This window comes from Rhea pennata, chromosome 20, assembly GCF_028389875.1.
Source record: "Rhea pennata isolate bPtePen1 chromosome 20, bPtePen1.pri, whole genome shotgun sequence".
Classification (NCBI taxonomy): Eukaryota; Metazoa; Chordata; class Aves; order Rheiformes; family Rheidae; genus Rhea; species Rhea pennata.
The window spans coordinates 6,604,012-6,722,814 of NC_084682.1; the positions used below are offsets into that span (position 1 = coordinate 6,604,012).

The 118,803-nt window shown below is 44.0% G+C and overlaps 10 protein-coding genes and 2 non-coding genes across 15 annotated transcripts; 6 read left to right on the forward strand and 6 right to left on the reverse strand.

Moving 5' to 3' along the window:
• The first annotated feature begins 4,386 nt into the window (after positions 1-4,386).
• LOC134149591 (argininosuccinate lyase-like) lies at positions 4,387-12,508 on the forward strand. Its single transcript, XM_062592828.1, has 16 exons — positions 4,387-4,398; positions 5,261-5,455; positions 6,447-6,530; positions 6,849-6,905; positions 7,155-7,252; positions 7,372-7,449; positions 7,689-7,766; positions 8,210-8,262; positions 8,696-8,758; positions 8,972-9,086; positions 9,664-9,748; positions 10,472-10,531; positions 10,816-10,899; positions 11,216-11,296; positions 11,681-11,787; positions 12,267-12,508. The coding sequence occupies exons 1-16, from the start codon at positions 4,387-4,389 to the stop codon at positions 12,415-12,417; spliced, it is 1,401 nt and encodes a 466-aa protein (XP_062448812.1). The 3' UTR covers positions 12,418-12,508.
• A 2,525-nt stretch (positions 12,509-15,033) lies between these two features.
• On the forward strand, positions 15,034-22,954 carry LOC134149247 (argininosuccinate lyase). The gene is made up of 16 exons (XM_062592140.1): positions 15,034-15,270; positions 16,607-16,801; positions 17,558-17,641; positions 17,960-18,016; positions 18,266-18,363; positions 18,483-18,560; positions 18,800-18,877; positions 19,321-19,373; positions 19,807-19,869; positions 20,083-20,197; positions 20,794-20,878; positions 21,085-21,144; positions 21,429-21,512; positions 21,829-21,909; positions 22,143-22,249; positions 22,732-22,954. The coding sequence occupies exons 1-16, from the start codon at positions 15,253-15,255 to the stop codon at positions 22,880-22,882; spliced, it is 1,407 nt and encodes a 468-aa protein (XP_062448124.1). The 5' UTR covers positions 15,034-15,252; the 3' UTR covers positions 22,883-22,954.
• A 1,740-nt stretch (positions 22,955-24,694) lies between these two features.
• Positions 24,695-35,936, forward strand: GUSB (glucuronidase beta). 2 transcript variants are annotated; one of them, XM_062592484.1, is made up of 13 exons: positions 25,202-25,249; positions 25,359-25,566; positions 26,331-26,519; positions 27,072-27,253; positions 27,739-27,881; positions 28,399-28,586; positions 29,508-29,660; positions 29,788-29,966; positions 30,381-30,527; positions 31,702-31,786; positions 33,286-33,462; positions 34,308-34,443; positions 35,716-35,936. In XM_062592484.1, the coding sequence occupies exons 2-13, from the start codon at positions 25,519-25,521 to the stop codon at positions 35,868-35,870; spliced, it is 1,782 nt and encodes a 593-aa protein (XP_062448468.1). In that variant the 5' UTR covers positions 25,202-25,249; positions 25,359-25,518; the 3' UTR covers positions 35,871-35,936. The 2 variants fall into 2 exon arrangements, with proteins under 2 accessions (XP_062448467.1, XP_062448468.1); XM_062592483.1 differs by lacking the exons at positions 25,202-25,249; positions 25,359-25,566 and adding an exon at positions 24,695-24,868.
• Positions 35,937-39,443: 3,507 nt separating this feature from the next.
• Positions 39,444-55,389, reverse strand: VKORC1L1 (vitamin K epoxide reductase complex subunit 1 like 1). The gene is made up of 3 exons (XM_062592710.1): positions 55,189-55,389; positions 43,027-43,136; positions 39,444-42,350 (listed from the first exon to the last, which is right to left on the reverse strand). Exons 1-3 carry the CDS (start codon positions 55,380-55,382, stop codon positions 42,124-42,126), a joined length of 531 nt encoding a protein of 176 aa, XP_062448694.1. The 5' UTR covers positions 55,383-55,389; the 3' UTR covers positions 39,444-42,123.
• Positions 55,390-58,401: 3,012 nt separating this feature from the next.
• Positions 58,402-60,991, forward strand: CHCHD2 (coiled-coil-helix-coiled-coil-helix domain containing 2). Its single transcript, XM_062592369.1, has 4 exons — positions 58,402-58,577; positions 59,118-59,364; positions 59,971-60,127; positions 60,673-60,991. The coding sequence occupies exons 1-4, from the start codon at positions 58,528-58,530 to the stop codon at positions 60,681-60,683; spliced, it is 465 nt and encodes a 154-aa protein (XP_062448353.1). The 5' UTR covers positions 58,402-58,527; the 3' UTR covers positions 60,684-60,991.
• A 1,532-nt stretch (positions 60,992-62,523) lies between these two features.
• Positions 62,524-68,488, forward strand: PHKG1 (phosphorylase kinase catalytic subunit gamma 1). The gene is made up of 10 exons (XM_062592189.1): positions 62,524-62,796; positions 64,408-64,542; positions 64,914-65,089; positions 65,631-65,685; positions 65,765-65,830; positions 65,924-66,087; positions 66,467-66,557; positions 67,089-67,242; positions 67,424-67,549; positions 68,151-68,488. The coding sequence occupies exons 2-10, from the start codon at positions 64,460-64,462 to the stop codon at positions 68,400-68,402; spliced, it is 1,167 nt and encodes a 388-aa protein (XP_062448173.1). The 5' UTR covers positions 62,524-62,796; positions 64,408-64,459; the 3' UTR covers positions 68,403-68,488.
• A 1,388-nt stretch (positions 68,489-69,876) lies between these two features.
• Positions 69,877-75,167, reverse strand: SUMF2 (sulfatase modifying factor 2). 2 transcript variants are annotated; one of them, XM_062592190.1, is made up of 9 exons: positions 75,043-75,167; positions 74,500-74,656; positions 73,471-73,585; positions 72,800-72,844; positions 72,079-72,229; positions 71,457-71,512; positions 71,129-71,213; positions 70,423-70,588; positions 69,877-70,104 (listed from the first exon to the last, which is right to left on the reverse strand). In XM_062592190.1, the coding sequence occupies exons 1-9, from the start codon at positions 75,098-75,100 to the stop codon at positions 69,999-70,001; spliced, it is 939 nt and encodes a 312-aa protein (XP_062448174.1). In that variant the 5' UTR covers positions 75,101-75,167; the 3' UTR covers positions 69,877-69,998. The 2 variants fall into 2 exon arrangements, with proteins under 2 accessions (XP_062448174.1, XP_062448175.1); XM_062592191.1 differs by lacking the exon at positions 72,800-72,844.
• A 1,118-nt stretch (positions 75,168-76,285) lies between these two features.
• On the reverse strand, positions 76,286-83,697 carry CCT6A (chaperonin containing TCP1 subunit 6A). Its single transcript, XM_062592674.1, has 14 exons — positions 83,532-83,697; positions 83,158-83,221; positions 82,286-82,420; positions 81,484-81,657; positions 81,226-81,329; positions 80,418-80,528; positions 79,732-79,891; positions 79,107-79,189; positions 78,569-78,665; positions 78,018-78,165; positions 77,604-77,737; positions 77,388-77,490; positions 76,801-76,873; positions 76,286-76,644 (listed from the first exon to the last, which is right to left on the reverse strand). Exons 1-14 carry the CDS (start codon positions 83,663-83,665, stop codon positions 76,572-76,574), a joined length of 1,593 nt encoding a protein of 530 aa, XP_062448658.1. The 5' UTR covers positions 83,666-83,697; the 3' UTR covers positions 76,286-76,571.
• On the reverse strand, positions 80,659-80,793 carry LOC134149637 (small nucleolar RNA SNORA15). The gene has a single exon (XR_009960476.1). It is a non-coding gene; the product is annotated as a small nucleolar RNA SNORA15 (small nucleolar RNA).
• LOC134149638 (small nucleolar RNA SNORA22) lies at positions 81,786-81,917 on the reverse strand. Its single transcript, XR_009960477.1, has one exon. It is a non-coding gene; the product is annotated as a small nucleolar RNA SNORA22 (small nucleolar RNA).
• A 3,536-nt stretch (positions 83,698-87,233) lies between the features above and the next one.
• Positions 87,234-99,162, forward strand: PSPH (phosphoserine phosphatase). Of its 2 annotated transcripts, XM_062592627.1 has the most exons (6): positions 87,234-87,427; positions 93,487-93,645; positions 94,684-94,818; positions 96,446-96,591; positions 97,441-97,589; positions 99,018-99,162. In XM_062592627.1, the coding sequence occupies exons 2-6, from the start codon at positions 93,506-93,508 to the stop codon at positions 99,126-99,128; spliced, it is 681 nt and encodes a 226-aa protein (XP_062448611.1). In that variant the 5' UTR covers positions 87,234-87,427; positions 93,487-93,505; the 3' UTR covers positions 99,129-99,162. The 2 variants fall into 2 exon arrangements, with proteins under 2 accessions (XP_062448611.1, XP_062448610.1); XM_062592626.1 differs by lacking the exon at positions 87,234-87,427 and having other exon boundaries at positions 93,412-93,645.
• A 4,286-nt stretch (positions 99,163-103,448) lies between these two features.
• Positions 103,449-118,584, reverse strand: NIPSNAP2 (nipsnap homolog 2). Its single transcript, XM_062592272.1, has 10 exons — positions 118,463-118,584; positions 114,120-114,259; positions 113,996-114,041; positions 111,057-111,151; positions 109,028-109,098; positions 108,467-108,607; positions 108,014-108,045; positions 106,650-106,744; positions 105,473-105,556; positions 103,449-104,661 (listed from the first exon to the last, which is right to left on the reverse strand). Exons 1-10 carry the CDS (start codon positions 118,546-118,548, stop codon positions 104,597-104,599), a joined length of 855 nt encoding a protein of 284 aa, XP_062448256.1. The 5' UTR covers positions 118,549-118,584; the 3' UTR covers positions 103,449-104,596.
• Positions 118,585-118,803: the final 219 nt, after the last annotated feature.

The window sequence follows — 118,803 nt, forward strand, 5'->3', positions numbered from 1 at the left end:
CTTCAAATCCTGTCTATGAATCTGCTTAAAGACCTGCTCCCACCTAGGCCAAAGGGAAAAAAAGAATGGAAAGGATGTTAGTTTTTTCAGGAATATACTTCCAGACTCTTTTTCAGAGTTTTATTCTGGAAATCTACTAATCCTTGCCTTCCCTTCATCATTCTCTTTAGATACGGGTTCAAAATCTTAAGCATATATATTTTATTTCTCTTTGGTACCTTCTCTTTATCTCTCTGCCACAAATCCAGTTTAACATCTACATTTTTAGTGTTCCTCCAAAAGTTTCATTCTAGGCCTTTGCTGATATACTTCCTTAGAATCCATGATGACCATGTCCCATCCCAGCCGCTAGGAAGAACAAGCATAATACACATGCCTCTCTCAATGGCTTTTGAATTATTTTTTTCCAACAGAGACATATTCTTCCTAAGTATTTTCCAATGGATACACAAGCTCCGTTGGAAATTTCACAAAAACAGACCAGCCAGAAATCCACTGACATCATGCAAAGGAGAAGGGAATCTCTAAGAGAGAGCTCATTATCTGTACCTACAACTTTTCAGGAGAGGTGGGGTGATTAGCTGAGTTAACTTGGTTTTTAACTGTTGCACTTTAGATGTTAGACAGTTATGCTACACCATCCATAGGGAATGCAGACATAGGTTTTCTAAATGTGCTTAGCATGTCAACATTTTAAGCATTGGCTTGTGATTGTAACCACCAAGGCTGGTGAGAGAGGGGCCTCGGTATTAACTATTGAAAGCAGGGGGCCTAGTAACTGCTATTGAAAGCAGATCTGCATGGTATTTGTATTCTTTGTCATGAAAGATGTTTACTGTATTCAGCATTTTGCTGATCACCCTATAGTGTCTTTTTTTTCTTTTACATTCAAAATTCATTAAACAAAGTTTTTTTTTTAACAAAAAATGTCAGCACTGCTTCACACCAGTCTAGCTGACAGTGCATTTGACTAGCACTTTCACTCTATAGAGCTATTTTTTTTTCTAAACCAAAATGACAGTTAAAAAAAGAATGTTTTTAAAGACAACTCAGTGCAGCAGTTTATGTCATCTTCTTTCTTTACCAGACTCAGTTTTTACAATTAGTCCTACTATGAATAGTGCATTTCTAGCAATCAGTAAGGCACTCCTTCAGAGCTGAACTCCGCATGTATTAGTCTCTTCCAAGAAAAAGGTACGCTAAAAAAAAAGGTAAAATGTGACTTTAATTACAAAAGAAAATACAAATAATGTTCTCATCTCTGAGGACATTAAAATATATTTAATTAAAACTCTCCATGCTGCAAAATGGGCAATTTACTCACTATCTCATAGCAAATCAGCTTGGAAAAGAATATAGCTGGGAGTATTAATGTATGACCTACGTGTTGCAGAGCAGCGAGGGCCGGCTGCTCCACACGGGAAGGTGAGCCAGGAACAGAGCGCGATAATAAGGCGGCACGAGCAGGGACCTCACCACCAAGGAGCTGGGATGCAGAGTGGCACCGCTGGGTCAGGGTCAGGGCCAGAGACAGCGGTGAGGGTCAGACACAGTCCACTGCTCACCCAGCAAGCCTGTAGGAAGGAGACAGGTCCAAGGCTAGCCGAGGAAGCCCAGCCAGGGCATCTGAGTCCAGGTGAGACTTGCGGAGGTAGAAAACCAGGCGCAGACTTAGCTGCTGCACATCTGCGGTGCAGCACAGGCCCTGGCCAGCAGTAAAAACTCAGCTTCAAAGTGGTTCCCAAGGGCGAGGAGAGGCAGGCTCTCACTTAGAGCTTTCTTCAAAACAGCTTTTATCAGTGAAGGAGTTGACCTTGTACTCAGCCAGCTAAACCAGCTAAACTCTAACTTAGCCAACTAAAATCCTAGCAGCATGTGCTGCAGGCTGTGACACTGTGCCCAGAATGGAAAATAAGTGGAACACATGATACTTTTCCATCAGAACTTCCCTAGTATTTAAATGTGAGATGGGTTTGGGGGGGATAAACTTTCTATTTTACTAAGTAAATAAAAGACTGAAAGAATAAGACAGGAAATTGAAGTGGAAAAACACCAAAAACATGACAAGCAGTAGATAGTAATGATGAGAATACATTTCAGTGTGCATTAGAAGACCTATTTTGCAGCGCTGTTTCACGTTTTTTCCAAAAAAAAAAAAAAAAAGAAAAAAAAAGTTCAGCTCTCAAATGCCAAGTCTCTTTAAAAAATCCTATTTCATCTAGAAACGAGAGAAGGGAGAATTAATAAATCTCCTAGATACAAACTAGGACAGGAGTTAAAACAACATACTACAAGCAAACTAATCCTGACAAAATTTCTTAAATATACAGGGATACGGCTGACAGATGCCACATGAAAACATACATCCATTACTATGTATAATATCAGATATAGTTTAATAAAAATAAGATCATCTGGTAATACCCACAAAAAGCTTTTTGCTTGCAAAACCAGATTTGGAGTTGAGGCATAGATTATGAAAGGCAACACAGTAGAAATTCAACTAAGTTGTCTCACCTGAATGATACTCAGGTGCACATGGCTGCAGATTCACGTCCCATCCCTATTCCACAGCATCCAGCGGAACAATTGATTTCAACAGGAGTGAGTCCAAAATCCAGGACATATCATCACAAATACTTTATATGATGTCACTGTGTTACCAATCTTGGGCTAGAGCACTTGAGATCCCTCCCCTTTCCCCTTTTTTAGATTGGAGAAGTCCTGTTCAATATCTTCAGACAGAAACACACACAATCCTTACACTGGTGTGTCCCAACCTTGAACCCATACCACAAGCATCATGAAGTAAAGATGCTTTCTGTATATGATCCATTCTGTTCATAAATTCGGTGCTTACTGTTTTCCCAACACATCAGCAACCTTCTGTTAAAGCCCAGAATAAGAATAAGGATAATCCTAAGGGATGAGCGAGCCAAGAAAAGTGGTGTAAATGAGGGGGTTCAGAGTAGGACGGAATGTGATAACAAAATGATCTAGCACTGTTTCCTAGTGTGGATGTTGGATGTCCTAGTGAAAATAGGAGAAAGAGGTAAGTAGCAGAACCAAGAGAAGAACAGTAGAAAATGACAAGTCAGTTAAAGGGAAATAAAAAAAAATGGGAATAGGAAAAGTGGATTATGCTCCCTGAGCTCTCTCAAAGGTCAGGACTGCGCAGATTGAAAAATATTATACTGTAGTAGCACACTCAGTCAAACCGGAAAGCAAGCTGGCTTCTGTGGAGTGGCTGGAGTAAAGTACTCCTTATGTCTGGGGAGTTAATGGGATTCTGGTGCTGAGGAACAACTTTGGGAGCTACTCTTCATGTGGCTGTCCTGCATTTTAAATCAGTTCTTTACATCCAGGGGTTGTAAATCTGATGTTTTTAAGATACAGGCTATTTGCCAGGGCTGTAGGGCACTAGACCCAGTGAGCTCATCTTACACTCCGTGCCCACTGCAGCATGCAGCCTGCATAACTTCAGCCCCACAGCCACAGCCGGCCGCAGGAAGCCTGAGAGTGACCCTGTGCACCGGTGACAACGGGGAATCCCCAAAGCTGGACCTGCAGCATCCTTCAAAGCGGAGGGGAAATGCTCATCCACACAGGAACAGAAATGAGCAATTAACTCTCATCTATTTTATTCTTGTGTGTTTTCAGCAAAGGGACAGAACATCAGTGATCCACCCATCATACCAAGTACATATACAAATACAAATTAGAGAGGGATGTTGGAATGAGATAACTCTTTCAGCGCAAGGACATGGCAAACGGTTCCCAGAAAAGGAGCTGACCTGCCAGTAAAAGCATGCAGATGCCACCTTGGCTCTGCAGAAGCAGTGCCTTAAGCTAGACCAACAGGAGCACACTCTCAGGCAAAATGATGGCATCTCTCCCATCTGTGCACCTTGCCATAACTCTGCCTCAGATGCAACTTTTCCCTATGAGTTGCTAATTATGCCCTAGAGAAGCAGGAGCCTGGGGGAGAGGGGTAGGTAGGGTGGAAGGGAGCTGGGGGGACAGGCGCGGGGCTGGCCCTGGGGACACCCCGCCCCAGTGGGGCGGGACGAGCAGCCCGCCCTGGTCCGAGGTGCGTAAAAGCCGGGGCTGCAGAGCCGGGGAGCAGCGAGCGACCAGCCAGGGCTGCACTGTGGAGCCGGTGAGCGAGACCGGGCAGGCAGCGGGGCTGGGCAGGCAGCGGAGGTTTCTGTCCTGCAGCCCTCGGGCTGGGGCTCTTGGCCTCTGGAGGGAAGAGCAGCTCACGGGGGGCCAGGGCAGCAGGTGGGGACCCCGGCGCTGTGCTGGGGCACAGAGCTGAGCCTTGCTGTTCCACAGGTTGAACCTACTGCGGAGATCGCTACACACGCAAGCAAAACGTCGGCTGAAATGGCAACCGAGGTAAGGGTGAACTTTGTTTCTCCTACTGTACTGGTTTATAGGGTGCGCTGACAAATGCAAGCTGAACTTAGTTATAATCCCAGCAGTGCAACTTACCATATTTATTAGAGTACTTTTTTTCCACCTGATTCATTTTCCTGGGGTTTTAAATAGAGCAGGAAGCAACAATAATTTTTGCTGCAATATTTCTGATCACCTACCTCTGATTCTGGTGAAAACGTGCAATAGTTAAGATATTCTTAAGTGCTTGTTCCTTGCCCAAGCACTTACTCTCTAGCACTGGCTTTTAATTTCCCATCCCCAGTGCTATTCTTCCCTGAGGACTATCTTTGCACGGAGAATCTGCAAAATATTTCCAACTCCGATTTTCAGTTAATATTGATAAAGCTGCCTTAAAAAGATCGTAAACATCCTGTGCCTACACTCTTACCTTGCAGGCTTTCATTTGTTGTCCCCTCAGGCACAATGCTTCAACAGGAATTGGCAGAGATGTGGACACAGTATCTAGCAAAAGAGTTTCTAAAGTTATTCAACAGTGCTCTGTCTAACTGATAAAAGCCTGGCATAGACTAGCTTGTCTTGGGCAGCTTTCCGCTGTCCATGGTATCACAATGAAGGGTTTGAGAGTCCTAACGATACCTTGTTTGAAATCCTTTTTGGAAATCCTGTTCCCACCTCTTCAACTGCTTACAAAAGGTCCAAAAGTACATCTGCCTTTCTGGTCAGTGCTACTGCACTGAAAAAACATGCATGAGCATGGCCTCTGTTTTACTTTGATAAAGATTACATTGAGCATAAGATATTTTTTAGAGAATACATAAATAAACACTTTTAACTTGCCTTTAAACTTCATTATTTTCAGGGGGAAAAACACCTGGGAGGAAGATTAACTGGAAGTATGGATCCCATCTTGGAGATTCTGAACTCCTCCATTGCCATTGACCAGAGACTGTCTGAAGTTGATATCCAGGCAAGCGTGGCTTATGCCAAAGCCTTGGAGAAGGCTGGCATCCTCACTAAACCTGAGCTGGAGAAGATCCTGAGTGGCCTGGAAAAGGTATTTATGTCCTTGGCAAACTGTCCCATCTGCTCTGGCTTAGGTACAATTGCTGCACTAGCCCTGCAACCAATGGCAGCCTACCTGACAGCATGTCTGGGCATCTTCCCCGATTTGCTTTTCTAAAAGGCATTCTTAAGATATCCTCATGTCCTATTCCTTAAAGCAAGACATTTCCTGAAGCTGTTCCCTGAGAGGGAGGGATGCTGCCCTAACCGATGGGCCAGCCTGAGAGCCCCAGGTATATTCCTTCTCTATACTCTCAGAGATATCCTGCGAAGGGCACTGATGCTCAGATTCCCTCTCACTAATGGCACCAGAGCCAGGCACTAGCATGTGAACCACCTGACAAGGCAGGCATGAGACCCTGAGGCCACAGAGAGCATTTCTGAAGCCCTGGTGAAGACACTATGACCTTCCCTTCTGCCCTCTTCACACTGAACATCCCCTTGCAATTCTTTCCCTATGAATTAGGAATGTTCTTTCTGAGCTGGCGCTTGTGCTCCTTTTGTGACTGGCAGTCTGAGTTAGTTATAGTCAATGCATAGTATTGTATAGGGGTGAAGAGCAGTCAGCAGCTAAGCACTTTTCTAAATATCCATTGTTGCTGCTCACCCACCATGGACAACTGTGAGACTATACCATGTTTGTGTAGGAAACTCTGCATGGGCAATACTAAAGCGATGCCTGACGTCTCAGCTCACTTGCTCATTGCAATGCTTATGCCCCCCTATAGCCATAACGTTGCAGGATTACCACAGGTACAGAGAGCACAGGGGAATCCCACCAGTGGCACTAGAGCATAACTGCATAGAGCAGGCAGCCGGCTGCGGCCTGAAAGAACAGCAATGCCAGAGCCTGCGTGAGACTCGGGCTTAGGTTCCCGCTGCCATGGCAGAAGTTGCTATTTGTAACAGATACCTACAACCCCCATGTGCAGTAGGGAAACAGCAGTGGCTGATGGGTGTTTCTGCTGCTGTTTTCTTGGCAGATCTCTGAGGAGTGGTCTAAAGGAGTCTTTGTGGTGAACAAAAGCGATGAGGATATCCACACTGCCAACGAGCGCAGACTGAAGGTTTGGGCCCTCTAACCTTTCCTTCCTGCTACGCTGTACTTAGCTCTGCCTGATGTTAAGCGCACGCCCCTCTGTCCCATGGTAAAACAGCTCAGCACCTTGTACCCCAGGGAAGCTAGAAAGCGTCTACAAGTCCCCTTCTGTGGAAGAGACGCTCTACAAGCGTAGAACCCACCCTTGTCCTGCCCCAGAAGAGATCCCACGGCTACTTACAGGATCCCAGAGCTCAGACCTTCCAGGCAGGCTGGGTCTGCTCTCCCTGGGAGCCTCGCGCTTACTGTTCAGAGACACTGACAGCAATCCTCTTCTGGTCCTCAGGAGCTGATTGGAGATATTGCAGGAAAGCTGCACACTGGAAGAAGCAGGAACGATCAGGTAGGTATACAACCACCAGATTTCTCCACCTCTGCACCTCCTCTTCCTCAGTTTCAGGCAACCACTAATCAGAATGGGCTTTGGTCCTCTTCCCGGAGAGCAAGACATAGGGACTTCCGCTTGTCATAGTGACCAAAGACGCAGCTGATATGAGGGGAGATGTCCCCTCCCATCAGGCTCTCTGCTGAACACTTTGGTCACAAGGGATGTCACATTCCACTCTGGCTGACCTTGGCCAATCTCGTCCAGGTTGTGACCGACCTGAAGCTATTCATGAAGAACTCCATCTCTGTGCTGTCCACTCACCTGCTGCAGCTCATTAAGACGCTGGTGGAACGTGCTGCCATGTAAGCCCTTCGCCAAGGCCACAGCCTCAGCCCTTCTAGGGGCAGGAGACTTGCAGGCTTCCTCTTTGACTGGCGCAGATCGGGGCAGCAACAAGATCTCTCTCTCCTTTCACCTGCAGAGAAATTGATGTTATCCTCCCTGGCTACACTCATCTGCAGAAAGCTCAGCCCATCAGATGGAGCCAGTTCTTGCTCAGGTAACCGCCCCTCATTCTCGGCAGCAGCAAGCCTCCTCCACCCCCAGGGCCCCGCTCAGCCTCAGCCTACAAGGGCATCACCCTCCGACGGGGGTGACACACCAAAGCCAGCCTTGCAAGCTGGAACTGTCACTGCCTGTGCTCAATACACCTTGGTCCTGAGCCACAGTCAGATGTTTGGGGAGGAAAGTGTGACATTTGCTGACTTCTGATGCTTCATCTCTCCTGTCCTTTCCTAGCCATGCTGTTGCACTGACCCGTGACTCTGAGCGCCTGGGAGAGCTGAAGAAGAGGATCAGTGTCTTGCCCTTGGGAAGGTAAGGTCTACATTCTGCCCAGTCCTTAGGCCTCACCTCGATCTGCAAAATGCTTAAGGGGCGGCCTCTTGCCAGCCCTGAACCTCTGGCATTTGTATGCAACATACGGTGCAGACCTCGAGGGGGCAACCCTTGCTAGTCTCTCAAGAGACAGGTGCCATCTCAAGACTGATGTACTCTCTAGGGACAGGCTGTTCTTCTCCCTTCTCCTTCAAAACACGAACTAAAAGGTTTTCATCAAGCAAACCCACTTCTGGGAGTGAGGGACTTCTGGTTCAAAGTATAGAGTCTGCTCAACCCCTGGGCTCACAGTAGGGAGCAGTGTGATGCCACAGTGAACCATGCAAGTCTTAGGATAGGTTCTTCCCTGCTTCGTAGAGCTCAGCTTAGGTTGGACTGTGCAGGATGTCACATATGACTTCTGTTGCTTTCTTCCTTGGCAGCGGTGCTCTGGCTGGCAACCCACTGGATATTGACAGAGAGATGCTGCGCAGCGGTAAGTGTCTCCTGATGACTGAACGGCAGAGGTCTAACCCTAGTATCTCAGAGGGAGGGAGGCACGGACACCTTGTCCTGACGCTAGATGGACATGTACTGCAGCATGCCCCTTGACGCAGGGATGGAGGGTAATAAATGCAGCTCCCAGTGACTCTGCAAGGCCTTGTCTTGGAGCCAAAGCCCTTGTTTCCTACAACTCTTTGTTGCAAGGAGACAGACGATGCTTGCAAGGTGGGAGCAGAGACACAACCACTTGTGTTGCACCTCAGCAGTCTGGGGCAAGTAACAAAGGCCCCAGCTCAGCACAACATTCCAGCAGGCCTGTGTCGCTCTTACTTCTCAAGGACTTCCCTGCGTGCTAGCACAATCTGCTGCATTCAAGCTCCAGCTGCTCCAGGGCTGAGCTCCTCTGTCCATCTCTTTCCTTACAGAGCTGGACTTTGCTTCTATCAGCCTGAACAGCATGGATGCTGTCAGCGAGAGAGACTTTGTGGGTGAGCACAGCTCTATCATTTCTTCCCTTCCTCATTTCATAACGGTCCTTCCAAGACCTTCCGTCTTAGCCTGATTTAACAGGGGGACTGAAATGCCTCGCTAGGAAGAAAATATACAGTCTCTCTGCAAGCATCTAAGCTCCACTCAGAGCTCCTTGCATTGTCAGCAAACACAGGCATTTATCACCTCCTGATTTCCCTCCTTCTCTGCAGTGGAACTCCTCTTTGTTGCCACCCTGCTGATGACCCACCTGAGCAGGCTGGCTGAAGATCTCATCATCTACAGCACCAGCGAGTTTGGCTTCCTGACCCTCTCCGATGCCTTCATGTAGGTTTCTGGGTTCCCAGGCACAGAGCTTTTCCCTCTCTCTCTTCTCCTCAGTTATCCTCACCTGAAAGATAGAGATGACAGTGATGGGGCTCCCTGTTGCCTAAGGCTGACACTAGAATTAATACCCTAGGGCCTTTAAAGGTTGCCTTTACGTAAAGGTATCCTTAAAGGTCGCCATTCCTCTTCAATGACTGATTTTTACTGATTCCAGTAACTTGCTGAAATCTCCCCCAGCAATTGCTGGAGAATCGGGCTGTACCACAGTAAGCAGAGAGAACTTCCTCCTCTGCTGGGAATTCCCGCCAAAGCCTTTTCTCGAATACCCACGATTTGCAAACGCAACACCCTTCCTGTTCTTCCGGGTGGCACAACCAAACCCTCCCGCTCTCTAAGGCCACACCGTCCTCCTCAGAAACACTCTTAGTCTTGCCTGTTGATACCACCTATAGAGGTGTTTGAGGGGAAGCCTCCTTTTTTCTCTCTCTTTGGGACCCAAGTAAGGTCAGGACTGTATGAGAGCTCCACATAAGACTGAAAATGAAGGCTCAGCTCTGGGAAACACCTTTCTTTTCAGCGCTAGCAGCAGCCTGATGCCCCAGAAGAAGAACCCGAATAGCCTGGAACTGATCCGCAGCAAGACTGGACGAGTGTTTGGACGGGTAAGCCTACTAAAGAAAGAAGTAGAATGAGGGAAAGGCTCAGATTGAGGCTAGTACAGTTTCAATGGAGAATGAGATCAGATTCCTTCCCTCCTACCAGAATCTGAATGAGCAAGGAGATTCCTTAGGTCTGTCTTTCCACAGAGTCTCAGCACTTAGAGTAAATCTTAGTGGCTTCTGAGCTCAAATAGTCTTACACTAGGTTCCTGAGGATTCATTGAGGTACTCGTTAAAAGTGGATTAGAATATATTAACCACAGAAATGGCAAAATTTACACTTACCTTTATATGGCACTTTAAGATTATCATACAGGTCTTACATATACTGTGACTAGACGGTTGGGAGATTAGATGCCAGAAAAAATAGCCTGAGCCACAGGACATCTTAAGTGGTGTCTCACAAGGACCCATCACAGGCTGGTAGGGCAGTCAAACATGCACAGATGACCAGAGCACATGCTTAAGAAACAATGTACTGCCTCAAGCAAGGCTTCAAGCTGCTTTGGCCCCTTTCTGGAGACAATCTACCCTTCAAAAAGCAGTCATGGAAAACTGCACTTCTCTCATCCCCTCACCTTAGCAGGATCCTGTAGGTGAGAAATTATCACCCTTCATCTTCAAGGCTCTGTGTAAAGAAATGTGTCCTGTCTTGGCTCTGAATCTCTGCTAGGGCAACATGCATCTCTTCCTACGGCTAAGTGTTTTACCTGTTCTTCCCCACAGTGTGCCTCTATTCTCATGATTCTCAAAGGACTTCCAAGCACCTACAACAAGGATCTGCAGGTAAAACAAATATTTGCTCTTGCTCCATTTCTCTGAAATGACACAACTGTCTTCTGATCTGCAAGCCTTAGTTCTTGCCTTAGCTTTCCATGCGCAGGGCCTGCTGGGGTGCAGGACACTAAAAAGGAGGAGCAGGTTGCACTGCATGCCCCAGTTCACCCTGCAGCCCTCAGGGGAGCCCCTCAGATGTCAGTGCCTGCCCTGCTGGCCATGCTGCTCAGGCTGCTGGGCGTTTTGGCTGCTTCAGGTTGACTTACTGCAACTCTATCCATGTTATCGCACAGGAGGACAAGGAGGCTGTCTTTGATGTGGTGGATACCCTGACTGCTGTGCTCCAGATTGCCACTGGAGTCATTTCGACCCTCCAGGTAAGCCTTGACCTCTCATTGCTGAGCACACTCTGCTCCTGCTTGCATCCACAAGGATGCTGTTCCTGATGGACTGACACAGGAAAGTGAGCTCTAGCCTGGCCCTAAAATGAAAATTCCACCATCTTGCACTCATCTAGGGGCTCACTGCAGCCCCTTTGCCAGCTGCTCAGATCCACCATGCTCTGAGGTCACGTGGGGCAGAGGGCCTTGCAGAGCCAGGTCCCTCCTAGATGAAATGTCCTCACTGTTACAGCCAGTGTGTCCCCAAGCAGGAGCTGATAGTGATGCCTCTCTGTGACCCTCCTCTCTGCAGATCAACAAGGAGAATATGGAGAAAGCTTTGACCCCTGAAATGCTGTCCACTGACCTGGCTCTCTACTTGGTTCGTAAAGGAGTGAGTATCAGAGGGAGACTCTGAGCTGTGATTTCTGTAGACCCACAACAGTGCTCAGCGAGGGCCTGAGATGAGGCCTTCTGTTCTGTCCCCAGGTGAGGATCAGTCTGGGTGAACAAACACGAGAGCTGGAAACCCATTCTTTACATGTATCCCAAGTAGTGGAACTGCTGCCGGGTGGACTTGATAGTAATTTACAGGTGGAGTTCTACCTCTTAATGCCTCCCCTTTTGACACCCCAGAAAACCCGGAGTCAGACTACATTGCCTTAACTCAAAAGCAACCAAACCAACCAAGCAAAAAAAGACAGCACATCCATCTCTGCGTCTGAGTCAGCAATCCAGCTGCCTGATCATTGACTGTTGCCTTTGTTTCTTGTTGCAGTTGCCATTCAGACAAGCCCATGTTGCCTCTGGGAAGGCTATCCACCTTGCTGAGACTAAGGGCATCACCATCAATAATCTCAGCCTGGAAGACCTGAAGAGCATCAGGTCTGTATTATTTGTCTTAACTCCCTTCAAAAGGTAGGTATCAACCTGCCTCACTAAGGGCTCCCTTGTGGTGCCCTTCAGGGAACAGCTTGGGCAGGGCAGAATCCTCCATGCCTGAATATCAGGAGTTGACAAGGAGACAACACCACTACCACTCAGAGCAAGTAGGGCAGGGGCAGCAAGTAGTGGGTGTTGGGGTGGGGGGGACTGGAAGAGACTCATGCCTTAACCTGCAGCACCAGCCCTCCAGAGGAGTCCAGCTCCTTATTTCATTGCTTTGCCTGAAGCAAATCCTCTGCTCTGTCACCAGCTCCCACTGCCAGGCACTAGCAGTGCGGAACCAGGACCACACAAGGCCCTTCCCCTGGGAAGAAGGCTCAGGCTCCTCTCCCTCTCCCTCCCTGCAGGCAGTGAGCAGCTGAAGCCAGCAAACGGCACCCATCGCTCTCTACTCACTCCTCTTCTCTTTGCCTCCCCAGCCCCCTGTTTGGCAGCGACGTGTCCCAGGTCTTCAGCTTCGTCAACAGCGTGGAGCAGTACACGGCCGCGGGAGGCACTGCCAAGAGCAGCGTGACTGCCCAGATTGAGCAGCTGAGGGAGCTGCTGAAGAAGCTGAAGGAACAAGCTTAGAGTGTGGGGAGATATCCCGTGTATGCAGCTTTGTGCTTATCGCACTGATCTGGAGTTAATAAACACAGTGGTGTATTGTAGTTCACTGAAACTCCTGTCTTGCGTGTTCCTTCTCGGGGCAGGACTGAGCTGGGCCTCTTCAGCCCTCAGGAGGCTGCGGAAGGGTTCCCTGGTGCAAAATGCTTAGGGCCCTCTCCTCCCTGGCAGGGGAGCTCTTTTATGGGATGTCAAGCTCTACGGGGGCTGGTAGTCACAGAGCAGCAAGAGTGTCTGTCCACACCAACAGATCTGGAAATGTGTCTCCGGGGGGTGGATGCAGCACGGACCTGGACCCAGCAGTGCCAGAGCAGGCCGCACAGGGCAGCCTGAGGGACGTTTGTGTGCGTGCACAAAGCGAGACTCCTGGGACTGCACCTGCCACACATGCCACAGCTCCAGCTGTCACTGCCCGGGTTCTGCTTCCCACGCTGCCAGTGCGCTTGCCTTCTGGGAAGAGCGATCAAGTGGCCAGAAGAAGTCTCCTCACTGAATTTGCTTAGTCTGAGGCAGGAGGCGGCCAGCAGGTGATCCCAGACCATCACAAAACCACCCATGGCTCTGGCTTACACAAAGCACAGGGGTTGTGTGGTCTCTGGCCAAGCTCCTTCCTCTGGGTGACTCAGGCTTGCTCCACCTCCAAGCTAGCTGAGGGCAGAGCACTTGAAAAGAAGCCTGGAATGGCTGGCTGCCTCTAACAAATCATTTACCATCTTCCCTCCTCTCCTTACAAAAAATAAAATCAGAACAAAGACCAGAGAAAGCCTTACTTGACAAATGAAGGGTCATAAACCTGCTATCTTTCTTAAGGAGAAAATAACTGATTACACAATGCTTGAAACATCACCTCTCCCTTTCTGCTCTGCTTTCATTTCTGGATGAAATGCAAGTGCTACTTGATTCAAAGGCAGAAAAGAATCTGTTGTCTATAGGGAAGATGGGGCCATTAGACCATTAGCCATTAGACCAGCTTGGCCTTAGCACCATAGCACTGTGGTGCCACTTTCCATTGTTTCTTTTTTGTCACAGTGTTATGAAGCTGGTGATTTTTTCAGCATCCTCCCCTCCATGCTGAAGCAGTAACATGCTATTGACTCTGACCACCACAAGACTGTATCACAGGTAGAGAATGGCAGTAACATAGGCATTGCCTCACTGTGTTTAGGTTAGAGGCTCTATCACAAACAGTGCAAAATGTAAATGTCCTGCCAGTAGTGAAGTGCCTCACAGACATAAAGTGCCTTTGCCCTACCTCTGTCACATTTGTGCTTTAGGTATGCAGAAGCACCAGCAACAGAAACTTCCCGTTCTTCAACAATTTGTCCTATCCTCAGCCTCCCCTCATTCTAGCTCTAAACCAGATCCATTCTTTGCCTCAGTTTTGTATGTTCCACACAGCCAATCTTGAGCCCATATCACAGACACCATGAAATAAAAACATTCTGAGCATAAATCTGGTACTTACTGTTTTGCCAACATCCCAGTAATGTCAAAACCCAGAATAAGGACAATGATGCTCCTAAACAGTAAACAAGACAAGAGGAGCAGTAAAAATGTGGTACTTCAGAATAGAAAGGAACCTGGTGACAAATGGTTCAAACCTGATGTAGGCATCCTGATGCCCTGTTGGCTTCAGATCTGGAAGTCTAAAGGGAAATAGGGTCATCACGTTAGGAAAATGGTCATGAGGTGAACTCTTCAGACTATTCTCAGCATTGTCCACTGGCAGGACAAGAGGCAATGGGCCCAAATATAAACACAGGAAATTTGGTCTGAACGTAAGAAAACACTATTTCAGTGTGAGGGTAGTTGAACACTGAACAGGTTGCCCAGAGAGGTTGTGGAGTCTCCATTCTTGGAGATACTGAAAACCCAACTAGATTTGGTCCACAGCAACTTGCTCTAGCTGACCATACTTGAGCGGGGGAGGGGGGGGGACACGGACGGGACGACCAGACAGTCTCAGGGTACCTTCCAATTTGATCTATTCTGTGATTCTATGGTAAATCTTTTAGAGGTGCTGCATTAGGATAGCTAACTATGAAACCAGATAAAAGAATCTGAGCCTTGCTCTGGATTAATCTTGAAGGTAGCACCCTGGAAATTCAGCTGGGAAAGATACTTGCTCATTCACTCCTCCTGTGTCCACTCTGCTATAGAAACCAGCATGCTCTAATCATATAAAGATCCTACTGCACCTTAAACTTCATCCTCAACTCAGAAAGGGATGAGTAGTAGGACTGAGAGAAGAACATGGAAAAGACACCTGGACTAGGTCCTTCCAGTCTGAATTATCCTTCGATCCTATGAGAACAGGGCTAAGTAAGGAGAAGAAAAACCCAAATGAGAACAAAAAAAATCAGGTATGTTTCCCACACTTCCTCAAAGGCCTTGACATTGAGCAGGGAAAATACGCTATAGTTGGACAGCTCCTAAGACAAGGCAGAAAACCGGTGCCGGTGCTGCAGAATGGCACGGGGGACGGAGCAGGGCTGGCCCTGGGGACACCCCGCCCCGGTGGGGCGGGACAAGCTGCCCGCCCCAGTGTGAGGCATGCAAAAGCCGGGGTGGCGGGGTCGGGAGTAGGAAGCGACCGGGGCTGGGCAGGCAGCGGAGGTTTCTGTCCTGCAGCCCTCGGGCTGGGGCTCTCGATCTCTGGAGAGAAGAGCAGCTCACGGGGGGCCGGGGTAGCAGGCGGGGACCCCGGGGCTGTGCCGGGGGACAGAGCTGAGCCTTGCTGTTCCACAGGTTGCACGAGTTGTGGAGACTGCTACGCACGCAAGCAAAACGTCGGCTGAAATGGCAACCGAGGAGAGGGTGAGCTTTGCTTCTCCTACTGTACTGGTCTCTGGGATGCACTGACTAATGCAAGCTGAACTTAGCTGTAATCCAAATTCCTGGCAGCGCAGCCTGCCATTTCCTTTCTTCAGGTTCTTCCTTCTACCAGTGAGAGACTAATAACTGATGCAGTTCACTCCCGCCCATTTGTATTCAGGCTTAGTTTACAACAGCTTGTGTAAACGCTTCTCTGCACAAAAGCTGCAATTTCAGTTTCTGTGCCTGGTAGATGAAGCATGACTGGTCATCTCAGCAAGTCAGGCTTTCTGCCTTCAGAAATGGCTACTACAGTCCTGGCTTCCTCTGCTCCCGGTTACAAATACCCATCAGCTGTCAGAATGTACCAGCCACTTCCTTCTCTGAGCAGATTTCTGTAGCTATCAAAAGTTCTTTTGGTTTTGATTTCTCAATTATAAACCTAAAAGTTCTTTTGGTTTTGATTTCTCAATTATAAACCTATCTGTTGCAACATTTCTGTTGATCCACCTCTGATTCAGATGGAAATCCACAATACTGAAGATATTCTTAAAATTCCTGTTCCCCATTCAAGTGCTTAGTTTCTGGCAGGGGGATTTGATTTCCCATTCCCTCTGTCATTCCTCTGTGGATGCCAGGCTCCATGCTGAGGACCTGTAACACCTTTGAATTCTGATTCTCACCCTCCATTCCCCTACTTCATGCAAAATTTCTGCCAAAAATTGCAGAGCACGTCCTGAACTCTGGAAGTGCTTCACTAACTTCAAGCACTTTGTAATTGCAGAAGTATTTTAATGGAACTGGCTTGTGTTGGCTCAGAGCTCTTCTGGCAATCAAAGAAATCGCTTCCTATTTCCTCCACACAAAAAAGACTCTTGATTCCAAACGCTACAAGATACTAGCTTGCACTGTATTCCTCATTGAGCTGTTGACATTTTTCCCTTTTAAGAGGCTATCAGAGAGTAAGGGACCTGCAGATGCCTTACAAGACAAATCCACGCTGGTCCTGCACCACATGTCCATATAGTTGTTTGGAAGGATGGTGGATCTGAGCTCACTCCATGCTCTGGCTGAACTAAAGCATCTGGGAGCACTCCTGAGCCAGGCCTGACAGCTCGAGGGCTAAATGCTACAAACAGTGACCTGCTCCCATCTCTTCAACTGCTTACAAAAGGTCCAAAGGTCCAGCTGCCTTTCTAGTCAGTGCTACTGCACTGAAAAAAACATGCATGAGCATTGGCCTCTGTACTGGATAAAGAATTCACAGGGTATTCCAAAGGCTGTAGGATCTTAACTGAAGTTAATAGGCCTTTTTTACTTACCCACTCCTTTCTCTCAGGGGGATAAACTTTGGGGAGGAAGGTTTGTCGGAACCACGGATCCCATCATGGAGATTCTGAACTCCTCCATTGCCATTGACCAGAGACTGTCTGAAGTTGATATCCAGGCAAGCGTGGCTTATGCCAAAGCCTTGGAGAAGGCTGGCATCCTCACTAAACCTGAGCTGGAGAAGATCCTGAGTGGCCTGGAAAAGGTATTTATGTCCTTGGCAAACTGTCCCATCTGCTCTGGCTTAGGTACAGTTGCTGCACTAGCCCTGCAACCAATGGCAGCCTACCTGACAGCATGTCTGGGCATCTTCCCCGATTTGCTTTTCTAAAAGGCATTCTTAGATATCCTCATGTCCTATTCCTTAAAGCAAGACATTTCCTGAAGCTGTTCCCTGAGAGGGAGGGATGCTGCCCTAACCGATGGGCCAGCCTGAGAGACCCAGGTATATTCCTTCTCTATACTCTTGGCGACACCTTTTGACTGGCAGTCTGAGTTAGTTATAGTCAATGCATAGTATTGTATAGGGGTGAAGAGCAGTCAGCAGCTAAGCACTTTTCTAAAATATCCATTGTTGCTGCTCACCCACCATGGACAACTGTGAGACTATACCATGTTTGTGTAGGAAACTCTGCGTGGGCAATACTAAAGCGATGCCTGACGTCTCAGCTCACTTGCTCATTGCAATGCTTATGCCCCCCTATAGCCATAACGTTGCAGGATTACCACAGGTACAGAGAGCACAGGGGAATCCCACCAGTGGCACTAGAGCATAACTGCATAGAGCAGGCAGCCGGCTGCGGCCTGAAAGAACAGCAATGCCAGAGCCTGCGTGAGACTCGGGCTTAGGTTCCCGCTGCCATGGCAGAAGTTGCTATTTGTAACAGATACCTACAACCCCCATGTGCAGTAGGGAAACAGCAGTGGCTGATGGGTGTTTCTGCTGCTGTTTTCTTGGCAGATCTCTGAGGAGTGGTCTAAAGGAGTCTTTGTGGTGAACAAAAGCGATGAGGATATCCACACTGCCAACGAGCGCAGACTGAAGGTTTGGGCCCTCTAACCTTTCCTTCCTGCTACGCTGTACTTAGCTCTGCCTGATGTTAAGCGCACGCCCCTCTGTCCCACGGTAAAACTGCTCAGCACCTTGTACCCCAGGGAAGCTAGAAAGCGTCTACAAGTCCCCTTCTGTGGAAGAGACACTCTACAAGCGTAGAACCCACCCTTGTCCTGCCCCAGAAGAGATCCCACGGCTACTTACAGGATCCCAGTGCTCAGACCTTCCAGGCAGGCTGGGTCTGCTCTCCCTGGGAGCCTCGCGCTTACTGTTCAGAGACACTGACAGCAATCCTCTTCTGGTCCTCAGGAGCTGATTGGAGATATTGCAGGAAAGCTGCACACTGGAAGAAGCAGGAACGATCAGGTAGGTATACAACCACCAGATTTCTCCACCTCTGCACCTCCCCTTCCTCAGTTTCAGGCAACCACTAATCAGAATGGGCTTTGGTCCTCTTCCCGGAGAGCAAGACATAGGGACTTCCGCTTGTCATAGTGACCAAAGACGCAGCTGATATGAGGGGAGATGTCCCCTCCCATCAGGCTCTCTGCTGAACACTTTGGTCACAAGGGATGTCACATTCCACTCTGGCTGACCTTGGCCAATCTCGTCCAGGTTGTGACCGACCTGAAGCTATTCATGAAGAACTCCGTCTCTGTGCTGTCCACTCACCTGCTGCAGCTCATTAAGACGCTGGTGGAACGTGCTGCCATGTAAGCCCTTTGCCAAGGCCACAGCCTCAGCCCTTCTAGGGGCAGGAGACTTGCAGGCTTCCTCTTTGACTGGCGCAGATCGGGGCAGCAACAAGATCTCTCTCTCCTTTCACCTACAGAGAAATTGATGTTATCCTCCCTGGCTACACTCATCTGCAGAAAGCTCAGCCCATCAGATGGAGCCAGTTCTTGCTCAGGTAACCGCCCCTCATTCTCGGCAGCAGCAAGCCTCCTCCACCCCCAGGGCCCCGCTCAGCCTCAGCCTACAAGGGCATCACCCTCCGACGGGGGTGACACACCAAAGCCAGCCTTGCAAGCTGGAACTGTCACTGCCTGTGCTCAATACGCCTTGGTCCTGAGCCACAGTCAGATGTTTGGGGAGGAAAGTGTGACATTTGCTGACTTCTGATGCTTCATCTCTCCTGTCCTTTCCTAGCCATGCTGTTGCACTGACCCGTGACTCTGAGCGCCTGGGAGAGCTGAAGAAGAGGATCAGTGTCTTGCCCTTGGGAAGGTAAGGTCTACATTCTGCCCAGTCCTTAGGCCTCACCTCGATCTGCAAAATGCTTAAGGGGCGGCCTCTTGCCAGCCCTGAACCTCTGGCATTTGTATGCAACATATGGTGCAGACCTCGAGGGGGCAACCCTTGCTAGTCTCTCAAGAGACAGGTGCCATCTCAAGACTGATGTACTCTCTAGGGACAGGCTGTTCTTCTCCCTTCTCCTTCAAAACACGAACTAAAAGGTTTTCATCAAGCAAACCCACTTCTGGGAGTGAGGGACTTCTGGTTCAAAGTATAGAGTCTGCTCAACCCCTGGGCTCACAGTAGGGAGCAGTGTGATGCCACAGTGAACCATGCAAGTCTTAGGATAGGTTCTTCCCTGCTTCGTAGAGCTCAGCTTAGGTTGGACTGTGCAGGATGTCACATATGACTTCTGTTGCTTTCTTCCTTGGCAGCGGTGCTCTGGCTGGCAACCCACTGGATATTGACAGAGAGATGCTGCGCAGCGGTAAGTGTCTCCTGATGACTGAACGGCAGAGGTCTAACCCTAGTATCTCAGAGGGAGGGAGGCACGGACACCTTGTCCTGACGCTAGATGGACATGTACTGCAGCATGCCCCTTGACGCAGGGATGGAGGGTAATAAATGCAGCTCCCAGTGACTCTGCAAGGCCTTGTCTTGGAGCCAAAGCCCTTGTTTCCTACAACTCTTTGTTGCAAGGAGACAGACGATGCTTGCAAGGTGGGAGCAGAGACACAACCACTTGTGTTGCACCTCAGCAGTCTGGGGCAAGTAACAAAGGCCCCAGCTCAGCACAACATTCCAGCAGGCCTGTGTCGCTCTTACTTCTCAAGGACTTCCCTGCGTGCTAGCACAATCTGCTGCATTCAAGCTCCAGCTGCTCCAGGGCTGAGCTCCTCTGTCCATCTCTTTCCTTACAGAGCTGGACTTTGCTTCCATCAGCCTGAACAGCATGGATGCTGTCAGCGAGAGAGACTTTGTGGGTGAGCACAGCTCTATCATTTCTTCCCTTCCTCATTTCATAACGGTCCTGCCAAGACCTTCCCTCTTAACCTGATTTAACAGGGGGACTGAAATGCCTCGCTAGGAAGAAAATATACAGTCTCTCTGCAAGCATCTAAGCTCCACTCAGAGCTCCTTGCATTGTCAGCAAACACAGGCATTTATCACCTCCTGATTTCCCTCCTTCTCTGCAGTGGAATTTCTCTTTGTTGCCACCCTGCTGATGACCCACCTGAGCAGGCTGGCTGAAGATCTCATCATCTACAGCACCAGTGAGTTTGGCTTCCTGACCCTCTCCGATGCCTACAGGTGGGTTTCTGGGTTCCCAGGCACAGAGCTTTTCCCTCTCTCTCTTCTCCTCAGTTATCCTCACCTGAAAGATAGAGATGACAGTGATGGGGCTCCCTGTTGCCTAAGGCTGACACTAGAATTAATACCCTAGGGCCTTTAAAGGTTGCCTTTACGTAAAGGTATCCTTAAAGGTCGCCATTCCTCTTCAATGACTGATTTTTACTGATTCCAGTAACTTGCTGAAATCTTCCCCAGGAATTGCTGGCAGAATCAGGCTGTACCACAGTAAGCAGAGAGAACTTCCTCTTCTGCTGGGAATTCCTGCCAAAGCCTTTCCTTGAATACTCATGATTTGCAAACCCAACACCCTTCCTGTTCTTCCGGGTGGCACAACCAAACCCTCCACACAAGACTCTAAAAATGAAGGCTCAGCTCTGGGAAATACGAGAAACTCAGCATATTGCTGTTCTACACCCCAGACCAGTGTCTAGTTCAGAAAGACCCACATTTTGCCCGTAGTGGGCTGGGCCCATTGCATGGCCTTTCTTCGCGTGATCCCTGCAGGTGGCAGGATGCCTTGCTCACCATAAAACTCCAAATACATTTGTTTTTAGCACTGGGAGCAGCCTGATGCCTCAGAAGAAGAACCCGGATAGTCTGGAACTGATCCGTGGCAAAGCTGGACGAGTGTTTGGAAGGGTGAGTCTAGTAAAGAAAGAAGTAGAATGGGGGGACTGCCCAGAGAGGGGTTAGTAAAGCTCTAAATGGGAGAGAATGTCCTACTCTGAGGAGTTTTTCTTCAAGGCTCTGTGTAAAGAAATGTGTCCTGTCTTGGCTCTGAATCTCTGCTAGGGCAACATGCATCTCTTCCTACGGCTAAGTGTTTTACCTGTTCTTCCCCACAGTGTGCCTCTATTCTCATGATTCTCAAAGGACTTCCAAGCACCTACAACAAGGATCTGCAGGTAAAACAAATATTTGCTCTTGCTCCATTTCTCTGAAATGACACAACTGTCTTCTGATCTGCAAGCCTTAGTTCTTGCCTTAGCTTTCCATGCGCAGGGCCTGCTGGGGTGCAGGACACTAAAAAGGAGGAGCAGGTTGCACTGCACGCCCCAGTTCACCCTGCAGCCCTCAGGGGAGCCCCTCAGATGTCAGTGCCTGCCCTGCTGGCCATGCTGCTCAGGCTGCTGGGCGTTTTGGCTGCTTCAGGTTGACTTACTGCAACTCTATCCATGTTATCGCACAGGAGGACAAGGAGGCTGTCTTTGATGTGGTGGATACCCTGACTGCTGTGCTCCAGATTGCCACTGGAGTCATTTCGACCCTCCAGGTAAGCCTTGACCTCTCATTGCTGAGCACACTCTGCTCCTGCTTGCATCCACAAGGATGCTGTTCCTGATGGACTGACACAGGAAAGTGAGCTCTAGCCTGGCCCTAAAATGAAAATTCCACCATCTTGCACTCATCTAGGGGCTCACTGCAGCCCCTTTGCCAGCTGCTCAGATCCACCATGCTCTGAGGTCACGTGGGGCAGAGGGCCTTGCAGAGCCAGGTCCCTCCTAGATGAAATGTCCTCACTGTTACAGCCAGTGTGTCCCCAAGCAGGAGCTGATAGTGATGCCTCTCTGTGACCCTCCTCTCTGCAGATCAACAAGGAGAATATGGAGAAAGCTTTGACCCCTGAAATGCTGTCCACTGACCTGGCTCTCTACTTGGTTCGTAAAGGAGTGAGTATCAGAGGGAGACTCTGAGCTGTGATTTCTGTAGACCCACAACAGTGCTCAGCGAGGGCCTGAGATGAGGCCTTCTGTTCTGTCCCCAGGTGAGGATCAGTCTGGGTGAAAAAACATGAGATCTGGAAACCCATTCTTTATATATACATAGGGCAAACCCATCTCTGCCTCTGAGTTGGCACCCCAGCTGCCTGGTCATTGACTGTTGCCCCTGCTTCTTGTTGCAGTTGCCATTCAGACAAGCCCATGTTGCCTGTGGAAAAGCTGTCCACCTTGCTGAGACTAAGGGCATCACCATCAATAATCTCAGCCTGGAAGACCTGAAGAGCATCAGGTCTGTATTATTATTATTTGTCTTAACTCCCTTCAAAAGGTAGGTATCAACCTGCCTCACTAAGGGCTCCCTTGTGGTGCCCTTCAGGGAACAGCTTGGGCAGGGCAGAATCCTCCATGCCTGAATATCAGGAGCTGACAAGGAGACAACACCACTACCACTCAGAGCAAGTAGGGCAGGGGCAGCAAGTAGTGGGTGTTGGGGGGGGGACTGGAAGAGACTCATGCCTTAACCTGCAGCACCAGCCCTCCAGAGGAGTCCAGCTCCTTGTTTCATTGCTTTGCCTGAAGCAAATCCTCTGCTCTGTCACCAGCTCCCACTGCCAGGCACTAGCAGTGCGGAACCAGGACCACACAAGGCCCTTCCCCTGGGAAGAAGGCTCAGGCTCCTCTCCCTCTCCCTCCCTGCAGGCAGTGAGCAGCTGAAGCCAGCAAACGGCACCCATCGCTCTCTACTCACTCCTCTTCTCTTTGCCTCCCCAGCCCCCTGTTTGGCAGCGACGTGTCCCAGGTCTTCAGCTTCGTCAACAGCGTGGAGCAGTACACGGCCGCGGGAGGCACTGCCAAGAGCAGCGTGACTGCCCAGATTGAGCAGCTGAGGGAGCTGCTGAAGAAGCTGAAGGAACAAGCTTAGAGTGTGGGGAGATATCCCATGTATGCAGCTTTGTGCTTATCGCACTGATCTGGAGTTAATAAACACAGTGGTGTATTGTAGTTCACTGAAACTCCTGTCTTGCGTGTTCCTTCGCGGGGCAGGACGGAGCTGGGCCTCTTCAGCCCTCAGGAGGCTGCGGAAGGGTTCCCTGGTGCAAAATGCTTAGGGCCTTCTCCTTCCTGGCAGGGGAGCTCTTTTATGGGATGTCAAGCTCTACGGGGGCTGGTAGTCACAGAGCAACAAGAGTGTCTGTCCACACCAACAGATCTGGAAATGTGTCTCCGGGGGGTGGATGCAGCACGGACCTGGACCCAGCAGTGCCAGAGCAGGCCGCACAGGGCAGCCTGAGGGACGTTTGTGTGCGTGCACAAAGCGAGACTCCTGGGACTGCACCTGCCACACATGCCACAGCTCCAGCTGTCACTGCCCGGGTTCTGCTTCCCACGCTGCCAGTGCGCTTGCCTTCTGGGAAGAGCGATCAAGTGGCCAGAAGAAGTCTCCTCACTGAATTTGCTTAGTCTGAGGCAGGAGGCGGCCAGCAGGTGATCCCAGACCATCACAAAACCACCCATGGCTCTGGCTTACACAAAGCACAGGGGTTGTGTGGTCTCTGGCCAAGCTCCTTCCTCTGGGTGACTCAGGCTTGCTCCACCTCCAAGCTAGCTGAGGGCAGAGCACTTGAAAAGAAGCCTGGAATGGCTGGCTGCCTCTAACAAATCATTTACCATCTTCCCTCCTCTCCTTACAAAAAATAAAATCAGAACAAAGACCAGAGAAAGCCTTATCAGAAGAATGAGTTCTCTCTTGCTTACTGCAATGTTTCTCTGTTTTAGCACTTGTATCACTGTCCAGATAAGTTTAGCTATGGCAGGGAAATCACTTTTGTTTGAATAGGTGGGGGGGGCAGATGACACCATTACCGAACACCAACACGGTGGGGAGAAGGACTCTCCTCATCTGCAACTCATGACTGTTTTGCTCCCTGTCACAAACCTTCTGTTTATACCTTTAGCTGCTGCTCAGCGCCTCTGTAGGCCTCAGCGAATTAGATGTCCTCTTCCTCTCAGCAGCAAGGGTCCCGCATCTGGGAGGGAGCGCTACGTAGCGCCGCGCGCTGCCAGTGGAAGGAAGGCGGTCTCCGCTGATCATCACATCCTCATCTCCTAATTAAGGAGTAGTTCATAATCACTGTTACTTCCCACCCATCCCTCCTACTGATATTCTGTCACGAAGTCTTTCATATTTAGTCTTCTGCAATAAATTGAGCTCTTTAACTGAGTCAGAAACCTAAGCGGTGACGGCTGCTCATCGCATTTGTGGAGGCTGCTGGTTGTTCAGCCAGAGAAACACAGGCTGCAAGTAAACGGGCTGCAACACTAAAATCCGTCCGAGGACACTTCCTCCCTCGCCCTCGTGGGTCGCATGACACACTCCTCTGTCCCTACCCCATTCCTGACATGCCGTTTAAGTAGGAAACCGAAGTCCACACGGTTTCGCAGCGCAGAGTCGGCCCCGCCTCCCTGCCCCGGCGCGGCTCTGCCCACAGCCAAGATGGCGGCGGGAGTGGTCGCTCCTCCCGCCGGCGCGGCTCTGCCCACAGCCAAGATGGCGGCGGGAGTGGTCGCTCCTCCCGCCGGCGCGGCTCTGCCCACAGCCAAGATGGCGGCGGGAGTGGTCGCTCCTCCCGCCGGCGCGGCTCTGCCCACAGCCAACATGGCGGCGGCGGCGGGCGGCCGGCGCTGCCCGCGGAGCCGGGGAGGCGGCGCGCCGCCGGCCCTGCTGGCGCTGGCGCTGGCGCTGGCGGCGGCGGCGGGGCGGGCGGCGGCGGGCGGCATGCTCTACCCGCGGGAGACGCCGTCCCGCGAGCTGAAGGAGCTCGGCGGCCTCTGGAGCTTCCGCGCCGACTTCTCGGCGGGGAGGGCGGCCGGCTTCGCGCAGCGCTGGTACCGCCAGCCGCTGCGGCAGGTAGGGGCGGCGGCGGCGGCGGCGGCAGGGTGGGGAGATCCGCGGCGCTGCGGCGGTCCGGGCGGGCCAGAGACCCTCAGGAGCTGCGGCGGCAGCGGCGGTCCGCGACGCTCCGCGCGGGGCCGGGAGGCAGGGAGGGAGGCCGGGCCTCGGAGAGCGCCCGTGGGTTAGACGCTGCTCGGCTCAGCCCGTTACCTGAAGGCAAGGTGCGCTGCCAGTGCGTCGCTTCTCTTCTAGCTGCTGGGCCGATTTTGCCGCGTTGTGGAAGGTGACAAGAGCGCCAAGATACAAAGCTGCTAGAAAATCTCTGGAAATAGATGTGAGAGCAGACAGAGGAGAGGGATCCTAGACCTGCCCCCGCCAAAGGGAGGGCCGAGAAGCGTAAGCTCAACCTGCTTTAGACATCGGGGAATCTCCTCAAAGGAGACCCGTGTTATGGGCATCCAGTATTAGATGCTAGAAAATCCACTCCACCATTTTTTGCTTTTAGGATTTTCTGATGCCTAATAAAGGAGCTGAATTCTCCCCGCGCTGTCAGTACAGTTCAGTGCTGAGTCAGCCACGCGCGTGATGCTCATCCCGGGACACCCAGACTTTCCTAGTTCCACTGTTCACGGAAAGATTTGCTTAAGAAAGGGGAAGTGTTCCAGATGCAAACTGCTGCAGTGTTCGTTTGTGGAACATCACAAGCACTGCAGGTGCTAAAAATTAACGGCTAGATTTTGCAATAGCATGGGGTGACCAAAATGTTGTAATAAATTACAATGCTGCTGGCATATAATCCTATTAAAAAAGTAACTGAATTGACACTGTTGGAAAGCAGTGAAAAAAAAAAAAGGGGGGCAGGAAATCTATGCCGCTTTCAGGGAGTAAGGAAACCAGAGCCATCCTGTGTAAATAGATGCACGCAGCCTCCACAGACCATATGGGGGGATCTGGCCCAGAATATCCCCAGACTCTTGCCACCATTCTCCGACAACTATGACTGACAAGCAGCACCCCATGCCAGTGAACTGACACAGCAACACGAGCATTACACTCTAAGCAGCTAGAGCTGTGCAAGAGAAACTACATTTTGTGAGTAGTTTCAGACTGAACAATGACCTGGCCACGTTTTTTTCCAGTTCTCAAGTTCTGCAGCACCAAAGCTATTAACTAAAGCATTTCCTTATTGTAAACCAGGAGAGGGAAAAAAGATATTAGCAGCTTCATCTGATAGGAGAAAGCATATTCTCAGCCCAGGCCTGGTATTATATAGGACCTGTGACAGAATATGCCAGTTTGTGACCAGGTATTTCTAGGGACTTCCAGTTTGCAAAGGACACTTTGATTTGTAAGGCTGAGTCAAGTGGAAGGAGATATGTCCAGAAGTGTAGGTGGGGCAGCCAAGTCAGTAAAACTTCTGTCAAACTTAACATCTTAAAATTACCTGTTTCCTCCCTTTCTGTGCAATTCTCATCAGACTGGTCCTGTGATCGACATGCCAGTGCCTGCCAGCTTCAACGATATCACCCAAGACCCAAACTTGGAGAACTACATTGGCTGGGTTTGGTATGAGAAGGAGGTGCTGCTTCCTCGCCGTTGGCTTCAGGATGATCTCAACACCAGAGTGGTGCTCCGCTTTGGTAGTGCCCATTACTACTCCATTGTGGTAGGTTGCACAAGCAGTAGCGCAGGCATTTCCAGCATCATACCGCACCGAAGTCTATCCCATGGCCTGTTCAGCAAACATGGCTTTGCTCATGTTTTTGTATCAGGTTGCTGTTTTCTTAACTCTCAGCCATTTTCCTCCTGGCCACTGCCAGCTGCAGCTGCCTGGAAAGGAGGAATGGACCTTGTCCTGAAGTGAAGAGAATTTGGGACAAGAGCTTGACCATGTTTCCTGGGTCTCTCTTCTGTGATATTCCAGTATCAGGACTAGTAACTAAAACATTTTGTTGTTACAGGCCTGGAGGGAACAAGGTACTGACCTGCCCAAAACACTTAGTTTCTCACAGTGATGCTTGTGTGTGACCCAGGCATAGCTCCCAGTAAAGGACGGGCTGCTGGATTGAGCCCTCAGAATTAAGAGTCTTGAACATGGGTGGCTCAGTGTAACTGGGAATCAAAACTGCCCTTTGCTGTGTTCCTTTGCTTCTCCCTGCTACGCTTTCTGTGGAAACCTAACCTTTGTGCGTGGACTCACAGGCCTCTTCTCTTGCAGTGGGTCAACGGAGTCCAAGTTGCAGAGCACGAAGGAGGCCACCTCCCTTTCGAAGCAGATATAAGCAGTGTTGTCCAGGGCAGCCCAGGGATTCCCTGCCGCATCACTGTTGCGATCAACAACACTCTGACACCTCATACTCTGCCTCCGGGGTCGATTCAGTACATGAATGACATGTCAAAGTGAGTCGCTAGAATGCGGTACTGCTGATGTTATCGAAGGGATGGCAGAACAGCAATTTATTCAGCTGCTATTTCTTAAGAGCCTCTGAGTAATTTTCAAAAGCATGGGTTGTATTTATGACTATGTTCATCAGTCAAACAGGGAGGAGTTTAAGCTTCAATGTTAAGAGAAATCTACACTGAATTACAGCATGTTTTATACATGGGGAACTGAAATTAGGTGATTTACCAAGCTGAGTCAGTGGCAGATTAAGACACTTGAATTCAACAGGAACTGCAGCTATCTGCTACTCTGAAGGATCCATCAGACCTATTCAGTATGTTAGATGTTCATTAACTGGTAATCACCATAGCATCAATAGCACTGCTAAAAGATAAATCCATCCTGTTATGAAGACTGTTTTAACCAGCACATTGCTAGCATCCATGTGCTGCCTTCAGTTCTTGTGTAACGGAACATAATGTCTCCTGTCTTGCTTACTCAGGTATCCCAAGAACTATTTTGTACAGAACATCAAGTTCGATTTCTTTAACTATGCTGGAATCCATCGCCCGGTCATGCTTTACACCACTCCTTCTGTCTACATAGATGATATTACTGTGACAACTACTTCATCAGAGAGTATTGGTAGGTCCAGAACAATTACAGCAGCTACTTCAGGCTCCAAAATGGAGATGACAAGAGCAGTAGAGAAAGTTTCCTGCAGAGGACTTTTCGGTCAGATTGAATTTGTTTTGTAGCAGCATTCTCTTCAACCTTAGCTGCTGTATTGCACAGCTCAGCAGTTTTAAGAATACAGAAAGATTTTCAAAGCAGTGGGAAAAAAGTGTAAGTATTTGAAAGACACTACAGTTACGTGAAAGGATATTCAGGTGCTTCTGGAATTAGAATTTCCCACTAGGGACAGTCTTCCTGCCACTTAAAGCAGAATTATCTCAAAGTTACAGAACAATGTGGTATACAAGTCCTCCTGGAAACTTCTGGACCTGAAGACAGGCAGATCATGCTTCATACAATCAATCTGTGCCTCTCTGCTGTTGCTGTACCTCTCCTCCCTTCTTAATGCCACTTATGTGAAGACTCGGCAAGTATTTGTTTTCCCTTCATACCAGTTTCTGACCCTCTTTTGTTGTTTTTGAACTAGCCTTGGTGCAGTATCAGGTATCAGTAGTCGGCAGCGCACTCTATTCCTTGTCCCTGAGCTTACGTGATCAAGAGGGGAAAGTGGTTGCTACAGGTGATGGGCCAGCTGGAGAGTTAAAAGTCCTGGATCCAAATCTTTGGTGGCCTTACCTGATGCATGAAAACCCTGGATACCGCTATTCTTTAGAGGTAACGATGACGTTTCTCCCTCTGTGTGCATTTGCTCTCATTGCCCTAACAGGATTAAGGAACTGCCATATGGCCCATCTTCCTTCCTCTCCCTCTCCCATGGATCCTGTTCACATGACCAGAATGGCATTGCTGATCGTGCCATAATCAAATCAAGCTTCGAACTCAAAGATCAGTCAATGGGAAGAAGGAGGGGGGTCATGCATGGGGTACACGCATGCACGCATTCTAGCAGGTACTTGCCTGTCACATTTAGGGCCTGATCCGTGTCTTGCAGAAGGATTGCCTGAGACAAGAAGAGATATTGCAAAAGCTGAGAGTAAGGTCTCTCAGGAGCCTGCTGCTGATCTCTTTCTCAAACACTGCCATGCAGCGAGCTTTCTTCCAGCTCTGTGCAAGACAAGCGTTCAGCTTCAGTAGCACAAGCCTGGAGAATTGTTGTGCAAGCCGAGGTTGAACGGTGATGTTAGATGTGGAAATTAGGGCAGATCACCTGCTGTGGGTTTCCAAAGGCTCAGGTTCCTGTCACTTGTGAGAAGATGACTTTTTTGTTGTTGGCTGGTATCAAGGTGCAGGACAGAAGAGGAGGTTGCCAGTGGGGATGAAAGGGCCTGGAGGAGAGAGGTGAAGAGAGGTGGGAAGCTCTTGGGACGAACGGGTCGCAGAAGGGGCGTCCACCCCTTGTTCTTCACCCTTTGCTTTCCCATCTTGGATTTCTACTTTCTGCATCCATTCTTGCTCCTTCTCTAAGGAGCTGTGTGGGGAGGAGAAGCAGCGAGGCGGCTGAAGCAGCAGGCAGTGTGCCGAGGCAGGGCCAGGGGGTGGGGGCAGCCCTTAGGTGCCAGCCCGAGGGAGGCTGGGCACCCTCCGGGCCTGCCAAGGCCAATGCCACTGTCCGCGTGTCACCCTTGGGGGATGCAGGTGAAGCTGCAGGCACACGTGAACGGGGCATTACTGGAGGACGTCTACACGCTCCCGGTTGGCATCCGCACCGTCCACGTCACCAACACGCAGTTCCTCATCAACGGGAAGCCCTTCTACTTCCACGGGGTCAACAAGCATGAGGATGCGGATGTAAGTGCGTGGGGGGCGCTTTATGTCCCCGGCGTCAGGGGTCTCGGTGCGTAGATGGCCGCGAACGCGGCGCTTTGCAACCTCGTGTTGGGGCAATGGGGTGCCACTGCCTTCTTCCCTTCCCCAGGTCCGTGGCAAAGGACTGGACTGGCCCCTGGTCGTGAAGGACTTCAACCTGCTGCGCTGGCTGGGGGCAAATTCCTTCCGCACCAGCCACTACCCCTACGCCGAGGAGATCATGGATCTGTGCGATGCCTACGGCATCGTGGTGATCGATGAGTGCCCCGGAGTGGGGATCAAAACTGCGTAAGCACTTGCTGCCAAGGCTCTTTGCCACCTTTTGCAATTCCCGTGAGCTGCTTCAGAAGATGCTTTCTTTCCTTGTCCCCCCCAGGGCCTCCTCTCTCCCTCACTCCCATCCTGGAGCTCGCCTTGGCCTGACAGTGGAAGTACTTTGCTCTTGACTGGGCAATCAGAGGGTGCTTTGCCATGTGTTCATGGCTTCGTTTGATGAAACTCGGTTAGCGAGACCAAACCATGGCCCTGAACTGTGTAGCAGGCTTTGGAGGAACCGGGCAGACACCTTGTTTTGTGTCACCCGCAACAAGGCTTGGCTGTTCCTACGCACCCCAGATTCTTGACTTACCACAAAGGCGGGCCGAGGGGGTGGATCTCATGTGCTGCCCTACTGACTTGGTCTCAATTCCTTTTGACTTTAAGTGAGAGCTTTGGGAACAAGTCGCTGCAACATCATCTTGTTGTGATGGAGGAGCTGGTCCGCAGGGATAAGAACAGGCCCTCAGTCGTGATGTGGTCAGTGGCCAACGAGCCAGCTTCGCAGCTGCCCCCAGCAGCTTATTACTTCAAGTAAGTGCACGTGCTTGTGCGCAGAGCTGAGATGTGAATCTTTGCAGATAATGTAGTGTCTTTCTTTGGGGTAGCACAAAGCAGTAGTAAAAAGAAGGCAGACATCTTTTGGGATCCCTGAAAAAGTACCCACAGGTAAAAACAAAAAGTGCAACTGCTGCATATGCTGAACATAGTTTGAGGTTAGAACCCCACAATAGTCTCAGCTGGTTATTTCTGAACCAGTAAAGCTCTATAGAACTACCACAAGTCTGGTGTGAGCATCTTTTGGGGTTCAGGAGCAAGAAAAAGCAGACCTCATGGGAACTGCTTGTTCTAAGGAAATTGAGTGCTAAATTCTGCTAAGTCCAAGAATTACAGTGAGGTTGTTAAAAAGCCTACCTTTTAACTCTGAAGATAAGATTTTGCAGTTAGGTGCTACTTATTTGTTCCGCAGGGTGCTAGTGACACTTAAAAGCCACTGCTTGAAGTCCCTGCAGCGCTCTTTAAAATCAAGAGATTTAAGCTTTGGATAGCCAATAATCATCTCCATCAGCTGGAGGTAGCAGACTATCCTAGGTAGCTATAGATGAATTAAGAGCTAACTCTGAATTCTCATTCTCCAGAATCATCCATCCTACTTCAGTTTTCAGGTAGAAATAGAACTTGACCCTCCTGTTGTCTCTCATCTCCCTCATTTAAGGTTTCTCAGAAGCAGCAAATTTGTGATTGCCTGGCCTGTCAGTGGATAGGGCTGGGGCCTAGTGGTTTTGCAGGAACGCTTCCTAAGAGCTGTTCAGGAGCTTCCAATTCCTTTCTCATATTGTTACCTCCAAAATTTCAGCCCATTCCCCAACTTTCAAACACTGGCTCTAGCAAATAAATTAAGCTGCTTTGGTTATATTTCTGCTTTTGTCTTTTTTCAGTTTGGATAGCGATCAACTTTGTGATGGATAAAGCTCTTATTGTCATATTTTTACTCCTACGGGGATGGCTAGAATTGCAGACATTTTAAAGGCGTTGAGCACCCAGTGACCTGCAATACTTGCTTTAAAAACGTTGTCTGTTAAATCACAAGCAGCTCCAAGAGCCTGAGGACGTGGAAGGACAGGGAGCTTGAGGAAAGGGGGTAGTGTTCAGCCAAGTTTTTTTCTCCTTGCTGTTGTTGAACTCTTGTTTTACTGTTTGCAAACAGGACAGTGATAGCTCACACTAAAGCTCTTGATCCCTCCAGACCAGTAACCTTTGTGACAGATGCCAATTACGCTCTTGATCGTGGTGTAAGTTTAACTTATTTTCTAGCTTTTTTAATTCATGTATGAAACTTGTTGTCAATTGTTTTAAGTTCCTTTCTCCCACTTCCCCAAATTTACAGCAGATGTAAGAGGGAGAGGCAGAAGAAAAAAAATTATATTTCAAGTACAAAGTACCTTATCATAGAGTTGTAGCCTGGCAAAAAAACTGTAAAAGAACAGTTGCCTGTCTTGAGTGAAGTAAGCAGAATCAACCCTACTAGATTCTAGTAATATTGTGATGCTTTCCTATTTTATTGTTTGTGTCCATTAATGCTTAGGCCTTTCACTTGCTATTAAGCTAAAGATTAAACCTCTTTAAAATGCCAGACATACATAGCATTTTATGTTCCACAGAAATCTAAAGGAGGAAGCTTTGCCTTAATTCCTGTTTTAAACTGTTCTAGAGCTTCTTTGGTAGAGGTCTGTTACAATCAGTAATCTTAAAACCTCTTCTAGACTGAGTTCAGCTTCATAATTAAAGTTCTGGAGCTGTTTTATTAGCTCAACAGCAATTTTCTTGGCTGGCTGTGCTTTAAAACTGTCCAGAGCAGGAACCAAGATCTTTAACACACCTCAGAAGTTGTCTTCTGGTTAGCTGCTATGTAATCTTGTTTCTGTAACATTTTGTTATCACTGTGCAACAAAGTATTCTTTTAGCAGGTGAGTTTGTAGGTTACATGTACATGATACTACCACATGTATAAGGATACACTTTGTGTTTCTCTCAAGCTGTCCTAGAGGAGTGGCCTGTTTAGTAACTCTGGGAGGCCCCTGTTCAATTAGGAGAAAAGCTGATGGCCTTAATTTTGAAGGTATCATCTGTAGGGATATGCTCCTGGATATTACTGTGCTTCATGCTTGCATACAGACTGACATCCCATTGCCACTACCATGCAACTAGCCCAAGGAGACACAGAGGAGAAAAATAATTAAAAAAACCCACAAAGAATAGATCTTATACACTGATGTGATATTAGAACCTTTTCTGTTTTATTACAAAACATGTTAAGAGAACATTGAACAAGTTACATATAACATCACTTCGTCCTCAGTGGGCTTCATGCCCTTTTAGCACACTGTCCATGTGGTAGAAATGGCATACAGCTTGCAGAGTGCTTACTCTTGTATTGCACCACTGATGCACAAATTTAGTGCTCAAATATTTTGACTAGCAATTAACTTGGTCATCATGTTCCAATGCTCAGAAAGTACATCTAAATGTACCAGCAAGCCAGAGACATCTTGGAAACTCTAACAAACCTGAGGCTGAACTAGGTTGATCTTGTTTAATTCTTTGCTGTGACTTCTAAGTCTGTAAGAAAATGCCAAATTGGCATGCTTTTACCTTGTTCATTTTATCCTGCTGCTTTTCCTGGAATAAAACTGTGTTCTTTGAAATTAACCAAAAGGAGGATTTAGCTTTATGAATGGAGGTTGCCTACTTTGAACTCCCTGACAAAGCACTCCCACCTCGTTTTTTGTAGGCTCCTTATGTGGATGTAATCTGTGTAAACAGTTACTTATCCTGGTATCACGACTCAGGCCATCTGGAGGTTATTCCACTACAACTCATGGCACAGTTTGAGAACTGGTATAAAACCTACCAAAAACCTATTATCCAGAGTGAATATGGAGCAGACTCAATTTCTGGACTTCACAGTGTAAGTGTTAGACTACTTAAGAACAGTGCTTTTTAATCTAGTGCATCTCTAACTCATTTGTACCTCTCTTCTAATTAAGTTTTGCTGACCCTTTAATTCTGAGTTGCATTTGATACTAGTGTCCAAAAGACTCCAGGACTGATATCTTGCACCACTGAAATCAATAAGCTTTGCCACTGCCTGTAACAAAGGTAAGATTCTACCTAAGACAGGCGGTTCTGGCTTTGAGTAAGAAGCTGAAACTACCCTAAATCTTGTCCTAGCCCTTTGGTTTTTGACACTCGCTGGTACTAGCTTCAGTCATACTGTTTAAAACATACAACACTATGTTTAAAACAATAACACTTCTGCACTTGGGTCCTAAACTGCAATGCACTTTTAAACAATTATGTTGACAACCAGGCTACAGCTACTTGTTAATTTATACTTAATGTGGTTAAACCTCTAGAAGACATTCCAAATTCTTCCGCGCTTTGGCATTTGTAGAAAATGCCTACTAGAAAGATACGACACTGGAAACAGGATATTCTTTACATGATACAATCCCAAATAGCAGACTATAACCTTATCATGAGAAAGCACCTGTACCAATCAGAGCTGGATTTCTGCCCAAAAAGTATAGCGAGCACAATGTTTGTATTTTGCATATGTTTCCCCCTGCACTTTTATTAGATGCTAATTGTCACTAAGTGACCGCTGTTAACGTAGTTGCAATGAAGAGATCAAGCGGTTGTAAAGCTTTTTTCCAGGTAACAGGTCTGCTGTAAATGGAAAGTTAACAAATGGGGCCTTTACTGAGATACACTGTCACATCCCTTCAAGCTCATCTTTTTTCCTGGCTATAGGATCCACCTCTTATGTTCACTGAGGAGTATCAGAAAGCTATGCTAAGAGAGTACCATTCAGTATTTGACAAAAAAAGGAAGGAGTATGTGATTGGAGAGCTCATCTGGAATTTTGCCGATTTCATGACTAATCAAGGTAAGCTTGTATTTATATTTCAAACAACTCTCCATCTTCCCTGTGACTTATAATGGCTTATTAGGTAAAGAATATTTATGCTGCAGGGCAGGGCAAAGGGACCCTCTGCTTACAGAGATGAAACGTAGGCAGTTTCTGTGGCAAAGTCCAATATGACCAGAGCCAAGAGGAAAGGTTCTGCCTGTACTTAATGCATCCTCTTTCTCCAGCTAGAGCTCTCAGATGTCCCTTCTGCAAAGATGCTACCCCAGAACACAAAACAACGCGTTAAGGCAGAAAGCAAGGGAAGCTTGTAATCAGACCCAGACCACTTCTCTTGGCAATCCAGAGCTTCAGTTAGCTTTTAGGAGATTATCTCACTTGCTCAGTATTTCACCTACAACTGCCCTTAACAACAGAGCATCTTAATGCATTGTTAACTTGGCATATAGCTTCAGCAATACAGGACTAGATGCAGAAGGGTAGAAAACCGTCTTAGAAAAGACACTCGATCTCGCTGGTAATGAGTAAGTGCATTCACAAAGCATGGGGCGTTACTCAATTTCTAGGTGACTGTCTGCACTGTAGATTATTACAACTCAGGAGGAGACCTCGTAAGGAACACGGTACGCACATGCCATCTACAGTGAGTTAGGGCAGTAAACAGTCAGTGTTAATTTCAGGCAGGCAAACACCATTAAAAATAACCTGTAGAGCACCAATATAGGTATTAGAAAGGTAAGTCATCATAGAGAAGCAGTCAGACTAGTAGTATTAATTTCAAATAGTAGGATGGGGAAAAAAATGTAGACAAGTTTACATATATAAGTGCAGTTCCAGTCTCTCAAAATGTTGCAGTTATCTTTTCTGATTTCCTATAAAGACTAAAATAGGCAAAAAGGGTATGGACACCACTAAAAGGATAATACAGCCAAATAGAGAGGAGTTAATAATTGACATTTTCACCATCAAATTTTACAACGTGAACTAATAGCAGAGGGAACTTCCACTGTAAAGATACTATGCTTTGGTTTATGGGTATACTTGAATTAACTGTCTTTGACTTATTGGTTGTAAATGCAATGAATTGCATTTAGATTGCTCAGTTATACCAGTTGTAACTTGCATCATTCTAGTAAGATTTGCCAAGTTCCCTGTTGTACCTGACTTTCTGCAGAAGGTGCATAGGTCTTTTCAGCCTAACCCAGTTTAGTTCATATGTTGTAACAGTTTATAGTAGGGAATAGAAAAGCATTCTGCATATACTTGCTTTATTTTATAACTTCTCTACAGGGACCACACGTGTTTTGGGGAACAAGAAAGGAATATTTACCCGCCAACGACAGCCAAAATCAGCTGCCTTTGTTCTTAGAGAGAGATACTGGAAGATTGCAAACGAATCAAGCTGTCTTCCTCCTATAGTAAAATCACACATCCACTTTCTGTAATGAAATCTAAAAGTACAATGGTTGGATTCTATGCTGAACTTGTTCATTAAATTTGTTTAATATTTACGCTTGACTCAAGTCTTGCAAGTCTAATGCAATCTGTAGTCCACCTGAAGCAGTTAACTATGAAACACAAAGCTAGTATTCCTGACTTGTTTTCTATGCCTAGCCATCTCTGTAGGCTTCCTGTTTTTCAGGTAGTAAAATGAATATTCCACATTCCAGGGAGCTGAAGCTAGATATCCTGAGATACCCATTTATGACCCCCCTCTCCCCTCCCCCACCATGATACAAATGAATGCTGATGATTTCAAAAAATCAATATTACTCTAAATGAGCATTGTAACCCTCCAATGCTAAAGAGATTTAAGTTATACTCCTGTAACTGTTAAACTACTCAGATCACAGCAAATTGTCCACAGGATCACTGAAGAGCAAGATGTACATAGCTTCTCTTCTTAAAGCTGGGTAGAACATATGTGGCTGGCTGAGAAATTCTGAGAGTCAACAGCAGTCAGGAAGCCTGTGAACCACTGCTTTGGTAAGGATATCCGATATACTCCGATATGACACGGAATTCATACTAGAGCAACAAGGTAGAATATGTCAGATAAGTAAGTACCTATATCAACTGAAACTTATTTAAAACTATTTTATCACAGTACCAGAACTACCACTATACGATGCAGTTTTACCTTCCAGCATGGAAGAGCACTTCCTTCATATTAAATTGTCACTATGGAACTACAGTAATAGCATTCTAAAGGGTAAATTTGTCTGACTTAAGTCCTTCTGATATTGACCTGAAGCACTGTAGGGTAGAAGGATTTGTAAATTAGTGTGCGCACAGCACTTTAGACAGTAGCGTACTAACTTTCCCTTGCAGGCAGTACACCAGTTTTAGAGGTTCCTAAAGGCTACGCTTCAGACTGCAACAGACTGTGTCAGTACCCACAGAAGAGCTCGGAATACGTCATCCGCAAACATCCCGTTGCAAGCTCTCAAGGTTGTCCCAACAACAGCGTCACCCTTATCAGAACCACAAAATTGGAGGCTGCCTACTGAATTTTGAAAATTAGCACAATTAACTAGTTTCATTACTCTGATTCACTGATTCTGCATAAAACAGTATCGCTATGACTATTTTTTCCCACAACTGGCTCTTCTGTTAGTATCTCAAGAAAGTGACCAAGACATCTGTCAGTGTAAAGAAACTATTTGTTACTCTGTTGCATGATGGCCAAATCCTTTCTTTCAGAGGTGATATATTAGAAGCCAAGAAAAGTTTCCATTGCCACATGCAGAATAAGGACACATACCCTTATTGCGGATTTCAGAACAATTTTTCCTTACATTTTTTCCCCTTTTCTAAGGGAAAAGAGAAAAAAATATACTACTAAGATTCCTCACAGTTACACTGTTTTAGGTTTACAGATTTCCTAGTTAACTAAAAACCGAGAATATAAATATGTACCCATATTAAAAAGTCACTCAAATGTTACCTTGTACAAGTCTGGATACCATATGTAAGTCCACTAACAATGTTTGAAAATTGTTGCAACTTCTGTCGATCTCTAGACTTCAGTCTTTAAGCTATTTCATTCCCCATTTCAACACTGACAACATGACATATCAACAGCAGACACATAAAAACACAGATAAAGATTTGACATGGTTAGCACAACATTACAAACCAGGGCTCAGGTCCCTATGATATACAGAGGACTTGCAGTTACAGAAGAGAAAGCTATACTTTCATTCAGTCCAACAAGACAGATGCAAAGTTTAATATCCACATTTATGATAAGCACGCATTTCAGAGAGTCTCATTTGCTGCTTACGTTCCTAACAGCTCAGTGCAATTGTAAGCCCAACCCGCCTATCTAACCCTTTCCCAAAATACTCCCCACCCCCTTCCCCAAATCCAGGAAAATACACAGCAGTTTTCAAATACTCCGTGATCTTGTCAGAGCGGAGCTAAAGCATACCTATAGAACAAAGGAAAGCAGGAAGTGATTAAAATGACACACAACGTTTTTTGTATGTTCCTTAAAGAACTGTAAACAGTAAAGCCTCCAGTCAATGCTGCTCGACCTTTATACCTCCATGTGCACACAACATCCAGCAATACACAACAGAACTGCAGAAATTCTATAAACCAGTAACTCTGGGGATCCAAGTGCTTTAACCCTTCTACTGCCAACACACAACTTCTTTGAAAGAGATCACAACTTAATACATTTCTAGAAACAGGAATACAGTACTGACTTTAAAAACAGTTTCTAAGGCTCAGACTGAGTCCAAAAAGGCCTCTGATTGGGTTCATTCAAGCTCTTATGTTTGGACTGCATGAATGCAGCATAAGAATGATTGCAGCAAGACATCCACAGATAATTTCTACATTTATTTTTATACCAAAAAGTTATGTGCAACAAATAAAATTCATACATATTTACATTGTTTTACCTGTTAGCAAAATTGTATCCTAAACCTCCAATAGAGAATCTCTCAACCTAGATTGATAAAAGGAACATCTGCCCAGTGACTCCACTTAAATGGATGTTTAATCTGGAGTTTAAAGCGCTAGTAATAAATAGTTGATGGAACATACTATACAGAACACACACCTAATATTTAGGCCATGCTTAATACAGTGTTATGGTAACAGAACACTTCATCTTTTCTGGACCAGTTTTGTCTAGATCATGTTTAAACACCGGCAAAACCAAAGTTACCAGATCTCTCTAACTTTAGCCCGCGTAAATTCGGAGCCACAATTGCTGCCTGAAGCACCTCGGTAATCTTTTTGAACGGTCAAGAGACTCTGTACAGCAGAAGACGAATACATACTACAGTACGCAGAAATCTCCTCATTGGAGAGAGCTGTTCTCATCTTGGATATCAACGGTGGTAGGGAATGTTTCATTGGCCTTAGAGTTGCAAATACTTTACAGTAAGAAACTTTCAGGAACATTCGTTTTCTAAATGAGACTTGAATGCTTTGTTGGCCTTAAGAGTAGTAAGTACCTTACAGTAAGAGGATTTCAGGAATGTTTACTTCCTAAACAGGTTTTGGGATTTCATTCTTTTGCCTCTTCAACCAGCCCCTCCCTGCAGAACTTTTGAGAGCAAGGGAGGAGGAAAGTGTCCCAAATTCAGAAGCACTGTTTGTATCTTTTTTCCTGACTCTTCCCCCCCACCCAATTTCTCACAAGTGTTGAAACCACAACCAGAATCTGTGTAGTGATACTGCCCCCTCGTCCCTCTTCCAAACCAGGTATTACTTCTTAGCAGTGAGCCATACTATTGTATCCTCAAAGTTTCCCCAGGAATCTTACCAAACATTACATCCTGTTTTCTAAAGGTCAAATTAGTATCAAACATACGTTTGCCATGACTTTTTTTTTTTTTTTTTTGGCTAGAGTAGGCAGGGGGCAGTTGCATGAAGCACTTGTCTGATTTCTGTCACATTCCTAGTTGTAACCTGAGCCATTTTACTGGAAGAAATATGCTGTTTCTGTCATTGGCAGCAATGAGGAAAGAGTCAAAGAACTGGAAGCGGAGAGGTCCAAATTTCTACTGCTGATATTATTTTGCCCTTTATTCACGCCAACTGCATTTCTAAAGCACAAAAGAGAAAAAGAAATTAGGGCCACTTCTAGCAAATCACTTCCAGTAAAAAGTAACTGTAAGAAAAGCACACAAGACAAAAAGTTCACAATTAAGGATCAGATTTGCAAGACTGTGCACAAAGTATAGCTGCAAATTCTTCCAGAGACCAAGCTAATTTTTCATTTGATCTCCATGTGCACACAAACAAGGACTGCAGACACAAACTCTGAAAATCTGGCCCTAAACAATTTTACTCAACAATGTGAATTAACTATGCCCACACAGACAAGCACAAGACACAGTGAAGTTAGCCAACATCTATGCTTTCAGTTGATGGGGCTTTTCTCCTTTTTTAGTGTGCATTAAACCAGAAATTGGACCAATAATCATTGATTATATTTGTCTCCATTGCTGTTTGTTCTGAGGTATTAGCACTGTGACTAACCATTTCAGGCAGCACGTATTCACCTCTTCCTTGGATGAAAAGATGCCTTAGTGTAGATCACAGGAATGCATCCAAACAAATCTATACAACACATTAAACAGCGGTATTGCCTCAAGGCTTATAAAAGGACAGAGCAAAGCCTTGAGGGACCAATTTAACACTGTCCACTCCCCTCACATCGAAATTCAAGGCATTTTACAGACAGAACTAAACATCAAGACAAGCTTTAACTATACTCTGATCAATACAAAATGAATTGTCATCTAAAACTGTTAGACAAGAGGGACAAGTAATTTAGTGTTACATGCAACAGATGTTACTCATACCACAGAACTTTATACATAAAGCAGTTTCCAACTGCATCCTGGATACAAACCAGAAAATTACCTCAGGAGTAATTTAAATACTATGTTGTGAGTTCAGTCTAAAAATCCTATCTTCTCTACTGAACACTGCATGTTTCAGTCAAGTTTATCCTCAGCAACTTAGTGTTTATAATCCACTTAGCAATACAACGTGTCTCTTAGACATTCATGTTTAAGGAAAAAACTAAAATAGTTAAACTAACTCTTTAAATAAATGGGTATGCAGTTGGAACTTGTCATATTTAGAGGCTGACAAGGGCACAAAGCAGCACAGCACCAATTACAGAAAGTAGCCAAACCTATTTGTTTTGGTGTCAGAGTCTGAAACACAAGTATTTTACTTTTCTGGATCATGTTATCAGCCTTCCGTCACATTGATTTAAGTTAACTGAAATAATATTGCTACCACTTCTCAGTCTAAAAACTAAAATAGATATCTGAACACCTTCTATTCCCAGCAATTTTGTTGCTGTTTTTTTTTCCTTTTTGTTTGTTCATTTTTCAAGCAAGGACACTTCTGCCTGCCAAGTTCAACACAAAGTATTTGGTTTAAGATTTCAAGACAGAAGGCACTTTTAACATTCACCCTTAGAATACTGAGTGCAGAAACAACATTTACAATTTTGTTCAGGTGCTTAAATCTGTAGTTTAATTTTTTTTTAATTAGTTATTAGAAAGAGCAATGATAGCACTATCACATTTCATTTTCAGGAGCACATTTACTTATTTATCTCACTAAACAGACTGCCCTTCCAAGGGACCTTGTGTGCATCTGTCCTAAAGTTCATTTCCCAATATAGCACAGGCCAAAGATCCTGACCAAGATCAATTAAGTATCTGCTTATTCAGTGCACTGCTTGGTTATTCCACTCAGTCAGTGGTTTCCACTGCAAATTGCAATCCTATACTGCAGCATTCACATAACATCAAACATCAGTAACACTGGCTGTCTGACAGCAGTTTAAAATGAAAACATAGCTCTGCATGGAAATTAAGCCATTTCAAAGAGATCTTTGACACACCAACCCCCAATCTGTATATAATATCCCAATGGTAGCTTTCTGTTGACCACATTTAGCTATTTTCATTCTGTACAGAAGTTAATGAAATTGTGGTTTAATAGGTATACTTCAAGTTTCAGCTTTAATTCCATTTTCATTAGTGGAGAGAAAAAAAAAGGAACAAATCCAACTACCATTTTTGTGAAAGCACTAGCAGCGAGTGCAGCAACGTTTTCTCTACAGAAGTCACTCTTTCCATCGTCTCAGTCACCTCTTAGCGGAACACTCTGAAACCTCCTAGGCTAACAAAACTGATTGTACAGTGAGTTCTCCAGGGATGAAACCAGTATTTCTAATTTTATTTACAGTATAAGTCCCAGTCAAATCTAAGTCCATCAGCTTAAAAAAAAAAGTAATACATATACTGTAAACATGGCAACATTAAATATGGTAATGCTATTCTAGAATATTTAATGTCATGATCACATCTCATTATACCTGAAATTGAATTTATATACAGGATATCTTGTAGCAAGTGTTACCACTTCACAAGCGGAGGGGAAGGAGGGAGAGTCTAGTTTTGCTGTGGCTAAGACTCCTTTAAAGTAAAGTTAAAGCTTGTCTTTGATTGTATTAGAGCTTTCTTTCATAACCACATTTAAATTGAATATTAGCACAAAAAATTATCTAGGGCCCCTTCCAATTTATAATTAAAAAATTCAGTTATGATTCTCAGGGAAAGTATCTGATATGAAGAATAAAAAATTACTGCAAAATAAACTTAATGGAAGTTGGGTCTTCAGACTGTCAGTCAAAAGTTCAAACAGGCGTTAGTCCTGTTTGGGTTGAAGTTGCCGTTTCCAGGCCTCGTTCAAATAAACTAGTCGTTTGTAGTTGATGATAAAGAGAATGAAGTTCAGCAAATATGTGATGACGCAGACAATGCAAAATTCCTTCAGCACGAAGTACAGAATATATGCCAAGTACAAAGACCCTACTACAGAGACTATGGAGGATGTCATGAGGATTAGAGCTGCTACTGCACTTGCTGTCATACCTGCAACAAGAGAGAGAAAGTTACTACCACTGCTCTCACTCCCCCATCTCACACACAGTAAAAAGCCAAAGAACTTGAATTCAAACTAAAGACTACTTGGCAAGCCTGTATGACATGCAAGTCTGCTCAAAATCCCATGACTTCACGATGACTGACAAATCTCTATCTGGAGGGGAGCTTCTAGGTTTCCTACGACAGTCCTTGCATAAGAGGTATGTATAATATTTAACATCTTCCATATTCCTGAATTATGGGAAAACTATAGGTTGGTCACGTTATATCTATGAATATTAATAGCTTTATAGCAGACTGTAAAGTTACAGAGAAAGAAATTTGCATCCACTTTATTAATATACTATCCACATTAGTCCTACAAAACTTGTGAATTTTATTTTTGTTTCCCCTCTTTCCTATCCTGTAATCTAATGCTATGTATATTTAAGCAAAAGTGTCTTGATGCTTACATTATTAATAGCATAACAGGAGATAATGAGATTGCTGTTATCAGTTGGGTTTAAGCCCTTTGCACAGATGAACCATTCAACTAGTGCTAGAAAGATTTAAAAAAAATCCTTGTATTTTATCTGGTCTCTTGTAAACTCTGCAATGTGTAACACACTTTCCAACACCACAGACCTGTTATACATTTTAGGCTGTAAACTGAATTAATACTTACCAAGTAACATTTGTAGTATATAAAACACGAGTCCAAAAACACTGTTTGGCTGATTTATTGCACTGTCTTTTCCAAAGATGGAACCCAACAGACCAAATCCTCGACCCCATCTGTAAAACAGGGAAACTAGTTAACTTGTATTTGGGCACCTATTGCTTTACATTAGTATTTTCAATTCATCATTTCAACAGCTTGCAACAGAGGTACACTGGATAGAACTTTCCTGTGCATCACTGATGAAAGTTATTCGACACACTGGCAACTACCAAGTTCATACTATCACAAGACACTTTTCTCCAAAAACTGGGTCTGATTCCTCAGCTTGTAGTTCAAGGCTCTTTTGTCAAATAAATATTTTTCTCCAGTGATAGCTTTTGCAGTTCTCTCCACTGCATTAAGAGCCCACCACATGCTCACTAAATACAGAGCTATGGAAAAATGGTGGCACTTTATAACTATGTTACCACCTCTCTTGCGAGCATATAGCCAGTTGCACGAGAGCAGGCACACCAGAACTTGCGTCTCTGCTTCAGCCGTTCTTCATCAGTCTAACACATTAGCAGAAAGCCAGATTTATCAAGCAGACAAGCTGGGAATGGTAACATCTTAAACTGTTGTAACAAGATTCACTGACCTCATTTGTTAGAGCTCTTGCACAACAAAATATTGAATTAACATCTTAACAAAGCAACTTGAACTTGCTAGTGGTAAGGTACAAAGCTGTACAAGTCTTACAAAACCGCTGCTATAAAGTGGATAAAACATTAAATTAACAAATATAGTCATGCTGAGAACCAATAATTCAATGTCCCAAGGTAGATTACGTCATCAGTATTTGTATAGTATCTGTAAAAGCGAAGTGAGCACTACATTTATTAGCCTCACTTGAAAATAGGAAAAGAGTTAACGCTACTTTAATATAAAGCTTACAAGACAACATCTAGACATCTGCCTGCACATCTTTTGAACACAAAGCCAAGGGCTATATATATGTAAGGCTGGGCCTACATTATAGCTGCCACATAATTATGTAAAAAAAAAGTGCAATTTCCTACTACCATAGTTGTTCCAAAAGCAGCATCTAGCATGCTACGTTTATGCCAAGAGAAGCACAATTTTAGAACAGCTTATTCTACTACAGGCAATGGTTTTACTAAACTACAACAAAGCATAGGTGTATTCTCTGTACACTGACATAATTCACCACAAATCTGAAATCAGTGAAGGGCTACAACCCCAACACGGACACTTTCTCATATGAAAAAGTTGCCACAGTAAGTACAATTTCATACCATCTCCAAAATACTTTAGAATCTCATAGGCACTTGAGCAACATTTTCAAAACGTATTCAAGCTAATCATTTCTATTCAAGCTTAGTAACTGGTTGCAATTAACTACTATGCCCAACTCCTGTGCTCTTCCTCTCAAGAAACTGATCCGAGAATTATTCACCAATTCCCAGAAAATGCATTTACTGCATAAAAAGTAAAAAGCATACTTTCCATTAGCCTGGTCTCCAATCTTGTAAGCGATGGAAGTGAAACTTGTGTGTAAACATAAAGCTTCAGCGCAGTGCACACGACACCTGCTTTACCACGGCTATCCTGCCCCACAACCCCAGCACCGTGGAAGGGACAGAAAGACACAGAGTTAGCTTCTACTTGAAACAGCAGTGTAACACTCATCTCAGAAATCCTAGGGCAGATTTGGGGCTAACGCAAATCGTGATGGACACAGCTGGTTACACAGTGTCCCTGCAGTGTAAGGCAGTTTACAGCCCTACAAGCTTATGGGATAGTTTGTGGATGAATCAGCATTATGAAGAAGCACTGCAAGTTCAGAAGAATCTTTCTCAGTTAGGATCAGACAGTTCCACCCACAGACAGTTAGTTGGATTTGAAGTTAGAACTTTTTTGTTTTAAAACCTCACTTTGATGAAACGGTTACAACATTTGATAACTACCACATTGCCCAATCACCAAATATAGTATCAAAGATCCAGATAAATACATTAAATGTACTGCTGTTTTGTACTTAACAGGCAATTCTGAATTTGCTATATCACATCCTGCTGGCTATCTACAAGTACAACTAAAATATTCTGGTTTCCAAGTAAGAATTCTTGGTAATGTTAAACTCTGTTTAAATATACACCCAGATTTTTCCTTACTGAGAAGTAAGGACAACATAACTCAAAGTGTGACTGAAAACTGTGGTTCCACATCAGCCAAGGTCAATCTAACTGCAGGATGCTGAAGTCCTACCCTTTCTCTGCCCTGGCTGAATGCTCTCACTTATTCTGATCCCGTGTTGAATCATTTCATCCAAATGAGTCAGCAAAATACTAACAATAAAAATGAGTTACTTTCTGCCAGCTGAGCATACAGTCTGAATACGCACTCTTCAAAGTGTCAGAAGATCAGTCTGCAACAGCTGGTAGCTGCATTGTCCGGGGGTGCTCTGGAACAGCAGTCCAAACCTCGCATCATTTTAAAATAGACATTTACCTCACACTTAAATTTACAGTCTGGCACAGTCCGATCAGAGGTCAACTCAGCCCATTTTGAGTTGCTTGAGATTCTTCACTGATCTGAATACCGAAGGGCTCATTCAGAAAATATGGTTTTGCAAGGACAGGAAACTAACAGCTTTTCTTCAGGGAAAGCATTTCTAACCTTTAAAAGTCTGTTATTCTGTCGTGGTTGAGAACAAACTCAAGTTTAAAACATCAGAAACTTTGGACCACAGAATCTTATCCCACTGACTGAAAGTCAAAAAATATTGCTAATGGAAAGATAACGAGTTCAAGCCCTTTATGACAGTCAGTGCCCCCAAGTGATGTGTTCATAGCTGCAAGAAGCCAATGCGGTAGAAACCATTTCCCTTCCTATAACAGTTCATTAAGTATCTTCTTCACCTTGTAGCAGATTTAAGGACATCAGGTATTAATTTTCAGTCCCTGGAGAACAGCTCTAATCCTGCATTTTATTCCACACCCTCAAAGATAGCACAGAAGCCTGTTGTTCAAGACACAAGTAATTTTTTCAGCTTTACAGGGTTTCACATGTGATGAATTCTTCCACATCAATTTGAAAAGCAAAGAATTTAAATTTTGTACATTTCTATCCAATTTCTCTACGAAAGAGACTACTCAATCCCCTAACTTTATCAAGAAGATCCCCCAAGAACACTAAAATGAACAAGCAACCAAGTACTTTTGCAAGCAATTACGGTAGGGAAGAGGACTTTGAACATCGTAAAAAACCTCCTGCTCATACTCGACTTAGGATAACTTTGAAACTCTAAAAACATGTGGCAAACAAACAGCAAAAAGACCGCAGTTCTAAGATTAGAATAAACTCCCCAAGGAATAAAAGCCTTATGAAGTACAAGGACTATAAACCAAGCAAAAGTTTTTCAGGGAACTTGCCTTCTTCATAACGAATATATTTTATAAGAACAGACTATCGTTAACTCACATTAGTGGTTTTTGGATATGAAGTATTAAGTCAAATAAACTACAATACAGAACTGATTGCATAGTAAGCTAAGAATAGATCAAAATAAACTTTTTCCTGCTACTGACTTGTGACACCCCATTCCTGAAGCAGACAAGTTTTCTATTGTGAAAATAATGCTGAAATCTTTCTGCATGATTCAGAGCAGTGTAAGACAAAATATATATATATGTAAGTGGCAAGTCTACTTTTGCCACACCCAAGTTTCCCTCCTCTAAAGGAAAGGCTACCTGAACTAACTTCAAGGAAGTTTAAAAGAAACCTGAGACATCTTACTGTATGTTTCAACTAACTCAAATTCCTACTTCCCTCAGTTCAGTATGACATAGCCTGTATTGTTTTGCTTGTTTAGAGTTATAACCTTTAAAGGTCTTTAAAAAAAATTATGCCCTCAAGAAGATCTGCCAATTTTGTGAACATTGATTCAGTTACAAAGAAAACCAAGACAAGTTGTTCAAAACTGTTCAGTCTCCTAACATCTATAACTCTGGATATTACAATGATTTTCATTCACAACATCCGTTTCTTTTATCAAAAATAAGTCTTGAAAATTATCACTTACCCTCTAAACAGTACCCCTTCGGGTTTGTGGTATTTAGTAAGGCACAGAAATGTTGCATTTTTAGGAGTTAAAGCAGTATTTGCACACACCTAACACCTCTTAACAGAGGAAGACGCTAAGAACTGATGTTGCTTGACCCCAAATGATGCATCTTCAACAAAAACATCAGATACTGTTAATCATTACCTCTTTTGCTCAATTATGAGAGCCCCTAATATTCCAGAACAGCATACTATGGAAGCAGACTTACACACTAGACATTTTACCGTAACTTAGCATAGAGACAGTACCACTGGCACAAAGGCAATGAAGAGAACTTCACACAGTACAGTAATAAGCATCTTGGTCACTTTATAAAGGAGAAATAAATAACCTCCATGCTTTACAGGCTAAAAGTTGCAAGAGTTATCAGTGTTAACTAAATGAAGAGGGAATTCCAAAACTGCTGAACACTGTAAGTCAAAAAAAAAAAAAATAGTAGTATATATTTGGCCAGGAGTAAGATTATTAACTCACCCACTTTCTGTAAGAAATATTATACTGCTATTTCCAGCCAAGAGCTCCAGTTCTTACAGTTGCCAGCAGGAGACACTTTTGAGTGCTTTTACACAGTTCATTCTCCAAAATAGTCTCCCTAATTACAATTTACAATAAAGAACTAGTTTAAGAAACTTCTGAAGTAGGGTTTCAGCTGGATCAACATATTTAGTAGCTTAGTTTGAGGCTTTCCTCCAGGAATGTACCTAGACACTGTCTGAATGCATACTTTTGACCTCCACAACATCCTGTGTTGATGAGTTCCAGAATCATGTTGCCTTAATCTCACTTGGCAACCCTTAGCTCTCCTGTCAGTAAAGAAACCAATGATTACACATTCATCTTAAAATGAGAATAACCATACTGGATCAGGTCAAGTCCTGCTAGCCTCAATACCACGTCCCTGAAGTAAGCAAGTAGCAAACGCCTTGAACAAAGTAAGTGTACGACACTTCTCCACTTTACATTCTAGTCTCCTTAGTGTCTAGTTGAAAATTCTATCAAATCTTTTAGGAGATCAGATATCAAATTGCATGCTCGGGAATGCTGTGCATTTGTGCCGTGGCAGGTTTTCCACCACATTTCTCTTCTGTAATTTATAGGTTAGTGTAATTAAGAACACCAAACAATAATCAACAAACTAATGATATTTTCAGAGAACTATCTGTAATAAACCCCAATTCTGTTTTCTGAATAGTAGTACCTTTTTAAAGCGCATCATTTCAGGATTATTTTTCATTCCTATAAGCATTATTTTGATATCAATAGCAAGTAACCTTGAGGAAACAACACACGGTTTCCTAAATGAAAAAACTATACTTGACAAGTGACATGTAGACATTTTCTTGAATGTCATCTGGCTTCTGAGATAAGTTACAGTACAGAATGAATGTTCTAATGCAGTGAGGAAAGATGGCCTATGCACACACATTGCCTTCAATGAAAAGCTGATATAAAGGTCAAAGGATCCAGAGCATGTTAATACTTAGTAATGTTAAGAACTTTCGTTGCAGCTTTTGCACAGCTTCACTAGAGGATTTTGGATTAAGCCTAGTTCACAGTTACAGGGGCACTTAGGCTACTCTACCAGTTTTAATAAAATAAGTAAAAGCCTTCAGTTAGAAGCCATCAGAAAAAGGCGATTAAAAATCCCATTTGAGAGCTTGCCAAGAGTGCTCAAAGAATTTTGATACGTGTACTTTCATTTTTAATCTATTAGCAGTATTTGCCATTAACAACTATAATTTTCTTCTGTATATCCTTCAGTCTCAGGCAGACAGTGGTTAACTACTTTATAGCAGACTTGTGGGAAGCTCTGGTTATTCAAACTACAAGTCAACACCAAAGTATTCTTTCTATAATATCTTTCAATGGGCTCAGTTTGTGAAAGCTTAATGTGAATTACAATTGACAGGCACTTTGTTAAATTTACGCAGCATCATGCAAAATAATTCTCAGCACTACTACAGATTTCAGTCAAGTCAAAAATAATGTATCTATGAAAAGAAAAAAGATACATGTTATAGTTCAGATCACTAAGGTTAAAAGTCTCGTGTAGACATAGGATTTGTGTATCTTATGAAAGATGCAGCCTCAGCCAATATTCATTAGATCAGTCTGAAATATTAAGTCATCACCTTTCCCTTAAAGAAAAAAGAAAGAAAAATCATTTGAATGATTAGCTCCTGCTGCTTTGGGAACAACTTGATTCAGAACAAAGCTGGTTTTCTGCAAGTGTGCCTATAACACCCTCCTTCACCTGTACACAAAATACCTTCAGATCCTCTCTTAGTTCACATCCTTTAGCCTCTTTGCACCCTGCCTCAATCAGGTCCATTATCTATCAGTTCTGTCTGAGTCCTATTTACATGTGTGCTGACTGTCTGGTTGACAGACCAAACGGGACTGATAACCTGAACTCATACTGTATTTTCCCTTCCTTAGCAGGAATATTACTTTGAGTCCCTCTCCCCTCCAGCACTGAATGTGTTTCCCTAGAACTTGTTTCCCTAGAACTTAAGAAAATTCTATTCCTTGTTAAGTTTTGCCATAAAATACAGAGATTATTAGAGATGAGCAACGGATACACAACACAGGCTTTTTAAAACAGAAACTAGGCTAAAAAAGCAAAGATAACATGACCTATTCTAGCCTCAGGTTGCTTGAGCTTTTTTGCCTCAATATCCTTAGCTGTAAAACTTGTGCAGTACTCAGCTACAGTTACACCAAATCACTGAAATTCATCATTGTATTTGATGTGCAGCACTCTGAAGCAGAGCACTTGGCACATGAGACAGACTGTGCCTACATTCATCTCCCTCTATACAATCAATACAATAAACTAGCAAACTTAAACACTTTCCCCAGAAAACAAAAAATGAACTTTTGTACAGAAAAACTGCAAAAGCATCCTTATAATTGCTATCCAGCAATCAGACGACCTCAAAAATGCACAACAACCAATTTTAGACCACAAGTTTCAGCTCAGTCTCAAAAGGCCACATTTCCATTAACTACTTTGACAGTTTAAGAACTCTGAATATGATTCATGTTGAATTATCACCAGTGTTTCAAATACCACTGTTCATCCACTTAATCTAAGTCCTATCTTTTGCTATGCAAAAACAAAGATGCCTGACAAAATCAGTAACTTGTCTCAGGTTGAAGAAATCGATGAAAAGCAAAGTGAAAAGCAAAGACTTGTAAAACAAGTGAATTAAAAAAAAAAAGCACATGAGCCTTATTTGCCTATGCTCATTCACAAGAAGCAACTACGTAAGTCTTTCCCCACTTTCTGTATAACGCTACCTTCTTTATTTCTCACCTTACTTCAGTCACTAACAATTGCAGTTATCAATCTCAAATATATTTGCACACTTGCTATCAGGTACAACAATAGATAAAGATTCTAGGACATCAGGAACTTACCATTAAAATGAAAGATAACTGCTATATAATGTTCTTAACCTGGAATCAAGCAAACTTGACAGACATCAAGTTTACAGGAACTGCCCCACAACAGAACTGAATGGGAACCTGCAATATAAACATCAGGTTAGGTATGAGGTCAGAGAGTTTTTGCTCCATGTTCCATTTGTTTTGATAATGGGGTTGTTCTTGTCAACTTGGTCTTTGTTATGGTCCGCACTCTAAAGCTGCACCAGAACAATAGTGTGAACAAGGTGTGCTTCCTTGGAAAAAAAAAATAAAGACAAAAACACACACACACACAGGTAAAAGTTTTTAACTTCAGTATATTATAGTATAATTGCACCCCTCCTTCTGCAGAGAAATAAGCTATACACCCATACATTCACACAACATGATATTGAAGTACTATGTCACACAACTAAGCAACTCAAACATAACATTTGTAAGTCTAAGATCACTGTTTAAAATAATTCATGAAGGTGAGCAGAGCAATGCAATATTACAGCTGTCACAGGCCACCCTTGGCAAACCCAGTACAATAGCTGTGTATCTGCACAAGCCTGTCCAAAACACAAGCAAAATTTTAGATACACGTTTTCAAGAACTATCAGCTTATTGTGGTGGTACATCCATTAAAAAACAGATAAACTTATTACATTTTTTCAGAATAGGCATTTTAGAGTGACTCAAGTAAAAGATGACAAGCAATCTAAGACCTTCCAGATTAATACAAATCTCAGCATAGGGAATCCCTAAAGTATACTATCCATCAAGTTATGCCCAAATGAACATTGATTCTTAAAACTCTACTGTTACTCTAGTTCTTCAGTAAGCCAGTTAAAAACGTTAACCTAGATCAATATTGACTATTTCCAAACTTCCCCACTTACGCAGTTGGCTGAAAGCTGCAAATATTGCTAAAGATATACAGTGACATATGCCCTTTGGTCATTATGGTAGCTTGCGATAACTACCATACACATGCTGGGACACATACTTTCCTTCAGTAAGAACTATCCAATAACCTGCTCTGTAGGAATGTTAGATTAATCAAGACAGAAAGTAGCAACATATTGGAAGACTTGAAAGTTACCTGTGGCATGCAAAAGAACAAAACAAAAAGCTCAAAGCCTCTGCATTACAACTTAAATTTCACTTTTTATTTCAAGTCATTCCACCATCAGTATTACTTGAAACTTGTCTTTTAGTTTAATTCTCTCTGCAAAAAAATATTTTAACACTCAAAGCAAAGATACCTCATGGTAACTGCTATTACAGTTTTGTTATAAAGCCATTCTTGCCACTTAATCATCCCTAAGTAAAATACAGTAATTCACTTAAAAAAACCCACAGCAACTGCCAAAAGAAAGTATTTTGTATTTCCCTATGTCTTGCTTTCTTCTTGAAAAGTGATAGTGATCATTATAGTGTTCTTAGTTGTTTTTCTTCTTAAGCCACTTGGTGAACTTTTGCCAGGATAACAGCTTGAAATATGCTGAACATTAATATTTTGAATAATAAGATGTACTAAGAATGCAGTTCTCCAGTATAATCTTCTGGATGAGTCAGGCTCTGATATAAGATTTTCCATGCTCCTCCCTCTGCACAGTGGTAATCTTTACAACATTTCTGCTCTCATCGTTGTGCTAATACTAGATTTGGCTTAAGGGCAAGACCTGGAAACTCTAAAAGCTTATTAGTGAAAAACCCTTCCCCAAAGACCAGAACTTAGTTCCAAAATAACTCAGCTCGGAGAGCAATAAACTAATTTACTCTAATCTATACATTTAGGATTAATCACATCACCACGATGCGCTTTTTGAAGCATAATCCACTGTTGGAGTCAACACTAAATGCCAAGGCATGAAAGGTTATTGCATTGTAAATTCCATCAGTAAATTCCGTCTAAATAAAGGGTCATACAATGGAATGAACGCTCTAGAAGCTAGTAAAAGCCAAAAAAATACAAGTTTGTCACATTTAACTCTGTAGAAGCTAACTGTACACAGCTAATCAAATAATTAATTTGAACCATCAGTGTAATAGTTTAATCAGAAAAGAAATATCTTAAAGTTAAATTTGCATTAAATGCAAAAATGCTAGAACAACAATTATTTGAAATTCTACTGCCCCGTGGAATTTAAATTTTAATTAAAAGTTCCTTTCAGAAACCAAATTTCAAAGAAACTTTGGACACATACCGGTAGCGACAAGGACCAGTAAGTGAGGAAGAAGGGAGGGAGAACGAGTGAAGGATAGAAAGCCGTGGCACCACAGAAAAAAAGACGAATTCCTTTCAAAGTTAAATAGCTTGCCCTGTTGCCTTAATTTAAAGGAATGTTCCTTTTTTGTCTGGATCTCGTGCAGCACTGAAAGCACATTCTTCTCCAAATATGGTTTGACTGAACAGCACTTGCATACTCCTTTTCCAGACTCCTTTTACCCACCTGCTCCAACTATCATGAGCTATCTTGACATCTGCAGTACTTCTAGCTAGCAGTTGGTAGGAGAATCATGTTTAAAGATTGATTTTACTCGACGTATTCTATATCAGAATAGATATAGAATAGAATAATTCCTATAATTCCTATAGTATAGTATTTATAGGCCTTACCATGGCATTCTCAATATTTCAACTGCAGCAATACTAATGTATACTGTAATTACCAAACATTATTCCATAAATAGAAATATCTAAAGACATAATTGGAAATACTTTGCTTTTTCAAAGCTCTTGGCAAACATGTGTTAAAACTATTACTTGAAATTCCTTGTCTCAAGAGCAGACTTTATGATAATAATAAGGTAATGAAAGCCTCATTCTATACAAGAACACATACTGATTTTCAGTCCAGAGGTTGCTCCAGACCTAAGAGCAAATACCTATGTTTTTAATATAAATAAAAACACTTCTATAGCTGTGGTGAAAGTTAGATTACTAACAATGTTTACATGGTTTATCTCAGTAATCTATGCATCATTTTAGTGTACAAGCTTAAGTTACCAATCATTTTAGTCTTCTCTTTAAATTGACACTTCTGATTTTAAAATAATTCTTTAAGAGAGACAAGAACAAGCATCTTCACAAACTAAAGATTATCTAATGAGAGACTGAAAAGCAGAGTAGAAACCCTCATTCAATCACAAGAACCTCCTCTCAAACATCTGTAAGTATACATCTCCTTGTACTGTAACACAATACCAGCTCTATCACTACAGAACTAGTTTTAAGAATTAGAGCTCCCTCGGGGTTTTATCTAAACAAATTAACTAGCTTCCATCTTCACAGATTATGGGTGTATTCTCCCATGTAATTTTAATATGATAATACAGTAATTGCCTTTATAAGAACTGTGATAGCTTATACATAAGTTAAATTGGAAAAAAAATCACAAGCATTCACTCCACTAAAGATGCTATCATAAAATTATCAAAATTCTCATTTTCACAACAGAAGGGTGCTGTTTTGAGAGCTTGCTAAACACATTTGCTGAAGAACCCAACTCCTCCCCTTCCCAGTTCCTTACCTCTGGGAGTCTTTCCATCTGTGTATATATATACACATATGTATATACATATGTATGTATATACACGTATGTATATGCATATATATACACATACACACATACATACATATAAGAAAGCACATACAGAGATCAGTTTTGATATTGCTAGACAAAAATGCATATTCTTAAATATTTCAGAGGAATATGTTCTTAGGAAGCATTTCTTAACTTAATAACACCTGCAACTATTTCCTGCAGTGAATTTTTAATTATATTTGTAATCAAACAAATTCTTCTCACTAATATCATTAAATAAGCCAGCTGCTTAACAAGACATATTAAGATTCATATTCTCACTCTCCTTAAAGGTGCACCAGAAGAGTCACCAGCCTTTAGGGGAGAAGAAAAGAAAGAAAGAAAGAAAGCCTGCTGAAACAATTTTATTGCTGATAAGAAACCTGTAAAATAATCCAAGACTTGGATCAGGCATTTACTACTGAAGCATAGCAGTCTTCCCTGAATTAAGTACTCCGTGCATATCACAAGGGCAATCATATGCACTGCTTGGAAAGGCTATATTGAAAAAGCAATTCAGATGTTCCTATTAAAAAACAAGAAAATAAGTAATCCATGATTGCATATTTATGTCAGCCTCAACCCGTAGTCACACCTACACACTTTATTCTAAAGTATATTTGCCCCTAAACTCTTATCACTCCAGTTAATCACCAAGGATTACAACACACACACGCTGCAGGTGCCTCGCCCTCCCGCCCTCAGTGATCTGGAGCAAAACAATTCCCACACCATCCCTCCGGCCGAGGAGGGCTCGGAGACCTTCCTCTTCGGCCTGCCAGCCCGGGCCCCGGCAGAGCCTCAGCCGCGGCCCCCTCCGTGCCTGAGCGACCCCCCGGCTGCAGCGCCAGCTCCCGCCGCCCCCAGGCCGCTCCACCCGGCTCCGCCGCCGCCGCCCCCTCACGGAGTCGGGCCGGCCGCCCAGCAGCCCCGCCGCCGCGCCCGCCCGCAGCGCGCCGGCCGCGCTCGGCCCCTCCATCCCGCTCGCCCCGCTGCGGCCTGAGGCGGCGGCGGGTCCCAGCCCCGCTTCACCTGGAGCTGAGGACAGAGGAGCAGCGGACCCGCTCGGTGATGTCGCACAGAGCCTGGTAGTGGAAGTCGCGGCCCTTCTCGCGCTCCACGTGGCAGGCGTAGAGGGAGAGGAGGATGCCGGCCGCGCATACCGCGGAGCGGGCCACCCGCTCCCAGCGCGGCACCGACACTCGCAGCAGGACGGGCGCCGCCATCTTACCCCCTCCCTCCGCCTCAGCCCGCGACGCGCGCCCGGCGGCGCCCAGCCGCGCACGCGCGCCCCACGCCCATTGGCTCGTCGGCCGGCCACGCCCCCTCCGCTCCCCACCCGCCGGCGCCGGACGTGGCGCTTCGCGACGACGTCACGTCAGCCCAAGGCGGGAGCGGGGGGGAGGAAGGGGGTGTGACGCCGGGGCGCCACGTCCAGGGCGGGGCGCGGCGCGCGCGCGCGCGGGGCCGCGCGGCCCCCAACGGCCCCCAACGGCCCCCAACGGCCCCCAACGGCCCCGCGCGGCCCGCAGCGGCTCCGAGCCTGACGGGGATTCTGCCTTTTCCCTCATTCCTCGCTTTTTGAGGGCCTGTGATGGCTCACAGAGTTCACCGTGAGCGTTCGGGCTGTGTGTGCCCACTTTGGAAAACCGACAGAAAAAAAAGAATATTCATTTTTTTGGTGTTTGTTCTAGCACAGGCCTGGTGGTTGCAGGGGACCTGGCACTGGATTTCCCCCAGGCTCTGTGAGGTTTTCATCTTCGAGAATATGTTTTGCATTTGAGCAGCGTGATTTCATCATGTGTTTCGCAGATCTAGGATCACATTCATATCACACCTCTAAATATAGCAGCAGACCTCGTAGTCAATAGCTCTAGTTAGCATTAGACAGATAAAACCAAAGGCAATCAGTGCTGTATCACATTTCTTCCTTATATTTCTGGTGTCTCTCAGAAGTAACATCAATACTTACAGCTTAAGAAATCTTAATAGCTGGTTATAGCTTAAGAAATCATCTAGTACCTCTGGTCTGCAAATACCAAAGTCATCTAGTGGCTGAGGACAACGCAGGCGTTGCTTATCATAAACATCTACCATAACCACTGTGTTTGCTTTATTTGGAAATGGCCACAGGCTGCTTCTTCCCCTTTCCTGTAGTGTGCCGTGGCTGCTCCTCATGAGCAGGTGGAAGAGGGAGTCAGCACAGTGTGAACCTCCTTAAGTTTTCCCAAGGAACACAGCAAAACACAATGACAGCATTCACACTGAATCGTGCCATTCATGCTTTCATTGTTCTCTAAAACAAAACTAATTCATAAAAGTATGGCAGGATGACTGACAAAAAGAAGGAACCCTTTCCTCAACAACGACAACGACGACAAGGAAATGGGTAACTATTAATAAAAAGGGGTAAGTATTAATAAAAAGGTTAATAAAACTCATAAAAAAGTTGCTTGAACTATAGCTAGCATATGAACTAAAATGTGTGCCTCCTATTAATGGGGGCAAAGGAAGAGAGAATGGGAAAAGGGTGGGAATGACTGAGACAGGAGGCACAACAGAAAAAAATAGCAACAGAGAGACTAAAGCTAAGGGAAAAGAGTGATCCCTAACTTGTGTATTTGTAGCTCAGCCTAAAACAAGACAGTCAAGTCAATGCTTTCTTTTTTTTTTAAATATAAACATATATATATATATATAGCAAATGGGGAGCCAACTGTGTTAGAGTCTAGACAGCAATAATTTCCCCCCGCCCTGGAGCTGTTCAGAGCTGGAAGCATTGCTCCCACTGGCAGCACTGGACTGAGCTCTGAGGCTTGCCCCAGGTGCAGCCACTGCCTCCCATATTGGGGCAGCCTTGCAGCCGGTGAGCTGTTCTCCAGCATCACGGGCCAACTTCAGGAGAGAAAGTGCCAAATCTGATGTAAATTACTGCCTGTCTGGAGTGTAAAACTCATAATGCTTCACAGACATTTGACAAGACCAAAAACCAGAGCCACTTAGGAGGAATTCTGTGCCAAAATGGAGGGAGGCCAAGAATAAGAGAAAGAGAAGATGTAGAGATCAGCTTCTGCAGTAATACTAACAGTCTGAAGTTACACAGATGCCTATGTTCTGAATTGTGATGTGTTACTTGTATTTATCATAATTTTTGACATAAACAAACTGCTTTTCTGATTCAAGCTGTGCTTTGGATTATTCTTGCTGTATACACTGACAGTAGCAACACTTTCTAAATAAGATGAAGTCATTCTCATCAGACAGTTACATTCCCTTGCATACAAGATGTTGAAATGACTGGACTTATGTTGAAGAGAAAGAATTTTGAAGAAATGTGAAGAAGCAATTTTTTTGCGTCTGAATAACAGCTTTATAATGGAGTGGTGAGGTTGCAGTGCAGCAATCACATTTAATGTATGAACTTTAATATGTACATTAAGGATAAAAAGAGAGGTGCTTGGTTATATCAGAAACTGAGTTGTTTGAAATTTCATTTTCTGCTAATCCTAATCTGAGGGCATATTAGCTCTCTAGGTCTAGTCCTATATATGTTAATCAATTGGACTCCTTTCATTATTTTCATGATATTAACTAAATAAACAGAGATCAGATTTCAGTGGAAAGTTGTACCTCTGATATATCTATACTTAGGTATAGGGACTATACTTAAGGGACTATATTTTAATTATATCCCTGTGATATAACTGCTGACTTTCTCATTATTAAATGATTCATTCTTTTTTAAAGCTCTGCTGAGGTTAACAACTCTTAACAGATTCCAAAAGTCGTGTTTTGTCTAAAAAAAATCCCTCTTTTTATCAAAGTAAATGCAGTACCTTTCATTTTGTTATAATGACTCTGGATTTTGTATTATGACTAAGAGGTGGAAAGCCTGACTTTTATTTATTTGTCTATTCCGTTTGTTCTTCTCATTGGGTTCCCCTCCCTAGGTTACTATCTCAAGCTCCACCAGCCTGAGACAGTGGTATGCGACACGAAGCTACCCAGGGAGCGGGAGGGAGCTGAAGTCTTGCGACTTCCCAGCTGTGTTTCTTGGTGAACATTTTCGGTGCCGTGCCTGTGGCAGACCGCAGCGAACAGGGGCAGCTAAGGCCCGGCGGGCCGAACCTTTACGCAACCGCTACCGGCCCGCCGCGCCCCCCGCCCAGCCTCCCCGCGGCCGCGGGGGGCCGGCAGCGGCGCCGCCCCAGCGCGGGCCGCGCGGCACTAGGCGCCGCCCCCTCCACGTGATCCCGCGGCGGTGACGCAGCGCGCGCGCGGCCGGGTGTCGGGTGACCTTCAGCGGCGGCGGTTGGTGACGGTTGCGGCCGTTGGCGGCGCGAGACCCGGGCTCTCCACACACCCGCCGCGATGCCGAGGGGCAGCAGGAGCCGCACGTCCCGCGTGGCGCCCCCCGCCAGGTGAGAGCGGCGGCGGCGGCGGGTGGGCCTCTCTCCCCTCCCTCCAGGGCCCGGTAGGCCGCGGGCGGAAGAGGCCTCTCCGCCATGCCGGGGATGACGCACCGGGGCGGGGAGGGTTAACGGTGCCGGAGCAGAGGCGCCTCGGCACCGCCTGGCCGCTTTGGGCCGAGTTAGCGGAGCGGGGCCGGCGCCTTGCGGGGATGGCGGCGGATTCCCGCAGGGCTCGCCGAGCGGCAGGACACCGTCGCCCAACCTCTGAGCGTTACATCTAGTTAATCCGTCATTAATGAGGCTAATGCCTCAGAATAAGGCAGGCTTAGGGTGGGGAAGAGGATTGCTCTTTAAAACAAAGAGCCCCAAAAATAAAAACTCGAACACGAAGCTGCTGTACATAGATCACTCATCGGAAGAATGAATACTTGCCACAGATGCACAGAGTGTCCAAGCTGAAAACTGCAAATATTTGTTGCCTGCAACCAGCAGGGCTCTGCGAGTTTGAGCATGGAGTGATGATTTGAGTTTCTGCTTATGTCCTTTCAGTCGGGCACCACAAATGAGAGCTGCACCCCCAGCGCCTGCTGCGCGGGCCCCTGTCCCAGCAGCAGCACCACCTTCTGCTGTGGCTTCTCCTGCACCAAAGCAGCCTGGTCTGATGGCACAGATGGCTACAACTGCTGCAGGAGTTGCTGTAGGCTCTGCTGTAGGCCATACCATAGGTCATGCACTTACAGGAGGATTCGGTGGAGGAAGTGGCTCTGAAGCTGCAAGGCCTGATATTACTTATCAGGTAAGAGAGAGCACAACTGGGCCCTAACAAGGCACAGTTAACTTGAGAGACCAGTTACATATAGGCTAAGAGAATTGCTGTATACGTAATAACCGCACAAGTTGCAGCTGAGAAAATTAGATAACTTTAGAACCTTAGTCTCCAAATTAATTACCCCAATCACCATGTATCCCCCAGAAATAGTTCAGAGGGACACAAATGATATGTGACTATGGCAATGGAGGTATTAGTGTGTGTGTGTCTGTTCTTCACTCTTAATACTCTGATTCAGACAAGGATTTCTGTATTCCAGATGTGATGATGGTAAGTCAAGATCAATACCAGAGATCATATTTTGTACTGCTCAGACATTAATATAATGCTGTTGCATCTTGTCTAGATACTATGCAAAGTTGCTTAAATTTTTGTAATTTAGGAAACATGGCTCAGTGTCTCATGTCACTGCTGGAAACCGTTTTGTATCTAAAGCTATTTGTTTTCTGTTCAGATAGTAATACAACACTGACTAAAATGCATGGAAGAAATAGAGCAAGCAGTATTAGGGTTGTGCAGCTTCACTGCCTAGAGTTTTTCAAAGTGTGCTTACAGAAATATTTGCTATTTCAGGAACCACAAGCAGCTCAGCCTGCCTATCAGCAGCAGCAGCAGTTTGCCCCATGTCAGTATGAAATGAAGCAATTCCTGGAGTGTGCGCAAAACCAGACTGACCTCAAGCTGTGTGAGGGGTTCAGTGAAGTACTGAAGCAGTGCAGGTTTGCTAATGGTAAGTGGACAGTAGTACCAGACGACTGCTAAATGAGCTGAATAGTAAAATTATCTTGGGCATGTGTTTGGTATTTAAATCTGTTCTGTCAAGAATATGGATGGATACCGACCAGATACTCACACTGAAACTCCTGCTTACTTGTTTTGGTCCAGTACACGTAGCAGGAGATGGAGGGGTGAGGAGAGAATGAGTTCCTGAAGTTTTTTGTGCTGTTACGTAGACTGAGGCTAATCGCTTAGGAGAGCGGAGGCCCTGTGTTTAGAGAAGCCTGTATCTGTAGCCTTGCTGGCCTGGGTCTGCTGGCCTGTAACAAGTGCCTGTTTGGCACAACTGCCAGGTCTGCTCTGACTTGAGGGGAGACTGGGAGATTCCCAGAGCATATGTCTGATAGACACTGCTAAAATCTTCAGTTAAATGTCCCACCAAATAGGTGGAAGGAGGGAACATCCTAGTTCACAGCTGCTTTGTAGCAAGGAAGGCTGCCTGTGATTTATGGATTCAAAATTAAGTATGATTAATTTTGATATCTTTTTATCCTACAGGTTTAGCTTAAGCCTTCAGAACATGGAAGCTGAGAACCATCTTACAAGAACTGACCTATGAATGAAAAAGCTTCAGTAATAGTCTAAAGCTGCCTGATACCTTGTTAGTTCATATATTCACACTGTTGTCCACCTCATGGCTTGATTTCTGCCATAGCTTCTACAGATGTGATACAACCCACAACAGCAGATTAAATCAGTACAAAATGGAAAAAATGAACAATAAAGCAGAATGAGCTAATTGGGGTTAACTGGTTTACTGATCATTGTGTTGAATGTAAGTGATAAGATGTCTAAATAAACTTCTCTCTCTCTCGGAGTGCTTTGCTTAATGGGCTTTGGACTGATGGTTGAGGGGGAGAAGGGATCTTAGCTTGGAGGCTGCACGGACAGGAAAGGTGCCTAAAGAGACTGAAGCGTTGGAGCTTCAGAAGTTTGGGTACTGCCCTTCAGCGCAACGGTTACCTACGCTTGTGCAGCATCTCTCCCGCTTAGTGTTGGAAGGCCACAGGCAACTTTGTTAAGAGGTGAGGTGACAAGGAAGATTGTCATGGTTTATCATGATGCTCCACATACAGCAGCAGGCTTTGGTTACTCTAGCAAATTAGCATCCTATTATGTTCTTAAATACGAGCTCTATTTCAGATTCAAGAGGTTCTGAGAAATATCTTCCCCCTAATAAAAGATTACTGTGGTCAACCATTACATTACAGATCACGTCTTCAAAATTACTGCATCATCAGAGACTGACGGTGCCTGGTACGCAGAGGCTGTGAGCTCCCTCCTGGTGGGAGGCTTGGTCTGAAGCTTATGAGAACGTGGCTAGATTGGGTCAAGGTGATCTGACCTCCTTCTCCTGGCAGCTTGTTTAGACAAGTGAGGAAGCCACGTGAAGGAAAATCACCAGCTATGGGATCAAGCTGTTACTGCATCTCAAAGTGTGAAACCTGCTCGTTCCATGAGAGGGAGCAGCCAGTTCACATCCTGCTAAAATAGCTGGAGCAGAAAAACACTCCACTGCACTCCAACTTGTCGTTGCCTGCTGCGGAGCCGCGTTGTGAGCTCTGCAGGCTTGAGTGGAAGATTACAAAAAAACAGGAAAAAGGGGATTCTTGGGGGGGGTGGTGGAAACAGGCTTGCACCGAAAAGCTTACGCTGAAGGGAGGGAAGAATGGTAGCTTCCTTCTGAACTGCTTTCCCCTTTGGCTTTCTCTCTCTTTCCTCTGCTACTAAAAGTCTTTTTTAAATACTTTGATAGTAATACCTGTCTTTCCTGCGCTGTTATGTATTCTACCTGCTCCGAGAAGTGCCAGATCTCTGATGTAAAATTCCTGGAGATGAAAAGACAAAGTTCATAGTCAAAATACAGAGGGGTTACCACAGACTTGGGGCAGGGGCAAAATGCCAGCTAACGCGAGCTGAATTAGGTTTCTGGTCACAGCCATCACAGCTCATCGGCCGTGTGGCCTGGTCACTCTTGCTGAAATCACCAACTGCAGCAGAAAAAATTAAAACAGAACGAGGAAGGAGGGGAAGTGGAAGCACCCGAGCGCTGGGGGGGTGAGAGCAGGCAGGCGAGAGGCGCGGGGCCACCTCCCGCGGCGCCCGCAGCTGAGCCGGCGGGCGAGCTGCGGCGCAGCGCAAAGCCCGAGGACTGAAGCTCCCTCGTCCCCCTCGAACCGGCTCCGGCGACAGCTAACGCAGAAAGGGTTAAAGAGCTCCCGCGCCCAGCGAGGAAGTCCCACAAAACCTCGACCCACGGCTCTTCCGCTCCGGCCCGCTCACGAGTCGCTGCGGCAAACGTCTCCTCTTAGCCGCCCCCCGTAAGAGCAGCAACCCGCGAGCACCGGCCGCTCGGCCGGGCGCTGCGCGCGGGGACGCGCCGCGGGCCTCCCGCCGCCCGCGCCTGAGCGCACGCTGAAATCAAGCGGCGGCAAAACATGCCCGAGGCCTCGGTGCCGCTGCCGAGTTATTTTTGGCCGCGGCCGGGCAGCGGCTCTGCCGCCAGCTGCGGCGCTGCCCGCGCAGCCGCCCTCCCTCGGCCGCCGCCTCTCCTCGCCGATCCCTTCTCCGGCGAAACCGCCGCGGCCGCGGGAAGCCGGGACCCCTCGGCGGCAACCTAAGGTCGGTGGCGCCCGGCAGCGCCTTCCCGCAGGGAAGAGGCCGCCGAGGCCGGGTGCGCGTTGGCGAGCCTGCCGCGCGCTGCGGCTTTTGGCAGAGCTTTATCACGCGAACGCGTGCTTTTAGTGCTTTAACATTTTTTTTTTTTAATGCCTATTTTTGCTTAGCAGCCCGGGCTGGGGTGGGGGGAGCAGTTTCCGCGGGAGCAGCGGCTCCTCCCCGGCGAGACGCGGCCGGGCTTTTCCCACGGCGCGGAAGCGGAGCGGGCTGCTCCCCTCGCCCCTCGGCGCTTCGTGCCCAGGATACTCCCCGGCGCAAACGCCGTCACCTAAAGATCCCCCCGCGGGGTCGGCGGTGAGGACGCGGCGGCGGCGTTGCAGCCCCGGCCGCGCTACCGAACGGGACTTTTTGCATTTTATTTATTTATTTGCTGTGCGCTGCCATGGGCCCGCCGAGGAGTGCGGCTGGGAGGGGGGGGGGGGAAACGGGGCTGCCTCGCCGCTGTTAGTGCTTGCAACCAGCTCCCCGCGTCGCATCAGCGCATTTCAAACGCCTGCGCCTGCCCACGGGGAGATTTTTTTTTCCTGCTCCTGGGGAAAAAAAAAAAAAAAAAAAAAAAAAAAGCACAAATCTAGGTCTTGCCCTCACCGAGCGCCGCAGGTGCCCCCACCCCCCGTTTCCAGTCTTTCCCCATGGCAAAGGCAACCTCCAGGACTCCGCATTTGAGCTGCAAATAATTTAAGGGGATTTTTGTTGTTGTTTTTTCTGGCTAGAAACGCTCTTTTCTCTAGTCCCCGATCCTGCCTGTCATTTTCAGCGCCAGCCTTGGCTTGCTTTGGCGTTCAGTGCGCATGAACAGCTCGCTCACAGCATTTCCTGCAGCTAAGCCTTATAAATTAAGCCAGCTGTAACCGGCGGCTATTTAGAAACGCTCGAGCCGTGCTGGATATTCCTCCCGCTGCCGTGAGCGGCGGTGGCGGCGCTGAACCGCAGCCGCCGTCCTCCGCACCGGGCCGGGACAGGACGCTCCGATAACACGATTTAACCGCGCTCGAGACGTGCGGCCCCCACCGGCACGCGCCCCGGCCGCTCTCCCGGAAAGAAAAGCAGGATAAAACCTGCGGTATCGGGGCTCTCCTACGCTGCCGCCCCAAAGCCCCGCCGGCCGAGTTTGTAAAAGCCGCTGTTCGTGCTGGATAGCCTCGGACTGCGCCTTGGGGCCGCTGGGCTCCGAGTGGGAGTTCAGCCCTTAAACGGAAGCTGCAGTAAAAATTAGGGCCTGATGCTATATTATTTCATATTCATATATATTCATATATGCCGGGAACCAGCTTTTGCTGCTGCCCCTGCCCGGGGGGGCTCGGAAACCCTCCGCACCCCCCGTCCTTGGCCCCGGCCGGGCCGGCAGCCCCCAGGCGCCCGCTGCCGTCCGCACTGAAATACCCCCGCGTGGCTTTGACATGTTAAAAATATTGTTAATAATATACTAACAGCCGAGAGGCAGCACGGCCGTTCGCGGCCCCGGGAGCCTCGGGTCCCCCTGGCCGCGGCCCCCCAGCGCCGTCTCCCCCCTCCGCGCCCGGAGCCCCCCTCTCCCCTCTGCTCCCCTTGCAGCTCCCCGCGGCCGGCGAACGGGGCCCTCCGCGCCGCCGGGCGACAGCCTGCCATGACCAAGGAAGAAGAGCTGCCGGACTGGAATTCGTCCAAGGAGTTTTACGAGAAATATGAGCCGAAGGAAGTTCTGGGCAGGTAAAGCGCGGCCGCAGCGCAGCGCGCTTTCTCGCGCTCCGATCGGAGGAGCGCCCGACGCGCGTCGGGTGCGGACAGGGCCCCGAGCAGCCAGCGCCTGGAGATGGCATTTAGGAGAGCGCGGCGGGGCGAGACGCACGGGCTCAGCCGGGGCGCGAGGTCCGGCGCCCGAGTGCCCCCGCGCTGCTCCTGCTGACGAGCAGCTCGCAGAAACGCGAGGGGAGGACACGAGACCGGCGAGCAGTGGCAAAGGCCAAGACCTCACGACACGTCCGCGCCGTCCCCGCGATAACCGGGTGCTAAAAAGCAATTAAAACGCGTGCAACCCGCGAACGGGATCCACCCCCGTCTTTTCCACGTTGGTCCCGCAGGGGGGTGAGCAGCGTCGTCCGCCGGTGCATCCACAAGACCACGCGGCAGGAGTACGCCGTGAAGATCATCGACATCACGGCCGGCAACATATCCCCTAAGGAGGCGCAGGAGCTGCGCGAAGCCACCTCCAAAGAGATCGACATCCTCCGGAAGGTCTCGGGCCACCCCAACGTCAGTAAGTCGGGCCGCTGGGGCGCCGCGGCAGCGGCTCTCCCTCCCCGCCGGCTCCTCCGGCCGCCCCCGGGCAGAAATCCCTGCGGGAAGAGAGTCGTTCCTCTGCCCGCCGCTGCCGGGCGGCTGATAAAAGCCGCTTTCCCGCGGAGCGGAAATCCAGACGCCAGCCCCAAAACCAGAGGACGGAGCAGCCCCGACGGCAGCCCCCTCCTTAGGGCCTGAAACTCCGGGATCTTTGAGCCGGCGGCCTCGGGGGCTGAACCGCGCCGCCGCGGTGCCGCCGCGTCTCTCCTGCCGAGGGAGGAACTGCGGGAACCGGCCCCGGCTCCGAGCCGGGAAGCGGAGCGGCCCTCGCTGCAGCTCCGGGCGCCCCCGGGGACCGCGCTCGTCTCCTCCCGATCTCCCAACCGAACGACTGCTGCTGGAGCTCGGCTCCTAAATTCGGGACGGGGAAGGAGCGCGGGCTAAGCGCCCGCCGGGCTCGGGGCGGCGGGAGGGAGCGTGCCGTGCCGCGCCGCGCCGACCGCCGCGCTCTCTTGCAGTCCAGCTGAAGGACAGCTACGAGTCCAGCACCTTCTTCTTCCTGGTGTTCGACCTGTAAGTCCGGCACGGGGCGGGGGCAGGTCTCCCGCGGGGCGACTCGGCCGCCACCTCCGCTTTCCCCTCCCGCGCGCAGGATGAAGAGGGGGGAGCTCTTCGACTACCTCACCGAGAAGGTCACCCTGAGCGAGAAGGAGACCAGGTAAGGTGGGACGGCAGGAGCAAGGGCCGCGGCGGGCGCGGGAGGACGCCGGGGGCCGCGCGCTGGGAGGAGACGCGCTCTCCCCGTCCCCAGGAAGATCATGCGCGCGCTGCTGGAGGTGATCGAGTACCTGCACTCCATCGACGTCGTCCACCGCGACCTCAAGCCGGAGAACATCCTGCTGGACGACAACATGAACATCAAGCTGACGGACTTTGGCTTCTCCTGCGAGCTCTGCGGTGACGAGAAGCTCAAAGGTGGGAGGACGGCGGCTGTTGACTCGAGGCCGAGTCATCTCCCCGGGTCGGTCTCGTGGCCACGAGGTCTCCGGTGGTGGTGGACACCGGTATCTCCAGCCTGGGGCCATCCCTGCTTGTGCTGGAGCCCTGTGCAGCCCCACGGCGAGACCCCAGCACCCCTCCGAGCCCTGGGGTGGGGGGAAAGCACCCTGTTTCCCCTGCTCCTCCTCTCCTGCTGGTGGCCCTCGTTATAACCCCCTGAGAAAATTCAGTAACGAGAGGCAACAGGTTGCAGTTGCCGCCCACCCGTGCCAGCACCGCAAACGGCCCCTCCGGCACCTGGACGGGGCAGCGGGAGCCTCCCGCGGCTCGTTAACGCCCGGCCCCGCTCCCGCAGAGATCTGCGGCACGCCGGGCTACCTGGCTCCCGAAATACTGCAGTGCTCCATGGACGACGAGCACCCGGGCTACGGGAAGGAGGTCGACATGTAAGCGAGACGCGTCCGCGTACCGGCCCCCCGCCCGCCCCACGGACGACGGGAGCTGCTCAGCCGCTCGCCGGCTCAGCGAGCGGAGCTGCACGGACGCCCGAGGCGCCCGCGGGCGTTTCAGCCGTTTCTCCAGCACTGTTTGTAGTTTCAGCAGCGCCCTTAAGCCCAGCCTCCGAGACGGGACACCTCAGCCAGGTCCCACCATCTCACATCCGTCCACAGCTTCTCCCTCCCCTGGAAAAACAGACCTCCCCCTGAAAGAAACCTAAAGGCAAATACCTCCAGCTCGCAGCTTCGCCCAGGAGAGCAGCTCCACACCACCCAAATCCCCCATCCCTCCCCCCAAAACAGGCAGCACCCCTGCAGCCCATCTCCCATCAGGCCGACAGGCCCCAGGAGCAAGCTCACCCTCCCCCATTAGCGGCTGAGCAGGGCGGTTCGGTCCCGGTTTTGCATCGCGGGGTGGGGGGGGACCCGGCTGCCCATCCCGTTGTGCCGTGGGGCTGGGGGGTCCCGCTGGTGCCGCAGGTGGAGCACGGGGGTGATCATGTACACGCTGCTGGCCGGCTCGCCGCCCTTCTGGCACCGCAAGCAGATGCTGATGCTGCGCATGATCATGAACGGGGACTACCAGTTCGGCTCCCCGGAGTGGGACGACCGCTCCGACACCGTGAAGGACCTGGTAGGTGCTTCCTGGTGGAGTGGGGCTGGAAAAGCCCCAGGGTGGGGATAGCAAGCACCTGGAGGAGATGTTGCCACTGATCCTCCAGGCGTCCGTCAGGAGCTCGGGGTGATGATGAAGCCGCCGGGGCAGCGCGTGGGGGAGACGCGGGTGTGCTGGTCATGCCGGTGCTCTCCTGCAGATCTCGCGGTTCCTGGTGGTGGACCCGCAGCAGCGGTACACGGCCAGCGAGGCGCTGGCCCACCCCTTCTTCCAGCAGTACGACGTGGAGGAGGTCCGGCACTTCAGCCCCTTCCGGAAATTCAAGGTGAGGTTGGTGCCGGCCGGGGGGTCCCGGCACCTGCAGGAGCCCAACGGTGGGGCTGACTTTGCCGTGTTTTGGGGTTTTTGATGCAACTGGACTTTGGTGGGACTGTCCTTTACCAGCTTTAAGTGCCCTTCTTCAAGCAGTGTCTCACTTAACTTTCTGCCACATCTGAAAGGTTTTTTCACAGCAAAGTTTCACAAATGAAATTTAACTGCAAGATAGGAGGATTAAATAAGAAAAGGGGAAAAAAACCCTTCCTCCTCTCCAAAAAAGGCTTTAAAAAGATCACTTCCAAGGGGAAAGCAATTAGCCTGACTGCACACAAAACGCATCAAGTATCCGTAAAGCAGTGGTATCCTTTGCTGCCCCTATCGCCTGCCATCACGGGCATCACCCACCAGCTCAGACGTTTAAGCTGACACAGTGACGAAGCTAAGGGTGAACTTGGAGAAAGCATCGCTCGCGCGGGACTAAATACCCGTGCTAGGAGCTAGGCCTCTTCCATGGTCACAGCCGCAGCTCAGGACGCGCTGGGACAAATCCCATTAAACCGAGGGTCTTGCCGGATTCCCGCTGCCGTGCTGACTCCTCTCCCTTGCAGGTCATCGGCCTGACCGTCCTGGCGTCCGTCCGCATCTACTACCAGTACCGGCTCGTGAAGTCGGTCACGCGGGAGCTGGTGGTGCGAGACCCTTACGCCCTGAAACCCCTCCGCAAGCTGATCGACGCCTGCGCCTTCAGGACCTACAAGCACTGGGTGAAGAAGGGGGAGGCGCAGAACCGAGCCGCCCTCTTCGAGAACACCTGCAAGGCCATCCTGCTGGCCCTGGCCGCAGAGGAGGAGCTCTTCTGATTGCCGTGGAAAGCTGCGCCTGTACCGCGTGAAGCACGCGTGCGGGTGTGCTCAGAGATCAGGCGAGTAAAACCTTTGGAAACCAACCAGCAATTTCTTCCGCTTTGTCTTAGAGAAAAATATCACCGGCCTCAAGTCGCTGCTGTTTGTTGGAGCTGCGTTCGCGTGTGTCACGGCTCCGATTTGTCCGCGGGGTGTATCGCTTCTTAAGTTCTCTCCAAAATTACTTAAAGGGTCCGATTTGGAGGCGCAGCTGCTAGCAAAGCCGTAACAAGCTGTAGCTGTAACTGCTTTCCAAGAAGGCAGGGATCTTGCAGCAAGGGCTCGGCTCCAGGCGCCCGGCTCCGGAGCTGGCCTCTTTCTTGCTCCGAGGGAGTCCCTGAAGGGCCAGAGAAGAGCAGCACCGGGAGCTGCTGTGCTCACCCATCAACGGGCCCAGGGCTCCTGCTCCTGGCAGATTTGGTAACGGAAGGACAGAATTGAGCAGCTTCACAGCAGCGAGGAGCGGCCATCGCAGCGAGCCGGGAGAGCTCGCTTTCCAAACCGAGCCGTTCCCTGCGACGACAGACGTAGTTCTCTTGCTAGGACCCGCCACAACGCGGCCTCGAGCCAATAAGCTGCTGGTAGCAAACCTCAGGTTCACCAGGAAGGGGTTCACCAGTGAGGAGCACGTGGCAGGGAGCCTGGGCGCCTGGCCGCGAGCAGCCTAAGACTTGAACGTCTTCGCCTCTTTTTCGACTGCCAGCTAGTGCGTCTGCCGGGCTGCGGTTCTTGAACTGCTCCTTTATTCCAAGTGCCAGGGGACATCCCATCTCCAAGCCCATTAAACGTGTGGGGCTGAGCAGCAAGCAGTTAATACGTAGCAGAGCTTTCATTGACCAGCGGCAAATAGTCATCATAGTTACATTGACCCATGCACCTCAGGCAGTTTTAAGATAAACTATAACCAGTTCCCAGGTGGTCTGCAGACCTTATATGGTCACAGCGTCTGAGAGATTTGGTTTATTGATTTGTGTCATCCTTGCACTTGGAAATGAGCACAGGGTGTTAGTGTTTTAGGGTGAATAAAGACAGCCCAGGATGCTAAGGGCTTGATACGAAGCCTCGCGCTGGTGGTAATGGTGGTTTGGGCTGGTACCCTTGCTCCGGCCCCACGTTTCAGCCTGCTCCTTGAGCAGCTTCCTAGAGCTGGTTTATGCTCCCTCTGGCTAGTGCTACCGGGGCAGACAGAGGCGATGAGGAACAAGCACGGGGAGAGAGTGAGGCAAAGCCAGAAGGCATGGGTAGGCAGAGCAGCTCCTGGTTTAATGCTGTGCACTGGTGGTCTCACACTCATGTACCCCTCTACCTGGTAAAACGGATACCGAAAGGAGAAATGTAATATCTAAAACATCAAGAGGACATTAAAGACAACACTCCCAGTCTGTCATTCCCAATTCCTACTCAGTGCCCAAATACCCCAGTGCAGAAACACTTTTAGCTGAAAGTATTTATTTTCAAATTTCAAAAATGGCTAATTTAATGAAAGTTTGACTGCTGGAATTACTGTTCATCTCCACAGGAGAAAATGGCTCCAGGTCTTTCTAAATGATCTACTCAGAGCTCAGTTTTGGTCCCACTTTTCTTAGCTTTGTGATTCTGTATGTCAGCAGCACAGCGGAAACTGAGGTTATCGGAGGCCGAATCTGGTGTGTTCCCCATTCTAGAATGGAAAAGGATATCCAAAGTTATGGATTGCTTGTAGTTAACATTTAAATCATTTTATGTGACCCTGTGTAACAGACTATGAACACTATGTGCCATGAATAACTTCTAGCAGAGTACTAAATACTCAATGGAAAACGCGTACAATTTAAGAAGCATTTAAGAATATATTTTTAGCAGTATTTATGTTTTCCTAAATGCTTCCCCAAAAAACTGAATAGAAACCAACAAGTGTATTCTAAAATAAAACACCTTCTTATATAACCAAAGAACAACAAATCACTGTGAAACAGCCCTGGGCACTACACAAACCTACCTTGTAGTAACACGAGCTTTATGGTTCGCAGATCCATCTGCAGTGTCAATCCAAGATGCACCCCTCAAGACATGCATTTTCTGAGCACGCTGCCTTGATGAAAGCCCAGGGGTTAGGTATTCTGATGCAGTCCACTCCCAAGTGTTTCCCAGCAGATCGTAGAGCCCTGAGAGAGAAATATTTTCCTATTAGGATGAGAGCACATACACAAAGGCTGCAAAAGCACTTTGCTGTATGGAATTTATATGCAACACTAAAAGCATCACTGGAAAAGTGTGTTAATGACAAGAGCATAGAGCGTCTATTTACAACGGGGCCTTTCACAAATCTCTCGGCTTTAGTGAGTCTCATCACTTCCCATCTGCATAATGTGAGAATGGCATCTGCTTCCCTCAAAACAGTGCACTCGAGTTTTCCAGATAAATGACACGCTACTTGTGATAACTCACAAACAACAAAATAATTTACTGCTATTAAAAGCCTAGAATAATTTGGTTCATTGAAGTACATCTGGTGTACTTCAGCCCACTTCAGTAACAACCATCAATGCTTTTGCAAAGCTCACTGTTATTCTCTCAAGATGTTGATGTAATCTCATTTCATATTTTAAACTCTGCTTAACCTATGGGATTTTATTACTGCTGAATGGACGTTAGCAAGCAGATGCCAGTCTAAAAACCAAAAAAAAGGGATGTCTGTTCCACACCATAGTTGTTTTGAGGAGAAAACGCTGTCACTGGTGAAACACCATGATAACCATCTTCAGCTGTATCAACCCTCGGAAAACTGCCCTGTGGGAAGAAAGATCATTCTAAGTAAAGACCCACCACAGAAAAGATAGTAAGTCTTGATTTTTAGAGAACTGCCTTGTACTTAAATAGTAGAAATAGCTAACTCTCTATTGCAAATTAGCTCTACATAACCTTGTGTCCAAGATAGCACATTAACCTTTAAAGTTATCCCAAGGAAAAGACAATCCACTTCCTAACCATCAGAAGAGCTCTATACAGATAGGTTGGTTTTTAGGATCTTACCTGCCACAGGTTGGTACGGTTTGGCTGAAACTTATTTCCCCAGGGATATAGTCTTTCTGTCAAAGAGGGAAAGAGACAATCAATTATTCCCTATAAATCAGTCCAACTTCTGGATTTGCCTATTTTTAAATAGGATTCTATTGCTGTCCTTTTCTGCTCAGCTTGGGTCACTAAGAAGAGTTATATGAATGATACCTACTAGTCTGATCACTACAAACATCACCAGTGGGGCACAGCCGATTATGGGAGCCAGATACAACTTTCCATTTACAAACCATCACTCATGCCAGGAAATCCCACGGTACATAGTGCACCCCAACCGCTCTCAGGGGTTGCTGTATGCCATTACCAGCATGCGACTGCATGGTGGGTCACTCCTTGCCCCAACCTGTGAAATGGTATTTTTATCTGGATGAAGTGGTTCACTTAGGAAGATTGATTGAGAACATAGAGAAGCCACTATTTAATTGTCTCTCAGGCCAAAGGAGGCCATTCACTCCCCTAAATTAACCTCTGAAAACATCTCCATGTGGAGATTTGGATAGCTCGGAGTCCAGTAAAACTAGTGTTACTTGATGAACTGGTTTGGCTTAAGGAAAAGGTCAAAAGTTGTCTTACATACGTTCCAGGCCTCCCCTAGCAGCAAATTCCCACTCTTCCTCGGTGGGAAGCCTCTTCCCTTTCCACTTGCAAAATGCCTGTGCATCATTCCAGCTCACGTGCAACACCGGGTAATCCAGCCTGTCTTTTATACTGGAGCCAGGACCTGAGGGCTGGGAAGAATTGCATCGAACAGATTTTAATTGATTTTATGAACTTTTTAAAATGAACTTTTCCATTAAAAAGGAAATAAAGGACAGTTCATAGCGAGGTGGGGAACTAGCAGCAGTGGAACTCAAAATGTAATCCCCTTCTGCCCCCCGATTTTTATTTGATGAGGTTCAGCATGCATTAAACTTATGTGACCCCAGCACTGTTTGACTCTGCCCTCAGCATGCAAAGGACTCTCCATGATTAATTTTGTGGTGGGAAACTTTTCTGCAATCCATTTAATTTAACACCAAAATAGTAAGACTCTTGATCCAAGAGTGCTTTTGCCAATGGATTTCTACTAAAGCTGCTGGAAGTTTGAAACCTATAGTAAGGGTTAGCGGTAACGTTTCGTGACGTTCAGGACAACTTTTGAGTAAAAGAGAACAGTGAAACAAAAAAATATTCAGTTCATAAACTACTGTTTATCTATAGCCAAATCTCCCATGTCCAGGCTGATCCTAGACTACGCATCTCAACGCAAAACTGTAACTAGCCATCTCTGAAGGGTTGCAATGAAAAGCTCTACCTACCTGTCGCCAAAAAGCTTTATCTATAGGCAGCCACCAAGGCGCAGACTGAGAAAAGAAATGACGCCAGATTAATGTTAGACTGATGACCTCCATCCAAAGCCATGCACACCTAAGTCATCCTATAGCAGCACGTATAAACAAGAGCACTAGTTAGTCTGGAAATGGGTGAATTCTGTAGTTTGACCTGGTGTAGAGTACAGTCATGGCTCCTCTGTTTGTAAAAGTAAAAACAAATTAAAAAGCCCTCGGTGTTTATTTTTTCTGTTTTAAGATTTGATTAATAGAATACTTTGAAACACCATTTGCTTTCTCCCAGCTTATTGGAACATCTAATAAGTCAAATCTGACAAAGTTTGAAGACGATGTAAACAAAAGGGGCCCTTAAATCAAGCTAGGCTTAGTCCTGCTGTTTTCAAAAGCAAAACAACCCAAGTACAAGCAAAAAACAGTGAGAAAGGCCAGAGTGTTAAGTGAGAGTTAGCTGTTACTAAGCAGAAAAACAACACGTATTGCAATCTGCAAGCTTTTTCCCTCATGTTTTTTTTTTATTTAAAACAAAAGCATCAGACAGGAATGCCATCAGGAATACTGTCTCCATCACCCCACTGAAAATTATCCCCTTGGGGTGTAGCCCATCTATTATAACCTTTCACGTTCCAGGTTGGATTTACCTCCAGTTTTTGGGTGACTTTTTTTTTCAGCTCTTCAGATACGAAATCCTCAAAGACAAAGCTCCAGCCAAACGCTTCTGCTTCTGTTTTGTATTTCTTTTCTCTAACAAACTCCCTGGCATAAATATAACATGCTCAGGTGTCTGGGTAAGAGTTCTTCAAGAACACTACCACCAAATACAGCAGTCTACACATGCAACAAGTTTAGAGCAAAGCAAACACCTAAGAACTGCAGCCACCACTGATCTGTCGAAAGTCCCAGTTCCTCCCCAGTACAATCAAGCTGATAGAGTCTTAAGAGATTAAACTGGTCTCATTTGGATCTGTTCACAGATCTGCTAACCAGTTTTTATATTACTTTTATGGGCAAAATTATCACATAACTTGATCTTTTACAAAATTGCACAGACCAGAGAGCTCTTAAAGCCGTTAAAACCTACCGCTGCTATTACAGCTAAGCGTGCCCCCAGAATGCTGCAGCATCCCGTGCTGTTACAGAGTCTCGCCCTGCCTCTGTCCCGTTTACTTCCTCCTAGTCTCAGGATGAGTTTTTGCTATATGTTACTTGCCAGGCTACCGGCATGTGGAAATGATGCTTTTAACTGTCAAGGGCTCAGGTGGGCAGCTAAGGGCATTTCCCACATTACGGTTACTAGTGCTTTATACGAGAACTTAAAAAAAAAAAAAAATCTGAGGAGTGGGCTATTTAAAATGGAAACTAGGATCTGTAGTAATCTGTAACAGCACAGCCCTACTAGTATATACATATTGGCAAACTACTCTGGTAAGATACTTCAGCCTGCACCTGCAAAGGTCATTTATTATAGACAGACCTGTATTTTTATTATATTATAGACAGACCTATATTTTTATTATATTATAGACAGACCTATATTTTTGTTCAAAAGTTCGCTTTCCGATTCTGGGAACCAGCTCAGTAATACATATTTACAACATCTACATCCTTCCAGCAACTGCCTGAGCTATTGCAACCCTGCAAACCGAGCGAATCCAAACTTTCAGTCTTACCTGAAATCCCTGTTCGTGATGGGGTATTTGTCGATAGCAAATGACTGCACAGTCACCTCCCTGACAGGCCCTTCTTCATTTTTATTCTCCAGGGAACTGGATCCCATTTGAAACTTCCCGCCAGGTAGCTGCACCATGTTCTCATCCTTTCCAAAAGCTAGAAGTGAAGTAACTCAGTATGAGAACATTCATTGTTAAATAGAAAAGCACAGGACAGCCTACTTTCTTCCCCAAACAGTCATTTTATGCACCGGAAAAGGAGTGCAATAAAGCAGTTAAAACAATAGATAACTATATAAATGCTAAGAATCGTCACTAAAACAGCCTTTATTATAAGGTAGTGTTTTCTGTTTCTCTCTTGGAAAAGTAAAGCTCTGGGCAGACTAAATCAGCAAAGCAACTCCTTTAAATAAATGGTTTGCTACAACTAAGAGAAGATCCTGAGGGAGAGGCAGAGCTGATTTTAAAGCTCTGCTGCAACAAGATGCAAGAACCAAGGCAAAAAGCATCAGCAGGAAAAGCAGTACAAGCTCATGAACTCACCTCGCAGAGCACAGCTGCTGCCCAGCACGCAGCAGCAAAACGCAAGAGCTAGCCGCATTTTCCGGGGAGCAAAGCCAGGCAACGTCAGGGAGAGGCGCCTTGCGAGAAGCAAAAATGAATTAAGGAGGAACTGAGGGGCTTTGACCCAGAAGAGCTCTAGCCCCAGGGAAGTGTTTCCGGGCTCTCCGCTCGGGCAGGGCTGCAAAGCGCTGCCCTGGGCCAGGCCCGCCTTCCTGCGCTGCGCACAGGCAGGCCCCGCGTGCTCGTCACCACGCATCTACAGCTAGGGAAGGAGGCGAAATTAAATCCATACGCAACACTTTCACCAGGGAGAACGATCGACTCCAGTCTACTCTAGCAAGCTCTGCATTGACTTAAGGGTACCTGTCTCGGGAACTGTTTTCCCTTTGTTTCCTTTTTTCACTTGCTAATAAAAAATCCCCCCATGCGACTACAGCAGCTCAGCCCACCTGCCCCAGCTGCGCTGCTTGGCTTGCTTGGCGCTAAAGAACTTCCACATCCAACCTTGACGAAACGCTCCCAACTCAGTGAAGAAAGGCGCATGCTCCCGTTCCCCCCCTCAAACCCCAGTCCTCCCTACTCCGCAGGCTGCTTGTCTGAGTGCCATTTTGAGCCTGGTTTTAGTTCTTTTTCTACAATACTAAGAAACTCACTTGGAAGTTACAAGATCACTTGGGTCGTGCATATACACAGACAAGCCTGCTTTTCAACTGCATCCCCAAAATAACCCTAAAACACTGAAGAGTCAAAATGTAGGTGTATTAATGCAAATATAGGCCACACATTGAAGCTCAACTACCTCTTCTGGTAGGTTTGAGTACAAAAAAATTCCTCCGGTGTGTTATTTGCAAAGAGAATAGCTTTTTAAATATGCATACCTGAACTGTTTTAGAGCACCTGAACTAACTCAGCTTTGTAAGAAGCAATTACAGGACTATGAAATAATTAGTTTAATTCAGTATGAGAAAATTTCCAGATCTGAATCCTACCTACTCTGGAAGCACGCTGTTGTCCAAGGACATTAAACTAGCACTATTTTCACCACCCCATCAGACCAGGAACTCTATCAAGAGTTCTGGATATATAATGAAATCCAGAAAGCACAACTGAGCGTGAGAAAATGCAATCAAGCCCTGGAGCCCACCACTGTTCATTAAGGTGATGAACAGAATGCTGAAGACCAGGTGTAAGGAATGCAAGGTATTAAAACAACTGACACAAGTAAAGCACAGAACAGAACAGTTTATTAGGTAAAAAGGTCAGCAACTTCAGTTGTACACTTCAGTGAAATTAAAAATAAATAACTGATTTTTGAATCAAGTATTTGAATAGTTACTAATATTTTGAGTGGCCGTGTCTACCAAAAGGGTGTTTCCTAGTTACAGTAACTTCCATTGCTGTGAAAAATTCACTGTAATTAAGAGAAGACTGCTTTCAAGTGGACTTCTTCAAAGTTATTCCACGGGGCAATACTATTCATGACGATCACTGATGCCAGCAGATCCGATTCAGCCTTTAAGAGACGACATTCCAGCTCGCATAATTTCATCAACCAAGAGAATATTGCTAGCAATCACCGTGCTAGAAATATTAAATAAAGACTGTTAGAATAGCCATTTTAATACATTTCATCTGAAAAAAAAAGTCAGCTTCCTCTCAGTGTAATTTGATCCCAAATTACTGCAACAACTTTGATCCAACTCCCATTACTATTTAAAGGGAAATCGTAACATTTACCATGAATGAAGCAGTTGCTTCTTAACATTGTAATTATCCCAAATCCCAGCTGCTGCAGCTATCATTGGTTCACCTGTGGAAGAGATAAAACAATCTTTAATTAATCAATAACTGGTTTATTTCACTCAAACTATGACCTTCTGCTAATATCTGATGTTACTTGCTATAAACATGAAGTGTTACTGTGTGCTTGATCTTCACACAGACCTTAAGCGGAACGTATATATATAACATATGTGTGTCTGTATACATATACATACATACAAACACACACATATATATACACACACACACACTACAGTACACAAAGACTGACTGCAACACCACCACATTCTGCTCAAGTATTTTGCTTCATTTTTCATGCATAATAAAGCTATGCCTGATTTCAGTAACTGCAATTTTATGTTTCATTCAAAGAAACAAGAGTTACTTGTTGAACAGCCTCCAAATAAGTACATATAGCTGAGCCAGACAGGTTTGCCTTCTTCAAACAACACTTGTGTCACTCAGAGGCACTATTTTGCTATTTTGGAATTACTGCCAAGCTGCTTTTACTAAAGCATCCTGTATTTTAGAAAGGTTCCTACCGGTGTTCAGATCAACTCCAGTAAGTTGCCCTGATTCTGCATGTTCTGTCTGAACCTTCACTAGTGTTTCTTGGGGATCATAACCAGAGTTCTGAGCAAGAACCTTTGAGAGGAAAAAAAGACATTACTTCGTATAGTTAATCTGAAGTGGACTCCTGCAGAGAAAGCTGTGTTTTAGAATGCTTTAAAGCCTCTTTATTCAGGAGTTCTTTATACCTTTGGAATGATGAGAAGAGCATCAGCAAAAGCCTGAACTCCGAGCTGGGCTCTTCCTTTGACATTAGGTTTATGCTTAACAAGAGCATTAGCTACTGCCACTTCTAATGCTCCTGCTCCTGGAACCACACACCCTGCAAGAGAAAATATACTCTTGAGAAACTACACTACTTCTACAGAAGTTTGATCTCTTCTGTCATCCCCCAGAAGATGGCATGTAACTGACCAGCTACTTATGAAAACTACAGCAGCAAGCACTTATAATATACCACTATTAAAAAACAATAACTAACACTTTGCATTGAAATATATTTAGTTTGCTGTACAACTGCATCAAGCTACCAGTTAAGCCAATAAAAATTCAGCCATTCCAAGAGGATTTTCAAACCTTAACATGGATAAACAGAGACGTACCATCCTCGATAGCATTTTTAACAGCACGTAGACCATCTCTTACTGCATCCTTGATTTGTGTGAGTGTATGCTTATTCGGTCCCCTGATCAACAGGGTAACAGAGCGAGGATTGTCACACTTCTCAATAAAGGTGTATTTCTCTTCACCCTACAAATAGTTATACTTAGTGTCATACATTTGCTTACTCAACTTATGCATGCTAAAAAAAAAATTCAGATTCAGTTCTTAAGTAATAGGCTTGCAAGAAATGATGAGTACTAGATACATTTATTTCTTTATCCACACAAAAGTCATGCACATTAAGCGCCTAAGTGCAGCTAACAGAACTGTATTTCCATCTTCTCAATTTTACAGATTTTAAAAGCATCATACTAGTGGACACTAGGATCCAAAACGCCACTAACCTTATTACTACTGCAGTTATTTATCTTAAAACACATCACAGAACTCCTTGCAGAGACATAGCAAGACAAAATAAAAACAGCATCACAGAAGATCTGCAAAGGCATATTTAACTGGGCTCCAGTTGAAAGCTCCTAGTCATACTTACCAATGTATACTCATAGACAAGCCCTGCGTGACCCAGGCACTCAGGAGTGAGATCCTCCACAGAGTTCATAGCAGTACCACCACATGCAAGGGTCAGTCTGAAAATTATTTATACAGGTTAACATTTATTTTAAATTAAGCAAAATCTCAAGTCACTGAAGTAGCCCATTTTGAATAACTGTTTCAGCACACGAAGTATGATACTTGTTAGGCTTGGATCAGGTTGTTTCAATTTACTAAAGAGCTCTTCACAAAAAAAAAAAAAAAAAAAAAAAAAAAAAAAAACAGACTGTAGAATTAGATCTCTTCTACATGTGCCTGGATTTCAAGTTTATTGATAGCTCTTACTTCACTTAGTGTGCTGAATATGTGTTTCCATAATTTATGCTAAATTACCTGCTATTACTCTAGTAAGAACTGATAGACTGAAGTAGACTCTCAGATTAGTGCAAGTCCTTAAAGGTGGATTCAAGCCAGACCTGATTCACTGTGGGAGTTTCGAATAGCAAGTTACTTACTCCTCCTTCCCAGGAACTGACCTTTCCATGTTTCTCCTTTTAGCTCTGCGTAAGGCGACTATTCCTTCTTTTGCAAGGGCATCCAAGGAAAATGGGTCAATTCCCTAGAAACAAGGCAAGTGACTGTCAGGACGAAGAAAATGCTAAGAACTTTCCCTCTCTGAAACTAATGGGTAAACTCTCCCTCAATGCTCCAAAAACAACAAAACCCAAACCCAACCTCCCCGTCAAACTTCTACAGAAACTTTCATATACACACACATATAAATATATACACACACACACACACGAAAGTGTGTGTGTATCATAGAATCGTAGAATAGTAAGGTTGGAAGGGGCCTCTGGAGATCATCTAGTCCTACCCTCAGCATAGCCCATACGGGGACTGAACCTGTGACCTCGGCATTAGCAGCACCATGCTCTAACCAACCGAGCTAAACCTGCCCCTCAATATATTTTTGTTTATTTTATATACATAAAACACACCCCCACACTTTTTCCCCCAAAAGTATATCAGCTACATGAGCCCAAATTCAATTATTCTTATCTGAAGAACAGCACAAAAATGTTTCAAACATGTAGCTTGCTGAGAAGGCCAATATCTCAAATTCATTTTCTAGTTAGTTATTACACTTATTCATCTCACCTTCTGGTTGATCACAATAAATCCTTTATCTGAATCACCACAGACTCTTTTTTTCAAGTCTATGATTTTGTTCACTCTGTCTTCAATGAACTTTCTTTCTGCTTTTACAAGCTTCTCTCTTTCTTCTGCACTTTTATAGAAGAATCCAGAGCTCACCTCTCTGAAGCAGGGGGTGGAGAGAATAAAAACAGTAGAACAATAACTACTTGTCCTCTATGCTGTAGAAATAAACTGAAAAGCAGATTAAGGACTGTCTAAGGAATTCTTCCAGCAAGATTCTAACATGTTACACATAACAACCTGCCACCTCACCCCATTCACTGATTTTTTTCAATGCAAAAATAAGCAACACATTTGTAACAGAGAACTCTAAAGCACGTTCTTATATTCACTCTACAGCAGAAAATAATGCCTGAGGAAAGGGCTTACAGCCATCTTTCAGTGAGACAACAAAAGGAACCTGTGCAGCTATGCCTCTCAAACTGACATTTACAGTCATATCAGTTTTGAGTTTTCAGCTTCCTTTTTCCAGTAAAGGACTGCACAGAGAGTATCAGTTGTTCCATTCCACCTTCTACACTACCTGCCATGCTGTCCTTCAATACTTACTTAAAGTACATCTTAAAAAAAAAAGTTTTAAAAGACAGAAGTATTTCCTGCTCCTGGCCAGTCTTCTATATACTTACGTTTTCTCATATTCTAGAGAAACATTGCAGGTAAGAACATAAGCATCTTCCACTCTTTTCTTCATGTCAGGATGACGAGCACCATGATCCAAAACCAGCCCTCTAATCAGCCTGAGAAAGTAAAAAACATTTTGTATGTCAACATACAGAAAATACGCATTTCATGAAAGTACAGACTAGTTGCACCATCAATTGTCTGCTGTTAGCCAAACAAGAATTGCCTGGATAGAGTATGTAGATCATGTATCCCACTTCCACAGGCATGCCCACTTTCATCCAAAAGCATACCAACCAGAGTGTGAAAAGGGAGTATGTTCTTGCACAGTGTCTGACTGCATTAGCTACTGTGGAAAGCTAATGCAGAATTCGTCCATGCCATTGAGGTACACTTAAGAATCTACAGAATTTTCAACTAAATTAACTACGATCTGATTTTCACTTACCAAATGCAAATATTTTTAACTTGTAATGAAGAAATGTAATACATAATCATGCCACAAAAGCATTACTACTGAACAAGTAATATACAGCATTGTTATAAAGCAAATAAGCAGTGTCATTCACTGCTATGTAAGAAGTCTCCTGTCAGGGAATCAAGTTTAGTGACTGAGGAAACTTCTGCCCTCTAGGATCAGCCCTGAGTATCATTTTTTTGCCTTTCTTTCACCCATTTTCTAACAATTTTAGATGATGGCAGCTTTATCAAGACACCCAATCTCTCCTCAAAAACAAAACAAAAAAACCCAAGGTATTCAAATTTCAGGAAACCATTAAATTGAAGCTCAAAGATTATTTGTTTCATTCTTACGTTGTATCAGTTTCAGATTTGTGCTTCATCTCCATGATCTCTACCATGTAGAGATCAATGGGCTCATCTGGTTTTCTGATTGCCAAAATAGAATCTACTACAGCCTGGAATAAAACAAACACACACACACACACATTAGTCTTCCACAATGCAAGGTAACATCTTTCCATCCACCTTTCCCCCCAAGGAATGGCGTGAACAGTTTAAAACCTGGACCTCTTCACACAAAAACAGACAGAAAACGCATGTAAAACTTGCCTCCGTTAAGACATCAGCAAGCTCAGTATGAACTTTAGTACGGAGGGATGTTCTGGCAACATCTGTAAGGGTCTCCCTGTCCATTTCCTTGGTTACTTTGACTTGCTCCAAAACTTCAAGTGCTTTTTCCTTTGCAATCTCAAATCCTTCTGTTACTATTCTGGGATGCAAGCCCTAATGCAAGAAAAGCAGATAAATCATTAGTCAGTAGAACATGAAATGGTATTTTTCACAAGTGAAACCTGCAGTTTTAGCATTGCATCCAATGTTGAAATGAAGGGAATCTACATACAGAGACAAGAGAATGTACTGTTCTTCTGAATACATACAAAAGGAATGGCAATCCTTCCAATGCAGAGGAAAAGCACAGATTATTCTAGCACAGAATTAAAACCAAGGGAACTACGAAGTACACTTGGGTGTTCACTGTGCAACAAGAATGCCTATTCTGCAGTTTATACTGTCCAATAGATCTATTATCAAAGACAATCTCTTTATTAACATGCAAGCAAAAAACCTGTTTAAACTCAAACAGAATAGTCAGAAATACCAGCACGCATCAGATTTAATCTTATTAAAAGTGGTAATATTCACAATGAGTAGTTTTGAACAAGTCTGAGGCCTTCAACTTTAGCTTTTCTTCATTTTACAAGTCTGCAATGTACTCTTTTTATAAGCAGAAACTTACACCCACTCTCATGTTTAATTTATGAATATTAGCATTAAAGAAAGCAAAAGTTGAATAGTCTCAGATAAAGCTCTTCATTCATTATTATCTATGAAGGAATTATCGTATACATACCTCAGAAATATAGAGATCTGCTTGTTTTAGGAGTTCTCCAATGATCAAGACATTTGAAGTGGTACCATCTCCAGTGATGTCATCTTGTGCTGTTGCTACTTTTGCTATCAAGGAGGCTGTTGGGTGTTGTATTTGCTAAACAAAAGCAAGAAGCTGATCAATAAATCTTGCTATGGCAAATAACTAATCTGAAATCAGCTAGAATAAAATATTTAAGGACTAGTTGAATTTTTGTGATTTGTGTCAATTCAGCAGGATTCAACAAGTTAAAAACGAAACAGAACTGCTTTCAAAAGTAAGTCTCTTGTATTAATGCATGTATCTTTTCCCCCTAGATTGTGCATCTGAACAGAACAATGCTGACTGCTTATATCCAAGCTAGCCCTGCACTCATTATGAACAGTACTTTGCTTGACAGAATCCTTTTTTCCATTAGGAATCTAGTACACCACTGCAACTATACTGCTTCTGATATTTAGACTAGTATGTTTAGAGCTAATTTAGGGATCTCTGCATGCAGTGCTGCACTTATTTACTAAAATGTCTGGTTTATCAATCCTTGGATTTTATTCTTTCTTCTGAAACCGAAGAATATTCAGCTAGTTTGTTTCTTGCAGGTTCCTCTACTAGAATACCATGCAGTAGTACACTAGTGTTTGAGCTGTAAGCACAGCAGAAATATTATTCCTGTTCTGTCTCGTGAACACCACAGAAATGCAGGCCGGGCTCAGCAGAAGGGGGGGGCTCCGTCCCCTGCCACAGACACCCCAAGGGAAGAGGAGCAGAGGAGCAGATTTCAGCCTCCCAAACACTCCCGCCGGCTCCCCGAGGCTCCCCTGCCCCCCACACGCCGCAGACAAGAACCAGCTCACCATTTCCTGCAGCAGCACGTTGCCATCTTTGGTCAGCTTGATGTCTCCAGCCCCGGATACCAGCCTGCGGGGGGACGCAAGGCGGGTGAGCAGGCCCCGCGCCCGGCCCCGCGTGCCCGGCCCAGGCCCCGCAGCGCTCCCTCTCCATTCACTCAGCCCCACCCGCCGCGCGGCCTCCGCCTTTGTTCCGCGCCGCGTGGCGGCGGCGGGAGCCTCGCGGGAGCCGCGCCCTCCCCGCACGCGCCCCCCCCCCCCCCCCGGGCCGTAACGGCCGCGCCGCGCGGTCCACGGGGGTGTGTGTGTGTGTGAGGGGGGGGGGGGAGGTGGAGAGGACAACGCGGGCGGACACCCCCTCCCCGGGCGGGCTCGCTCACATCTTCATGGTGCCCTTGGGGCCCAGGTTGGTCCGCAGCACGTCCTGGAGCCCGCGCGCCGCGCTGATGTTCACCGCGAGCGCGGCCTGGGCCCGCGCCACCTCGGCCTTGGGGTTGAGGGCCTTCACCGCCATCGCTGCCGCTGCGCTGCGCCGGCCGCGGGGAGGAGCGGGGAGGAGCGGGGAGGAGCGGCGGCACCGGCGCACGCGCACCCGCGGCGGCGCCGCCCCGCCCGCCCCTTCTAGAACACTCCGGCGCGCGCCCATTGGCCCAGGGCGCGCCCGCCGCGGCCCCATTGGCTCCGGCGCCTGTCGCTCTCCCCGCTCAGTTCCCGCCCCGGCGGAGCCGTTGGAAACGGCTCGTTCGTATGCAAATGAGCGCGGGGGCGCGCGCGCCGCCGTCGGGGCCAGCGAGGGGCGGGCTCCCCGCGCGGGTGGCCGTTAGCCGCGGCGCCGCGCCGCTCTCCCGTCACGGCAGTTCGTGAGCAGTTAGCAATGAGTATGAAAATGAGGCCTTTGGTCGGGCGTAATCGTGCGGTCGTTACTCCTGCCCTCTCACGTGACATCGGCATCAGCCCGGTTCGCAGAACCGTAAGAATCAATAATTAAGCCCGTCGATTTAACATTAGATCAATAGAATTAATAGTTAAACGGGCTGGATTAATAATCAAAGCTGTTCTTGGTAAGAATCCAGAGCGCTGAGGTTAATCAAAACTCTTCCTTGATACAGACATCCCGCTTGGGTTGCGGAGGTCGGCGAGTGTGCCCCGCGGCTCTGCGGCGTGGCCGCCGTGGCCTGCCCAGCCTCAAAGCCGCAGCGCGAGGACTGGCCTTGCGTGGCTCTGAGCGCCTGGCAAGTTGTTCTTCCTAAGCGTGAGAGAATGTCTCTCCCAGGGCAATACTGAGATTTCTTGTGAGGCCTGTGGAAGAAAAAAAATACTGTTAAAGTTGGTTGCAGCCTTGAGAGTTGACTCTTGAGGGGGTGCTGGAAGCGTCTGGCCTGCGCGGCTGGTCAGGGCAACAGTCCTTGTGGCTGTGCAACGCAGGCTTCCTGCTGGTTTTTGGGCTCCCAACTGGAGGATGCTAGATAGTTTTCCTTGAGAGGAAAGCATTTTTGTGAGGACACCCCCTCCCAGCCCAATATAATCATGGCCTGCGGCCTGTGTTTCGTAGCACGAGTTTTGCTACGAAAAACTGGGGACCTGACCGAAGCTGTCAGGGACTGAAGTGTCAAGGCAGACTCGCCAACCTCGCTGATTTTGGCAGGGGCTCGGGCACCTGCTGCCCTCCTGTTTTGGGTGATGATCTCTCAGGTTTCTGGGCAAAGTGCCACCCTGTGCAGAAGTACTCCCATGTGTGTCGTGTCAGTCTCACTTGGCAGGTCTGGAGGGGACAGCTGCTAACTAATTTGCTTGGGTTTCTGATTTTTAAATGTTAAGACAGAGTTGATGGTTGAGCAAGTCTGGAGCCCTTTTGTTTAGCTGAGCAGGGTATATTTCTTGTAAAATATTTTTATGTTGATTCTGTGGTATAAAGAACCAGGCTGTGCTTCCCCCCACCCTTTTCTGTTGCTGTAATCATTAAAAATAAACATTAAACATTGCAAAATGCAGGAAATCACACTTTGTATCTCATAGTGGGGATCGGGAACTCTCGTGTTAATGTTTATTGTTCATTTTGGTAGGGATGCCACAGGCCTGCTGAAAAAAAAAACAAGCCCTGAAAGGCTGCAGTGACAATATTTAAGGTTTCAGTGCCTATCTGTAATGTAAACTATAATACCTAAATCCCCAATCGCCCCCAGATTCTTCCACCCTTGAGTCACACCCAAATATTTTGCCATTCTTGCTTCTCTTGTTTTGTAATTTGTTGGTCTCACTCCTTTCTCTGGGCTATTCTCAGTAGAGGGCAGCCTCATCAAGCTCATATACGAAGCAGCAGACACACTGCATTTTCAAATAAATTCTAGTCCTTCATATAGGTTATCTCCACTTCCTATATGAATGGAGTTTCTTAAATCATGTATGAGAGTTAGGTGATGTACTTGCATTGATAGTCACACAGTGGGACTTATGCTTTGCACTACTGAACATCCTCTTAAAATTTCCATGCACACTTCTCTATGCTTCTTTCTTGGCTCATATGTTTGAGGATTGCTATATTTTTATTTTGCAGCACTTTGTAGATATCAGTACGAGCTTTTCTTTATTTTTTAATCTTTTAATTTTAATTTTTGGAACTGTTCTGCTTATCCGTTTTTAACGCATAGTAAAAGTACAAGGGAGATGCTTACTTGGCCTCAATTGTCCATTGAAATCCATGATGCTATGAGAAATTACACCAGATTAGAATCTGTAACATAATACTTTACTGAATGGAAACTAACATGTTTGTTAAACTAAGCCAAATATAGAAGATACCCTTCATGAAATACTTAACAACAAATCTCTTAGTTAAATCAGGCAGTGCTTATTTTGGCAAAAAAAGAAAAAAAAAAACACTGCAGTTCTCAGTAGAAGCAGTCTTCTTTCATCATTATCAAGATCTATTTTGATTAAACCTTATTCACGGAAATGATTTCTCTTCAAAACATACTGTCCTGACATGATAAAACTAACAACAGAATCAGACAGAAGAGTGAACCATGTCGCCAGTTCTGCAGCAAGGGGGCTTGGTATGAGATTTTCCTAATACAAGAAGTTACTAATAGATGCTTATATTGACCAATGGTTATGCAAGTATTCAGAACATTTTGGAAAAAAAAAAAAAAGACATGGGAGGAGATGTACGTAAGGCTTTTGATTTTAATTAATGCACATAATTTTAAGGAGTAATACTGCTGGAATTGCAAAAGAAATCATGCATAAAATGTGCATTCAGTGGTGCAGAACAAGCTTTCAAGATGAATAGGAGTCATAAGACTCCTATCACAAGCGAATAAAAGAAGCTAAATCAGCAATCTGGCTTTTTTGACTTTGAACCAAATAACCAACTTTATAGCTCTGTGTTGGCTGCCTCCAGCTTACTAACTAATGCTCACAGTGAGTGTCTATGGAGGGAAGCTCTTCTGTGGGATGCCATAACACTAGCGCAGACATGTTTTGCAATTATCTGTTGCTTTTGACAACATTTCATTTGGGGAAACAAAACAGAACCTTCTCAAAAAAAGAGGTATTATTTTTGCTTTCAAAGCCTTTGATGACTTTTGATCTGAGATTTATTCAATGTAATATTACAAACTCTGATATACTCTGATAAATAGCAGTTAGGCCAAAATACAATATTGCATATTTAATGCACCCAAACTTTTTCCTGATCCACAAAAACAAACAAACAAAGAAAACCCAGTTTCCCTGCCTTGCCTCCGATTCCATGCAAACAGAAACTCCAGACTGTTGCTTGTCGGAGCACCTCTGCGGTTCTCATCCCTCACCCTGCTGTGCCATGCTCTGGGCGAAAGGCTCTGGTACAGACCCATCCATAGTTTTCCATGCCTGTAGCACAGATGGTCTCAGTGGGGAGCAAACTCCCCATCGCCTTGTGCACAGTGTCTCCCGTGCCAAGCCATGCCTACCCAAGCAGGGAGCGCCCCAAGCCGGGCTGAATGCTCCTCCCCTGACGCAGGCAAGGTTACACCTCTCCGTCCTACGCCTGTCAGCGAACAGCTGGACTTCTCTGGTTACATGTGTGCAACGATTTAAAAAAAAAAAAAAAAAAAAAAAAGATCCGGGTTGGCTTACTCAGCAAGTTATAAAGAGTCATTTACAAAATGCGTCTTTCTTCCAGATCAGCCCGTGCCTTTGTATTTATGTGACTGAAGGTCTCAGCTGATCCCTTCTTTTCTTGTACCGCCAAGAGGTTTGCAGCAGCAGCAACAGCCACAGGCAGTACAATACTGTAAGTCACTGGGAATGTTTTTTCTTTTTTCTCTCAGTTCGGAAGGGGTTGGCTTTCAGCATATTCAGATCCATAATGCTTACCATATTTTTCTAGCAGAGAAAGTGAAGAGTATGTTCTGCTGGGGCTATGACTGCACTGCCATACAAGATGTAGCAGCAGTGAGGCGCCTATTTTATAACAGGAGCATGAATGAATGATGCAATCATGCAGGGGGAAAGCATCATCATTTTGTCAGGATATGCAAAGGGGATTGGAGGGTTGGGTATGTCAACGTCCATGAGGTTTCCTCTACCCCTTTTTCAACTACTTTTTCAAAGACGTTTAAAGAAATTTACAGCTAAGCACTGCTGTCAGATATCTGTGTATAGTTGCAAACAGTCCATCTATTGGTTTGCATACAGGTTGATATTACTACCTTTAAAAAAATGAACAGAAAACCAGGAAGTTTGAAGCAGGCTCCCTGAGCTAATTTAAGGACTGAACCTTTCTATTCATATATCTAAAACCACAGAAGCTCCCAATTTTGGGTGGATGGATCAAGTTTTTAAATAGTACTGGCAGGAATATAAATAATCAATAACAGGAGTTTACTTAAATTTAACTAATTTGCTTAAATACATCGTCTTTCCTCTAAAGTGATGCTATTCTCACCCACCCCAGTGCAAACTAGGATTAACTTCACTGATAGCAGTGAAATGACTCAAGGCAAATGAATTCACAGTTGGGCTTTTGTGTAGCCCACAAATTTCAGTGAAGTGCTCAATCTCACATTGTTAAATGGGAAAGTGAATCACAGTCAGAAACATCAGAGACTGTTTGCAAAGTGTAGGGTGAGTGATCAATTTAAAGAGTTATTTTAGGTAATATTTCATTAAGATTCACTTAATCTTCATTTTTTTCACAGCAATACATTTCAATATAATACAAAGTAGCAGGTGGCAGTACTTCTGAAAGCTGAAATATGGTAACAAGTGTAATCACAATGATGATTTTGAGATCTCATCAGGTTCTCATCAAATATACATCAGCCACAGGACACCTGAGATTCTGAGTATCATTTAGTTTTGCCTTTTGCATGACATGTCAAAAATATTGCAGATGTTTCAGTTTTTCACAGGGCAAATGCCCTTCTTTGAAAGGTCAGCAAACAGAAAAGATTTCAGTTGTTTTCTTTAAACATGTGCCCTTACATAATTGCTGGGCTTGCTTCTGTGACTCCACCCTCTCTGTTACGAAACAGATCTCTTGTGGAAACGCCAGATTTTCTTCTAAATGGCCTGCTGGTCTGACATTGGCTTAATGAAATACTTCATCGTCTGGAAGCAGGGAGATCTTCTGGGAATTCCACTTTGTCCTTGTAATTTCCTTTTTTCTCCAAGTATCTTAAGTTTCACCCTGTCTCTCCTCTGTCACTCTCTTCTTATAAGTCTTCTCTGGTCTCTTTGCCTTTGCTTTTCCTCTTTCACATTTCTTTTCGGCATTTCCCCTCATTATTTTATTAATTTCTCAGACACGTTGTAATGTTTGCTGCTTGCATGCTTTTCCTGCACGGAAATAATATGAAGCCTTCCTTCCTACCTCAAATCCAATGGAGAAAGATCAGAGATTTTCTACCCAAGTTTTCCAGATGGAAACAGAACTCATGATTATTGTTTGTGGGAATTCCAGTTACCATCTCACACAAATGTTGATGCATCTAAGCAAGTGGATGCTCTGTGTTTCAAAGTAATTCATCTTTGCCAACCATAGCAGACTATACCCCTCCGGAATCAAAAACTGCTACTCCCTTGCCATATCCTTTACAGATTTGCCCATAGAAGAGTTTTACCCAGCTTCAGTTCTTTTTGCTCATGTTTCCAGGTGACATGTACTTGTGAGCAAGCTACTGAATCTGCCCTTATACCCCACTATCACCTAAGAGAAAGCTATCAGAAATTAGTTAATTATATCAGTGTAACACCCAAGAGAGATTTGAGCATGCTTCCTTCTCTGACCTTCTTCTTTGTGTGTGTGTGTGTGTGTACATGTATGTGTGTACATGTACATGTGTACTTTACTATTTCTCAAAAGATAGAACATGTCCCAGACATGAAGTTTCCCGGTGGACGCTGTGCCAGGATGGCCTAGTGAGAATTTGGAAAACAAGGGGAGGAGCAGAACCTTGCCTTTTCTTGCTCACTTTTTCTTCCATTCCTGTTGGCCATTACTCAACACTGGCCTTATGCGCTCATCCAGATTCAGGGCTGGGAAAAATTTCACAAGTCACTGAATTGGCTAGTTACCATTTGGAAGGGCATTTGCCAGTCTCTAGAGCTGATGGTGACCCCTGGGGCTATGAGGACAAGGGCAGAATCTGATTTTACTCCAAGTGAAACCATTGAGCTTTAATCCCTAAAATTTACTTTTCCTACCAGGAAAACCCACGCAATAGCTGAAGCTTTCTTCATAGGTTCATTTCTTCGCTTCAGTGTGAGCTTCCCTACCTTACAGTTCCCTACCTTCAGTTCTCAAACACATCTAATCATATATCAGCCAAAAATGAGTCCATGTTTTCTAGAACTTAGTTCCTAGCCATAGCAGAAAGTGGGAAGATATTGGCAGGGACAAAGGGAGATGAGGGACTACTGATCTGTTTTTCATTTCAAAACACAATTCTTCCATTGCAACCTGTCATTTTTAGACACTATATCACATCATAGCCTGAAACTCTTCCATGCAATAATTCCTTCAAAACAAAGAGGAGACAAGGTTAATGCCAACCATGGCTTCACACCTGATTTTTGCTCTAATTTGTATATATGTTCTTCAAAATCAGATTGGCAGTAATAGTCTCATTGTTTTAGGGAATATCCAGAAGGGAAGGGAATAAGGAAACTGTGGATCCTGGGGAGAAGGAAAAGTTGATGTCTTGTCCTCCCTTCTTCCAAAGTGGGTTTCTAGCTATAACATTTTTCTCAAAGAGAATAAACTAAGACATGTATCCAGAAATATATTTCAGGTTGTCACTAAGAAATCACATAAGAGTGCTATGTCACCACATAGTGACATTGCATGATAATGTGGTAATGTTGCAGTGTAGCCTCAGGTTAGCATGAAGCAATGTGACATCTTTACATATTGGGGAATCAGTGCTGGAACATAATGATGCAAATGTCATGTCATAGTGATGCAGCAAGTTTGTCCAGCAGAGCAAATCTTTAAAATTGGCACTAGACCCATGACTCAATTTTTCATGGACTTTATAATTTCCAGTAGGCTAGAAAAAATTAACAGCATGCTATTTAAAAAATGTTAGTGAATGTTTTTTTTTTTAATTCCACTGCACAAATATATCTAGCAAATGGCTTTCAAGGCCTGCCCTGAAGTCATAGTCCCCTGCTTAGAAAATCAAAACCTTCCAGAGAAAATACGAACACATTGTTAAGGAATCAATGTCAAGTCAAGGCTAATGTAAAGTAAACTTGGAATTCAGTCACGTGTCCGCATGCTGCCAAGCCTTAGCTCGAAATCAGTCTCTGACTGTTAAAGGGAAGTTCTCAGTCCATGGCTGCTTAAGAGAGGTGTTTCTTTTATATATTATGCTGATGGTGTATGACTATATTTTTTTTTATGTACAGTCACCTGACAAATTATGGTTCAGTCCTTCTTTCTTCCTTTCCCAGATGGGTTTGTAAAAGCACTTTTTACAAACTCCTTTTTTACAAAAATTTTACAAAAGTTTTGTAAATTTTGTACAAAAATTACAAAAATTTTACAAAAAAGATTTTTTTACTAAAATCTCCTCTTACTCTGTACCCACTCACCTTTGCTTTCTGGCACACTAAGGAGGCTGACCTCAGGCTCTTTCCTGCCTCTTTACCCCCGAACTGAATGTTCAGGAGAGAAGTGTAAGCAGGGTAGTATCTGCTCTCTCATCCTCACTCACGCCTGTGACACATGTGATAAGCGCTGTAGCCTTTTGCGAAAGGCTTGAGCTTACTTAGGTTACTATGGCCGTGTGTCCACACTACAAAAACCAAGAATAGAGAGAACATCCCTCTCAGATAGTACTGTTTCACAGCTTCCTTTGAATAATTTTGCCTTTAAAATATGTTACATGCCTTTACTCTCTCTGTTTCTTGGTATTTCATATTTAGTAATGATTTAGTACTGACTTGTTAAATGCAGACTAACATTTTAAAATATGGTTCTCAGATATTCACCCCAGGTTTCATTCTTTAGGCACAGTGATTTCTCCATTTATGCAGACTTTTACCTTTCAATGAAGGACTGGAGTATTCTCTCATCTTCTGTATACATGAACATTTACAAGATGAGTATGTGTGTTCTGTATGTTTTTTCAGCAACTATGATCATTTTTGTCATAAAAATCTTTGTATCCTAATACTCACCATTTGGTGTCAAAAGCACTTCATTTAGTATGTGTGTAGGGTATCTTCCATGGATGTGGTGTTTTAAGAAACTCAAGGCCATAACTCCAAGGGGTCTAACTCAGGCAAAGTACACTAGCCATGATAATGGTTCACATGCATGGGTGTAGAAAAGATTGTCAGATCTCTGTTGAGAACTTTAAGAACAAGAGGTGAAAACAACTAATTAAGAAAGTGTTGAGACTACAGCTAGACTGGGTTTAAGTGCTGGTATGAAAACATTGTCCTGGACAGTTTACCACTGCTTTTTCTAATGAGAAATGCATTTATTTCTGCTTCTGAACAGAAGAACCCAGTTACCCCGATCAGTTTAAGCTGTCTGCAGTTTGCTGAGTTTGATCCCAAGTTTCTGTTCAGTTCTTAGTTAAGCAGAATTGCTGTCATGTTTTGTGCAACTAAGGACTGAATAGTACAAAAATGAAACCTTCAAGATTTAAGTCAAAAATAATGGTGTAGACTTGAGCAGCAGCTTTCAGTCCAAATACCTTAAAGCACTTGGACAACCACTTGTACTTGCCACATTGCAGGTAAAAGACCATAAAACTAGGATACGCAGTATTAGCAACAGGAACAAAAGTAAAGATTCACGTTCCTTGCTTTGACCATTAACTATTAAGTTGTGGTCTCTTGGTGAACAGAGAGAGTCCACCTCATGAAATAGTACTGGTGCTGACTGTGTGTGAATCTGGTATGTCTCCAGTGCATTAGTTTGGTACCAACTAGCCCCATGTGCTCTTCCATAGCAAGTTGTATTGAAGTTGTAACCTGTAGTTGTAAGAGTGAAGTCCACACTGAAATCTCTTATGAAAGGGTGAATCAAAAGATGAGTAGTGTAGAGAATAAGAAAATACCTGAATAAAACTCTGTTCCTGATCTGCAGAAGAGGTACTCAACATACTCAAGTGGGCAGATAAAAAAGGGAAGAAAACAAACTTTTTTTTATGGAAAAAGTTGTGCCAAGATGTTGTGGTATCTTAAGGGGTTAGGTTCCCTAAGCCCAAGACTTCACTGAGGTTTATAGAAGACTAATTCCAAATGTTAATGTCCTGATCCTGATCTATAACTGATCTACAGTTATAGATCATTCATGATTTAGGGACAGTCACTGACAGGTTTAAAACAACTATGTCTATTATGATCAAGAAAATCTTTATGTGAAGGCCAGGGTTGGGTTTCTTTTACTACCTCCTGGAACAACTAATTTTACACATGAGACTTGTTCTAATGAGAAATCAAGATCCATTCAAGCCATGAGGGCAAGATTAGACAGAAAATTACAAGTCCTCACCATAGCTGGCAGTCTGATAGTTGGTTCAGCAAATGCCAAGCAATACAACCTTGAACCCCATGTGAACATCAATGGGCTGAGCCTGCAGAGAACAAATCAGCAGCTGAACAAAGCTCCACTGCCCACCTGTAACGTAAATTGGACATCAGTAGGCAGCAACAGCAGAGAGCAAATCAGCAAGTGAGCCAGACCTCCACCACTGCTAACTCTCATTGATAAAAGCTGGCTAGCAGGCTGTGCTCGACCCTACTTGCAAGGATCAGATCAGTCACTCCAATGGCTCAAGACAGAGTGCAATACTGTGACTCACAGAAAGACTTTATCTTACCCTCTTACAGCAAAAAGGTTCCTAAAAGGATGGCGTCTCTCTTGGAGATGAAAGAAATCTTCCGCAATGCTGATGCAGTATGTTTTGACGTGGACAGTACAGTCATCAGGGAAGAAGGCATTGATGAGCTTGCAAAGTTCTGTGGAGTTGGAGATGCTGTTGCAGAGATGTATGTATATTTTTTTGCTACTTACTTCATATGAACAGTAATAAAAATAATCACGGATAAGGTTAATCTGTGACAATAGATTTACAACAGGGATTAATTCAACTCAGTGTTTCAGGAGATTATTATAGTTTAAAAAGGATTTTAGGAATAATATGCAGCATTAATGAATAATGAAGTAACTTACTTTTTTGGAATTGTGGAGCCAGTCAACAAAATTATACTGAAGTAAATACTGTAAATTTCTTTGAAAGGCTAAGATCAGGTCTTGTCTTGAAATTTGGCAGAGCACTAGCAAAACCTGATCTCTTATTATGAGAAGGAGGGGAGGGGACAAATCTGGTGACAATTCTTTGAGGCTGATTTTATCTCCATTGAAACTAGTAGCAAAAAATCCAGTAACTTGAGAGAACATCATCTAGCCTGCAGTTTAGGATTTTTGGTCCCGCTTTGACAGATATACTCACAGAGGGAATGAAGCAGTTTTCTTTTGTCTTGCTGGTTCCTAAAATGCAGCAACTGTCTTAAGAAATATCAGCAGTCTTCCACTGAGTCCAAAAAAACTGTCAGACTGTAGGCATACAAGTACTAACTGGTCTCCAGGCTCAGTAATAGCTTTTCTTTGTTAGATTATATAAATCCACATTTTTAGTCTTTTGTTTCCCATTCTCTTTATTTCTTCCCATAATACTGGTCAACTAACTTGAGAATGTAATAACAGATCATTGTCCCTTTTTGCACGCACTAGTGCTGGACCTGAACCAAGTTACTAAATCTGAATCTTTGCCTGTAGTTTGAGGGGAATTTGCAATTTGGAACTGAAGTGGATAACTCCAATCTCTCTCAACTTGTAACCCTCCTACAACTAGTTGCTAACAACCTTCTCAGAGCACCAATCTCCTGTACAGCATAGACACACTTAAACCTAGAACCTATAGGCTCCTAACTTGTTCCTTGGTATTCCTTCTCAACTAACAATTCTTGAGAGAAGCCACAGCTTCTTAAATGTCACTGATTTGCTTTGTTTGGATCACAATTTAGGACCCGCAGAGCTATGGGTGGCACTGTGACATTCAAGGCAGCTTTAACAGCACGACTAGGTCTCATACGTCCTTCTTACGAGCAAGTGCAAAAATTGATATCTGACCATCCACCTCAGCTAACACCAGGAATAAGGTAAGAGGAATTTCAAATGAACTAATGAAAAAGCTTTCCAAAACTGCATGGCATAAATAAACAAAGCTCTTTGACGTTAGTGTGGCTGTAAAAACCGTGGAGGTGGTTTAGAATCTCTTCCTACTTGATTTTCATGTTGCATACAAAGATCAAGTCAGGAGCTTACAATGGTCTGAGTCCATGTCAAGTAGATAAGCATTCATGTCAAAGAAAATAATGTTATGTGTTAACAGACATTTTTGGCTGGCAAGCTCACATTCCAGTCACAGATTGAATGGGTATGGAAAATAATCTGTTCAATCACACCCAGGCTAATACAGCTAGGAGGTTTAACATCTAGTGCTTTGGCTTGGTCTGTGCTGCAATTACAATACCTATTTTTTCCACTTTTGTGGGCATTCGTACCTCTGGACTCTGCTCAGGGATCAAGAGCTACTCATGTGGTACTGAAGTCACTAGCAGAGTATTAAAAAATCATTAAGGGTAAACATCCCCCACCCCCCACATATTTTATAAACATATATATGTGTATTCTTTCATCTTTGGGTTTAGAATAAACATCAACTATTTAAACTGAAAATATTTTTTCCCATTCAAATTGCTTCAATTGAAAATTGTTCCTTTATGAAATCTAGCCACAGTTTTAAGTCTGAAATATTTTTAGTTCATACAGTAGTTCTTCATTCTTGACAATTTATTTTCTTGTAATTTCCTATATTTTTGCTTATATTTGCTTACATTTTCTCCTTGAAACAAAGCGCATGCTCAGCTTTTTCTGTGGAAAGCATAGCTAGATATAGCTACAAAGGGGTCATTGTTTCCTTGTTTAGAATCACATGATTTTCCTTTTCATTCCTTCCCTTTCTTCCTCCTTCTCTGTGTAGCCTGCTTTAAGCCTCTACTTTTCTTTTTTAGTATTTAGTGTTTCTGCTTTTATTGCTACTACTTAGCTTTGCTGCATGTTGATCTTTCTGACTGTAGAGCCAAATCCTGTAAAACTTTTGACTGCCTTTAGGTCTCATTGACATTAACTGGGTCTGAAAACTTTTTGCTTCTGCTTCCATGATTCCTTTTCTGCAGTTACTGACATCTTCTAAAGCTATTACTGCTGTCGAGTGTCTTCAGGGATCTATCTCTGAGTTAGAAATTGTCTGCACTTTGCACACATTTCAGCCCACTTCTGTATTTTGGTGCTGTGGTTGTGTCTCCCCTGCATTCCTTACATTTTCTGTATTATAGATACTTTTTCTTGCTTGTTTTATACTTCAGAAAGAATTCTGAACTGGATCTGCTGTCATTTTGTTCATTTCGTGAGCAAAATGAAAAAACACACAAATATTTCTAGGGAGCCCTTGTTTCTGAGCAACTAAATACCTATTTGCCTCTGGATATAAAATGGTTTTGTTAAGCTCTTTTCAAGCAAACTGTATGCACAAAGACACAAAGGAAGGAAGGAGAAGCTTTAGGTGGCAGAGGATGGAGCCGGAAAGCAGCAGACATCCCAGTTACACCGCAGTAATGCAAAATATGGGCAGCCTTGCTTAAGATGTGTTTTGGCCTCCTTGTTATCCCTTCAGCACACCTTGATCCTGCTAGGCTCTCACGCCTGGTGATTCTTTCTTCCCAGGGAGCTGGTGAACAGGCTTCATCAGCGAGGGGTCCAGGTCTTCTTGGTCTCCGGGGGGTTTCAGAGCATCGTGGAGCACGTGGCCTTGCAGCTGAACATTCCAACAGCAAACGTCTTCGCCAACAGGCTGAAGTTTTACTTTAATGGTAAGATTCACCTACTGGTTCTTTTCTGTGCTGATTAATGCCACTTTTTGAATTCAAACTGAAGTAGAATATTGGACTACAGTGGCCTTTAAGTCAGACAGGATCTGGGGTGGGCCATCAGTCCAGGCTACATCACTTTGATACCAGTCCAGCTAGTTCTTGGCAGGGAAGTTGCATGTCCCCCAAAATACGAGTTCAGATCACCTTCCAGACATACAAAATACAGCTGTGGTTACTTTTTAATTGCAAGCTGTGCCAAAAGTTGTAAGCATTACAGCTGTTGACAGCAGAGATTAATTTTCTTTTGCTCTATCAAGTTTAAATAGTTTATTTTGCAAATTTGCTTTTATAGGCAAACATTGATTTCAATGACTAAGGACTGTACGAGGACCAAACGGTCTTAACTTTTGTACAGCAGCTCTGGACCTCATGCTAGTGCAAACAAGCACAACTGTGTTTAGGGAAGATGTTTCTTTCTTAATGTTTCATACATTTTTATGCATTAGTTTGGATGCTGCTTCAGGTTTAGACAAGAATGACTGGGAATGGATTTATCATGCTACACATACTTTTACATTAGCACTTCAGCTTTTTCAAAATAGCTCCACTTATGACTTAGGTAAAATCCTAGTTTTTCTTACCTTCTAATTAGTTCACTAGCACGCGCTGATTGTGGGGCTTACCTGACTGCATGTAATTAGCTGTCTTCTGAAGAAAAGACCATAGGCATCTATCTTCATTTCCAAAGATTTTGTTGATATCATTCCCAATACATGGACTTTGCTATAAACCCTCTGAAGTAATTACACATGCTGTCTATGTCTAACTTGTCCTTCTGCTGTGTTCTAGGAGAATATGCAGGATTTGATGAGACACAACCAACAGCTGAATCAGGAGGGAAAGGAAAAGTTATTACTCATTTGAAGGAACAGTTCCAATTTAAAAATGTAGTTATGATTGGTGATGGAGCTACAGACATGGAAGCCTGTCCACCTGCTGTAAGTATTAAAGAACTGGAATTCCCTCTGAGCAAATGCTTTGGAAGAAAAAAAGCTGTTTGAGTACTCCTTAGGATTACAAGGAAGAACTTTAGCACTTTCAGCAACCTAGAGATCTGTGTGGGTAATTTTCTCTAGAAAGGCTGTGTCATACAATTTTTGATTTTTCTCGGTCCAGACAATCTCAGAAAGCGTCTCACCCACTCTAGCCAGCTGACAGGGACCAGTAGCATCATCTAAAGATAAAATGAGAATACAGGCCATTTGTCCTCCTCTTATGCATTCATTCTGGTATAGCCACATAAATATGCTCTTGCTCTCTCTGTGTGCATTCAGAGGCCAGCTAGATAGCTTGGCATTCTCTAGATACCAGATTCTCATATATTTGCAAACGGTCCAGCAACCAGCCTCACATCAAGCTGGTATCATTGCCTGTCTGCCTTTCCTATCTATTTCCCTGCTTTAAGTGCTTGCTTCTGCGCAGAGGTCTTAATACTACCAAGATCCCAGTTCTGAACGATGATAAATGGTGTTTATAGCATGAAGACCCTGCATAGATTTGGTACACACCTACCTGATGTCAGCATAACAAGAAGGTTCATCTCACTGTAGAGCAATGACATCTTTCAAGATGGCAGCCCAGACAGGGTGAAATAATTGAAAATAATAGAAAGCTTTCAAAAGTGGTTATTTTACAGAAGAAGAGATTTTAATTCCACCTCATCGAGTGCCTTTCTCTATAGAAAAATACTGCAGTGCCCCTGCTTCACCAATGTTTGGGGACAGATATCCTGTTGTATGGAAATGCACAGGAAGTCCCTTAACATTAAATATGTGCACCAGAAATACAGCTTAATATTTGCTTAATGCTTTCTACCTGAAGGGAAAAAAAAAAAAAAAAAAAAAAGCAGTGGAAGTTTAAACACTGCACTTTCATTGCAGTTGGTTTTCTAAAAGCCAGAAATGATGATTGATCCTGGTTAATGATTGAAGACACGGTTAATGATTGCTTCTGGTATCTATCAAATGAGGTAAACAGAGTTAAGATAAACAGTATAGGAATAATTGTGAGATGTTGCAGGGATGTTCAGATGTTAACTCATTCTTGAATATTAAGCATTTATGTTGCATCACAGTTGCATCAGATTTTCAGTGAAGTCTGAACAATCTTAATATGCAAGGTACTGAGGCGCAACTTTGCTACTGAAACAAAACTCCAATAGCCGAAGTGGTGCAAAACTGAGCATTAATGAAGTTCTTGGTAATAAATGTGAAAAATAAACATGCATAGTAAAATAGATATTTTTGGTAGGGGAAAAATGCCATAATTTTGAAGTTCAATCTTAAAAACAAACTTAATTGCAGAAAAGTTCCATCCCTTATTTGGGACTGCAGTAATATATGTGCCCATTCTTTCCTTTTTGCTAGGACTGCTTCATTGGATTTGGAGGGAATGTAATCAGGAAGCAAGTAAAGGAGAAAGCTAAATGGTACATTACTCACTTTGACGAACTGCTAAAGGAACTGGAAGAACGATAAATTATACAGTAAAATAATATATTTAACAACTATAAATACAATGCAATTAAACATATATTTGTTTGCAAAGTTGTGTTCTGGATTTTTAAAATGATTTTGGGTGATGATCATTTTTCTCTTTCTGACCTGGAGCTCATGATGCAAATGCTCCCATGCTACTCAAATATTTTGTAATGAAAGTGCTAGTTTTTTTAAAGTATCTTTTCAAGGTGGAAGAGGTCAGTTGATTATTCACTCACTAGTGAACACCGGAGGTAGGAATTCATCAATAAGTTATTAACCAGGTACCAATCCATTAATGTATTATTAATAGATACCTATTGCTTCAAAAATCTTTGAAACTAATACCTATATTTATTTTGGGCAGTAAAAGAAGAATAGAAGGCCCACAAGGGAGAAGTTTGTGTTACCAATAAAAAATAAATAAATAGCAATAAAAAAGTCTTAAGAAGTAGAAAAATATGGTAAGTACTTTCCATGCCAAAGAATCTCAGAACTAGTTTAAACTAGTTAAATAGATAGGTAAGAAGTATACTTTTCCTTATCACTTAGCATCTCTGCTTTCATTAAAGTAGGGCTACAGGAGAACCTGAGATGTGATCTGTTACTCAACATCACTGGTACACAGTCTGTAGTCTCAAAGACATGAGGTGCATGCAAACCTGAGATACATGCAACATTCATCAGTATCCAAGGAGCCTATTTTAAAGCTAGTGATGTGCTATTTCCAATATCTCATTAAAATATTTACAAGTAAAGTCCAAAACTATGGTTTTGTGAAACAGTCACACTGTTTACTTAAGTGTTTTATTTATTTAACAATCTCTGCCCTGTCAACCTGTAACTCGATAGAAGCTGATTCATCTAACTTTACAAATGGTCTACTGATTAAGAAAACATTAGGAAATAATAGTGTAGTCTCTTTCTTTGCCTCAAGTGTGGGTCAATTACCCTTAAACTGTTTGTGCCAGAAATATGTCTAACCTGTTCTAAACAAGTATTTCTCTGAGCTCGAACTGACAAATCCTAGTTTCTTAATGCTTTCTCTTTTGTGGCTGCACTGTCTGATGCAAGAGAGACCTTACACAGCACTCACTTGGTAAACGCTGCCTCTTTGGCAGCAAGTCACTGAAAACGCTTCTGAGCGTGTCTTTTTAACCAGCTTTGCTGAAGCAACACGATACTTCCATCAAGACTTTTATTGCTCAGATATGCTTATAAAGAATGTCACCTGAGATAATGTAAAAAGTTTTATTAACATCAAAGTTCATATCATCTCTTCCACTTCTTCTTATGTACATAACTTGTTACCATCATAGGAGAAAGATACATTTATATGACATGATTTGTCCTGAAAAAAAAAAAAAAAACACACCCGACTATCCTGGCACTTATCTTCTGGGCGATTATGAACAGTTCCAGTATTTCTCTGGAAACTGAAGATTAGGTTGAGTGCCTTAATTCTCAGGTTCTCCTCTTCTATCCTATAACACCTTTGACAGATAGGAAGAGAAACAAGCTATATGCCTATCTTCCAGAACGTCACAGTCTCCAGAATCACTGCTGGTTTACACAACTTACACTACTTTCCTTAATTTAATAAAATTAAATCAAGGTGAAATGAAAGAACTCCTGTCCTACTGTTTGAGCATCATCATCAATTAAAACAAATAGTGCTTCTGTCCATTCTGCTACATCATCAGAGAAGATACAGGTAAAACAGAAGCATTAACAGACAGTGATGAATGGCAGTTTGCAAGGATGCCATCTGATGCTTTTGGCAAAAACAGAAACAATAGTAATTTCTTGAAGTTACATAAGCATAAAAGTACTTAAATTCTAAGTAAGTAGAATGGTTAAAAGAAAATGAATTCAGACAAACTTTTGATGGCTTCTTAAAGAAATGCAGACATATAAACAGCATCTATATACAGAGGTTAAAAAACTTCATGAAAGCCATGAGGGACAGTATTTGGCAGACTGTTCACCAGGACTCTTCAGTGCTAAACATGATCTCTTTTAAATTCTTCCTGAGAAGAATCTCAGCCAGCTCCAAGGCAGCTCATGTACAATAAAGCTTTTGTTTAAGCAAGAGTGTATAAGTAGAACAAGTGTAAACCCTTTCTATTCTCATTCAGTGTGTTCCTCTGCTCTCCTCCAAGATGAAACTCTACAGTTACAGAGCAAGTGTTTCTGTATGGTGCAATTTTCTATTGAATTAAAAGACAAGAAAAAAATCAACATCTAGCTAATCGACTATAGCTATGGGCTATAGCTATCCTACAAAAACTGAGACATGCTTCACTTTAAGTGTACGTAATTTCACTAATGCAACAATGAAAAGCCTACGCATGAGGCTTTGTGCCACACAGACGTTAACATTCATCACAGTATCTTCCCTCCGTGTGACTGCTATGGAAACATGGCATCATGCCAATGATTTCACAAGCGCTCTGTATGTCTGACTGGTTTGAATAAAATAACATCCCTTTCCATTGGGCAAATATCAAGCCCTACCTTTGCTCTGGAGGTACCAAAATGAGTATTTAGCTTAGTGAGTTGCTGAACAATTTAGTTTTTACAGTGAAGACAGTAAAAAATAAGAGGGAATAAAGCACGAGAGGGAAGTCCCAATGTTAAAGCCAACCTAGAAATTTATGTGAACGTATCACAACTGAGCAAAGCCTGGAGAGTAGCACATATAATCAGGCAGGTAATCACCTGGTCTTCCAGTGGGTCTCCTGCTTAGAGCACAAGAAAGCATACTGTTTCACATAAAGTTTTTTTTTATTGTAATGTAATCAATTCAGTGCAGAACTACTGCTTTAAGTTATATATTCAATCTGCATGAGGGAACTTATTAAAAGAACACCCTGCTGTCTTTATAGGAAAACTATGGGACAACTGAAACCTGAGTTTTAATTATTTCTTCATTTGTAGTGTTACAAAATGTAACAGGAATTAATGTATTACCAGATATCCTTCCAGGCATCATTCCCTGCTTTCCAATCGCTAGAAAGTGACTTAAGTTCTGGACTTTATGATTTCTACCCTAAGAAATGATGATGGATTGATAACCAATGGAAGAAGGGAAACTTAGTCATGATATTAAAAGGGGAAATCAACACAGAGTTCACAGCAAGGAAAAATAAACTTCAAAAAGGGCTCAGGCAAAGGGAAGTAAAAAAGGATTGCCATTATTTATTTATCTACCATGACATGGCTTGCGATTTTACACAGTTATTTGTAAGTAAAATAACAGGAACCAGTGTCTCTTTGATGATGGCCAGGGAACAACTTGGAAGCACTGAATGATCAGAGGCATATTCATAATGCATTGCAATAACTACTGGGAGTACACAATTCAGATCTTAGGTGGTATGTTAAGACTGAACAGACTTGTGCTATGGTGATGCTACCCAGAGAACATCCAGTTACACCTTAGATTTTTTATTCATGCAAAACTTCATAGACCTTAAGAATTCTGCCTGACTGGATTTAATTCCTAGTGCTCATGGCTGAAGATAACAAACACAGACTGAATCAAAACCCACAAAATCTTTCAATTCCAGAAATGTCTTTTGCCTTGCACTTCCAACTGAGATTGCTGGCAACAAAAGATAAGTTACCAGGAGAATTCTCTAGGAACAAGACACATGGAGGGATAACAAGGAAAGGAGGCCTGGAAGCTAATACTGTCATCTGCTCTTTCCATTGCAGCTAAACAGTAGTCCAAAAGGTCTGGAAAAAGAAAGCCCTAAATGATAGCACTGTTCATGTGGCTTATTTAAAGAAGGAACAGCTTAAATGATATAATTAGCCCATTACATAAGCTGAGCTAAGAACTTTAAGCTAATATAATACAGAACTTTACTCAGTAAAATGCCATTATCAGTAACAACAAAAACAGATAGGAGCAAAATACAAAAACAGACAAGAACCAGATCAAATGCTGACTTTGTTCAAGATAAAATTCAAATGAAGTTAAGAGTGCACTGTACTTTACATGGGAGGAAAAGGAGAAGAAATCAGATCTGAAAAATTAAGCATAATTTTTGGAGAAAAATCATAAGAAATGCATTTTATCACTATAGCACTTAGGACCTCTAGAGTACTTAGCAAAATTAAATGTTAAGGAGACACTGTAAACTCATTTTGGGGAAGCAGAGCAGAATATTGGGAGACACTTTTCTTGACATAGCAAGTGACATTGGCTAACTAAACTGAAATATTTTATGCAATTATTCAAATTTTTTGTAATAAGCACTGTGCAAGATGATATAAAACACAGACGGTGCAATACACATATGGCGCCAGTAATATGTGAAAATTAAAAGGATTTTATTAACTGATACGTTATTTCTGAAAACTCATCGAAATGTACAAACTGGACATTCAGTAATTGATTTGTACATTCTGTATGTTACACTGACTCTTGCAGCCACTTTGAAGAATATTACTTTCACTTACAAGATGTTCACATCATTGTAGACATTAACAGTGTTGATATATTCTAGTCTAAAAGTGAAATCAAAACAGAACTGGACATAATGGTACACTGCTTTATGCCAATCCTATTGACTCAACATGCGCCGGTTTCACACATCAATTCATAAGTACTTACTGTATAGTTAGTGAAACACCTGACCAAGCATATGTCTGAAGGCATGATTGCTTATTAAATAAAACCCCTTTTCCTAGACTTCTATGCTCTTTTTAGTGATACATGTGTTTAACTGAACTCAAATGCCTGTAGAATGTTCAGACAATTTGTTGTCAATCACTTTGAACACCATGAGTCATACTTCCAAAAAGTCTGTAAATAATTTCACAAAATTAATTCCAGATGTAGATATCTAGACAAATGTCCAGGCTTCAGAGTCCTTGCAAAACGGAATGCACTATTCTCTGTCCATAAACTATCCCCTGACCGGCAGTATTATCCTCAATTAATAACTGCCTACTTTTAAGTTCAGAGCTACTTACCAATTTCAGTCCCACTAAAACAGCTAGGTGTTATTTCAGAATTACAGAGACATCGTAGCTGCCTGGGGCATTAGAGCTCCTATTTTCAGAACTCCCCTTTCTGCTTGTTTAATCTGCAGTCAATGTAATGTTGCATGAAGGCCATAGCAACTGTTATGTTTCCTTCCTTCGCTGTTATTGAACAGTGGGCATTTACAATCACAAGACACTAAGTACTGTATATTTAACCTGAGAAGCCTGTCTCACAAAGGAACTTGCGTATGTCTTTGAATGTGTTTATAGTTAAACAACCTTTAAATTGCAGTCCTACATTTCTTTTCTAAGAGTACAAGGTCATTAGATTCTGAAGAAAAGAGGTCTCTTTTATAAGCTCAGTACAGTACTTTTATATTTCTGACTATGATATACAATGTATACCATAAATTAATTTAAGACAAATACTTGTCACTTTAATCTATGCAGGCACAAGTAAATCAATGATGTTACTGAAGTGGAGAAATCTTCAATGGTATCATGATTCTGGACTCCATTTCCTGAATTAGGGGCACTGAAAAAAATTGAGATAGGGTTTAATTTCATTAATAAAGATCATAAGTAGTTCTATACACTCAGACTAAACAGGTATTATTGTCTTCAGATCACTCTCCTAGCTACAGCATGCCAAACCTTCAGTAACCATCGACAATCCCTTAACTGTATACTGAACAGTGATCTTTTTAATATAATCTGCTTTGATGCTTTGAACAAAAACAGCTTTTGAAGACAAATATTTCTATTACTTCTCACCATAGTTAAAGCTATCTTACAATTATTCTGGTACATTTCCTTTGCAATCTACCCTATTTAACCAAAATCTGAAACTTTTAGCATACTTTTGTGACAGTTCTGTTACAAGAGTCATCTTTGATCTCAAAGATCTTCTGGCTCCTAGCTCCAAAGTCTGATTTGCCTTTTCAAAGGTAAGTATTTAACAAAGTTTCAGTATTTTATGAAATATTAGAGGTAAAAAAAAATAATATGAAAATAATATAAATTTCAATATGTACTGCCTATATTTTTGGATACAAACTTAAATATTTCACAGATCTGTTTCCTTACAGGACAAGCGTTTTTATAAACATTTACTATTAATGTAGCACTTTCTTTTAGCTACGAGGTAAGCTCTCTAACATTGTACAGTCAATTGCAAAGTTCGCTTTACAGTGAAATGTCTCTCCTTTCCCTTACAGTAGCAAAACTGACACACAGACAAACACCATATACAAAACTTTTTTATCATTGTGTGCAATGTACTGAGGAACAAAAACAATGGCATGCATAAAAGTCTGCCTCTATCATTCCAGTTAAGTTAACGTTACCTGTGTAATAGACTAGTTCATCCCAGCCAGGTTTATGCCAGGCAGCGTTCCTTATGTCTTCTCTGGTTTGGAGATCTTTGTAAGCTAGTGAGGGAAAATGACAAGCACAAAGTTTGTAAATAACTCTTTTTCCTTTGATGCATGAAGAGTATCCTTAAAAGCATTGTAATACACAATACACAATTGGGAGACGAAAACATTGGAAAGGAAAAAAGTCAGTTGTTCTTCTCCATAAAAAGGAAAACTCCAAAACCAACACCAATGGAAGGAACTGAGAAAGAGAGAAAAACATACTTTGCAGACGCTACACTATGTAAGTACTGCATGGCTGGAACATTTTGGGGGGTGGGCAAAGAGCCATCAAACAGTGCTCTATGAAGCACTATCTGGATTTCTGAGGAAATTAGCAAAAACCATTAAGAGTCACAATATCAATAAACTAATGCATCTACTGATTATAAGGTTTTTTAAGTATGACAGTGGATACAAAGGGCAGTATGAGGAAGCCTAAACATGGGGGCAGGAGGTGCATTAGAAACAGGTAAGACAAATAATGCCACAGAATATAGTTCTATATAGGAGGCGTCAGATTCTTAGTGCTGGAACCTAATATTCTGAGTTCTTGAGATCTGGAGATAATGTATGTTTTCCCTAAATAAATACTGGGCAATGAGCTCCTTCAAGCTGAAAATATCCTAATGTGTGGAAAGCAGCTGCATGTTGGTGGAGCCTAACATGAACAGAAAATCAAACCAGCATAATGTACTAATGTCAATAAATACTTGACTTTCTTCTTGTAAGCGTGGTATGTGCGATGCTTGAAACTAATCTGTAAGAAGCTGATTTCAACATGAATGTGGCCAGAAAAAAGAGATGGCAGGACATAAGTTGTCAGGCTTATGTTTTTGAAAGCAAACAATAAGTAGTCTCTAATAAGAAAGGGCTGTGAGAAACAATTGATGGAAATAGTATAAGACAAGAAATGCTCATTTTTGTTTGCTTCAATTTAGAAAATAAAGTTGCCTACACAAAAATAAAGAAAATCAACATTGTTGATGCCAAAAAACAATTAAGACGTTTCTTTGCCTTTTGTAAGAATCTTGTTTCCCAGGCAAAACCAACAGTCTCTTAGGGGTTGACTCAGCAAGAAAAAAGCAGGGAATGCAAACAAATTTACCCCAAAGGTGATGAACCATATACAGCTGTCCAATCTGTGAGAAAAATCCTCCAACTGCTTCATTATTATCCTGCCGAAAACGAATTGCACGAGCCCTACAAAAGATCAAAGCAACTCTTAAAAAAACAGCAGATTTCTCAGAAGGAAATAGGTGATGACTGATAGGAAAGCAGAGTTTAAAAGAAGCATGAATGTTAAACAGCACTTGCAGTACACTTCAGCAACTAAAAATGTGAAAAACCCACAACACATTGATTTGTTATCTGTTATTGCACTGAGCAATTAAAATGTATCTATACATCTTGTTAGAATGGGTTAATTGGAGGCCTACTGTTTCATTAGCCTGTATGTTAATAATTTGTTTCTTCAACATTAGAGCCAGTATATTGATAATTGCTGGAACAGTGTAAAGTGGCAGAATGTTTTTATAAGAGGTTCTTCCAAAACTGATCTTTGAGTTTCAGCATATCATCCTCACCACATTCATTTACCACAGATTTCATGGTAGTGGAATGCAGCGTTTTTATTCACATGCACCTTTGTTACGCAGCTGTACTATGCAAAACTCCATGATTTGTTGTATAACTATCTCTTAACTATGAATCTGTTGCACCTTCTAAAATAGAACTACTAGCACTGTAGATATAAAAATCCAATTTACTGGCAAATTACTACAATTAAATAAATTATATTGATGACAATTACATGTCTAAAAATCCAAGTCCTCACACTTGTGAAAATAATTAAAAATATTCCAAATGATTTAAGTATCAATCATCAGGCCTACAAGGATTTACAGAATGTAAACTGAAAGAAACTTACACTGGTTTTAAACAAGACACAATCAGAAGCATATACTGAAGAGAAGACCATCTTAAATGCTTTTAACCTATATATTAAAATACAAATGTGATGCTCAATACTTTCCAAGAAAGTTTGACATTTAAAGATGAAAAGACCTAAGATTTAAGCCATTTAAACTAAAAGTCAGCCAGCTTCCAGCAGTGAGGAAGCGGTGAAAGATCAATATAGTCTTAAGGAATTAACTGTCTCTCTCTGATGAGCAGTGCTTTCTAGTGAAAGCAAAGATTACCAAGGTTTCTGCTACATCACATCAAACTTAAAAGGGTTATGTAAAAGAAAGCCAGACCACAGAGCACACAGCATTGTCTGTACACAGATTCCTCTTTCCTTGCTCAAGGAAGATATTGAAGGCCAATTATTTTACAAGTTATGTAAGAACAGCAGCAGGCCATTAATCAGGTGACTGAAACGCTTTGGTACCATTCTGTCACTTCCACCTTATAGATTTTTAAATATACATCTCTCAAATAAGAGAGCACAAGCGATAAAACAACACTTACCAGTAATTTCCCCACTCAATCATTGTTCCAGGCTACAAAAACAAAACAGACATAAAATTGTAGTTGAAAGAAAGTTAAAATATTTGGACAGTTTTCACAACGTTTACTTATGGAAAACACCATTTATTAACAAAATCACTTCCTTCAAAAGATAAGTTAATTACTGTGTTTATTTACTATAGTACTTCTTAGTCATTCTGCCTGAAGTTTATCTCAGATCAAAACACAAGGTATTCAGCCCTTCACAGGTGATATTCAGTATCTTGTTGGAGCCTGCCTTCATATTTCATTGCCACACATCGAGAGCATCAGCAACTCTGCCATCAAATTTGGTAAGAACCAGATTTTTAAGATGAGATCTGTTTTCCATCTACATTGTACAAACATGCTTTGAATATTTTACAACAGTGTATTGCCTGTAAAATAAAAATAAAAATGAAAATTGAAACTTACTCTAAGTTGATAGGATCTTAGTTCATAAATGTTGGGCCCCTCCCTGGGAACAGGTTCATTCCAGAAACTAAACTCCAACAATAATTGATTCCTCCGAGAGAGAAGCATGTTACCTCTTTCTTTGCGAAACTCTGTGAATTCCTTAAAAATAATGTGATTAATGTCAAACTTTATATTAGGTATCAACAATAAACAATACTATACCATACAGCAGTTCAGATTTTTCAGTGCTATTTCAGGGCTTTGGACATCCAATTCCTTTAAATTTTAAAGGCATCCAGATTTCCCTAGCATCCTTGAAAATTTCAACTGGCACCCTTACATTGCAGATGAGAATCTGCAAGTATTTCATAAAATATTCATATATTAAACCTCAGCCTTTCTGAATGGGAATAATCCCTTTTCCAAACAGGCAGAGTATCTACAGTTGCACAGCAAGTGATGAGATACAGCAAAAAGAGGTGTCCAAAAGTCCAATTTTTTGCTCTGACTACTCTACGTTCTCTTCTAAGTAAATCAGCTACTTCTAGCAAAAGCTTCAAAAAAATCTCTGCATTTTACCTTATTTTGCCGGAGTTTACTCATGACCTCATTGAGAGCTGGATAGCCTCCCTCATACCTCCACAGATGAACTAAAACAGAAAAAGGAAGCTTCTTTAAAAATGCTGAAATGTATGGAATATCACAGTATAAAAGGCTCTTCATAATACAGAATCATACAAAAACAGAAGTTTGGTAACAGGTTCAAAAATGAATTTTCATTAAAGAAAGCACTTCACCTTTGTACATTATAATTAATGGAATCATTTGCTTTTTGACAAAGGTTCTCTCAGAAAATTTTGCAATTTATTCTAACAGGAAGATTTCTGAAAGTAACTTTTGTTGCCATGCTAGTAAGATATGTCGACTTCACATGATTGTACTTGAAACTGAGATGCAATTTAAGAGGGTGACTTAATTCCAAAGATGTGTTTTATACCAATTTCACGTGAGAGCAACAGACTGGTAGAATTTTTAGTTCAGTAAACTACTCAAGTAAAAAGAGTGTAACATAATTTCTGAGAGACATGAAAAAAATAACGCAAATGTTATTTTTACCTAAACATGAAATTAAAGAAGGCAAACCAGAAGATACATAAGCATACTACAATTTTTTTATTTGCTAGGATTTTCCCCACCAAGCAATTTCAAAATAGGCACCTCCTTTTGATAGGCTTTTCAAAGCATTCTCGATAACAAGATTTATTTACAAGCTCTTAATAAAGCAAAGCAACAATATTTCATCTTCAAATCTCCTTCTTTCCTTTCCTTGAAGACTCTCAAAAGCTATTTCCTCTCATATAAAGAAGTTAATGCTGTCTTGTGCTTTTTCCAAGAGAGCAAACTGGAGACTAATGCAAGGCACTTCATTATCAGAACAGATTCATCCAGTGTGCCTGCAGCTGCTGTCTAATCCCCAAGACAAATTTGATATATTCAGCTACTATTAACCCAGCCTAGGCACAAATACTGAACAAGTCAAACCCCCTTAATGTGTATTATTACACTGCTAGAACTGTTGCTACAACATTATCAAGGCAGGCTATCAATGCAGTTACAGATACAGTCTGTGTTAATAAATTATGAAAACAATGAAAGAGGCTTGGCTAAGATATTTTAATTTCAATTGCCTTCATTCCCCAATTTCCCTCCAACTTTTAAGAACTGTTTCTCAATGTTCCATTTCTCTGCTGTTATTTCCTCACATTTTTTTCAGCATCAATATTGCAACATACTATGAATGCAGCAGACATTAATGTGTACATGAGTATATTCTTCAATAGTGAAGTAACAACCTTGATGTCAGCCAAGCTCTAACAACAGAGCTTCTTCTACAGAACAAATATCAGTACTTCACTCAATATTTGTGGCTTCGCTATCCTACAGCTTCTCACAGCCTTAGAATTTTTTCAGGTTTTCTATCTACACTAGACACTTTGTAGTTACCTCTGTAGCAGCTATTCGATAATTTCTAGTTCAACGTATTTTCACTGTATGTGATTAGGCAGTATCCTTTTATGAACGCGAACAGAAATACTTGACTTTCCACCAGTAATGGCTTTAATTATTCCAAGGTTACAGTGCAATCACTTTTTCAGATGGTAGGCATGATTTGCATTTCATTATCATAGAGCAATTATAGCGTGAAAGTCTGAGTAAAGTTTTTATAGTGGCTGATATGAGTTAAAATGTCTTTGTAAGCCTTTGCCTTTGACCTAAATATTCAGGAACACAATCTGTGCCTATAAAATATTATAGGAATAAATTTTACATGTGTTTCCAAAAACTGTTAATCTATCACAAGCAAGACATGAAAGTGTATTAACAGTAGGACAGATTTTAGGAATTAATACTTTCGCTGTCAAACCGAACAAGACAAAAAGCAAACACTATAAATGTTAAAATATTACCGGTAACTGGTGCACGCACATCCTCACTGTATACATTGCTAAAGGTTTACTAGCAACAGAGATGATTTAAAGAGAAGAAACCTGCCAAGCACACGTTTCACTTGCATGGTTTTACATTCTGTTGTACTTCTATCTCCTACCAGCCTGATCTTGCTCTCCGTACCACGTGTTCCAAGTCCCCACCAGTGCACATGGGTAGTGTTTTTCTTCATGAATCTTTGGCAGCACCTCTTGACTTGAAAACAAGGAATACAGACACTATGTTGCATTTCCTTCAGGGAGGCTACAGTTGATATGTATAACAAATCACCACAGGTTCATCATTATGGTATGAAAATTCACAAGTTCTACTTTCAGAAGAGAAGCTGAAATACACAAATCTGCTATACAAGGGAAAAGATAGCTTTAACACTATGTAAAATTAATGCAAGTGCGACCATTTCTTAGATTGTATGACAAATACACAGCCTGGCACAGTTCTTTTGATGCAATAAATTACATGATGTCACCTAAAAGGTATCTGATGCATAAGAAAAATAAATATTGGATGTGTCACTTAGAGGAAGTGTAACCTATCTACACTGCTTTACAAAAATGTTTTCTGTATCAAGACAGGTAAAATACACAAAAGTAGAAAAAGACAGTACTTTGTACCAGTTCCAATGCTATTAATTCTGTTGTGCCAAATGAAAAAAAAAAAGTATTTTGATGGACATGAATATGATAAAATGATGACTGTACTTTGTAGTATACAGCCTTGCTGCTTTTTACCAGTTCAAAACGCAGACCTAGTTTGAAGCAGCCCGTTAAAAGAATACAGTGAAACTGTCCTAAAAATATCACAAACACAAAATTTCTGTATGACTATTTTTAAATCTTTTCTAGCATTTTTTCGAACTTTAAAGGTGACCTACATTAACATTAGGAAATTAAGGTTTACCAGTTGCTGATTTAGTTAAGACAGCTTTCACTGCACTGTACTTTGATAAATAAGCCTGTTCCTCTGGTTGAACTTTGCCTTTTAATATTTTTCCCTTGATTATTACTACTCTTAATCATTTTGGCTCATAGGCAAAGAGTCTTTGTATCATATTAAATAATAAGTAGGCTGGTCCTGTGCTTGGGAATCAAAAGATACGAATTTTCCTCTTGGTTCTGCCACTAACTTTCTAGATGACCTTGAGCAAATCTCATTACCAATTTGTACCTCAACATTTCGCTACGCAGTGAAATAATACAATAGAATGACTCTCCAAGGATGTTTCCAGTCACCATGAGGTCATTTTTGCAAAGCATAATGAGATCCTAGAAAAGCAGCCTTAACAATAATGCTAAATTATTACTACAGTAATCCTAAAATATAATTTGCTGTAAATTATAAAAAAAACACAGATACCTGATCATTCACAGACATGAACATCACTGTTATACCTTTTAAAAATAACTGGTTCCTACTACTTCAGAAGGGGATCCTTACCTCCATTGATTCAGGAATTACTTTCATAATAGTCTTTGTTACATTATTTCTTTATTAATACATGACAGCCAATTCTTATCCTGCTTTCATGCAAAATAATGAGTTTACCTCCTCATGTTTAATTTAGTGAGAGGAATGAGAGAAGTTTAGAGATGCTTCAATCTCTTTTACTCCTTGAGCTCCACTCTTATATTTTCTCCTTCTCTGGAATACTTTGGTTTGGAACAAATAAATCAAATCCCACGTATTTCACCTGACTGCTGTCAGCAGTCTCTTTCTCTATTATTGTCTTTTCCCTTGAAAATAAGAGCCTCTGCTCTCAGCATTTCAGTAGTTCACAAGACACTGTTGAAAAGTCCTTCCCTGTTTTGTGTAATTGGACGTGTTTATACTAAGCCTTTACACAGAAAGCCAACTGAATACTAATTGCACTTCTCTGTGTATGCATTTTTTAAACATGAAAGTTAAAAATAACTTGATTTTGAAAATAACTCTAGAGAATTTTCTAAATTTATACTAGTAAGGAATATAATATTGGTTATCCATCCCCATTTCAAAGTTGAGCATATTAAGGCAAAGAGATGTTAGACTACCTGCTTATGGCTGAGCCAGTAACAGTGTTGAGAACATAAATGAGGAGGTGTGAACTTCTTCCCCACCCTCCAGCCAAACTGGTGTTCTAGTCAACACACCACACTTAAAAATTGGTTGCAGTAGGATATCATTATGCTAGGAATATTAAACTGACAAGATAAACAGCAGTGCTTTCTCACTGACAGTGATTAGGTACAAATGAAGCCCACTGCATTTCCAAAATTAAGCATTCAGTTCTTTAAAACGGCAGCTGTTTGGCTCTAAAGGAGTAATTGCATTGCTAAATTAGGACTGATATTTCAGTAATCTGGTCTTTAAGTTAGTAAACTTAAAATGTTACTATTCATACATTTTCATAGAATTTTAAAAAACTGTAACTTTTTTGGAAACCCCATATAACACCGTTCCCTTTGAAGGGTATCACCCCAATGCAAAGATCCTATCCAGTGATTTGCATACCTCTTTAAGAGTAGATCTCAGTAACATAACTTTGTAGAAAGAAGATCTGGGTGAGCTGAGTAAAAGTCAAATCCAGGGTTGTTAAAATCTCTTCCAAATTCTACTTTTATTTACTACTGGCATACAGTCTTACTTACAAATGACCTACCCCTTTCCTGTATGCAGACAACCTCCCCCTCCCCGCAACAAATCAGTTGGAGTGGGGCATGCTAGCACATCAGCATCTACTCACAAGGAGCAGCAACTGACAGACAACTAAGGGACGGGAGAAAGGTGTTCAGCAAACTCCACCTACAAAAAGCATCACCTCAAGTTGCAGCTTGGGAAAATGGCACATCCAAGAGGGAAGAGAGAGGGTAAACCAAATAAAATATCTATATAGCTTTGCCATCTCTCTTCAAGAACAAAACTATTTACCATCGTAGTCTGTAAATAAAGGCAGAATTTTTCCACCTCCCCTCTGAACAATTATGCTATCCGTCAATTTTTGGAACAGCTTGTGATCAAATCAACATGTCTAAAACGTGAAAAAGTAATATGCACACTTACCAAAGCTTGTTGTAGGCATCTAGACATTCTGGTTTTACATTGTGAACTGAAACAACGACATAAGATGAGAAATGCAATAACAGAATAAAGAAATGAAAATGTTAAATATAAAAAGATCACTCACTCTGTAGTTTATATAGACTGCTGGTCTCCTTTTTGGCTAGAAGGTTGGAGTGAGCATCTTTCCTTGGATCAACTTTGCGAACAAACAGCGATTTTAACCAACTGTCTTCACGAGGTCTGTTAGCTGATGATACCAGCCCCCTACACATTAACAAGTACATTACACTGTCACTGAAGGTGTCTTGAAAAGGTCCGCAATGCAGGAAAGATGGGCAAGATCAAGTTTAATACAAACAGAGTCATAACATATAGTTACATATAGGGCTGCTGCTAAACCTTTCTATTGATCCACTTCCTAGCAAGGTAAAGGCAGTTCTTTTCCCACTGAGATTTACCCTTTAGAAACCTTTTCAGTAAAGTTAACCATACACTATGCGCTTTCATTCTTTGTGAGCTTGCCAGGGAATGGATGGATGGCTGCTTTTTGCTGCCTATTTATTTTCTTTTTAATCAAGTGTTTCTGCTCAAGGAAGCTGGATCTGTCTTGATGTAAACAGATGAGTGAAAAAGAGCAAAAAGTGTGCATAACGAAAGATTTGTACAGTGCAAATAGGAAAGTACCATATGTTTCTATGTTTACTTAAATATAGTTCTGGAAAGGAAAAGTTAAATAAGGCATCTTTCAAGAGAAAAAAATATAACCAAAGCCTAATTTGGGAAAAATTATGAATGTCAGGAAACAAACAGCCTGCTAATATTTTAATTCCAATTTGTGGCAATTGTACTGTGTAGAGATACAGATCCATTTTCTTTGTACAATATTCAGTTTCCCCTACTGTGAAACAGGATTTCACTTACTTTTTTTCTTTTTTAATCTATTCTTTATGCAGTTTCTGCAAGTATACTTTCAAAGTAATACCACTTCCCTCTAAACCACAGAGCAGCCCAAACATTACAATTGATAACTGTGGTCTCTAACCATGTTAGAGGAATTATTCTTCCTTTTTTCAATTGGAGGAAATCCCTGGAATTACTAGAAGTTGTCTAGACCAACAAGAAGGCTGGTATATTAAATTAATTCTCTATAATGCTTGACAGGGGACCCCAAACTCAAATGTTCCTTCTCTTTCGTTAAAAAAACATTGCCTTCTATTTGCCTCTTTTTTGGTTTAGGGATTCTGCTGAACCTCTGAAATTCTAAAAATATGGCATCAGAGTTTGAGGTTTAAACCTATGCCTCAGAAGTCAACTCTTCACCCTTACCTTCTGCTTAGGAGATCCAGAACACAGGTATTAATCTCCAGCTATAAAGCTGTCCTTCATATTATCAAAAGGTTGAGACAACCATTCAAGGTGGGGGGTGCGAGGAAAATAGAAAATCTCTCAGCTTCCTTTTAGAAAAATACCTTTATGAACATGCCTATCTACATTATATAAAAATAGTTCACTTTAACCATGTGTTGTAACAGGCAGTCTTTCAGTCCTGATGTCTGGAAATAATATAATAAACTAGTTTACATTGAAAAAGCAGTATGGAAGAAAGAAAAGATACTTGATAGTAAAGAAATTAAAAGAACCAAAAAACCAAACACAGCTGAGATGACCTTCAAGGTTAAGAAATAATTGGTAAATATCCTATTGGTCAATTTATTGAAAATGAAATTTGCTTTGGCCCCAGACAAACCTACAGGCATGCTACTATGCTGAATGCTAAGAGGTCTCTCCTGAATACAAGCATTTAAAAGGGTATTCTGTGATGAGGATATTGCCAGAATGGAGGGTGTGCAGTCGCTTGGAGTAGACACATCTCTGATCTGAAGCCGGGGAAGAAGAGGGGCCAGGTGACTGTGGAGTTGGGTTGTCACAACTGCATCAGAGATCGCAGGAACACATGCTGCCCCAGCTGATGCCACGTTGGGGAGAGGATAAAGCTCACCTCATAAACTATGTACAATAAAGAACAGTAACAGTTGAAGTTCTTTAAAACAGACATACAGCATGCCTGTTCTGGGGTGCTAGGGTCTTATTTTTAATCACTTTATCCTTTGAGAAGTCCTACACTAATGCTAAATTCACTTTTTTCAACTGCCTGTTGTAAGCATCATCCACAAATTTGTGCATCTTTATGCAAACAAAACAGCACATTCCATCATCCAAAAGACTTACTTTTAACTAACTTCTTGCCATTAGGCCCCAGAATACTATAAGACATGTTCCAAGCAGACCAGATACTGGATGCAAACTACGTGAATGTCGCTAACGTAAATACAAACATATGCACAGAATGAAGGTAGACAAGCTATATGGAATTAACTGCTTATTAAATGCAACTAATTAATAATTGCATTTTGCAATTTTTTTATTTTCTTGGGAACAATGCTTATTGGAAGAGCCTTCACAAAATCTTCTAAAATACTGCTAGACTTTGCTAGGAGGTTCTTACCCTACAAATGTTCAACTATGAGCTTAGCTTTTATTATGTACATGAGTTGTTTTCAGAATCAGGCCCTGTAGTTGCACCTAATCAAATGGTTGAAACAGCATGTTTTTGAAAATGGAGCAGAGAAACAGCAAATGATTGGAGAAAGAAGTCCACATTTCAAAAAAGTTATTGTCAGCTCCTCTGTGTCATTTCAAAATGTAGAGGAAAAAGTCAATATTTAATTACTAGAAAAAAAAATGTAAAGTTAAAAGCATTTTAAATAGTTGTTCCATTATTATGTTCTGTTGGCGTTTTCAGCTATTGAAAGATTAATATCATGACTTTGAAAACCTAAGCTTATCCTTTTTCTGCTTTTAATTCCTGTGGACTACTGACAGACTGATCCATTCCTTTTAAGCTTCACCCCTAGAACCTAGCACAATGCCACAAAGATCCGTTTGTAAATACAAAACAGGAACACTTAATAGTTTGCTTATGTTAGACTAAAAATGCTGGTGAAAACATTTCTATCCCACTTAACTTCTGCTTTAGCACAAAATATAACTTGGGTGGAGAGGGAGGTATCAGGTCAAATACTTAGATTTTGTACTATCCTATGCCTGCCTGGAAGAAAAAAAACTTGTCTATAAACTGACAGTTTTTTATTTGTTGTCTAGATAATTGTCAAAGTTTATTTCAAAGAAAAATACCTGTACACATAAAATCTCCTAATGTTTACTCTAAACAACTCCTTCCCTTCCCACCCCAACAGCTGCTTCCAGAGCTCATCCCTTTAGCCTTGCACAGGGGCTGCTGCCCATTCTGAGGCTTGAGACAGCAGCTTCCCTTGTTTTAAAAAGAGGGAGAAAAAATGGGTATAGCTCCATCCCAGCTTGGGCACTCCTGTGCTTCCAACACGCGAAGAACATAATGCACATCTGCTTCCCCTACACCCAAGGGCCACGTGTATACATTTGTGCCCAGACACTTGGGAATTCTGGATGTGTATGTTTATGCCCTTGCCACCCTAGAGGCATGCATGTGTCTGACTTCTCATACGCTGTACGCATGGGTGTGTGAACATCTGCTCGCATGCCCTGACACCTAGGGGACGTACGCACGGGCGCACACACACGCACCAACACCTGAAGGTATGAAGTATGCACATATAGATATGCAGCCTGACGTGCAAGCAGCTGCATGCAAGTGCTTGCACCCCAACACCAGAGACGCATACGTGGGTGTGCACATGTGCACGGCTGCACCCCCCGACCCAAGAAACACACCTCACAGCTTTACACACAAGGGTAAGAGCGCTGTGACTTGACAGCTGTGCACCCTGAAACCACAGGGGTGTTGGTGTGTGCGGCCACTCACCCGCCTCCGAGGGATACGTAAGTGAGGAACAGACGCGTCCCCCACCGCTCCATGGGGCAGGGGCGCAGGGCTGCGGTGCAACCTGCCGCTGTGGGTTCACACCCCGACCTCCGCGGGCGCTGCGGGGTGCAGGGCCACGCAGCCCAGCCCCAGCGGACAGGTGCTGCAGGGTCGCACGGGCAGGGCGCACACGCTGACAGCAGGGGAAGGCCCGGGGGGCAGGACGGCGGCACGTCCCGACGGCAGCGGGCATGCGGCTGTGCCCGCGCCCGGACCACGCGGGCGATGTGCGGGCGGGGCGGCCTGCGCCCCGGTGGGGGGGGGAAGGGGGCGGCCTGCACCCCGCGGCGGCGGCGGCGCGGCCTTGCCGAGGGGCCGGGGACCGACCTTGCGGCCCGTGACCTTGAGGGAGAGGCGGCGCGGGCAGCGCTGTCCCCGCCGCCGCGCCAGCGCTGCCCGCCCGCCCGCGGGGCGCCATTTCCAGTCAGGCCCGGGGGGGGGGGGGGGGGAAGGGGGGGCGCGGGGAGCAGGGGGAGCGCCGCGCGGCGGGCCGAGCGCACACGCGGGCGGCTGCCGCCTCCCGCCGCCCCCGGCCCGGGGCTCACCTGAGCGCCAGGCCGCCGCCGGGCGGGAGGCGCGGCCCGGCGCCGGCTCCCGCCAGGCTCCGCCGCAGCAGCACTCGCGCCGCCATCTTGCTCCGGCCGCCTCCCTCCGCCGCCTGGCTTGGGGGGGGGGGGGGTGGGGGGGAGGCGCTGCGCGGCCGCCCGCCGCCGGGGGGCGCTGCGCCGCCGCGAGCAGCGGGTGTCTCCGGCCCCGCCCCCCGGCGCGGGCGCACCGCTGCGCATGCGCGGCGCCGCGGCCCGCCCGGGCCCCGCGCCGAGGCGAGACGTCGCCGCGCTGCGCGGTCCCGCTCCCCCGCAGCAGGCCGGGCCGCCGCCGGGCCGCC

Excerpts from the sequence above, each read along its gene's own strand:
- LOC134149591 (XM_062592828.1), top strand. Across the intron at positions 7,450-7,688 it reads TGGAGCCAGTTCTTGCTCAG|CCATGCTGTTGCACTGACCC; the intron begins GTAACCGCCCCT and ends GTCCTTTCCTAG. Across the intron at positions 8,759-8,971 it reads CAGCGAGAGAGACTTTGTGG|TGGAACTCCTCTTTGTTGCC; the intron begins GTGAGCACAGCT and ends CCTTCTCTGCAG.
- LOC134149247 (XM_062592140.1), top strand. Across the intron at positions 18,017-18,265 it reads GAAGAAGCAGGAACGATCAG|GTTGTGACCGACCTGAAGCT; the intron begins GTAGGTATACAA and ends AATCTCGTCCAG. Across the intron at positions 21,513-21,828 it reads GAGTCATTTCGACCCTCCAG|ATCAACAAGGAGAATATGGA; the intron begins GTAAGCCTTGAC and ends TCCTCTCTGCAG.
- GUSB (XM_062592483.1), top strand. The coding sequence starts at position 24,737 with ATGCTCTACCCGCGGGAGACGCCGTCCCGCGAGCTGAAGGAGCTCGGC. Across the intron at positions 27,254-27,738 it reads TACATGAATGACATGTCAAA|GTATCCCAAGAACTATTTTG; the intron begins GTGAGTCGCTAG and ends TTGCTTACTCAG. Across the intron at positions 27,882-28,398 it reads TACTTCATCAGAGAGTATTG|CCTTGGTGCAGTATCAGGTA; the intron begins GTAGGTCCAGAA and ends TTTTTGAACTAG.
- VKORC1L1 (XM_062592710.1), bottom strand. The coding sequence starts at position 55,382 with ATGGCGGCGCCCGTCCTGCTGCGAGTGTCGGTGCCGCGCTGGGAGCGG. Across the intron at positions 43,137-55,188 it reads TCCTCTGTCCTCAGCTCCAG|ATGGGGTCGAGGATTTGGTC; the intron begins GTGAAGCGGGGC and ends CCTGTTTTACAG. Across the intron at positions 42,351-43,026 it reads TATACTACAAATGTTACTTG|GTATGACAGCAAGTGCAGTA; the intron begins GTAAGTATTAAT and ends CTCTTGTTGCAG.
- CHCHD2 (XM_062592369.1), top strand. The coding sequence starts at position 58,528 with ATGCCGAGGGGCAGCAGGAGCCGCACGTCCCGCGTGGCGCCCCCCGCC. Across the intron at positions 58,578-59,117 it reads CGCGTGGCGCCCCCCGCCAG|TCGGGCACCACAAATGAGAG; the intron begins GTGAGAGCGGCG and ends ATGTCCTTTCAG. Across the intron at positions 59,365-59,970 it reads GGCCTGATATTACTTATCAG|GAACCACAAGCAGCTCAGCC; the intron begins GTAAGAGAGAGC and ends TTGCTATTTCAG.
- PHKG1 (XM_062592189.1), top strand. The coding sequence starts at position 64,460 with ATGACCAAGGAAGAAGAGCTGCCGGACTGGAATTCGTCCAAGGAGTTT. Across the intron at positions 64,543-64,913 it reads CCGAAGGAAGTTCTGGGCAG|GGGGGTGAGCAGCGTCGTCC; the intron begins GTAAAGCGCGGC and ends TTGGTCCCGCAG. Across the intron at positions 66,558-67,088 it reads TACGGGAAGGAGGTCGACAT|GTGGAGCACGGGGGTGATCA; the intron begins GTAAGCGAGACG and ends CTGGTGCCGCAG.
- SUMF2 (XM_062592190.1), bottom strand. The coding sequence starts at position 75,100 with ATGCGGCTAGCTCTTGCGTTTTGCTGCTGCGTGCTGGGCAGCAGCTGT. Across the intron at positions 70,589-71,128 it reads TTCTCCTCAAAACAACTATG|GGCTCTACGATCTGCTGGGA; the intron begins GTGTGGAACAGA and ends TTTCTCTCTCAG. Across the intron at positions 70,105-70,422 it reads AAAGCTCGTGTTACTACAAG|AATGGGGAACACACCAGATT; the intron begins GTAGGTTTGTGT and ends TTTCCATTCTAG.
- CCT6A (XM_062592674.1), bottom strand. The coding sequence starts at position 83,665 with ATGGCGGTGAAGGCCCTCAACCCCAAGGCCGAGGTGGCGCGGGCCCAG. Across the intron at positions 83,222-83,531 it reads CCCAAGGGCACCATGAAGAT|GCTGGTATCCGGGGCTGGAG; the intron begins GTGAGCGAGCCC and ends GTCCCCCCGCAG. Across the intron at positions 78,666-79,106 it reads AAAAGGAGAAACATGGAAAG|ACTGACCCTTGCATGTGGTG; the intron begins GTCAGTTCCTGG and ends AATAATTTTCAG.
- PSPH (XM_062592626.1), top strand. The coding sequence starts at position 93,425 with ATGGCTCAAGACAGAGTGCAATACTGTGACTCACAGAAAGACTTTATC. Across the intron at positions 93,646-94,683 it reads GGAGATGCTGTTGCAGAGAT|GACCCGCAGAGCTATGGGTG; the intron begins GTATGTATATTT and ends ATCACAATTTAG. Across the intron at positions 97,590-99,017 it reads TGGAAGCCTGTCCACCTGCT|GACTGCTTCATTGGATTTGG; the intron begins GTAAGTATTAAA and ends CCTTTTTGCTAG.
- NIPSNAP2 (XM_062592272.1), bottom strand. The coding sequence starts at position 118,548 with ATGGCGGCGCGAGTGCTGCTGCGGCGGAGCCTGGCGGGAGCCGGCGCC. Across the intron at positions 111,152-113,995 it reads GATGCCTACAACAAGCTTTG|TCAAGAGGTGCTGCCAAAGA; the intron begins GTAAGTGTGCAT and ends CTTGTTTTCAAG. Across the intron at positions 104,662-105,472 it reads TGAACTAGTCTATTACACAG|TGCCCCTAATTCAGGAAATG; the intron begins GTAACGTTAACT and ends AATTTTTTTCAG.